The 115,962-nt window shown below is 36.9% G+C and overlaps 2 protein-coding genes across 11 annotated transcripts; one reads left to right on the top strand and one right to left on the bottom strand.

Annotated features, from left to right (window-relative positions):
* Window positions 1-22,451: 22,451 nt before the first annotated feature.
* Window positions 22,452-84,034, bottom strand: FLRT2 (fibronectin leucine rich transmembrane protein 2). 10 transcript variants are annotated; one of them, XM_048070432.2, is made up of 4 exons: window positions 80,864-81,002; window positions 77,669-77,734; window positions 41,619-41,705; window positions 22,452-30,322 (listed from the first exon to the last, which is right to left on the bottom strand). In XM_048070432.2, exon 4 carries the CDS (start codon window positions 29,890-29,892, stop codon window positions 27,904-27,906), a length of 1,989 nt encoding a protein of 662 aa, XP_047926389.1. In that variant the 5' UTR covers window positions 29,893-30,322; window positions 41,619-41,705; window positions 77,669-77,734; window positions 80,864-81,002; the 3' UTR covers window positions 22,452-27,903. The 10 variants fall into 10 exon arrangements, with proteins under 10 accessions (XP_047926389.1, XP_013038145.1, XP_066854319.1 ...); XM_013182691.3 differs by lacking the exons at window positions 77,669-77,734; window positions 80,864-81,002 and adding an exon at window positions 83,884-84,034; XM_066998218.1 differs by lacking the exons at window positions 77,669-77,734; window positions 80,864-81,002 and adding an exon at window positions 81,167-81,279.
* LOC106036976 (uncharacterized) lies at window positions 80,450-86,459 on the top strand. Its single transcript, XM_013182704.3, has 2 exons — window positions 80,450-81,425; window positions 84,030-86,459. Exons 1-2 carry the CDS (start codon window positions 80,846-80,848, stop codon window positions 84,527-84,529), a joined length of 1,080 nt encoding a protein of 359 aa, XP_013038158.3. The 5' UTR covers window positions 80,450-80,845; the 3' UTR covers window positions 84,530-86,459.
* Window positions 86,460-115,962: the final 29,503 nt, after the last annotated feature.

Genomic DNA, 115,962 nt, shown 5'->3' with positions numbered 1-115,962 from the left:
GTCAATCTCCAGAAGGGATCCAAAATGTAACAACAAGGAGAAGTTAAAGAGGTGCTCTTCTTCCCTGCTGTTTAGTGCCCCCGCCCCCTTTTTTTTTTTTTTTTAATGAAACATAATATATATAACGTACTGCAGGAGAAGAACAAATAAACCAGATACCTTTCACCACTTCTGTGTTTGCTGAATGTAAGGTATAGTTGGTAAACATTATTGCTAGCTTTCCAGTGTGCTGGTATGCTTAAATTAAGCTGGGATTTTTTCCAAAACTCCCCATGAAAACAATGTATTAATCCAAACCAGAATGGTTCTCTTACAGGGTTATTGCTGGATTTTGTTGCAAGCAGCAGATGGTAGGACGACGTACCTAGTAGGGTATACACAGACAACCGATGTAACAAAGCTATATTCTTCATTGCTCTTCATAGAATAATGACATTTTAATTGGTCTATCAAAAAATTTAGATGTTAATAGAATTAGTTTTGTAGCTCTTTTACCCTTCCTGTTACTGTCTTGGCCTTATTTTACAGATAACCAAAGATGAACATAAAGATCATGACATATTATCACATATATATTATCATATACACTTATTTCGGATTTTATATTACAGTAAAAGCTTGAGTTACTTGACTAAAGAAACACATGAAATCTGTAAGAATAACAAACTTATATTCATTTTTTTTATCAATTTTTTTAATGTTGTTTCTAATGACAGAGTCTGCCTCTGTTAATGAAAAAATGAAAGATTTAATTCCCCAGTGTACGTCACTATGTTACCAACCCTGTTTGACTTTAAATAATGAGGGGGAGAGTAGGATCAGACTGAAATACCATCAGAAAAGCTGAGGTGAATTTGGTTTTCCTATATGTGTGAGCAGGATCATTTCCTGTACCCAGCAACATATCTGAAAATATGAAGTCTTTAGCAGTCACATAAAACATACATGACATGAAAAAAAACAACCCCACCTTCCTCCTAATCATTAAAATATACTTCAAACCACCAGCTGTTGAACTGGCCTGGATATTTTCAGCCACAATGGGTATTAGTTTTGACCCTTTTGGCCTTTTGATTTAATAATTTTGCAGTATTATTGAATTCTGATATTCAGGTGTCTGGAAAGAGATGACTGATGCTGAGCTGATGTTGTTCAGTCTGAGCAGATGGCATACATTGTGTATGGGAAGAAGAAGCTGGTATTTCTTGTTATTTGTGTTTGCACTGTGTTGCAATTAAATAAACACAGTAAAAACATACACCTAGTTTTCCATTGTTTTCTTTTCCTAAAGAAAGAGCTGATTCCTCACCTGTTTGTGAGAGATAAGCCATAATGTATTTTTAACATACAGTTTTTATCTCTGCTCAGCAATAAAGATGGTTTATAAACGATATCTCTGCCATAAGGTAAGCAAAGATAATAGAGCTGATTTGTACACGGCATATGGGCACTTGGATCCAATTTATCTTCTTTTTTATTTCTTGGATTTACTTAATACTTCTGTTCTGTTTGTTGAGAGTTTAATCCAAAAATGAATCTTAAAGACATCTCTTCAAATTGTGCATTGCTCCTGTTAGTAATAAATTGTAATGCAGACATATGCTAAACTGTCCCCAATATAATCTTAAGAAAGACAAAACTAACATAGCTCTAGCCAGTTATTGACTTAATTCTACAGTGTGAAACTTTAGCATCTGCATTTAATATGCTTTTAATGAAAGTATACTTTTAATTTAATATACTTTTAATGAAAATATGCAGTACAAAAACAGCTTTTGATATTTAATAATTTATCTAATGGAGGAACTTTTTTTCCCATTATATTAGTATTAACAATGCATTTTTTTAATTATGTAATTTTTCTTAAAAATCATTACTCTTTAAGACAGAAGAATAAAATTAAATTAGCATACTTCAAAGAAATATACAAAATAACTTAGTTGGTCTACTTTCTTCCTAACTTCTCTAAGAGGTGCTGACATCCAAACCCATGATTTCAAAATCTTCATCAATTTGTTTCCAGCCCTGGAATAACCTAAAATCTCTCTTGGGAATGAGTGTGACTACCATGTTTTCTTCAGATGTCTAGAAGCAGTGTTCTGGTTAAGCTCCCAATATTCATATGAGTTCTAAAACTAAAGGCTACAGACATTGAAATACTTACAGTTTTTAAAATACTTACAGTCATTTAAAATGTCATGACACTCAGGTATCTGTGACATGACATTACTGTAGGAAAATTTAATGAAAAATCCTCTTGTTCTTACATATATGTTGTATGAGTAATAGATATTATTAAACCGATTCCATATGAAACACATCTTGAAACTACACAGTAGAAAAGGAGAATCTGAGGATATCAGAACAATCAGTTTAACTTCAATTAACTCAAATATTGTCAGCAATCAAATCAGCTATTTGTAAGCACTTGGGGAAAACATGATGACAAATATTGGTCAACTTTGACCATCAAGCACAAACTTTGACAAGGCAATCTAATTTCTGTCTATATTGTTGTAGCTGTCGATACAGATGGAGAAGCAGCACAAGTCACATAATTTGTTTTCTGTGAAGCTTATGTCTCAAGTGACATTTTCATCAACAAATTAGGGAAATAATAAAATACAACTGCAAGGAAGATGCAAAACTGGTTCCAGAGAAGTGTTATCTGCAACTCACATTGTGCAAAGTGAGATGAAGTGGCAGAATGGGAACTGTCACAAATGTAGTGATGCTTTATATTCTTCATATTCATATTAATGACATGCAGACAACTCCAAGATGGTTCAGAAGGTTCAGGACATTTGAGTTCAGGAGCTTTTTACAGGCAGTAAAACTTTTTCAAACTGAACATAGGATAAACACATTAAATGAATATTAACAAATAGCCAACTGACGCAATATTAACTTACATGTTCTACAGGGACTCAGAAATGAAATTTCTGAAATGCAGTAAGAAATCTAATCATTTAAAAATATGTTTCATAAAAATGAAAGCAAATTGTTTTACAAGCTTCTATTAGGGACTGATATAGCTAAAGAGCAACATGTCTGACATCCATACCAGAAAACAAGGTATATGTAAAAAATAGAACTAATAGTGGAAATAATATACGTGGGAAGTATAATTACTGAAAAATTGAGTTTGGGGTCCCACAGAGCTATCCAAGGTCTTTCAAAGAGCACTTAATATGTGAATAAAGTAGATCTGTTCTATGAGCAGAGAATGTTTTCACAAGCTGAGCTGGTGTCAACAGTGTAAATACTGTTGTACAAAGGAAAATGCCAAAAATGCAACAGCTGTAAGTGTTACGTATTTGTTCATATTTTATTAGCACTGGTAGTATCGCAATATTGTATATAGTTTTGTTGTGATACGCTTGGAAAAAAAAAAAAAAGAAAAAGAAAAATGCTTGGACAGTCATCAGAAAGGAAAAGTGAAAAAGTAGATCTTAGAAGCATGAAATGTAATAAATGATTACAGGATCTAGTCTTTCTTAGTCAAGAAGTAAATGACAAAGGTTAAAAAAAGTAATAGTTTTTTTTTAAATCCAAAAAGCTCTGCAAAGACAAATAATAAATGCTGTTTTGTTCTCCATATCCAGGATTAGTAGGCTAAGGAATAATGGATTAAAGTTTCAACAAAGATTTAGACAAGGTGTTGGGAAAATTTAACTAAAGTCTAGATGTGATTATCCAGTACATGGTATTTATCAATAAATATAATTCATTGAACAGACATCTATCTGGAATGTTTATGACGTAGGAGAGAGAGAAGGATTAAAGGGCTTAGCACATCCTCTCCAGACTTATTTTCTATGATTCAATAATTATATCTATATGTTTGAAGTTCTGTTTCAAGAATTTTAATCTAAGCACCTAATCTCAATAGTTGTACAGTAGTTCAGTTGTTGCTCTAATTATAACACTTCCATCAAAAGATCTTTTTTTTTTCTCATTGGAAAATGCCATTTCAATGCTTGCTGGGAATTGCTACAGTCTTCCTCAAAGGCTAGTATGGTCAACATTTATCCTAGGCCATTATCATTCCAAAGTGTTGATTAATGTCATGTCTGGTCTCGGTTAAGAGTTGGTAATGAATGGCAGGCATTTTTCCATATGTAAACCTGAATCAAGTATGTTTTCCCCTTTTACAAGCTGATATAAAATGTAAGGTTTTGTACATAGAGACACTTTACATTGGAATGTACACATTTAGTCATCAAATGGGGAAAAGAGCAGCTGACTAGTAAAAGAGATCAAGAGATGTTAATAGGCAATTCTAGAACAGGTGAGTTTGCATTTCCAAAGAATCAAAAAACAGTCTATAATTTAATAGGAAGAATGTCAAAACTATCTCTTAGATCCTTACAGATGAATAAGCTTTAGGGAAGAGAAAATTATTCCAGTAGGGAAGCCCTAGAGGGTCCCAAGAACTGGTTACCTTGAAGAGTTACTAGCGAAAGATTTACACCACCCTGCCCCACACCCCCTCCCAAAAAAAAAAAAAAAAGCAAACAAGCAAAGCTCAGAATAGCTGTGGCAGGTAACACTCCACTCCTATACAGTGGGGTAGGTGTGCTGCTCTGCTCCTGTACTTGGCGTAAGTCTTGCTCAGCCTTGTGAACTACAGCAGGCCTCAATGTGAAGAAATCTGGACTTGAATACAAAGCAATCACTTTATCCAATAAATATGGCACTGCATCTCTTTCCTCTCCATAATCAAAGGAAAAGTCATCTTGACACCATTCCTCTGTTATCTACGGAGTGCAGTGGAGCCTGACTTCTCGCCTTGCTCCCTTTAACACCTGTTTATATGATACAGGCCTTGAATCCCATTCTCCCTGTAAGTGGTACTAATTGACAAGAATACAACTAAGTGCTGAGGGGCGGGGGACTGCACAGCCTGATTCCTAAACAAATTGGCAAACACCTGAATTATGGAAAATTACCGACCAAAAGACAATGGTCTCATAATCCTATAAATAGCTATCCCAAGCAAGAACTCTTTGAGCTCTCCAAGGACTGCATCAGGCTGCATTCTCAATCTCCCCCTGAACTGAGATGCCTCTCAGGATACCCCTGGAGGGAAGTGCATTTCATGGCTGAATCCTTGAGGAAAAAGCTCGTCCACAAGCACCGATGAGGAAGTAGGGTGAGTAATTCACTAGTGTGCATTTTACAAGCATGCAACTGGATTTGGAAACACCCCTCTACATTCCCCCTCGCCCCTCCCCCCAAGGACCCTGCAGTAATTCTTGAGTGAACCTTACCATTCACAAATCTTTAACTAAGTCACTGTTTCTATCGTAGCAAATTCCTTTAGACCACTGTGTTAAATGACTAATGCTTAGATACTGATTAAGTGCTGTTAAAATCATGTAATCTAACTTTGTTATCTGCTATAAAGATATATAATAAATCCTTAATTGCTGCTACATGAGTTGTGTAAATCTAATTCTACAACAGTGACTTAGAGAGCATATTTGATTGTCCGGTAGGAGGCCTTTAGAAAGTAGTTATGCAGTAAGACAGAGATCCATTTTGATGTGAACAAGTCTCCAGCTAAATACAGGCAATAAACATCAAATCTGACGGTTAGTATAATTCAATCCAGTGCAATGTCCTTTTGTAATCTGTCCTTTATAAGCATCTATAACATTGTTCTATATTTTAGAGGTTTAAATACATTATATTTACATTTTACCATAACCTGATATGGCCATTAAAATGCACATAGTCAAGTCAATCTACATCAGCAGATGTGGTAAGCCTTAAAGCTGTGTTTCTATCAAGTTCTCAGCTTCCATAAATATTGATGCACAAAATTCATAAGGTAAATATATATGTGTTTATATACACAAATATGCATATCTATTCTTCCATGTAAACCGCCTGGTTAGGAAACTATATCATGAGAATAAGACAGAAATAAAGGTTTTCCAATAATAACTGTCACTATAGTGAACAGGACAAGTGAAACTTGAAGATCCTGAAGGGATTGTTCAAGTGCTGTAGCCAAGGTAGTTTGTGTTCCAACTGACAAGCCACATGAATCATGTTCTAAAAACATGCAAGAATAAGTGTTTTGAAAGTACCATCAAAGAGAGGGGTTCACTTTACTGAATAGATAAGAGAAAAAGAGCAAGGTTCAAGGAGTAGGTTTCTGTTGAAAAATAAAAAATAGCACAGAATTTTCAGAATAAAAAAATTCTTTGCCTGACTAAGAACTGCTTAGTCCAAGAGAAAGAGATTCAGCCAGACTTGGAAAACCGTCATAAAAAATGAACTGTTAATACAATAAGTTTGGAGGAATCTGCTGGGAAGAGCAGGAATTAATCCTTGAGAGGGAAAGTGTAGGGACCTATCTCTAGTGGAAGTTCTGTGCTACTTGCAGGCACACTTCCTGAAATAGTGACTCTTCTGCCATGATAAATGTAGAAGTGGATGACAGCATAGATAGAGTTGCTATCCTCAGCAAGGCAGTGGTAGCTAAGGATTTAGGATCCAATCACTGGCACAAATACTGGGAATTCAGGGGAGACATGGGGTGAGGATCAGCCCTGCTGAATAACACCATCCTCATCACAAGACAATTTTATATGCCATAAAAATAACTTTTTTTTTTTTTTAATGTGAAAGACCTTATCTTAATGTGCCATTGCAGGTATTAAAAAAAAAAAAAAAATCCTCATGTAAAATTATGTTTGTGCAGAGAATTACCTCAAAGATGAGGGGGATTACTAGAAAGACTTGTATTTCTGAGGTACTCAGGTACTAGCAGGCAGGATGAAGTAGGGTCTGCTGCCAGCTTCTGGGACCAGACCTCAAAAACTAAAAAGAAACTGCTTCCAGGAAAGACCCATTCACTTCCTCTCTTGAATGGTCAAGTAGCCATTCTGAATGGCTTTCACAGTCATTACATATGCACTTATGGCTCCGGCTAGATGGAAAAAGAATACCTTACCTCTAAGCCTGGCACTAATATCTTAAAACAAATGTTTTATCTTTTCAGATGCAGATTTTATGATCCTAATATTTAAAGACATAAAAACATGAAATTTGCCTCCCATTATCCAGGAAAAAAAAAAAAAAGAAAAAAGAAAAAAAAAGAAAAAAAAAGATAAATAGCTATTTTCAATACCATACTTAAAATTAAATTGAAAATATATGTAACCCAAAAGATTACAATGGCAGCATAGTATTAGCCAATTAATCTCTGGCTATCACAATGAATATTCATAAGTTCATAAGTTTAGACACGTATATAGAGAGAAATAAAACAGAAGTCTTCAGATCTCCATGGAGATATTCTGTGAAGCAGCATTAGGTTGAAGAAGGAACTTCATATATTCAGAGCATTGTGTGGTTATTTAAATTCCACACTGCATTTGTTGCAATTAATTGTGATCAAAGGCCTAAGGACTTGGACAAAGTGGTACAACTGGAATTGTTGCAAGAAGTCTTTTGAAGTGCAGGACTTAATGTTAGCCCTAATCCTTGGAAACTACTTTAAGATGCAAAATTATTGGGAGGAAAGCCTTTAAGTAAATGCGCAGGTCAGGAAATGTCAGGCAATGTCAGGAAGATAAGGTCTGGAAGGTTTGAAAACTAACTAAGGCTTGAGGGAAAATTAAGTAGCCCTTGTGATACGATAAGATTTTGAAAAAGTAGTTTCCATATGAGTTTACATAGGCTCAGCCCTATGACAATATTTGATTTATTTCATTTTTTCAAGGTAAATACTTTAGCAGAATCTCAAACATTCAGCCATCTCAACCAAATTTCTATTGGGTTTGATCCATTTATATTTCAGATTCTGCTCAAACTGTTCAAATCTGCATTCATAAATTGGAGGTCAAGATAGTACCTCCAGGACTGAACAGTGCAGAATTTAAACTTCAGAAAATAATCAAACAATTTACCAGGACTTCATTACTTTGCCGATGATTATTTTGGTGGCAGTCATTAACAGAAGTAGCTGCAAAGAACACTCACATCAGGTTGGAGTTGTCTTTGAAAAACTGTATCCTGGTTATTAGAAGAACAGCCAAATTATTCACAGTTAATACGTGGCTTGAGTAGCTTGAGGAGGGAATTGGTGAAAGCCACAGTCGATTAGATTACTAAAAACCAAAACTCAGTAATTAAGAAAATTCTTTTAATTGTGGAACCATGGTGAAGAGCATGAATCATGGAGGCATGAAATAGGAAACTATTCTTGTTACCCAATTTTCATGGAAAATTATTTTCAATAGAATTTTTGGCAAAAAATAAATGTGGAATTCACCTTACCTAATTGTAGTGAATGAAGCTGTGAAAGTAGGCCACTGAAGTAAAGGCAACATTATTTTTACTTTTTTTTTCCCCAATTTTAGTTATTGTGTGAATTGCTGGAAAAGAAAATGAAAGTTTCAGTACTTTATCTTCATTTAATTGCAGCGAAATATTGAAATTCAACTATGTCCCTGGAGAACAGAATTTATTTTTTCTCCACATTTCTAGGCCTTCATAAATTAGAATGATTTCTGATTAACAAATATACAAAAGAGAGTGTGGTATCTTCTTTTAGAAATTATTTGATTTTATCACTAGTGGCAAAACTGATAGTTATGGTATTTTGCCATCTTTTAAAAATTAGAATCAAGTAAAAAATAAAATCAACTCTATTTCCTCCCTAAATTTAAAATTATTTGTGCAAATAAGCTTGATATTGTGTGATTGCCAAATATTCAGTAGCAAAAATAAAACGAAGACCTGGCAAAATGTTTTTTTAAACTTTTAATTATTTTTATACTTGATTTGTATATTGGATAGATCGATTCATGGCTTTTGCAATGCATGGACTTTGTAACATTTCATTGAATCAGCTCATTCCATCTGAGATCAAGATGTTCCCATCCTCCTGGTGAAATAGGGCAGATATAAACTGCATTTTGTTCCTTAAGAAATAATTGAAATTTTAAAAATCATTTAAATATACATACAAAGGCTGTAAGCATTTCTCTAGAAGTGCTGTTATCAGTGTTAAGTGTAAGTAAATTAAAAGATAAAAATGTAAACATTCTGAAGTACTGAAAATGGCCTTGAATTCAAGGCTGTATAACACAACATAGGTTACTGCATAGCTTTCAAACAAAGGCTCAGATCAAACCTTCTTCTGAGAGGTCCCTCAAAGTATGAGTTAATTAAAAGCTACATTTAAATCTTACTATCTTGGGCACATCTATTTTGATTAGCTTACACCAAACTACAGGCTATAAAGTTTCTTCACAAAGACATCTTTCTAAATGCAGAGAGTTTTTCATAAATGCTATGTTATCCGTCTCTTAATGTTCGAACAAGACAAAAGGTGATGTTTTGGGTGAATTACATTCTCCAGTATTATTTCCTCCTTTTACTCTTATTCCTTCTGGTTTTAAAATTGTCAGATTTCATTCTTCAACAAGCCTTATGTAATTTTAATTTTATATAATTTATAAATAAAAATAATAATATATAAAATTTATATACTTTTAATCTCTCCTTCTCTCTTTCTCTCCTTCTCTCTTTCTCTCTTTCTCTCATTCTTTCATATATGTGGCACTGCTGTTAATACAACTCAAAACACAACCTTTTTGATATTCTTTTTCTTTTGTCTTTGCTTACCCTGTTTTTCGGTATTCAGCTTCATCTAGTATAATTCCTTAGATGATTTTATTGCAGCACCACTTCATCATTTTTGGATTGATTTCTTTATAAAACAGTGTCTTGCATCTGCCCATCAGATTGTCAGTTGTACCTGCAATTTTATTTTTATTTTTAATGTATTTGTTCATTGTTTTTAAACAAGTGGGAGAATAAAAGGTCTCAAAGAGACAGTCAAAATGTGTGAAAATTGATGACTGGATAGGTTGCAAATACTCTGTAAATTCCCCTTCTCAGAGAAAGCTAGACCCTACTGGGTAATCTGCAGCCCTGCACTGGCTTGTCACTACATCACTACTATCTCTCAGTCACCTACAGCATCTTTTGCCTGTTCTCCAGCTACCTCCATATTTAATAGAGGGTAGGTAATGTGGAAGGTACAGAAAGGCAAAAGAGAAATATTGTAGTAGAGGTGGGCAGTAAGCCATAAGAAGGGACACAGTGCAAATGGGAGGGGAAAAAAGAGGGGAGAGAAGAAGGGAGAAGAATATGGCACATATGAGAAAAATTCATAGCAGTTCAGCTTCATTGCTTGCTTATGAAACTGTTTTATTGTGGAGGGAGAACCCTGGCTGGGATCTCATACATTTCAGCAGCTTACAGTACATTTTGGGGATGAATTCTGTGATATGGCCAGTTAAATATTCTACAGAACCAAAGTTAATAAAAGGAAACAACAAGGAACAAGGAAGAAGAGTAAAAAAAAAAAAAAATAGTATGAAGAGAAACGGATGCAGGGTTATAGTATTTCTTTATACCTGGAATACCACATCTTCCACATATAAACTGTGCAGAATTCCACATATAAACTAAGCAGAAGGGAAATTATTGAAGTATTAAAAGGAGAAGCTGCTAATATATATATATATATATATATTTTAAGGAAAGCAAAGCAGTTAAAATAGCTAACATTTAGATGCAGTAGCATGGCTGAGAAATATTTAAGTCAAAACTGAGCAAAGCTTTGGAAAATAAACTATAAATAAACTGACAAATGATTTAATGTGGCTTATAGGCACACGTATAGGGATTGGAAGGTCACAGAAGTGTGACTGGAATGCATCCTTCCCCTAGTTAAAACATAATTCCCCAAGCTTTAAAAAAATATATTTTTGTATCATATATGAGCTGGAAACACAAGTCACATTCAAGAATAAAGTAGAAAAGGCATATGGAAGACAAACAGCTGAGCAATGATCAGAAGCAAAGCAGCATGTTCTGGAGTTTGTTTTTACTATATTAAAAGACTGTTTTGCAAACAACTTCAAATTGTTTCATTTGATCTTTGGAGGAATGAAAGCAATGCTAGTAGGCTTTTCTGTCAAATTCTATTGACTTTTTTTTTATTTAGCTTTTTTTTTTTTAAATCTTCAATATAAAGAATTTTGGAGCTGCCATACAAATATGCCTTCAATTATGTTAGCTATTTGAAAATTCAAGATAAAATAGCTATTTTGAAGGTCTACTCATTTCTATCTGTTCAGCAAAAACTTTTACAGCAGAAACTCTGAACAATATACAACAGTATATTGGCACTATATACAACAGTACATTGAGTAAAAACAGAAAATGCTTTCTTTTTCCTCCTTTAAGAGAGAAAGCTTTTGCAATATTGTGAAGGCTAGCTGCTTCTAATGACCTGACAACCCTTAATTAAAAGAAAGTAAATCCCATTAATCTACTGCAAATTTACAAATACACCAAGTAGACACACTTGATAATGTAAGTGACACAACATACAATTAGATGGGGAAAAAAAAAAAAAAGAAGAAAAAAAACAGGGAAAAGTTTTCCTTTTAAAAAGAAGGAAAGAAGAAATCTTGTCATTGAGGATGTTCTAGATTTAAACAATTGGATCCAGGCTTCATGATTTTAGGAAACCTACTAAGAAAACATGTTTAAGTAATGGGAACATGGAACATGCCCTATACAACAGAGTTGCAGAGGTGTACTAAAGCATCCCATTTAAAGATTATATAACATTTGCAATATTTGTTTACTATTGCACTTGATCTTCAGCTGGATTTAGGATCCTCTTGTCTTTATGTGAGTGAAGAACTGACAAATTACATAAACCTTATACATCTTAGAGAAAAATCGAGTGATCTGAAATATCTACCTTCTTAAGAGTAAGCAATGATTCACCAAGTTTTTCACTTGGAGAACAATTTCTCAATACAAGACTTAATTGTTTACTTCAAATGTTTGTATAGTTATACTTTCAGAATCTGTTCAGAAAAAAAAAAAAAGAAAAAAAATAAACAGAACATAAGAATAAGACTTTAGCAAAGTCCTGTGAGAAACGTAATCCCATTAGGGAAGCCAACCATCACACTGAGAAGGATAGTGTCTTCTAAAGTGGAATTGGCAGGTTGTAAAGATTTCTCAGAAATAGATTTTCCCTATCTAAGATTGCTGAATCACTGCAGGCTCTATTACCTACTTTGGCATGGATTTCTGCAGTACCTTTTCGTTCAGGATGCTTTATTTAGACTAAATCATAAACCTTTAATTGTAGAGAAGTGGTAGTTGAAAACTAACTGAAAACCAAAACAACTATAACAACAAAACATAGATTTAATTAAGTCTTTAAACACTTTAGGCCGTTTTATAAGTATATCAACAACTAAGATAACACTTTTGATTCTTAAATAGATTCTTTTTGATAATACTCAAGATACTCTAAACTAGGATATACAGGGACTGTATTGCAGCATTTTTAATACACATGCTATCTGTTTTATCCCGTAGCCCAGTAATACAGTATTTCCATTGCTAGTAATTGATGACAGGATGTGTACTGAGTTTATAAGACCTCAGTACTGCAGCTTGTCAGGCTTATTTTGTCTGATCTTGCCTCAGTCTTCCTGGAGCTTTTCTTTGACGTGGTTTAACTGTAACAATATTTTTCTCTCATGATCAGGTGACAATGCCTTGTTAGGTTTAATACCCTTTATCTTCTTATGTTATAACCGTAGCTTTATATATATAATTATAATAAGTAGTTATTCTGTATGGAATGAGATACTCGTGACTCTAATGTAATGGAGAAATGCAGAGAAATACATCCCTTGTATGATAACAGAGGGCTTGAGAAGAGAATAGTTCAGTTCTAAGGGACCTTCACAGATTATCTAGTCCAATTGACTGACCTCTTCTGCCCAACAAAAAGTTAAAGAATATTACTGAGGGCATTCTCCAAATGTCTCTTGAACGCTGACAATCATTGAGCATCGGCCACCTCACTAGGAAGCCTGTTCCAGTGTTTGACTACTCTCACAGTAAAGAATTGTGCTCCGTAGGTGCAGCTTTTTGCCATTCCCATGCATCCTGTCATAGGTAACCAGGGAGAAAAGACCAGCACCTCCCTCTCCGTCTCCCCTCCTCAGAAAGTTATAGAGAGCAGTGAGGTCTCTTCTTATCTATCTTTTCTCCAGGCTAGACAACCCCAGTGTCCTCAGTCTCTTTTCATAGGACAAGACTTCCAGCCCATACACAGCCCAGCTAAAAATGGCAAAATAATAAAAAGCAGGCACAGGATACAGTATAGGGGAATAAAGGCATGGGATGGTAAAAGATGTGTCACAGGCTGGCACTAGAGAAACTGTGTCAATAAATAATTCATCAATGGTCAGTTAAAGAAATGCAAACATGGACAAAAATGTTTTCAGGGATACCAAAAGTGACCTATAAAATAGGTAGTAAATTTGGATGTGATGTCAACTTGCAGACCCTTGAAGAAAAAACATGGTTCAAAAGAGCATAAGGAAACATTGAAATGACCCCAGCAGATCCTAAAGTTAAGGAGAAGAACCAAGCAATGTCAATACTGTAGACTTTCCAGTGACAGATTTGGGATGGTGGTGATTTTCCATATAATATCCCACCAGACAGAAAGATGCTGAGGGGTGGTGGAAGGGTGAGCATAGCACCAGGAAAAAAATAAATAAATAAAATTTAAAAAGTAGCTGCTGGTAAGTGTGTTCTAGCTGTATTGTTATTGATTTGATGTTGTTGTTTTGGTTTTGTATATTGGTATCCTTTTCTTTATGTTCCTTATTTTCTTTTCTTTTTTTTCTGTTTTAGTTAGATGCCAACTAACTCTTTAGTTAGACTGTTAGTGTTTTAATTATACTAATAATGACCTCTTGGCTTTACATATAACTGTTGTTTCCTTTCTATGCACAATGATTTTAAGAAAAGACTGTGATGATATATTTCCACTGTAGTTTGTATATATCTTTACTAAGATCCTGTGGAGTAGATACATTAAGGTTAAAGAAATATTTTGCTAAAATGGTGAGCCAGGCTGTTATCTCCTGCTGAGATAGGTGAATCTACTGTTTTTCAGTAGAGGTCATACAGGTGTATATGGTAAAATAATATAAATGCCCAGCTTTTACATATTGCTTATCCCAAATAGTCCAGTAAAGGACCTTAGTCCCTTATAAGCACAATCAGTCTACATGAAGACTTAGGACCACTAGCATTTTCATGTCCAATATGACATGACATTCTCTGTTAGAATAATTCTCTCTCAAGAATTCAGTAATGTGATCCACAGATCATTCCAGCCCTTTTAAACTCCTGTGCAATCCACGTTTTGCTAATATCTTTATTAAACTCAAGTACTCTTAATGGATATGGATTTCCTATTAAAAATATGAATATAAACTATTATATAATATGTAAAAGCTGAAGACTTTAACATTGACTCTGATTCCTTTGTAAGTTCCAAAAGCTTTGACTTTTGTCAGTTTAATTTATAGTCCTAGAATGTTTTGAAATATAGAGTGGATGTAGTTAGTGAACAGGAACCAAAGAATATGGAGCTAAATTCATAAACCAGGTTTAAAATTCCTCTATGTTGTTCATGTTGCCCAAAGGGCTCATAAACACACTAGAGTTGTGTTTATCAACACTGATCCTTTTGCTGATACACGTCAGATTGGAAGTTGGAGACGTGGAAAGTAGTGTGACACTGAAAGGCATGGTGATGGTCCATTATGCTGTTGTAATCCCCCCCTTTCACGGCACCTGCTTTACTGCTCAGGTGTGCACATGGGGCTGCCTGCAAACTGCTCTGGAGTCATCAGCAGAGAAATGAAAGGACCTGTCATATTTTTTCTCTCTCCCTCTTGCCCTGAGAAGAACCTGCAAATGGAAAAATACAACATATACTCCCCATGATCTGCTCCAGTCAAGCAGGAAAAACAAAAGGAAAAAACGTGAGCAAATCCAAGAGAGAATAACCAAAGAACTGTCAGGTCTGGGAGCAGCTAATAAACTAAAGGACTGGAATTTAACATAACTAATAAACCTTTCTAAAGTGGATGGTTTCTGAAACACAAGTTTTAAACAATTATGGGAAATATTCTCTGAAGAAAATTGTGAAGATCATAATGTTCATTAGAAAATACAACTGCATTTTAGAGCAAGCAGTAAATTCTAACATAAGGAAGTTCTTGTTATTTCAGGCATATAATACTCTGTACCCAACAGGGTAATAATGATGTTTGTGCTTTACTCATAACTTTTCTATTTTTTATGGTTATTTCAATCGCATTCTTCAACAGCTGTCAAAAGCTACATCCACATGAGTACCTATCACCTTTTACAATCAATGTAACAATTCAACAATAACTTTACAATTTAAAATTAAGATCAGCCTTTAAAACACTGATAAATATTGTCTCCTGATCAAGCTCTGTTTGCTAAACTATTGAGGCTTGCAGAACTTTATCTCTAAAAAATGAATCTTCTATAATTTGCTGCAACTTAGCAGACATTGGTATCACTGGGAGGAAAAAAAAAAAAAGAGTGATTCTAATTTAGAAAATGTATAGATATATAGCTGGAAAAATGTACCTATCAAATATTCATTCTTCTCAATCCAGACAGAAAATTACCAGTGGTCTATTAATACAGGCCTTTAAAATAATCAGCTACTCTAATTAAATCCCACAGAGAGAAAATGTTGCTCAGATACAGATCTTTTGCATATTTACTACAATTATATATAAATATCCCATATTTGAAGAGATTTTTTTATGTTTGGACCCATACTTATTTTAAATGCATTTTGAACAAACAGTTTCTGTCTTCCAAATCCTTTTTTTTTTTTTTTTTTTTTTTTCACAAATATTGCTTTAGCTCTGAAGTTTGGAGTAGCCTATTACAGAAACTTTAGAAACTAGATGGAAATTTGCTACTCATATAATTTCATTTACTAGCAGGGATGAACTCTAGCTGAAAAACAATGACATTTACCAGCAAATTCTAAGACAATATGCAATTTATATACATTTCTATTTCTGAATATAAGAGAAAGATTTAGTAATATGCATGCAATATTATGGGTTAAAAACAAACCCTGAAAACCCATAATAAAAAATATTTTAAATTGCACTGGCAGGTATTTGAAGGAGGGGTACATCAGGTTTGCAGATTTGCATGAAATCTCGAGCAACGAATAAGGCAGGAGTCCTATGAAAAACACAGTACGCAAATAAACAACTAAGAATTAAAGTAACATGTACCTGTACAGGGAGGCTATCCCATAGCCTGGAATTGTTTGCTTTAAGTATCTGATTTCAACCACTTCTACAAGAGTTTAATTTGTACCATATTTGTTGTTGCTTGTAAGAATGCATAGGGACTTTTGGGGAGAAGCAAGTTACTACTTTACAAATCTTTTACAGGAAAAGCAGCTACTTTGTTTTGTAACTTCTCTTCATGTATGGTACAGAGCAGAATCTCTGAACCTTCAGAACTGCAATATAAGCATGAACAAGAGTCCTTTTAACTGCAAAGTTAACATATTTGGCAGAAGGAGGGTAGCTTGGGGGGGTAGGGAAGTGTCACAACTACAAGAGCCTGTTTAGCACAAAGTCAGTCAGTGAAGGAGCCTGTTCTTAAGGTATTCCATGGATGACTTGCCTTTTTTTTTTTTTTTTGGGGGGGGGGGTGGAGGGAGGGGGAGGGTAGAAAAAAGTAGAACCTCTGTCCCTCATCCTTTCCTCCTCACCTTGGGAGAGATAATATCTTTATTCCAATTTATGACCTCAGGAAAGAAAGGGTAGATATGTTTGTAGATACAAGAGGAGTGATCTTGTTTTTCCATCAGGGTTGGCTCAGAAAGCAGTAGTATAGGTAATTGGAGCTAGTTATGGAGCATACAGAGTTTGGCTTGTAGGCTATCACATGGCTAGGCATACAGTAATTGACCCTAGGCCAGTAGCTCCTGCTCCCAGTCCTTGAATTTAACATTATTATTTGTTTTAATTATGGGGTCAGGATACCTAAGCTGCATATGAACAACAGAAGTAAAGTGTGGGGTTTCCATAATTCATTTCAGCAGCCATATGCAAGGGGAATATCATGGAGCAAAGCAAAGGGTGTCAAGGCTGTCGCCACGTGTGACATTCCTTGCATATTTGCTGAATATAGAGAACATCCAAAATTGCAAACACTTGCAAATTTCTAAGTCTTCTTGTAATGGCACACTTGCAATGTGGCTCATTTCAGCAAGATCTTTTTTGAACAGTTAGAGTAAGGAATTGAAGAGGACAAATGACAATAAAAGGTGGGCAATGGAGAACACTGATCATCTGTGTTGCTAGATGCAAATACATACCCTCAGGTATGAGGGAGGCCCTCATTTTGGACATCCCACAACAATCCGATATATAAAAAAGTTCTTCATGAAGCATAAGGTGAAGATAGGATATCGAAGGATATCGAAACACTTGATTTTTCCCTGCTTGTTCATACTGAGTTTTTGTTATATACTGACTTTTCCCACGTTCTCCTCTGTCTGTAGTTCAGCAACCACTCAGTCCTGCTATAAAATGACTCCTCATTTGTGCTTTGTGCACTTGGAATTATATTTCAGTGCATTGTATCCACTTCCAGGAGTTATGTTAATCCTTGTACTCTAGCACAGAGGCAGTCAAAGAATATACATTATTGAAAAGATGCTCTCACCAATACTGACAACACAGTTCTTAAAAACTAAAAATAAAAAAATATTCTATATCTTTTCTCTCTCTGTGGAGTGTAAGTGGAACGGAAATGATGCATAAATCTAGAGCAAAAGATCGGTATAGGGCTGAACAAATCTGTATTTATACACACAGGCATAGCATATGTCTGTATATATTATGTATATGTCTGAGTATCTAAATATATATATAATAGTCATAAATACAATGTGCTTGTGTGTGTGTGTGTGTGAATGCCTTAACATATGTGCAAAAATGGTGAGAGACAAATGGTGCAGTAGAAAGACACAGAGCAAATTGCTTCTGCAGCAGCCCAAAATTGCAGGCAGTTAAGAAAGCAGCATTTCTTGTCTTGTCTTAATCTTAAATAAAAACACTTTTAAAGACAGTACCTTGTGAGGCAACAAGCAAAAATCTGTTCTCTAAGCCAATCATGTTAGAAAAATGTTGACATGGCATAGTAGAAATGATGTAAATGCAAGGGGAATTGTAGGATTGGTACCTCTGGATTTTTGTCTGGGTATGAAGAGAGCTGAAATCACAGTAAAAGGTCATTACCTCATGACAAATGGTTCACTGTACTTCCAGAATTTCTGCAGCTTAGCTTTGCTGGTTAATATGCACTAGTGTTTGCAACTCTAATATAGCTCAATTTTTTTCCTTATATTGTGACAACTAAACAATAGTACTAACTGCTTAGTTTCAAACATTAAGAAAAAAATAATTGGACAAGAAATGGTAGAGAGTAGTAATAGACATCTAAACTGAAAGCAGGAGTGTCCAGTCTGACTTCTAACCTGCCGAGCACATCTGCTGTGGCTTGTAATTTCATTTGTCAAGCAGCTACTAATATTTGCACTGATAAAAGGATAGTCATCACAGATGTAACCTTTCAAGCTTGCCTTGTTACATACTCTTCTTTGAACGTAGTGCTGTACCTGAAACTCCAGAACTTACAGGAAATGGTAATTAAGAGCCCACAAAATAAAATAAAACTCAGATCCTTCCCTGATTTGATAAGCATTTTGTTGCAGACCTCCAAGAAGATGTAATGAAGGTACCTTCACGGGGTCCTGTACAAACCAGAAGTCCTGCACAGTGTTGCAGAGGACCTGCACTTTCCTCTATTCCCTCCTGAAAAGCTCCAACTCTAATTCTGCCAGTTTCCCTAAGTCATCAAATAGAAATGCCGTGACTCCAGTTATTTCTCTTCTGTTCTGGACACTTAGTTTTCTGAGACATCTCTGTGAAGTAGCTGACCTCCTCCTTGATCACTACAGAAGTCAGTCTGTTGCATCTGAGTGAAGAAGAAGAAATATTTGTCCCCTTCTTTGTACAGATACTGGTAATAATCTGTAATAACTTAAACATGAAATTCTTATAACCCCAGATCTAAGATTATCCAATCTTCCCAGCAAAACTTTCAAATGTGATTGCTGCAATTAAATGTTGAAAAATAATGAATTTAACCTAAAATAAATAGTGAAATCCTTGAAGATTTTTTTTTCTTAATTCATTCTTCTTACATTTTAAGTCTTCTGTGAAAAAGGACAGTCTGGCCATTGTTATAATATTAATAGAAACAATTTTAAATTTGCTCTAATAACTCAATTCCATTTTCCATTTGTTCTTAATGTTAAATTATAAAGAGGAAATCCAAAACCAATACAGAAAGGTATAGAAGTATAGTTAACTATAAATTTGTTGTGAGAGTAGGTATCACACAGAGAAAGTAGACTTCCTCTCACACTTTTCACATATGACAAATTATATCAGTGCATGAGAGACCTCATGCATGAACATGGCGAATTAGATCTGAGAACACCATCAACCTGATGCTACTCCCTGTAATCAAGCAAAAATAAATGAATGACTTCAAGACCTACAATGCAGGCATAAGTGAAAATCTGCCTAGACTCATTACAAGCAGAATAAATACTTAGTAAGACCTTTAATAAGTAGAGCTTCAATACATTTTTTTTCTTGTTCTGAAGTATTCAGCTGCACATTAGAATAACTACAATAATTTGGAATATCTCCCCCTTCTCAGATTTCCATTTATTTCAAGTCATATATGTGTGGAAAGTCATACATGCTTTTCAGCAGCTAGTAGTAGTATCTAGTACTGGTGAGGAAGGATTTTTTGAAAAAAACTAAACAAAACACTGAGTTGTTTATGCATTGCTTTTGCAGTCCTTACTTACAAAGACATACTAATGTTCTGCTTGAATAAATTATGTTCACATTAACATATACTGCAGTACTTTATTTAACAGCTCTCAAATTTTCTTAACATGTTTCTTTAATGGGGAAAAATTCCTAACATTTGCATTGGAAGTCAGAGAGCAATGAATTACATACTGGTTCCTGAACAGTGAATACACAAACCAGTTTGTGAAGATATATGAGGTCAGGCTTGTAAGACTCATTTAAATCATTTGACTTTCAGGTCAAGTCAAAATTTGAAATTCAAGTGGGTTGAATTCAAGTGAGTGGGTTAGAAATTTGGAAAGACTTATAATAACTAGAAACAGAAAGCTATTATAGTTTGCCAGTCATCCCTTTCTCCACTCTTTTTTTTTTTTTTTTTTGTAACCACTTCTAAAGCTTTGAGAAAGTATTGTGCATTTCCTGTAAATAATAAATTTATTGCATTTTCTTAATTCTATTCATTGAAAGGTATCACAGGTATTTCTGGGAAATTCATTGTTTTGGAATATTGTATATGTTTTAGAAGTGGGCCTAAATGATCTGAAAATTACAAAGGAAATTTTTTTTAAAGAAAAAAAAAAGGAAAAATATAGTTATGTTACAATCATATAGCTATAAAAATAAAGAGGAGTATCTCTGTATTCTGTCCATCATTACTACTATATTTCATCTTCACTGGACGAAATTTCTTTTTCCTTCATCGATAGTCTGTTTCAAAGTATAAAAATTAGGTTATTCCATTCTTTAGGTACATTTTTCCAGTCCTCATCACAAAGAATTTTATTTATCTGTGAGATCACCTGTTCAAAGTTTCTAGAAGTTGAAATATTGATTTCACTTGAGAAATACAGCATTTTAATGAAATCTTTCTGGCAATTGTGCTTTTCAAGAATAGTCCTGTTCACCTTAACACTTTGATGATTATTCAGAGATGTCTTGCTTTTGCACAGAGCATATTCAAGTTGTAAACACAACAGTTCATATGAGTCGGATTTTCCATAATAGTTTATATGTCTTCATTCTTCAAGGCATTCTATGCTTAGAAAAACAGAATAGTGTAATGAGCATGACTTTTGACTTCGTCACTTCTATGTATGAATAAGGTAAGTAATGGACCAATTTAAGAAAGACAAGGTTGTACTTATTCTATATGAGATGCCCCCACAAAAGTGTAACTATAATATAAACTCACACATGCATTTTTGTAGTCACGCATGTTAGCTAGCACATGGAGTTTTAAACAGAAAATATGTCTACATGTAAAAGAACATTCTTGCTATGCTCAGTGGCCTATTTGGGGATTTTAAAGTCTATATTTTGTGTGGCTTTGGACTGGGCAATGTTGTGCTGTACATATTTCTCTCCTGTCTCATTTTCTATGAAGTATTTGTATTTCATTCCACCCCTACCTTTTCAAAAGAGATAGCAAGCTTATAATGTGATGCATAGGCCTTCTGTCTTGCTTGGTAAGTGTATTTCACACAAGGATACAGTGTGACATTATACAATATAGCATACTGGATTTTTTCAATAATCCTTCTGACATATTCCTATAAATATTCTGATTTATAGTTGAAATTAGTGGGGCAAGGAGTTCACCATAACACTGTACTAATTTGTTTTAAGAATGTAAATTATTGTTAAAATATCATCTACCTGTGTAACAGAATTTTTAGTGGTTCTTAACTTGAGCCTTTTTGACATTGGTACTTCAAACAGAATTAAAATATTTGTTTCATACTTTAATGACTGAATATAGTCTCTCCTTATGGCACCATAACTTTTCTTATATAGAAGCATCCTATTTAAAATGAGATAGTGAAAAACGTTGACTGAAAACTGTTGAAAAATACTCTTCCACATGCTTGATTTGAGAGTTCCTCGTAGCTAAACCCTCTGTAGAAAGCTCCAGGAACTTAAATACAAACACATGTATGTGTACAGCTACAGAAAACTAAGTTTACAACTAAATAAATGTAAATATTGGTCTCTACTAAGATAAATCACTGAGGGCTATTACCAGATTATCTGAAGAAGCAGTCTGTGTTTGTCAGGTTTTTTTTGAGACAAACAAAACCAAACCATTGCTTGAAAATGATGATGCAATTATTTTTTGCCAGAATACCGAAATAGTCAACAGTGTTTATATTTCTATTACATCTATTCTCCACCTTCCCATGGTAAAACAAGAAGTTAACTTAGGTACCAGGGCTTAATCTGTCTCCAAGGGAACATCAAGTTCAGGGAAGCATAGTAAGGGGAGGAGAGAGTAGTGTAGATGTGGATGTATTGCACAGCAGCTATTGTAGTTTTCCATGGCATTCAGGGTTAAGACAGAGAATGAGACAATTTACAGAGGAATTTTGACACTCAGCAGTAATACAGTTCTAAACTTTGAAATGACACAGCTTGTAACATTCAGTATTTCAGGTTCTATCAATGCCAAAAAATAGTTCCTGTATATGTAACTAGATTAAGGAGAATTTTAATTCCCAAGTACCTATAGCATCTTTTCATACATACTGTATATATTACCATATATGTTAGGTATAAGATATACAAAAATTTATTAAGGCTTATGTCTTAATGTTGTGCATTCTGAAAAGTCAAGAGCAATTTTGAAGGGAGAATTGGGAAAAAAAATCACATTTCATTTCAAGGAAAGTTTAAATAGATAAAATGTGGGTTTAAGATTGTCAAGGATGAATGTCAAATGCATTTTTCGAATGACTATGCATATAATGGGTCACAGCTTCCACATATGTATTTGTTATAGATGTGTGTAGTTGCTTAAGTGCATCTACTATCTTCAAACACTGGATTACAATCTGTTCTTGTTTTACAGTGCTTTCCTATATGCGTATCAAAATAAATATCTTATAAACATAAGATTAAATCTGAGCAATTGAATTAACAAATGGTTTAACTCTTTGACAGATAGAAGATGAAAATATTTGTCCTTTAGAATCTGAAGAGAAGGTGGGCATACAGTAAAACATTTGAAAATATTTCCAGGACTGAAAGTACAGAAGTTGATATTTTCCTTTTTCTGTTTTCCTTCTCAGATGTTCACATCCTTGTTTTAATTAGCTTGTTCATATAAATACAGTAGGATTGTTGTATTTTTTTAAATAACTCTTTACTGAATATGTCAACAAGATAATATATAGTGTATAGTGAGATTTCGAAGTTAACAATGCGTGCAACATGGCAGATTGCAGAAAACAGATAATGCAAACTTCAAATAATCTATTTTTCCATGTTAAAGATAGAAAATATACCAAACACAGAACAGAATCAAGTGTGCATGTCTCAGTTAAAATCAATTTTATGAAAGATCTTCAGATATTTGGGACCAAGTGACATGACAAATTATTTAGTAGCTTGTGTTTCTGAGAAGATCAGAAGTGCCTCTCATGAGGCACACTTCCACAGAGCCCCAGCCAGATCCTTTTTGGACTAGTTTTCCAGATGGACCACTAGCCAGTGTCCTTTTAAAGATCAACACATTCTATGCTGTACAAAAGTTTAATGCCAAATGCTTCAATATTGCCTGTAGTATCATATGGGATACAAAGTGCCCTGTTCAGCAGAGTTCAGGGAAGGAGTGTTCATCAGCTTCATAGGATTATCTTTGTGTTTAGAAGAGATCATCAGGCAGTATTTGATGAGGCTTAGAGCCAGTAACATTTGGTTTTGGCACATTCTTTTTTGTTGTTGTTGTTTTTGTTTGTTTTTCCACTGAGCTAGAAAGATAAATCATGACTAAAACCATTATTCTCATGCTTTAAAGGAAAAAGAAAAAAAAAAAAAAGAAAAAAAAAGGTTTAATATTTCCATGTTATAATTTAAATTGAAAAAGTACTATAAATGGAGAATTTAATGGGAGTTAACCACTTCACTGTCAAAAGCTGAGCCTGAACTTTCATTTCAATGTCATCAGTAAAGTGCCTTATGTAGACCCTTAAAATCATAACAACGATACAATATGCATAAGTACTTTTGCTTGCAAAATTAAATCAATACTTTTCTTAGAGGGAGAAATTTTCTCTCATGAAAAGAGAAAATGATTGAGAGAAAAATATAGTTGATCTATTCTAGTAGCAAATAGCATAAGCTATTGCGTTTTTCTTTTATCATCACATCCATTGTATTTCTTTATTGGCTTACAGAAAAAAAATTGCTAATATATTTTCATTCAAAAGTAACTCTATGCCTAAATATTCTTATGAATAAATTCAATAACAGTGTCTCCAGTAAAATCCAAAAGTCCATGCATCCATTAGGTGTTTGTTTCTGCTAACAAGCTACATGCAAGGAAGTGACAGAATCTGTGAAAACAAGGACCAGGTTGTAAATAAGTAAGTCTTCAGAAGGAACCATAGCACTGGACAAAGCAGAGTTGTGATACCACTTTAACATAATTTCACTTAGACTCTTATTGTATTCCACTCAGCAATCTTATCAGCTATTAACATTTATGTCAGCTATTAGCAGCGTACAATGGATGATAGATGAGATGTTGTATGTAAACCATTCATTTGTCCCCAGGTTCAATGAACCCTTGCAAATCAGGACCTAGGGTTTAGGGGTTTCTAATGAGTTGTATATGCATTCATTGAGGACTACTGCTCTATAGTTCGCTTCAGTTATTTGTGGTCAGATATTTATACTAAGTGAAGATGACCCCATGTTCATAAGCACAAGGAAAAAGCTACCGATTATTAAAATTTATATCACCAAAAGATCACTGTCCATTTTTAACCCTTTTTTTTTGTTCAAAAAAAATAATTTTATCTGGTGAAAACTGCTCATTATGTATTTGTCTAGATGCGTTTTGAAACCAAGCCTCAGTTGTCTGTGTGACTGACACTTCGAAACATCCCAAACTCTGCTGTAGGTTAAAATACATGAAATCTTCTGCAGCTGGGTAGCAATTAGAATTGGAAGAAGCATTCTTCAAATGCAACATATGACCTTTTGGTTGACTACAGCTGTGAATTTGTTTAAATAATACTCCCAGCTCTATCCAGGAATTTTGGTATAAGTGGCTTTTTACTTTTTTCTTTCTTTTTTTTTTTCTTTTTTTTTTTTCAGAAGTGTACTTATTGAAAAGAAACTTTGTCAATATCACATAAAAATATATCTTTATCTTCATACCAAAAAGAAGCATAAACTATGCTGTCTTTAATATAATTTTGATTTTTTATCTAGGTAAGTCAGTAATACTCCAAACACACACATATATATATATACATTTTGTCATCTGAGATTAACCCAAACAGTTTGTGAATGCCTTCTGTTTTTACCCTATTAGAACAATAACCACATTTGCTGTCTTCAGTTTGGGCTTGTGGATCTTTCACTTAGAGTACAGCTGAACTCCCTGAATAAGAGATTTGCTACAAATAAGGCGCCTAACTCATCTTAAAACCATGGTATCCTGAGGCCTAGAACAGAAGATGTTCAAAGGAGTATAAAGATTCCTCCAGCATCAGTCATTGACATATGAAATGCTAGTATGTGCATACATTCAAAGGATGCCTTTGAAATCGAATATATAGCTAGTTATTTCAGTGAAATTAAATGCTACATCCACACCCAACGGGACTCTCTGCCTCTACTTAATCTCAAAAAAACTTTTATGTATCCGGCATGCAATGGAAGTGTGCAGAAGCACAACTATCTGCTGCTTGTCTTGTGGGCTTTGGCAGCTAAAACACATTAAATGAACAAAACAAAGTATCAACCTCCCCATCATAATCTAGAGCAAATAGGTCACAGATAAAAGACTTTGCATAGACATCTCTACCTAGAAATACACCATTAGAAATCATGGCAGCCTTTTATTCAGCAAAATTTCAGTGACTTTACTATTACAGTAGCCACACAGGTTGCCTACAATACCTGTTATAGCTGGAGAAAATAACAAATATACAGAATATAGATTGGAATTTCAAATTGTGATTCTAAAAGGTGCTGGGGGGAGGATGCAGTTCTTTATATAGTGATTGTACTTTGCCATCGACCATAACTAGATTCATTGTGTTTTTGCAGAAAATGAGTGTTATCATACAATTTGAATTTGAGAAACTGCACACTCACAGACTGCTGGATTTCAAGAATGATTTGAGGAAATGAGCAAAGGAAAGGATTAAAACCCTCTCTCCCAACATAAGCAGCCTTTTAAAGTAAAAAGTCTAAGCATTGCACAGTGAAAGTGCTCCAGCTTTTACTGTCAATCCACTTCTAACAACTTCTCATCCCTAGTTGGTCACTGTATAAAGTTTTATCTTTGGTTCCCTACTCCCTCAAAAAAAAAAAAAAAACTTTCTTTTTTCCTTTTTCTTTGTGAACTTTTCCCTGCCCCCAAGTTCAGAAGAAAGTAAGCTAAAAAAAAAAAATGGTGGGGTAAAAAAAAAAATAATAATTCTACCACTGAGCTGGCAAGAAATTCAGAGTTCTTGGCAGTCACAGATTTAGTGAAGTTGCTGGAAGATTGTATAATTTTGAGATCAGCATCATGGTTTTAATATAACCATGGTGTTTCACATAGTGCATCACTCAGAAATGATTCCAGCTAAAGAATTTGAGGGAATAAAATTCTAAGCCCACCTACTGATTTTAAAGCACATATCATTGTGGAAAACTTCCAAAAAGCTTAACATAAAAGAAGGGTAATTTGGCGCGACAGAGTATACTTATGTTCTAAAAATTTCTTAGTGTCCATCTGTGTTCACTTGAACAGAAAACAAACAAACAGACAAAAAACTAATTTATACATGATTTTCCCTGCTGAATGTAGTTCAGTTCACAATAGGCCTGATGGCCTTTCCAGTAATAAATAAAGATAAAAATTAAAAATATATATATTTCTCATTTATTTTTTTTGTTTTGTTTTGTTTTTGAATGTGTGTTTGTTTGTTTGTTTGTTTCTTACTTCATCACGAACATAACTCAGACCTCTAAATCAAACAGAGCTTGAACCATAAAAGTCAATGGCAACCTTTCCATTGGCATTATATTTTGCAACGTGTTTTCAAAATTTACACTTCTAGACTGCAAATTCTACATGAGTACTGCAGAGTTGGGAGTGCTTAGAATTTCTCTCTTTCAGGTTTCACCTGAACATGCTGTGTCAACAAATGCTGCTCTATTAAAGAGAGGTGCAACCTAATGACAACTATCTGTTACGTACTGATAACCTTCATCTCCCACTGAGACGGGTCAAAGAATGCCTAAAGCCTCTTAATCATAATGAAAAGCAAGAACAGTTTCTAACATAAACGTATATGATACTGGGGGACATTTTCAGAATAGCTTTTGCAAATAGGATTCAAGGTCACTTTGAGTTTGACACTGAGTTCTGTCTACCTGTCCTATTCCAAGCATATTGGGGAAAAACAATCATACAAAAAGTAGCCTGTTTTGGTAGCAGTCAGAACTCCAGCTTTGAGTTGGAGGTAGGAAATACAGAACTGACAAAAGGGAACAGAAGTACTTTAAATTGTTTAAAGTTGAACAGCAACTGCTGGATTTGAGTCAAACGGGTTGTACCCATTTTATCTGAATTGCTTTTGGCCGTTCCTAGTGACCCTGTTTTAATATGCACTTATTTTCCTGTACTACAGGACACCTAGGAACTTAACATCCTTCAGACAGCTTCGACAGCAAAGTGGTTAATGGTTGAAGAATGAGTCAATCTTTCCTTTGCCATGACATTGGGTTCTTATTGTACAACCCTGTACAGTACTTAGCAATATTTTTTAAAGATTTAAAAAGCAAAGAGTTACAAAACCATTTGCAATTAACTTGAAATAGAAAAGATAGCACTTTTTTAAATCCCATTATATAGTACACCGTATAAATTACAGAGTATTCAAATGCATAAATGCATCTGTGTAACATTTATCAAATGTAATTTTTTCATTGTTGTTGGGGGGGCATTACTTTTTCCAGAGTTTTTTCTCTTTGTCCTAGACACCCCCATCTCCCCACACTATCACGTATGACAGTGCTCCAGGTCTGAGACATTGCTGTTGCAGTATCGCATGTTGTTGGGGATGTGGCAGTCTGTGTAGTTAATGCCCCCGTTTGGGGTATATATGGGCTGCAGTCTGAAATCTCCTTTAAGGAGCTGATCGTTATTTAAGGAGACGATCTGGAAGCTGGTTTCCGTCATCTCCAGGATGGAGTTGTCCTTCTTGGTCCCTGCCTCACAGTAGTCATCTTTCCGACGGCCCCGGTTATATTTCCACTTCTGGGAGGTGTAACGCCCCTTTTTGTGCATGTGCCAGCAAAAAATGCTGAGCAGGACCACGAGGACAAGTATCACTGCACCCCCAATCAACCCTGCCAGCAGAAATGGGGAGCCCAGGTTCTGAGAAGTTGTCTGCTCATGGCTGGAGGGGATGTTGCTGCCATTGTTCAAAAAGGAAGCCTTGGTTGTGGCTTCTGAACAGACAGTGTCTTCTCCTGTTCGGTAATTATTGTAAGCATCCAGTGGAACCAAGCAAATCCGATAGGTGGATTTGGGCTCCAGATTTACCAAGCTCAAGTGTTGCTTCTCACCACTAACTATACGCTCCTGAACAATTCCTCCTACCAGACTATGGCCCATTTTAACCCATGTGAGTTTATATGCCATCACGGTAAAAAGAGATATCCAGTTAACCTGGATGCAAGTGTCATTCACAAAATGGATAGAGAGTTGAATCCGTTCAGATATAGGAGGTGTCACCCTTTCTCTGTCCTCCCTGTCAGGCACAGTGGGGAGCGTGACTATGGTGGGAGTCAGAGGATTATACCTGCTACTTGGGGGAGGAACGGATGAGGGGGAAACTAATGTAGTTGGCTTGGCTGTAGCTGGGACTGGGGTGATGATAAGTGGCAGACCAGGAGTGGTGGTGGGGCATGACAACATATTCATATTGAGTTCCCTGACTGCCATACCTCGGACCTGTTCTGGTCGCTGGCACATAAAACCCCGTACATTGACGGAAGAAGGAATAAATTTGAGCCATTCAGTGACCCACTTTATACTGCAGTCACACAGCCAGGGATTATTCCTTACAGTGAGTTGTCTCAGGTTGTGGAGATTATCAAATACACCCTTTACCAACATCCGAAGCTGATTGTTGGAAATATCAAGACGTTCCAGTTTATGGAGTTTTGAAAAGGCTGTAAGTGGTATATGGGTTATCTGGTTGTCCTGCAAGTAGAGCCTTAGCAGATGTGTACCTGGAAGATCAGGAGGAGGGTAGGTCAGTGAATTCCGCACTATTGAGAATTCCTTGAGCTTGGAGAGGTGGCTGAAGGTGCCTTCAGCTATGCCTTTATTAGTAAGGAGATTGCCATCCACAATCAGACGCTCCAAACTTGTAAGGTTCTGGAAGGCCAGGTCTGAAATGACAGCAATGCGGTTTTCATCTACTCGAAGTTCTTGTAAGTCCACTGGAAGGCCTACTGGTACGCTGCTTAAGTGATTCTTGGACAAGAACAGAAGCTTGAGGCTGATGGCTTCTCGGAATGCCCCATCCTCAACCCCAACAGTGGAGATGGAGTTGTCATCCAGGTGCAGTTCTTCCAGCTTCAATAGCTGAGCAAGGGCAGCCCGAGAAATGGTCTGAATGTTGTTTTCCTGCAGGTGGAGAACCCTGACATTCTTGGGCAGGTTCATGGGGAATTCATCCAACTGGTTGCCATACAGGTAGACCGTGTGCACAGACTGAACATTGTGCAACTCTGCAGGAAATCCAGCATTATTAATTTGGTTATTGTGGAGGTAGAGGACGGTTACACCCTCTGGTATCCCAAGAGGCACTGAGGTCAAGCTTCGCTCATTACAGTAGACAAAGTTTCGGTCACAGCGGCACACTTTTGGACAAGCCACAGTTTTAGAGACCTGCATGTAGAGCCCCAGGAAAAAGATAAACCATGATTTTATGAGAACAGCCCAGTCTGTGGGCCACATTCTAGTCCAGAAACCCATTTCTAATTTAAAGAAATAAAGTACCAAAGCGTTAAAGAACTGATAACAATAATAAAGCACAGGTAGCAAAATCTCAGGTCATTAAAATTGGCTCCGGTTTATGTCCAGTGTTCAGGCGGAGATAAAGTCCTGCAGGCTAAGTATAAAATAATCCTTTTACAGTTGGCCTACCTCCTACTTTTAATAAGAAAGCCACAGTCTTATTAGCCAGGGTTACCAAGTTTGTTGGCTTCCTCCATGTGTGCTGAAAGAAACAATAGCAGTATTTTTCCAGGTGAGCAACCAGTTAATTTAAAGCTATCAGAAGTTGTCTGTGTATGAGTTGCTTGGAAGGATAATATTTCCTTTGACTGAAGTCTGTTGGTGTTAACACTCAGCTTTCTGAAGTCAGCAAAGTTCTCATATCAGCTATCTTCTGGATCTGGCCTTCCTGTTAAAGAAAAGAAAAAAGATAAAGTTGAATACCATGAAATTTTTAATAGGGAAGACCAAGCCCATTGGAAGACTATTCTAAGGCTGTGCTCTTTATGACTTTCTGGGGAAAAAAAAAAAAAAGCATTAATATTAAACATTAGCTTAATACTACTATTAAATAGTCTTGAAATAGATTTGATGCAAAGTCATTGCAGTGATTGAAGGACTTTCAGTAACTTAAGTGAAGGCTAGAGCTATCACTTCTGTTTGAATATTGTATCTCCAATCTCTGTCTTCTCACACTGTTTCAACTCCTAAAACTTAAACATTTTACTGGACATTTTTGCTTAACTATTTTTTTTTTCTTTCACAGAACCACTAACTCCAATGAGCTGCATTCACTGATGCCTGAGAGACTAGACTCCAGGCTGTCCTATTTAATCACACACTGTGTTTTTTTTTTTTCATTTCCTACCAGACTCTGGAATGTTCTGGCCCTATTTCCATAAAGCCATCGTGTGTATTCGCCTCCAGTTTTAATGCACACTGCAAGATTATTGCAGCTCACTACAGTAAGCTAGCTACATATGAGGGGAGTCTTAAAAAAGTATGGTAATCTACAAGTACAAGATACGCTGCTGTAAGGCATATATTTGCTAAAACTGTCATCTTGATATTGTTACTAATGTGAACTGTGCTGTCAATAGACTTCAGAACTAGCATTCCACTAAATGAAACTGGCTCACGTCTGCTACATTATTGTTTTAGGATATCAGCTCATAGACAGACTACAGCAGTTTTTTCTGGAAAGAATTTTCTTTCAAACCATAAAGTTTAGATACTTTTAGTTTTGCTAAACTGTAGTCTGTGAATGGCTTCATACACAAATTTGTTAGTTCTAGTGTAGATGAGCTCTCAGCTTTTAAGCATACTTTTCAACTTTAACCTTCCCAGATTCTATTTGCTATTCAGATCTATAACCAAACAATTCAACTCTAAATCATGCAAAGGAATATACTGTATTGTTTGATGTTATCTTGTCTTATTATATGTTGTTTCAACTGACTGGAATAAAAACAGACTAAAAAGAAAAAAGGATGCATTTTACATACTTGAACTTAAAATGAAATACGTAAACAAGTACCAAGCATCTGTAGACCTGAGTGTGTTCAACTGTAGTTACCTAAGCACAGTATTCTTCCAGATTTTTTTTGACCCAGCTCAAAATTCACTGGCTGTGATTTCATTAAAACAGAATTTCAGTGAACAGAAAACATCTTTAAAATTCCCTTTTCCTTTATTTAAACCATGTAAGCACCGCCCATCCTTTCCAGAAGCACAAGAGATATATCTTAGAAGTACATAAAAAGCTTTTTTTTTTTTTTTTTTTTTTCTGTTACAACTGCACAGGTTTTAACATGTCCCAAATGCTGCACGGGACTGGAAGTACAGAAAGTCTCTTTAGGAATCAAGATGTTATAACCCAGCAACTTTGTACTTGTAGATTACTGTATTTATTTGGAACATCATCAGGTATCAGCACCAAGTCTGGAACAGTTGGAGATAAAAAGCGAGTCCTGGAAAAGTCCTCTAGTTTATCATCATGCCTTCAAATGGCAAATGTACCATATGCCTATATTACATGCTGTCCTTTTCTGTGACAGCAGGTAGTAAGATTAACTACCCCAGTATTCAAGGCTTTCTCTCTTGCAGGCATATTTCAGTCAAGAATGGTTCCTTGACAATTTTGTAAGTTGATGTGGTTCTGTAGAGAAACTCTAACAGGATTACATCCTCATATGATCCTAAGTGTAACAGTTTATCCACCTTTAATATGTCCTGGCTCCTGTCTAGATCATATTGCTCTGATCTGTCATGACATTGTCTTTTTGAAATAAGAAAGGATGTGCAGAGCCTCCTCTGAGAAACGTGGGACCACACATAATAAAGGGGTTCTCATTCTCTTTCTAGCATCAGAGAGAGTCTGCCCCTCCCAACAGGGCCAATAACCTGTACTCAGTTCTGTTTTAATTGTAAGTCCAATTGCCGAATGGGTTTTATTTGACACCCAGCTGTAACAGAAAGACCAGCTAAGGACATGCAGCCACAGGCAGCTGAAGCTCCTGGTATGCTGGGAACCTCCTGAGGCAGTAATGTCTATTAAAATGGGTTTATACATTCACCTTATTCTAGGACTCTGCCCAGGGTACCTCTTGGCTAGGTAAATGTGGCATCTCAGTAAAAGATTTCAGTAAAGATTCTAGCAAATTGGGTCAAAATGCACAGCGCTTCTCATTATATATTACAAGTAAAAGACCTTTGACTGGATCGTCACTTAAGCACAGCAGCACTTTGGAAGGTAGCACTCTGGAGTTTCTCTCCTTTTTGTGGTTAGGTGGATTTTGCATCTTTAAAACTTTCCTACTGCATGCTTTCTCCCCCTATGCTACCAGGAAAGGAAGTCCTTTTATTAATTCCCGTATCCTAAACTCCAACTAAAAATACTTAATATACTGACACTATAAAACTCATAGCACAGAATATATGCATTGTCACTCAGGTAACTACTGTTGATTGTATTAAGCAAGAACACAAGGACAAATCTAATAAGATATTTATGACTTCAGGGTTGGCTGTGTTGTGACAAAGGGAAGCAATAAGGAAGCAAAGATACAATTGAATGTGTTTAAATAAATTACTTGGGAAAGACTTTACTTCAGTATTCTTTTACAACTGTTTAATAATAACTCATAGAGGAGTAACAGTTGCAAGAGCAGTATTTTTCAGCAGATCTCAGGGACCCTGATGCAAAAGTGAGTTATGTCCCTGTGTTAGAAATCTACCCTAAAGACATAAAAAAATATTAGAGTTGCACAAACTTCTTGATTTATAAAAGAAATTCTGTGAAGGAAAAATATCGAAGGCAAATTACAGAAGGCTGGAAAAGCTGAAATGGTTCAGTCTTTAGCTAATCACCAACACTGAGTGCAGGTAGAGTAATTGTGGTTTCTCCCCCATCCCTGCAATCCCTGTTGGCTTCCTAAAGCAAAATCTCTATTTTCAATATTCTTATAAGAATTGAACTGAGTCTCTCTGTAAATGAACTGATCATTTGCAGAGGTAGAATTTTGGCAGTGGGAGAATTAAGGGCACTCAATATCCCTATCTTTCATGACTGCAAATCTTGAGAATTGACTTACAAACTGTAGATTGTTAGTGGCTTATTGGTGTGAAACCAGAAAGTTCTAAAAACCAGTCTGGGATGCGAAGGGTAAGAGAATATGTTGTGGTTCACCTAATTTTTTAAAAAAATCAACACACAAATATGTTAGCAATAACATATCTGTTCATCATCACCTTGATAATTTTGTTGCTTCTATTTCTTTATCCTGTACACTTGATATCTATTATTTCTCACTATATCTTCCTTGGAGCACAAACCACGTCTTCCAAGTGTCTAGGACATTTCCTGTCTTACTCCAACCAGGATATTAAATCTTGTTAGGATTTGAGGAATGAAATCTATAAAAAGTTGAGAGAAGCATATTGTAACAGATGAGAACATATCCACACGTTCTAGGTGGCCACATCTGAAAATTTGGCTTAATGGCCTGAGTTCCTGACACCAGTGAAAATGTTTATCTTCGGAGGAATATCTGATGAACATTTTTATCTCACTGTCTTATTATTTATTTATTTATTTTTAAACCTGCCTTATTTAAAATGTCTTTTGGAATGACTAATACTAGCTGGAGATGAACAATTCTGTCTTTGTGTGCTGGATAAAAACTTCAAATTTGCTTTTGTTTAAGACTGTAACTGAACTGCTCTTTTCACATATTTTGATTGAAGGTATGAAAAGGCTGAAACATCTGGCTGCAAGTTGAGAAGGTGAAGGTTTTATTAGTTTCTCCCTCACTGCTCAGAATTATCCACACAACTTCAAGCTTTAGTCATCCTGCTTTGCACAGGCCATGAAATAATTTAGCTTCAATAGATAATCATGTTTCAATAATTAATATACTACTGAAAATGCTACTGAGTCCTATATTTGTGTTATCTAAGAAAAAAATAAACTACTAACAACCTGATAGCAGCTGGTTTATTGACTAGTTTATTGCTAGTTTATAGCTAGTTTATTGACTATTGACTCTTTCCTATCTCAGTGATCAATATTGTTTCAAAGGCTTGGTCTACTGTGCCTAAAGAAGCTCCAAAGGGCCAGAGGGCCATCTTCAGCACATTCCATGCTGCACCCCTCCAAACATGTAGTCCCAGGTGTAGTGGTCAAGGTCCCAGTGGCTGCCTGAGAACCTGCTGAGGTTCAAGGGAGGGAATGCAAGCATGGAAATCAAGGGAGAAGAATAGCTTACAGAGCACAGCCTGCATATGAATGCATATGAATGAACAGCCTCGTGTTATAAACACAGGAATTTTGTTGTGTTCCTGAAGCCAGGCTGTCTATCTTCATTAATCTTCTCATGTTTTACACTATTATTTTTTTATGGGAATAAAAATAACAATGTTGACTATTCCGTCTTTCAAGGAATCCTTAAAATAATCAAAAGCAGTTCCTAGGAATCTTGATTTTTTTTCCTGATATTCTAACCACATAGCACTACTTTTCTTAGCAGTTCATCCATTTGTCTGAACCTGACTGCCATGCAACATAAATCAGAAGGCAAGCAAAACCAAAATCAAATAGCCACATCCACCCTTTTCACTACTACCAGACAGTGAATCCTATTTAGTACAAGACCATTTAGAATAAATTTTCTTGGCTTTACTGCAGACCAAGGTCATAGTCAAGTCATATTCTTACTCTGCATAACTATCGTATGCAGTAAGTACAAGGCTATTATGTCTGGAACTGAGTGACAACCAGAAAACAAATCTAATTCCATTTCTCTGAAAACTAGTAGAGTTCATAGCACTTAAGAAAAATGTTCCTGTATTTCTATCAACTAGTAACAAAAATAACTATGGAGTAATACCTGACAAATCACTTTTTTTCTATATAAGTATAGTTCATGTCTACACATGAATGAACATTATGTTTTGTTTACTGATTAGGAGCTGAAGGTGATAGTTTACTGTGAGTGTTTCTCTACAAGTTACTTGGTTTTGAACTTAGTGTTGAAACGCTTAGCATGAGGCTATAATCTCTGCATCAAAGGCACAGAGAAAATGACACTAGTTCTTGAGGAACCAAAATGCTTTTACAAGAAGCTTTTTTGCATGCTTGCTGCTGTGACTGCTTCATATTTCTGAGTGTGTATTATGTTAAGAAGAAGAGGTGAGGAAGAAGAAGAAGAGGTGAAGAACAAGAGGATAAACCTTTCTTGGTGCTCTCCTCCTGAAGTGAATATTGATGTCAGAATAATGATCAGTAGCCAGTACTGTAAGGAAACCTTAAAGTGTCTCTGCACATTGTTGAAAGCGCACTGAAGTCCATATGGACAGATTTTGGTAGAAGTTATGATTGCCTTTGCAATACTGTTAGTGGAATGATTCAGCAAATAAATGTACCCAGTGAGCTCTTCCCCTACATTCTTCTCTGCCCTGATCAGGACATATCTGGTTTTGCCTCCCGGTTTGCACTTACAACTACTCTCAAAATCTCAGATCAACCAACCTGCTGAAAGAAAGTGAAACGGATTTGGATCTGACTTGGTGGAGACAGGAAAAAGTTTAGAAAGTGGTACATTTTGCAGCAATGGGTGTAAAGATGTCATTCACCATCCTTCTCCTCCTGGTTCCTCAGTAATCTTCTGCTCCTCCAAGTCTTTTATCTCTTTCTAGCTATGTTCCTGCAAACTATTAAGCAGACACATTTCCCAGAATGATGCAGGCTTCAGGAAATCCTTTTTTTAAAAGTGTGATGCTATATTCAACTTAAGTCTTGTCTTTGGAAATTTGGGTCGTGTACTAGTTCTTGCCAGTAAACAGGCATCTGACCTCCAGGAGGGGGAGCTAAGATAGCAAGAAACTCTATCCCTATAACAACAACAAAAAAAGTTAGAATGTGAGAATTGTTTTCTACTAACGTTGTCTGTCCCCAACGTACATAAACACAATTTCTCTTTGCTAACAGGAGTCTGGGATCACCAGTGATTGCTGGCTTGACAGCCTCTCTTCTGCATGCCTGACAAATAATTTGAGCTGTATAATACTTAGTTTCTGGGAAAAATAATATTTCAGTATGCTAATAGTGAGTTTGAATTTTATTTGTTTTGTGGTTCAAGCTCGTTCTTTGCCCATGGATAATACAGACTGCAATTACTGTATAGATATGAGGAGGTCAAAACAGAGCAAGCTACAGGACATTAGAGTGATCATTAGATCAATGATCACATTAGAGTGATCATTGTACTCCAGGAAGCAGGGCTGAAGTAGCTACAAGAACAGTGACTCAAGTGGGCCACAAATTCAAGGTTTCCATTCATCCCATTGGGCAGTGTGCTGTGCCACACATCAAACTCAGTTTTGTAGACCTGTTCATAAGTGTGTGCTGAAGTGCAGAAGTTCAGATGTGTAGAATTCAGCCTGCCTAGACTAATGAATCTTTGTTACTGTGTTTACTTCACCAGTTATTTATTTATGACAGAAGGACTTTATTCACAAAACTTGATGTTGCATAAGTTCTTCAGGACTGTTTTGCCTGTGATAAATAATTAAATAACAGCTACTGCAACCTCCAAGCCCAGAAATGTCTGTCTTTCCATTCTGTGACAAAAAAAATTCATCCCTGCTCACCTGCGCATGTGCACAGATGCCCGACAGCTCATTACAATTTTTTTCATTGTCAATGAAGTCAGGGAATATGACTACTTTTAGAAAAAAAATCTCTTTCAGATTCAGAAATGAAATGCTACAGAACATCTATTGGCAACTATCAAAGAAACAGTGCATTTCTGACTGCAAGCTGTGTTAGTGGACATTGCTGTGCTACCCACCCGAATTTATTTTTTAGTTTGTTGTACCACCTAGTCCAATCTCAATGTCTGTCTGCATGGATTAATCTTGCATAGACCTTTGCTATTGATTGTTTCAGCTTCTGGTAGAACCAGAAGGGTACTCTAGAAATGAAAAACTGCCACTAAGGACTTCCTGCCTCTGGAGTCCTGAATTCTAATGTAGGAATCATCATAAACAGCTATTTCAGCTAACTGCAGTTATCAGAGGAAAAGGTAATGAGAACAGAAATAGAATATCAAAACCCAACATATTTAATACCCTGCACAAGTAGGTTCCTACTTTGCTATATGTTCCTTCATAGAACGTGAGGAAGAAGGAAACGTGCAGAACTGCACTTGAATTTTTGAGTTGTCTAGGACTTCAAGGTAGTTCAAAAGTCAATAATAGCCCAAGCATCTGTTTAGAAAGAAACATCTATGCTTTCATTATAAAAATGCTGATTGTTGAAAACTTCCTCCAGATGGTAACCATCATGATATTTTCACTCCAGTGGGCAAAGAGGAACAGATGATCACCTCCAGGACTCATATTAAATGGAATCCTGCACCTACTAGCAAAGTGCTATTGGTGTCTTTATTAACCTTCCCCCAAGGCCTTGTCTAATTTTTCACTTGTCTAATGCTGTACTGTTCAAAACTTGACCAATTTGACAAAAAGTGAGAACAACTGATTTAGTATGGTTGTGAATTAATTTTTTAGTCTTTCATCCCCAAAGAACTGATCTCATAACTTAGGTGAAATAGTTTTGATGGATCTCATCTAGTACTCCATAAACTCAGTAATGTACTAAGTGATGATGTAAAGCTGGATGGAGAAAGTCAAAAATGGCAGATTAAAAGAAATTTACATGTGGAACTATCTGGAACATTTCAACAAAATTTCATAAAATATATGATTTCACTGAAGCCAAAAATGTTTTATGGAGATTTGTCAGTTTTTATTACATTTTCAATAGGAAATGTGCTTGAAGTGCAGTGCTTTCTGATCATTTATGATCAGAGGGACAGAGAGAAAAAGGAGAGAGGAAGAATAAAAAATTGACCTTTTTGTACCCCCCAAAAAAAAAAAAAATTGACACAATTTCATTTCATGAAAACATTCACAAAATAGTGTTTATGTTGCATATTTTAAAATCATGAACATAGCTGAATTATCTGCCTCTGGACAGCTCTACTTAACAAGGTAAAGGGAAAAGAAAACATTGTTTTCTTTCTTGAGCCTTTTCCAGAGGGCTTACACCTTTCCGTGACAAAAACTGGACATGTCTGTTAAAACAAACAAACAAACAAAAACAACTAATAATACAAAACTAATTTATAATAATTTCCCTGTTTGGAACTCAAATGTTCTGTACTGTGTTTAGCATAATGCATTTTGTACTAAGAAAAAATGAAGGCAACCTGTTGTTTCTTTGCAAGCAAATTGGTCTCTACCTATAAATTATTCTACACTGTGAAGCAAACAGTTTGCTTTTATCTAGAGATATGTGGGCAGTCTGGCAAAATGTCTGTGGATAATTTGAAAAAGCTGCTTTTAGTGACCTAAGTGACTAAACATTGCTTCTGTGGAGACAACATCTTGACACATTTTAAATGTGCTGCATGGTGCTACATCGTTGATGAGATTGTCTATGGTGTCACATTACTTTGTGGGGTATCATTCATTCAGGGTCTTACAAAAATGAGTGTGGGCGGCCATATTCTTATGTTCCCTATTTCTGGCATATGGCCCAGGGAGAAAATATGGTACTAGCTGTCCCCCAGCCACCTAGGTACCTTAATATAAATAAAGCTCTAAGTATCATATGTACATCTTTCCAACAAAACCAGAGATTCACCTTTTAATATTGCTTTGCATGCTGCTCCTTCAGAGTACTAAGAACTACTCCATAATCACTGCTAAGAAGCTATTAAAAAAGATTAATAAAGTTGCTTGCACACTAATTGCCTCTGAATATTGAAGAGAAGCTGTCATGTACGATGTAGTCATTTATGGGACCACTGAACAAAAGATGTTCCCCAGCTAGAGAACAAATCTTGCTCACATGACACAGCCCCTGTAACAGGCAAACAGAAGGTTATTAAACAGATTTTTAAATCATTGCCATCAGATATCTAGTTAACAGGAAAGAGGAAAGATATTAAAACAATGGATAAAGAATATAAAGATAAGCCTCTAAAATTCCTACTCAACTAAATAGCTGAAATATTCATCAACTGCACAATGTCTTAACATCAATAGAGCCTGACAAGAGTCTGGGGATCTGGACTTGTTATCTTTTCCTGGCGATCCAATCTTCTGCATGCAAAGGTGGAGAAAGTGCTATATTCTCACTACTCCAAGAATAACACTATAGTACTTCATACAGGAAACATATTGTGCTTCTACATTAATAATAATAATAATAATAATAATAAATTCAGCATTACAAATCAGTACAGGTATAGTAGTAGCTATTTTATAGCAGTAAAAAACAAGCATCCAGCATGCAGTGGCACTGTCTTAAAATCTACTGTTTACACAGGCACCAGTAAATATAGTGATTTACATTAGAGTACAGAGAGAAAGAAGGACTAGATGCATTAGGACAAAACAGTTTCCCAAGGATACAGATCATTTAAAAATTATTCGTTTTTTCTCTTAATTTTGCAAGGCCTTGCCTTTTTTTTCTTTTTTTTTTCTTTTTTTTTTTTTTTTCTTATTTCCATTCAGGTTTCAAGTAACTCTGTTTGATACTCTCTGTTTTCAGTGAGAGGGTCCTATTTTCCCTTTTCAACACTGATGACCAATCACATATCCTAAGAAGGTACACATCAGAGGAATAAGAGGACAGAGGAACATACAATAGATGGTTGGATAAAATAATTTGTTTGGTACAGTGAGGCTGTGAATATAAATCCTGATTCTGACAGAGAACAGACTTTTTTGGCACTTAACTCCATTTTGGTTCTCCTTTGGTGAAAGGTTATAGCACTACGTTTCTGAGACAGTCATTCAGATTTCACATTTAACATCAAAGCTAATTGAGAAAGCGAGGCTGAATTGGACTGCACAGATTCTAACACAGGGAAGTTTCAGCTCTAGATACAAATATAAGTAAGGACAAGCTAGAAATAGTAAATAGACATTTCTGACCCAATGATTCCCAGCCTTGGAATTAAAAGCACAAGAAGATCATGAGAGGCCTTAAGGGATAACAAAGTAATAAATAAAGGCAATGTAAGGAGCACTGCTCCTGCAGGATGAAGGAATACAGATTACATGTTTAAACACTGGCTGCAGCAGTTTACATCATCCGAGGAACTATTAGCTACCTTTAATTTCTGGCAGCAGCTCAGTTCCCCTGGGAAGAAAAGGCAAAGCAGAAGAAGAAATGGTATTTACATCTGAAGCTGTGATTAAAGTCACTTCTCCATATTTCTCCCACTCTACTTCTTCCTTGAAGGAGCAGAGATACTGCCTACACAGGGTATGCACAAAGACAAAGGAGAACCACGCAAGCATTTTATTTCCAGAAGCTGGAAATGTGGTTTCCGACCAGTGTTTTGTTTTGTTTTTTTTTTTTTTCTGCCTCACACTAATGGCTGTGGGACAGAATATTCTGTGTGAATAGTTTTACATGCCATATAGCATCACAAATCTTCTGACCATGAACAGAGGAAACAGGATACAGTAAAGGCAATAAGTAAGCATCTAATTTTCTCCACAATGTACTGAGTGACAGGAAAGAGTCTGCCATCTACATGTGTTTATGAAGAAGCAACTCAGAGCAGAATAAACCCCTGATATACCATGCAAAACTTTCTGTAATTATATTTTCCCAATAACTGCTCTAAATATTTTTCTTAAAGAGCTCTCCTAGGCTTATTTCACTTAGGAAGCATAAAGCTGTCACGTTTAATGAATCCTGACAAAGGTAGAAGAGAGCACTGAAAGCAACTCAGCTTTGTTTTTCCACTTCTCTCCATTGCCTTTGAGGTCTGTGTGTGGTTGCATCAGCGAGATCAAAATTGCCAGCAGACTCACAAATGACACCTACCAGCAGTAGAGAAAAAAAAAAAAAAACAGTCCTCTCCCATTAATGTTTCACAGTGGGTGATCTTTAGCATTGTGCAGACAGCCAACAAGACACTTGTGCACCACTTAAACTCTCTTAATAGCTTTTAAGTGGGTCCTAAGAGGTGCAGAAGCCTGGAGTTGGCCTTCGGCCCAAAAGCAAATTCCATCTGACATGTGCCAAAGCATTTCAGGCAAACAGATTCCTTATCAATATGTCTCCTTGTGCTATTTTTCAGCATAGTTGTTACTGCAAGGTATCACAGCAGTGTTCTTACCAGCTTTTTGTGCTTGTACAAAACTAGATATCTTGAATGAGTCCAGGAAGGCAGAGAGGCAATGCAGAATAAAACCAAAGAGAGGGCCTGAAGGACAAATAGGAAAAAAATGTGAGGTAGAGTTTTAAGCTATTCCACAGGCAGCAAAATACACCTGCTCAGAAATGCAATTATTGTTTTCTTCTGAATGCAGAGCAGTCTATCTATTCAGGTCACTGTATGAATCAAATGAGAAGACAGTCTTTCATGTTTTCTGGGTAGACCTCTGGATACTTTAATTGGACCTCATATGAAGATCTTCTGAGGGATTTGGGAGTTTGCTGATGTGTTATTTTCTTGGACTAAAAACTGAGTTAAGTGCTAATTATGCATATCTTCTCATGCATCTAGGATCTTGACCTATGTCTACACCAAAATTTTATATACTAAAGGCATGGGTTCTTTACTTTTGCTAATAGGGCATACATTTGTTGTAACCCAGTGAAATGGGTCATAAAACCAGCATTAACTCTAAATCCAATATACGGTATTTTCACCAGTTTTACCTCTGCCAGTCTATTCCGACCTCTATACAACCCTTTTGCATAAAGGGCAAAAAGAAAAAGGAAAATGAACAAGAAAAAGGAAACAAACAAAAATAACAAAACAACAACACTGCAACCACACACACACACACATAACCCACACACCCCTTCAGTTTGGATTTGGCAGGAATTTATCAGACATTTCACTCCAGACTTACCTAGACCTCTCTGACCCATTATAGTAAATAGCTATCTTTAAGTGGTCTGAAATAATAAAGGACAAAAAATGAAACAGTTACAGCTATTCCAGAGGATAACAAACTAACTGACTCCTAAGAGCTTGAATGAACTCAGCCCAGAGCAGTGGAGTTTGTTTACTGTATAATATTATTTTAGAAATCCTTTCCTTTCTAGTTCAATCAAAATGAACTGCATTTCTTAATACCATTCACCCTGAGAGATACTGCCACATGCTCTATCCAAACACAGGCTTAAACTAACCCACCTCGGCAGCAATTATTTTCAAGGCTTTTGAGCCTCTTGGGAGATATTGCCCTCCTCTGTTCCAGTGAAGCAGAAAACCATCTTGTATCCAAGGGGAGAAAAGTTTTGTTTCCACATTCTCTACAAATATTTTAAGCATTATTCTCCACCCCCACCCCCAATATGCATTTTACTCAAATCTTCTGTTGTGTAGGGCTTATACAAAGAGGGAAGACTTGCCAAAGTGATAATGTTCATTATTATTACTAATAATCAAATAATTTTAAAGCACAGGTAAGGACTGACTAAGCATTCAATATTTAAACATGTTCATTGCAGCTGTTTTAGTCACAGAGTTCACATCCCGCAAATCATTGGCCTATGCTGCAATGAAAGAAAAATTAAGATGATTTGCATAGGCACCTGTAGCAATTTAACTGTAAATTCACAGGCACCCATCTTCACTGAGGAAGCACCTGACTTGCATTGTCCAAAAACAAGCACTGAATTAGGAAGATTCCTTTATGAAAAGCATGTTTTTAATACCAAGAGCCACTGAAATTCATTGCTATTAAATCTGTTTAAAACAGATAAACCAAAGCACTTCCTTAAACAGCAGATGGCAAACTGAAATTTGGTTCCACGTGGGTCTATGGAGGCAGACGGTTTTAGCAGGTTCAAAAATGAATTCAACAATTTCATGGACATCAATCTGGTCTTTAATCAGGTTCCCTTAAAGAGAAGAGGTAAGAATGCGTCCTCTGACATACTGTGTTCCAAAATTTTGGACACTGCTGGGGGAAAGGATGGCAAAAAAGCTGCTCCAATAATTTCTTGTCATTGCTGGGGACAAAGTACTGAGCTGGTCTGTCTCAGTTTGGGAATTTCACATTTTAGTGAGTCGCACTTCATGGTCAGAACTAGGGACTGAGTTCAATAGGGGAAATATAGCATGCATGGACTTGACCGTTACATTTGCAAAGTGTTCAAGTCAGAAATTGAATACAGTGCCATCCTGTAAGGTATCTGATAGATTAAAATTCATCAACACAGCTAAGATTCTGCATTTTGAAATTGTGGGTAGCTGATAATAACAATAAATAAAATATTACATCAAAAATGATCAATAATGTCATCTAAAGCAATTGTTATTTCCTCCTGAGCATTCCAAATGCAACAAAAAAGAAAATGAAGAGTGCAGTGTTCTTATCTGGTTTTAAGGCCATAAGTTTTTAAAATGAGAACTGAAATGATGCAAAAATGTGCTGCCAGTGCTACAGTAAGCTCTAGTTCCCTAAATAGCAATGTCCTGCTTTAGTGGACTGGAAACTTTATATAGTGCAGTATTGACCGCAGAAGGAACTGAAACATATCATCATGTTTTGGACTCTTCTCTTCAATGACCTTTGAACCTTTACTGTAGAGAATAACCCAAGCCACAACGTCTGTATATAGAATTGTACTGCCTTGAAGTTCAGAATGGTTTAAATCTAGGGTTTCAGTTTGAACATATCTGTAATTTTTATTTCTCTAGGCTTTGCAGAAACATCATTACTTTTTTTTTTTTTTTTAATTCTATTTGTATTCTTCGAATGATACAGATGGGATCTTTCTTCTTAGTCTCCTGACTAAACTTTGGTGAAAGAGGTCATTGGACCAGCCGCTATATAAAGTCTATATAAAGTCTGTGAACTTTCTAGGCTGTATCTTTTCCTTTTTGACTGCTGGGAAGACTGTCAAACAGAACCCTTTGTAGGAAGGCCTTGCTCACTAGCTCACTTCACCTCCTTTGAGATATGGCATCTTGAAAGAGCTTCATCTTTCACTAACTTATAGAATCCACAACTTTGGTTGTGCTTCAATGTAAAGTAAGTTTAGCAAAAATGATAGCTCTTTCTAAATTTGATACTTTTGACTAAACCCAAACAAAACAGAATAAATACAGTGATAAGAAGAAACAAAAGCGGAGAAAATTCACAACTTCGCTTCTTTTGATCCCACCTTCAATTTCATACTAACACTGCTAGTGATACCTCAGCATCCACCTTCATCAATCCCTCCCTTTTTGGTGGATAGGCACTTCAAAACCTTCTACTCCTGTCTGCCATTGTTAGCCTAAATAATAACAATCACACATTTTAAAGTCTATTTTTCTAATTTCTTTCTGCTGTTTGAATACACTGAACTAAATAAAATAAATTTCAGAGATGGCACTGGCAGTCAGTAAATGCTTCCTAACAGCAAACAATGTTTGCTTATTTTCTGCTTCCTTAAAAAAATCAGTTACAAATTTGTAATCACAAATGACAATCTCCTTTCCATGCTGTATTTGCTATGTTTCTCAGAGAGTCAGCTCAGCCTTTGCTTCAGCTACTGAAGGACACAGTGAGCATGATTATACAGTATTAACACATCCACAAAGGTTCAAATGCTGCTCTACTGCTAAAGGATAATTGCATCTTGTAACACGGTAGGCACAGTCATACTTGCCATTGTATACATCACTATTCACCTTCTGATCACCCTGTCTAAACCAGACTAAGTAGTGTCCAGCCATAAGTCATTAAATTAGGTGATGAGTATGATGAAAAATGAAGTATTAACTTAAGGCTATTCCTTAGCGGAAGTAGTCTGAAATGGTGTGAAGAGGAGGCAGGTGTGTCTAAAGCAGTCATACTTCTCCTTCCTGACACCAGCACCAAACCTCTGACTACTAAGCCAGGAGCAGCAGGACAGACCTATAAAGGGTGTGCTTGGAGAGACAAGTGTCATAAAACTGACAGAAAACAAACAAACAAACAAACAAAAACTATTCTTCAGGCTCTCTTTAGATATTATTTTTTCCATGACAAGCTCTTTGGGTGAAAAGCATCTTACTGCCAGAAGCAGATGAAGACAGAACTGAAAGTGAGACCATCCTCCTAATGTAAGACAAGTAGAATATCTCCACGCCCAGAGAAGTTCAAAATGTTGTTGTTTAACTTCTGAATTTATTTATTTTTCTGAGAAATGCTGTAGTGGCCTGGACGGACAACCTTCAGCATTCACGTTTGCAAGCACTATTCACAACCCTATAATCACAAACTCTTGAATCTTATGGTGGGAAAGCTCAGGCTCTTCCGAACCGACAAGATTCCACGTGAAGGAGCCATAAAAGAAATGCCAAGTATCCTGAGATTCACAACAAAATCAGGACTAGCAAAGCCAGCTGCATGTCAGAACCTACAGTCAGGTATATAACCAGTGAATGTATTTTTTAAACTCAATGTGAGCATTAAGTAAATATGACTGATTAATCCAATTATCCCACTTGCCTTCCCACTTGAATATTTATGATAACTCTATTTCTCCTAAGCAAAATAAAAAGGAAAATGAAGCCAAGCACCTAAAAACTGCATTCTCCATGAAGCTATGTGGGTAGGCTGAAAACAAATAAGGTAAAGTGTCCTCTGATGGTTTGTGTTCAAACAGAAAGAATCTGGTTTGTGGCAGTACCACAGGCTTTATTGGGCTAGTGTTAGGTTAGAAATAAAGGCAATTTTAATTTTCTAATATATATTTAAAAAAAAAAAAACACTCTTCAGGTTTTGGATTCCTCAAAATAAGGAGCCAAAAGGCAAGACCACATAGGTTCATGTGGTGACTTTGTGAAGGTATTTCTGGACAATGCAAGATACAGTAAATTATATTTGCCCCAGCTTTCAGTTACACATGTACGGCTGGGACTTGAGAGCTCTGCACTGGAGCTGCAACCCTGACCATGCTGATGGCCAGATGGCTGCCAGCAGGTGATGGGCTAAGTCCCCAGTTCATTTGTGTGTGATTGGAATGCAGGACTGGGACTGACCTCCTGGGTTAGTGAGTCCAGGACCCTGCTAACCACAGGCAGCTGTGGTGCTAAGAGGTAATACATCAGCCAGAAGCTGATGTATAGCTTGTTCTTCCTGCTGTGAATCCTTTCATGGCCCCTTCCATTTTCTCCTGGGAGTTAAGGTCCTGGGCTTCAGCTGCTTTTGCTCCCAGGGATAGCTAACAATCCCTTGAAAAATCTCAACATGACAAGCTTTATTAAACTTCTTCTGGAACTCAAAAAGTGCTTTTATTTTTTCAGTTCAGGTTGAGAAGCTGAGACACTTTGGCTGTGTATTTTGGGTTCGGCTGTTGACTGCATATAGTACTGTGGCAGAATATAGAGTTTAGTTTCCTTAGAGAGAACTGCTCTGGCACAGACAATACCAGGAGCAGCTTGGACTTTTCTGAGAAATTCAGGATGAGACGCACTATATGGGATATAAGAAGGCAAGGCCAAGTACTTTAGGATCTTACATAAGCATGCTAGACTGGGAGGTTATTCTAAGCTTCCTTCAGGAGGCCTTTCCACACCCTCAGAGTAGCCCAGAACAAGGACAACTCAAATTGTGTCTTAAACCTCCCATGGACTTTGGGATTGGTGTTGTGACTCTAAAAAAGGAAGCGTTAGATCTTCATCAGAGTTAAATGAAGTTGCTTAAGGGTTGCAAAGAGAGATGGGAGCACCAGAAAAATTAAAAGTTGCAAGTTCCTGTCTCCTAGTCTGCATTCAATCAATGAAACCACATATTCTTCTGCTTAGACATCCAGCTTTGAAGACACAGCCCTTAATGGCCTGAGGTTTTACTGTTCCAGCTTTGTATTTTTTGTTGTTTTTTTTTTGTTTGTTTGTTTTTGTTTTGTTTGTTTTTCTTTTTTTCCTTCAGCCTTTACTACCAAACTCAGACAGAGTCATTCGATGCAAGTATAAGGAAGAAGACTGGTGTCACAGTGGGGAATTTAATTTAATGAAAGCACATGCAGAAATTATTTTGTTTATTGAAAGTGTGTAAACGGACAGTACGATTTACAAGGTTACAAGGAAACAAGTACACAGCTTCCCCTGATGCTGCGGTTAAGGCAGTTTGGAAACTATTGTGCTATGTGACAGAACAGTGCACACACACTGCCGAAAGCCACAGCAACTATTAAAATCCATCTTTGTTTTAAGTACCAACTATTAAAGTGACCATGCTGGTTTTACCTTGTTTGCTCTGACAGTGGATGACAAAAGTCATTTTAAATGATGAAAAGTTGCAAGTCTGCCTTTTCTGAATTGCAGAGGGAATTCGCCTCTGTGGTTTTTGAATGACACGGTGAAGCCAAAGCCAGAAAGGGAAGTTCCACATACTGCGTCAATTACGCTCAGCAGAAAGCAAATATAGACCTGAAATATGGAGACCCACATATATGCAAGTGTCCAGATTTTATGGCATCTAGGTTTTAATGTAGCCTGAAATGAGATGGTAGAACTCATGTCAGCTGTTTTACTTCACCACCAAAAATATACCTCACATTGATAATGTCAGGATATTCCACATAGGAAGATTATCCTATTCTTTTGATGCAACAATATCACACAGACAATTTTGTGCCAGAAATAAAGCATTTGTGTCTTCCACCATTTCTTGAACTTCTATGGTCATACAATTGAATGAGGCATCTTAATCTTCAATCTGAGACCAAACATAATTTAGTTTACTGAAAAATATCACCTCTTAGAATTCTGTTCCTAGAGTGTTCTTGATGCAAACATCATGATTTTCTAAAATACATTACTTATTTGCAATTATACAATGCAATGTTCTTTAAATTACAGAAGTAATTGAAAGTATCCTTAATATTTGCAACTGGTCACAAAATATCTATGGAGAGCTTATGCCCTAATGTTCAAGGCTCATAATTCCTAAGATCAATTTTCTGTTGTAAGAGTTCATAGAAAAATATTTAAGATGAATTTAACAGAACAACTTTCAATTCACTTTTCAAAGCATTCTAAAACCAAAACACCAAGAAAAAAGGAATGCAAATGCATCTCTCCAGTTTTCAGAAATTTCTGCTTCCAGGGCCAAATTCTTTTTTGATGAAAAGAAGCCATTTTATTGTGCTTGTCCAGCAGAGAACACACTGTACAATATTTTGACATTTCAAACCGAAGCCTGACTAAGGGCTTATATGGACATTTTAAGAGGGAACAAAGGAACCGTACAATTTTTAGCACCTTACAAAGGTTTCTTTCAAGCTCAGTTCTAAAGTTATCTAAGATTTGTGAAGAAATATTCACCTTTTGAAATCGATGCTACAATCTGGTAATGAAATTTGAGAAAGTGAACATTATTCCTCTCTTAAAAACTGAACAAGAAAAAAAAAAACACTATTCTGATTTTCATTCCAATGTTGTATGTTAGTATGTTAGAGTAACATCTAGTCCTGTATGCCTTCTCAACAAAATTGTTATTTGTGTTGTTAGTAGAATAGTACAAAACAGATTTATTGTGAATGATAGGTATTCTATTACTTAATTTTAAATAATCAGGGTCCATAATATTTTTAATATTTATTTTATAAATAGGATGGAGGTGAATTTATTTTTGCTAGGCTGCAAGACAATGAGCTTTATTTCAAGAAATAAATGCCTAAAAAAACTAGTAACAGAAGGTGCTCTGTAATTAAACTACAGTTTTGAGAAACTAGTAGAAAATCATGGTCATGAATTCCCTTCTCATGTATGAAACTCCATGGCTCTGATTCTGTTCTACTGCCTTTGAAGTCAATGGAATATTTCCCATTAGTTTCAGCTGGCCCTTTTTTTTTATTTTCAGAAGTACTTTTCAAAGTTTCCCATTTCCAAGTTCCCATGATTTAACCTTGGGTGTGATCTTGAAAGAATTTTTATGCACATGAGTAGACAGAATTACTGAAGTCAATGAACCTGGAGGGCTGGTCCCAACATCACCACTTACAGTGGCTGTTAACTGCATGGAATGCCAATCACACCACTTGATTTCTCCATTTCACTTTAGAACTCAGGATATACATCTCTGCAGCTTATGCAACAGTTACAGTGCTAACAATGACAGCTCACTAAAAACAATTAATACTTTGTGGAATAGCAAGGAAATAAAATTGCAACAGAGTACTTTCGGCACATTAAGAAAGCAATACCAAAAAGAAAAAAGAAAAAAAAAAAAAAAAAAAGGCTGGTTTCTCCAATTTTCTTGGGGTTTTTCTGAATGACATTAAGCATAATAGACTTAAGAATAATATTTTGAAGAAAACATCTGAAACTTTGATTTCCACAAAGTCAATTGATTCTGACATGTAATCATTGCTGCAGAGGGATTTTTTTCAAGTTCTCAATAGCAAACAAGAAAATGGACCCCATCAGTTTCATATTTAGGTGTCTGACTCACTTATCAAAATGAAAATATAGCCCAAAGTCTCATCTGATGATGCAATACATCACCATGCACTGTGTAAAATCTAACAGCTATGGTTTGATTTAATTTGAAGTAAAAATAAAAACAAGGCTGCATGTTACAGCAACTTTGCTAATGTTCCTCAGCTAAAATTTTAACTTGTTCTAGGGGGTGGTTTTTTTCCACTTTTATCCTCACATCTTTCTACAAGATCAATATCATTTTGTTTACCCTCAGTCAAATTTTCTAACGTGCTTTTTCTTCTTTTTTTTTTTTTCCTCCCCTTTTTAAAAAAAGAGATCATTGCTAACAGTGAAGTGGTGAGGAATAACCTAGCTGGAACAATGTACTGAATATTCTCTGTTCTGTAAAAAGCCACCCCACCCCCTCCCACACATGTATCCGTATTTCTTCATTTCTTCCCCTCTTTCTCTTCTGGGTGTTTGTTCTGTATTCTTTTTCCCTGTCTCCTCAGTCCCCAGCATGAAGCACAATCCAGTCCAAGAGATTTTTGTGGATTTCAGAGAGGGTGAACTGGCTTCTGACTGCTGTTCTCTCCCTCCCATGACTGATACAATCTAAATGGTATCTGGATTTTTGAAATAACTGCATTTGGTTGGAAACTGAATACTTCCTTGATTCTTAATGGTTCAAAACAGAATTTCTAAGTTTTTTTTGTTTGTTTTTTAATCTTAAATGTCAAAGTAATTGAGGGTCCAGCAGCTCTAAGTTCCCCTTAGATTTTTTTTTTTTAACTGAACTTTTTGTTTCCTTTACTGTGCTGATATTTTTCCAAAATGGCACCAGTGAGAAGAGCACAGAAAATAAATCCATTCTTTTTGGAAGTGGACTTCTGAACTAAATAAATGGATTTAAGGATGCCCATAGGAGATAATGAGAATGTTTAGCATTTACAGTAAATGTACAGGGTTTTTCATCTCTCTAGTACAGTAGAAACATTAAGTAATAAACCACCAGATTAATAATAATAATAAATAAATAATAATAATTAAAAAAACAGCAAATGGATAATTAAGAAAACAATGAACATTAGAAAACGTGTAAAAACACAGACACAGAGCTAGGCCAGCTCATTAGGTTCAGTTGAACTTGATTTATGCTCTATCTGTTATAATATCCAACAGACACCCCCCTGATGAGAGCCAAATGTGCCAAGAATCTCTTGACCTAATGATTTTAATAAAGCATTTGTTTGAAATGCTTCTTTTTAATTAAATGTCTGGGTTTGGGGATGCTAGGCATCAAAGAAGGAGTACTGGATACCCAGAAAGTAGGCAGCACATAACTGAATATATTTGTGTATAATAAGTTGAACAAAGAAATTTTGAGAGTGGCTATTAGACATTGGTAAGTGTTAATGTTTATCACAAAAGACTGCAGAAATGGATTTCAGGAATCAGGTATAAAAAAGTGGTCAAGGACTGAAAAAGTATAGAAAGAGCATACCATCAAACATCTCTTATGTTTAAAAGTAAAATGCCTGCAAGTAGAATTCCTCACACAACCATGACTGGGACCTATGCAATAATATGTAAAACAGAGAAAACAAACATAAACATAAATAAGGTCTCTAACCAGTACAGACAAATTCTGGATATAAATAGCATATACGCTTGTGATGAGAGCCTCACATTAGCTGGTAGGTTACTACCTCCAGAGGTTCTATAAATAAATCGTTTGATTACACTGTATATACTGATAATATATATATGTATATAATGTATATACACTGATAATGCCTGCTCTGTTGCTTTAATGTAGTTCTGTTACTTACAAAATTTAGAGGCACTTCAGATTGCTTTAAACCCTTCTGGCTGGTAGCAGCCTCTACACAGCCAGTTGCCATCTGAGACCAATTGTAAGCAGATTCCAAGTGGTTGCCTCTGGTAAATGGTTGGCTCAAACCCACCTGAACCCCATGATAACCCCTCCACCCCCCCCTTTTTTTTTTGTGGCCAGGCCGGTGATGGAGTTATCAACTGGGAATAAGTGGTACTGCTTATTCTACTACTTTGTTCTGCCAGAACAAAACTGGATAGCAAGACAAATTCTGAACATTACTCTAATTACTCTATAAGGTAAATTATATATACATTAAAAATTATTGAAGTACTTAATGCTTCACATACAAAGGACTGCTCAAAGACTGCTACATACATAGTTACTTGGAAACCAATCTTGATGACTGTACAGACTTTTCCCGCCATGAGCAATAGATAGATTGCTTCCAAACTTTTCTTCTAAACTTTTAAGCTCCTCTCTCACTTCCTTCATTGACGGTGTCAGCAGAACAAAACAAGGCCCTATATCAGATGTGGTTTTATGGGGAAGGCTCAAGGCTGTCCCCAGTTTCAGTGATGGGGCACTGAGCACACCTGAATCCTCTTGGACTAACGGGCAGGAAAGACCCATAACATGTGAAGAGTGGCCTCCACCCCAACTATTTTGGCCACTGAAGAACAAAGGATGTTCTCAGAACATAACCAGCAGCTTCTAATAGATGGGAAAAGGTGTATCCTGTACTTTTTCTGAGAATAGTGATTACAGGCTCGGAAACAAAAGACCAGAAATGACAATGTTTAACACTTTGCATAACAAGCAAATCAGAAGTTGAATTGTTTGTAACAAAGACTTAGGGCTCTCATGACTAATATCAGGAGATGTGAAAGTTTCTGAAAGAAATACTTACTGCAATCCTTTGTAAAGGAACTACCAACCTAAACAGAAAACTTAAAAGTAGCTTTCACTATAATATTGAGTCAAAATCCAGGTGGGAATAACAAGCATGGAAAAGAAAATTGTCTAATTCTATTTAACAAAAAGTTAGAGGCAACCAATGCTATGACTACATTCCAAAAATCTATGCATTTTAATAAAGTTCACTGATTTCAGTCATATAATCATAGCAATGTTAACATCTTAGTGTTTTCCAAATGCCAAATTATTTTTGCGACCACTTAGAGACTGTAAAGAAATAGAAAAGAAAAATTATTTTGATCTCAGTAAGTCCAAAGTTAGCTTAGAGGTATGGTTGCTAAACCTTGAGTGAGACCAAGAGGTTTTTCATACTAGTATCTGTTAGCAGTGCATGCATTGCCACAACATTTGATTTATGTCTTTTTATGTTTAAAAGCACATTGTAAACAAGTCAAAAAAAAAAAAAAAACACTAAAGGGTAGATAAATATTATAGACAAACTAATTCAAATGGAAAACTGAAGAACTGTATTTTGGAGATTCTGAGCAGCCACATGTAGTTTGATTTCTAATATGATTTTAGATGCTTCTTACTAGATTAGTATTTATTTTCCAGCAGTGCATATTTTCTGGTGGAAAGGCCTGAATCAACAACATTGAACACGTTTATACTGTACGACTATCATTAGATTTTTCATTGGAAATTAAATTCTAAAACCATTCAAACACAGCTGATATTCTCATTGCTAATACAAACCACAATGTTCCTACTCCTGATCTGGGACTAGATGGGTTTGAGAGTTGATCCCATCTCACACTTTTCTCACAGGGAGCAGATAATCAGCTATTGCACCTCCTCTTGGCCAGCTGCCCACAGTACCCCCCCCCCCCCCCCCCCCCCCATTACTATCTGGGACCAGGCAGGAAAAAAGGACCTGGAAGGTTACAGATTTGAATTCAGTCTTCTTTCTAGGCATGATTTCTGGCAACAAGGTGCCATAGCCATGTTCACATAGCTGGGTCCAGGTCACATAGCTAGCACCGACAGACAAACTACTTCTAACTAAATAATAAATCTGAATATATATATTTGTATATATTCTATTAATGCTGAAATGAGATGCCTTGGAAAATCTCAGTACTATTTGTAATCAGCATTAAAGAAAATATATATTTTTTTAATTAAAATATTTAACATAGTTCTCGTCACAGATTTTTAGAGGAACAAAAATAAAATAACAAGGATTTAGAGCTAGGACAGTGCAGATTTGCCCTAAAGCAGTAGGGAAGATATGTAGGGGTGAGTCCTAGTTTCTACATTAAAGTCAGACAGATCTATAATAGTTTCTGCATGATCTACTCCTAGATTCAGCCTATAAGAGTTGAAATTGAAAATACTGGCCAGAAAAAGAATACAGATTGTAGATGTGGTATTAGATTAATGTAATTATGAGAAATTATTTGGGTGAAAGGCTTGGAAATAGAATAAAAGATCCCTGAAACTTTGGCTTATTATTTCAGATCTATCTCAGCTGGATCCAACCATCATTGCCAGCTGATGGCAGTTCTGTATGAAGTAAGTAAGAAGATTCCAACAGAGTAATCACTGGACGGGTGTGCGCAGTAAAAATCACAGTTCCCATTTGTAAGAACTGTTCCCTTGTAAAGCCAAAAAAGGCAAATAAGCATGGAGATGAAATTATCTACTTATTCACAGAAAAATCGCTCTGGGCTATGTTGAGGGATAAAGACAATATGTATGTGTGAACGGAGGATAAAAACATTACTCATATTTCTACAGTGCTTATGGTGCATTTCCTCTATGACACTTCCATTGTTCTAGGCCTTCAGTCTGATAAATCAGCAATACAATAGTTAATCACTGAAAAAAGGTGAAAACAAATCTTTTCTACTCACTAAAATGACAAGGTGGGTAAATACAGACCAATGTATAGACATCTTAGTATATTTTCTACTCTGTATTAAAACTGGAAGCCATTTAAACATCTTTGTTCTTATCCTTCTTAATACAGTATCAAAGAAAAATTAATCACACATCACTTTTCAGAAGAAAAAAAATGGGGGGAGAGAATGGGGGACTGGGGGGGAGATTTCAGTGTGCTGCCCACAGATTTACCTATTATCTCCGTTAACGTTAATGGGAGCGCTCTAGCTAAATCCCCAAGCCCTGCAGCGGACATATACCCTTTCTAATTTAGGAAAGAACTGAAAAGACGGGGAAGTGAGACCTAGCGAACATGAAAAAAAAAAAATAGGCAGAAATCAAACAGTAACTGGAATTGCAATAGGGGATAGCAAAAACACTGCAGAATTTTGCAGTTTGCAAAGGAATGGGGTTCTTGGATTCCGGCAGAGTTCTCAAAAGGTAAAAATAGAGCTGGTGTGAAAAGGAGTGACAGAAGTCCAAGCGGCTTAGGAAGCCTGGTAGCCTATCATCACCTCCAGGAATAGTGGCATACCCCTCCGTGATGGTGCAGGATGGAAGATACTGTATTATTTTCTGGAGATGAATCAAAGTGATACTTTGTGTTTGTATACTGTGTGTTGTTAGCAGATAATTGTCTTCTTGGAACAATTTTTTTCTCTTCTTGTTAGAACAAAGAGAACATGGAAGATATGTATGAACAACTCTATGCTTTTCCAAGCAAACATAAAAATAATATTGTAATCCAGATGAGCCCTGGTTATAGCTGGCTGTACATTAAATACAATTTTACAGGAAAAAAAAAATCTTTCAGTTTTCTTCTATCTCTTCACATTGTATGTGTACTGAAAGAAAATATGACACATTCAGGGCTGAATATGTCAGTCTTGGCAATTTAAACCAATATATCTTATAACTTCTATTCTCTTATCCAACATCTTGCAAGTTAAATCCCATATCAAATCAGACCCCCTACATAAGAGTAGAATTTGATGTAAAAAATAAACAGGATTTAACAGAATTATGCCAAGAATATATTTGGGCCAAGCTACATATAACAAAATTTCTGCCAGTGAACTGGGTAAAAGGAGCAGAAAATCTAATCAACTTGTATTATTATGTTATCATCTCTGAATTTAACTTTAGACAAATAAATATCAGAAGGCATCATTTCCATGCTAGAGGGGGCTGCAGAAATAGTGAGACTCAGTGTGTCTGGGGATCTTCAGTATATGGTGTGAGAACTAATTTTGCACACCAGGCAGAACTGTGCTGCAGAGCAGGGTACATATGCAAGGAAAAGATGAAATGAATGAAAGTTTTCATTTACCAGATTGTCTACAAAAAGCTGAGTTTCTTAAGGAGTAGAACAGAAAGAATTAAAATCAAGCATTCATTTAACATAAAAGACTTCTCTCTGACTTGTGATTAGATTTATGATTCTAGGTTAATAAAATCAGATTTGGTCAATATTAAGTTCACTAACCACACGTTGCTTTTCACTCCTGTTTCACCTTGTAGTGAAGTTCAGAAATTTATCTGTAACTTGTAAATTGATATTTCAAACATCTTGGCCCTCTTACAACCCAACAAAGCTTGGCTTCCATTCTGCATGTATTCTTTCTTACTTTGCATTCAGTCATATCTATAATTAGATGGATTACTTTATGAATCAAGAATCAGTAGACTCAAATGCCTATGAAAATGACAGTGTGTTTCAAAGTAACAGATACAACTTAAAGCTACATAGAGTTAAACGGAGAAGAAGTGTGATTTAGGATTGATATAGGGAAAGGCATTACGGTAACCAATATATGAGAAAACTCTCTTGGCACAGCTTAAAAGCAGTTTTCCCTCTCCCCTATTAAATTCTGTTATTACTGAAATTAACACATTGATGTAAAAAGACTTAACCAGGAAATGCTAAAGGATGACCTTCGTTTTAAATATACAAAATCTAATTTCTCTTTGACTAATAAAGGAAAAGTAAAGAACTATCAGCATTAATATCATCATTATGAAAAAGTGATGAGGGTTCAAAGGAAAATCTGAAATCTCTCTTCTGAAATTTGTGAGCAAGAAACACAGTGCATGTGTGCATGCATGTGTATGTATACAAATGCATATATTTTCCTGAGAAGTTTTTTTTTTTTCCCTTTCTGTTACAAGCTTATCCAGAAGAATGTTATCAAAAGGGTTAAAGATATAGTATTAATGCTATACCACAACTGGTGTCAGCAATTTATAATGGGATGCTGGGTTCTAGTGCCAGAAGCTATGGCACAGGAGAGAGTGTTATTATAACAGCATGATTCTCTATGAAAGCCTGTCATCTTCTGTTCTCAAACCTTTGCTAATGTACTGAGGCTATGTGACCAGATAGAAAAGGAATGTTTTTCAGCTGTTATGTGGTGGCTATTAATATAGTTACTATTATACAATAAATATGCTGCTACTGCTTGCCATCATTTTAAATTGACAAAGACACAGGAATCTCTTGGCACACCATTGTTTCTAAAGGGCCACATCCTTCACTCCTTATTCATATGAAACTCTTAATAACTTAGCTCAGTAGAAATTTTCCTTTTAAGAATTTTAAGCCCTTGAGACCAGCTGGGTACGAATACCGTGCTGTGTCAGACCATATTCTATGTGATTGACAGGGCATAATGCAACACACAAGTTTGAATTTTTCTGCATTGCTGCTCTCTTACTTGTATTCTTCTAACATGCCAGACAATACCAGTCAGATCTAGCACATGCTCAGCAGCAGGAAGATAGAGATGGAATTCTGAACATTATCAGTAGCTTGCCACTATGTCTGACTAATAGCCTTGACAATTCACAGTGGATAAATAAGACTTAACAGTTGTTTAACTCTTCACAGAATTTCCTTTCTTTCTGCTATCACTTTTCCAAATCACTCACCTATGTTTCAAATATTTCTTTTTTTTCAGACCCCAAAGAGAAACTTTCAATCTGGTAAAGAAATGTTTACTTACAGCATTTGATCAATTGCAGATAATTTTAATTTGACTAATGAGTTCTTGCAACATCATGCCCAAGGAATGATGTTAATTCTTCAGCCTAATGGACAGTTTTACCTAGTTGTTTGTAGCTTACACACTAAGCAAATTATCAACAATGGATGTAACTGAGAAGAGAATTCTTTATACGCCATTTATCAAGAAAGAAATCTGAGTCACAAAGATGAGCAGATGCACCTTGATCATGTTGCTCACTAGAGCCAGTTAGGTCATCAGAGCCAACACAGCACTCCAAGGCACCAGGTCACACACAGCACCAGCTCAGTGAGCCGGGAAAGCAAGAAAATTTTGTGGAATCAGTGGAACTTATACATAAAATGTGTACAGAGAAATATTTGCATCTTTGCATTTGAATTTCCTAGACATCTGTAAAAATGAAATACTTATCTAAAGTTAAATCAAACTAGCTGTTAATGTCATTTACACCAAAATTAAAATGTATCATGCATGTATACATTACTGTTCATATTTGAAGTAATGCTACAGTAGCTGTAAAACTGGTTGCTGCTGTTACCTACTGATACGTAATTTGTGCTCAGAAAGTTTACCACCTACTTTTCCTATACTTTGTTGCTTTCACTCACCTTGATCTGTTTTTCTGAAAAAAAAAAAAAAAAAAAAAAAAAAAACCATGAAGCAAAGCTTGAAAATTCAATGTAAAATGCAGAAGTGTAACTTTATTTTCCTTATAGATAAAAGAGGGAGGGAGGAAAAAAAATCCAAGAACTTGTCTCCCTAACTGCATCGCTGCTGGAAGTGAAAATTGAATAGACTTTAGGCAATGTTGAACAAAGATCTCAACAGAGGAAGCAACTAATCACAGAAATAGGTGATCTACTGGTTCAAGCACAGAACTGCAATTTGTATGAGCACATGCTGTAGAACTAGAGGAGACATCCTGGGTCAGTGAATCCAATTCCCTGCTATCATAAGTAATCATGTCATATAATCCCATTCATCTAATTTGAGCTCCATCTTAAAACCCTTTTTATGAATTTACAGAATAAATGCACTCATAGCTAGTTTATATTCATTTGTTCTTGTGTAACCTTGTCCCTTAACAAAAATAGCTCATCATCCTCCTGCTTCCCGTATATTTATAGAAAGCAATCTCACATTTTCTCAGCTATTATTTTGCTAGCCTAAGTCCAGCTCTTTCAGTCCCCTCATGTAAAATAGGTTCTTCATTCCCCTAATTACAAAAGAAGATGGTTTCTGTACCTGCTACAGTTCAAACATCTTTTCTAATACCCACTACAAGGTTCCTATTATTAACCAGTGAGATTTCATTAAATACAAGCAAAACTGAGTTTCATACATAATATGTTTTCCTTCTCTCATTCCCTTTCTCTCTCTTTCTCTTCTTTCCTTTCTCTCTCTTTCTCTCTCGATCATGGCCAAGTCACACAAGTCTTCTGTGACTGACGCACATATCCAAGTCTTTCGTTCCATCTGCTGTTTTCCTAGCCTGCAAGTTACACTTTTTGTTTAATTAGCCATATAAATGTACCAATACCAAACGTATCAATTTGTTTTGTTGTATTTCATCATATATCTGTTATTTATGTCTTATAACTGTCAAGGAGTTCTCATATATCACTACCATGCCCTTCTCTAACTAGAATTTCTCTTAAATTTTTGTCATTGGTTGATTTTGTTCCTAATAAACTAAATTCCTGAATGAACATACTAACATTCATCAGCCCCAAAGGTAATGCAAGAGGAATTCTGCTAATAATATCTCTGAAGACAAATCATGGAATCATAGAATGGTTTTGGTTGGAATGATTTATTTCCTTTTATTTCTCTTCCTTTTAGCTGTTTTAGACTTAGAAAACTAATTGTTTCTACGTCTCCTAAGTCTGTAAGTCTCTTTCTGAGGCTAAATAATTTCTCCATATCAGATGTTCTCTTGAAGTCCAGGTAGCAAAGGTCTATTATAATTTTCTTCCAGAAGAACAGTTATCTTGTTAAACATCTCTCAGGCTACCCTAGCATGACTCCTCCCTCCGTCTTTCACTAATGAAGATTTCACTTCATCCCAGTTTTCACTGATATCTATGTTCTTAAACACTTTTCTCAAAATGTGTTTCAAGTCCTTGCATATGGTTAAGTTAAAGCACTGATAGCCACCATAACAAAGACAATCACTTCCTTTTTTCTCCTCCCTCTTTTTCATACTCTTTTTTTGTGAGCTATTCTCACCTTAATTATAAAAGTTGCTTCCGGAGTTACTGTTTCAAATATTCCTTATTGCCAGGGTGAAATTTATGTATCCTTAAGTCTTGCTGCATTCTCAGATGACAGAACATCAGTTTTTAAATACATGTTTCTATTAGATTTTCTGCCTTTGCATTTTTCAGTGTCATCTTCACGGAAAACTCAGTAACATAGTTTCAACCCTGATATTGAAACTAATTTCACTCTCTTGGAAAGAGTTATAAACATCTCTCTTGAACCATTTTCCCTGCAATAGAGATAAAGAAATATGTGTCACTCAAAGCATGTTAGGAGGTTTGATTTGCTTACATTTATGTGGTGCTTTGGAAAAAAAAAAAGAAAAAGAAAAAAAAAAAAGCACTATCTGTGTCGTTGTTATAACAGCAACAAATGACATTGTAATCTCATAACCAAATTTGCAAATGCCAACCCTCTTGGGTCTCTTGCTAGTTCTTCTGTGTGAATGGCTCTCATATGTTTAGGCGTTTTCTATGACTGAATCTAGATTAAATCATTATAGTCATCATACCTTTTTGCTGTTGTTCTATGATAATAAATTATTTTACTTACTATTGTTACACACTAATTCTACAGTGGCAAAAATTGCTACAATTTTATTACAATTTTATTTATTATTAGCTTCATAATTCATGAAAGCAGCTGAGAAACAGAAAATGTTACATAGGCTGAAAATTCTAGCAAGAAAAGTATGCAGTACAGATAATATTTCTGTGCAGGTACATTTATGTATGTATGAATAATCTGTACAAGATGTACATCAGTAATGCAGAATAGCAACTCAGATAAACACATGTTAAGGGGTACTAACTCTGGTAAGTAGACATTGAAAAGGCTACACGGTATTGGACAGAGTGAGAGAATTAGTGCTAAAACATATGAAGAAAAAAAAAAGATAATATAACATTTTTAAAAGCTTATTAAGTTGCACGATCCGTACTAGAAAAATGAAAAATGAATTGCTTCATATTGAAAACATATGCTATACATGAAAGAAGGGAGAAGAAGGGCAAGCCAGACCAAACACAGTGGCCATCACCAGATGCTTCAGAAGTCCTAAAGACTAAAACCCTAAAGAGATCCTAAACTCTAACTGTTCACATAATTGTTCAGTAGTTTCTTAGTTTCTATTTAGCTTCTGAATAATTAACAACTGTCTTATTCACTCACTCACATAGGCACATATCCTTATACCTGTAAAATATACATTTTTCAGCTAAGTATGTCTCATTACCCATATGAATATCAAATATTTGTCCTGATTATAAACATTTGTCTTTATGAATGTGACACTGAGTTCAGTAGGAAAGCTCGTCTATTTTATAGTATTCTTTATATTGGCCCCTGTTTGGATATAATAAAAAGGATACTTTGGAATATTCAATTTCTCTCTCTCTATCTAATAGCTTATTTTAAATTATATATTATATAATATTATAATAATATTATATTATAATTATATATTATAATTAACAATATTAGCTTATTTTGGTCATCTTCCTTCTGAGCTAATATTCTGTTTTGTACCAGTATCTCCTTATGATATTAACAATCTTCTCTCTGAAGAAAAATGCAGATTTCTCTTGAAAAAAACAAGAAAACATGAAACCTTTTTGCTGTTGACTTAAATTTTGAAGAATTCGAGGTGTCTACTTTTATGTGACATTTCATACAAAGATCATTTTTCACAGCTGCATCTGTAAGTGTTTTGCAGATAGTAGATGATTCATCAACAGAGCTTTGAAGAAACCTTATGGGATAGGTCAGTATTCTTAACCAAAGAGGACCAAAGGTTAAATGACTTGACCATGTAGGCTCAGTAAGTCAGAGGCAGAGCCAGAAGGAATAAGACCCAGGAGCTGACTGAGCTGTTTGAAGCCAACATGAAGTTCCCAATGTTTTTTTTGCAAAAACGGAATTCTACAGCAGCTTCTGCAATACACTTCTCCATTCTCTAATCACTAAAGCATCATTGAGCTAAATAGCTCTTCAGTTACTAAACTTTTAAAGGCTGTTTTGTCAGTGGTGCTGGTGATAGTTTTTGCCCAGTATGGTACTTGATTTCACATGATTTCACAAAAGTGCTCATCATGCATTATTTCAATAACATAAGCTTAGGCAAGTAGCATGATTTAAAATTTATTGACACTATAATCCTTTTAAATAGCTTCAGCATAGCATTAACGTATTACAGAGAATGAAAATGACAGTATAATATCAAAATTGAATCAAGCAAACTCTAAATAAAATTTGTGTAGAAAGGCAGATCTCATTTCAGGCTATTTGCACCAAAGAGCATGATGATAATGTACACTATTTATGTAGCTGATCTGGAAATGTTTTAACAACATTTGTTTGTTTGTAAGGGGCTCATACTAATAAACGATGATAACATTCTCTGTCCTAAATCCTTGTAAACTGGGAAACAAAGTCAATGAAATGAAACTATTATATTTGTGTTCAGTCTGGAGAAACTCAAATCCTCCAGCAGATTTAAATCTTATTTTGATGGCAACAAAGCCTTTCAGGTATTTGCTTAAAATAACTTCCTTTTATTCTTGCTTGTTTATTCTTATTATACTTGATAAGTTTATCACAAAGATTTGCAAGCAGCAAATCTCCTAATGTTTTTGCAACGACACTTAAAAATCAGTGGAAGCCTAACTTGGACATCTCCAATATTTCCTTTATAACCCTAATAATTTTCTGATTATCACAACTCTCCAGAATTTTGCTCAAAATGTTTGGGAAGTATCTGAAATAGAAGTGATGCTTTGATTTAATACTTATATTTTTAACCAATGCAGATGGGCATATTTTCCAGTGCAGTTTTACCAGTGACATTCAATATGGACAGCTACAGTTCTCACATTACTGAGATAATGTTATTGCTATTAATAATCTCAAAGAACCTCTGAGTTTGAAGGCACTGCATAGAGCCACAGATGGCTGCATAAAGGTCATTATTTTTATAGATATAGCATTAAAAATACTGGAAATGACAAACATAAGTCTTTGTAGTGCTGTGTGTTTACCTTCAAAAAGCAAGAAAGGAATTTGACAAGAGTGCTTGGAGGAAACATAATACTATATAAATGACACTCTAGTGCAAGCTAAGCTTATGGCGATATAAATATTGATGTTATTAATGCCACCTAAACCATGCAAATATAAAATATACCTCCCTAACTTGTGTGCAGTGTAGCAGTTTATGTCAGCAAGGTATTAATTCCTTAGCAATAAGTTTTATTTTAAGATTATTTACTGCGTTTAGGCCTATAAGGAAGGAAGAAGAGCTTGAGGAAGTGTGCAACGGGAGTAAGAGAGAAAAAGGGAAAGGAAGAACTGGATGCATGTAGCATTCAATACCATAAACTATTATGGTATCATTTCTACAGCGATTTAAACTGTTGGCCACAGCATATGTATTTCTCTTGTATGAATGTAGTTTCCTGAAGTGAATGGAAAATTGGACTTTTGTAAGGGTTTAGCGAATTGGGCCTATGGTTATTAGATCTAGGATATATATAACAGATTTTATGAATAAGTGCCTGGACATCAATTCTGTCAGTGTTAAATAGACTACTGCTTCTATTTCAACGCTGTGTGTTCCCATTATCTCCTCACCCACAGCTCCTATTGAAGACAATGATGTTGCAGTCTTTGCATTCTTTGTCAAAGGTGAAGATATGAACCCTACAGTAAGACTCAACCCTAGTCGTTCCTTTTGCTATGCCAAATGAGACCAAACTTGGTTAATTAACTTAATTTCAGTAACATAAAAGTTTCCTTATGCCAGCTGTACCAGCCCCATCACTGCAGGCTTATTTTCAAAACTAATACATTAGCACTTTGTCAAAGCTATTTTTATTTTTGCCTAAAAATGAGGCCTCCATAATTTTGTGGAGACTGTAATATGTTTTGATCTTAGAAAAAAATGTTCTGATGTTCTGCTTATTTGAAACAATAGCTAAAAGAGTAAGTATCGCATTCCAGCTAGTGAGACAAATATCTCAATATTCAGTGTTTCTAACTGATTTTTATGATTGTCCAAGTACAATCACTTTTAAGTATGTATTACAGTCTGTGAGGAATTCAAGTCTGAATGGTCCCTGAAATCTATGTAGCAAAATGGCCATATACAAAATTGCACGTGGTTATACAAGCTTTTCAAAGAATAATAAAATGGTTTGGGTTAGAAGAGACTCTCAAAGAACATCTAATTCCAACCCCACTGCCACTGACAAGGACACCTCCCACTAGATCAGGTTGCTCAGAGATCAAAGACTGCTTTTAGATCATTTAAGTTCAAAGCTATTATTACACATGGGGATTTTTTTGTTTGTTTCTTTTTGTTTTTCCACTGATATAAGACAACATGCAGTACTGAGTCTAAATTATACACATAACTCATATGTATTAGCTTAGATTCCATATATCTATAGCATTTGTGTCTGGCTTTGGAGTGTTATGCTTCTCAGCAGGTATTTTTCATCAGTGCACTGAGCAGGAGAAAAGGATATATCACTTTCTAGGCATCTTGTAGGACTTTGCTGTTAAAAATAGCAATCAGATCACAAGTTAAGTATTTATATGTGGTCTTTGATGGGATGAATGCTCTTTTTCATAAGAGAGGAAACATAGAGTGCTCATAATCATATTCAAAAGTTAGTAACTGCCCAATGATGTGCTTGAATGAAGTCCTAATAAACCATAAGGAATATGGAAAGGGTAATCAGAAGAAGTATCCCTACTCCTTTGATGTCAGTGGAAATTATTCTATTGGTTTTGCTGAGGGCCAAAGCATCACCTAGGCCTTTGACTCCAGCAACTTTAGTCATATATATTAAGTAGAGAATCACTTGGTTGTTCTCATCTATTTCAGTGCTGTTAGCCATGCATTAATTATCAGTTGCATATAACAATGGGCTGGTATTCAGTCACAGGCTTTGACTCCAATCAAAATGTTATTTGGGGAAGCAACTAAGTAATTCTGTATCACTTTAGATGTCCCTCTTCACCAAATCAAAATGTTTTATTTTTTCCAAAATTTTCAACCAATTCTGAACATAACGTCAATGATAAAATTAATGACTTTGCATTAAATCTAAGCAGAATTGTTTCATCCTTAATATCTGTCATTCTCTTTAATCTTTGCTACTCTGGAAAGCTAATCTAGAAATCAGATAAACACTTGACTGTTCATTCTGTGGTCTACATCCTAAACTAGTATAACTCATCCAATGATGAGTTAATTAAAGCCAAGAAAATTGTGTCAGTACAAACCAACTGTAGAGCAGACCCACGTGTTCAAATTACAGAGCATATATTGTAGCATTGACAAATACTCTAAACATCAAATCTGTAACTGGATGCCATACTTACAGCCCACTAGAATCACACTCACTATAATATTACAATATCTTCTCTCCAGGAACCAGATAAGAAGGGAAATTTCAGATATGTAGGAGAAACTGCTGAGATGACCCTCAGATTATAAAAACTATTCCAATATGCATTCTTTATTTGGGAAATTGATTTGTGTAGTTTTAGTACAGACAACCTGTGTAACTCAAGCAAAGCGAGATGTTGAAGACATGCAGAAAACCCTTCCTTTGAAATAAATTTTAATTCCTCCCATGACTCTAGAAGGAAACTGCTTTTGACAGACTACATTTTGCCACTGTTTCATTTAATAATTCGTATCAACATTTACCAAGGGAGATTCTCATTGTATAACAGCCAAGTTGCTGTCCATTCTAATGACTTTTATTACTTGTTGCTTTTGTGTTGTGGACTATGCAGGTAATACTGCTACGACTAAGCAAAAAGGACAGCATCAGAAAATTTGATCTTTGGTAAGGGTTTTATTTCTAACCGTCTCAGGTTTATATTTTAGGTCATACTACATTTTGAAATAAAATCTTTCTCACTCAAAAACCTAACAATACGATGGGTGATGGTTCTTGCTCCTTTGAATGAAGATAGCTGCAAGCCATGTCTGTCAGTTTAAATATATGTGGAGACCCTGCAAAACAGTTACCATGTTCAAAACCTATTGATTTGACTTTGGAATTTAAAGTATACAGAATTTCACAGAACTTGGCCTCAGCTGTGGAAAGAGTCTGTTTCCTATTTATTTATTTATTTATTTATTTTATTTATTTATTTTAAATAGATGTGGAAGGAACCAATGTCATATATATTAAAAAATACTGGTTTGCATTGCATAGGAATAATACCTTAGTCACAACAGGATCAGGTAGAGGGAAATCAAAGCAACTTCTATTGCTTTGGCATGGAATGAGTACATTCCATGAGTACACCCGAATCATTCTTAAGCTTTAGGGAAAATAAAAATAAAAATCTTAGATATTGTTAAATCCAAGTCATGTGGAGTACATTCTGCTTAGGAACAATAGTCTATATGTACTGAAATGCTCATGAGAAAACATGCCTGATTTATATTGCTATAATGGAAAACAAAATGCTTTGAAACCAACCATGGCTGCCTATAACTCTCTCTGTAACAAGCAATAGATAAATAACTTGTAATACTAATACTCACTTCATTACAGTATTCTTCAGAGTTCTGCTGTACTTTCTGAAGAACCTCACAACGTCCTACCACTATGTACTCCAAATTTGGTTTGTAAATGGAAAAATCCAATATTGTGAAGCTGCAGCTTCATTAAGAATTATATAATTATTGTAACAGTTTTAGTTCTTGCACTTGGGCTAGAAGTAGATAGTTATTTTGCTGGATTTACTTTTATTATTCTTCTGGGCCCACACACTCAGACATATGAAACACATGCATGAGTTTATCTACAGGATGGCATGTTAGCCACCAAGATAAATCAAGAAACTTAGCTCAAACAATGTGATAATTTTTGCTGTTTATGGAATGTCAATTCATTTTCACATTTGTTATTAAAAACTGAAGAGTTCATTTTCATTTCTGTATTATTATTTGTGAAAATAGCACACACACAAAAATGAGTTTTTGGACATTCCCTTTCGACTAAATGTTCTCATTTCAATTCTGTTATCAAGAACGTGGATTTTTTGCAATTGCTTTTTGACCTATAATGTGAGTGTGGAGGGGTATACCAATAGGCTCACTGTAGTTACCAATTTGATTTGTTAATTCACTGACATTTATACATTGATTCATAAACCATTAGCACCCTCTAACTCACTTCAGGCTTTTCATACAGTTCTGCAAATGCACTACATTTCTGATTACTTACAGTCATAAATACATTTTGTAGTGAAACCTTCAATTGGTCTACTGTAAGGATACTCGTATTTCTGCTTTAACCCATGGACGAAGATTTGGAACAAGAAATATGTCTCTTAATTTCTGGTTATGTAAAGTAATTCCAGATTTTATATGAATAACTTTTGATTTATACTAGAGAAAATCCTTGCTGGAAGAAGTGTGACCAGTCACACACTACTTTTTCTTTTTCAGATCTTATAATTTCACTGCCCTTATTGGATACGGTATTTTGTGAGAAGATTCAAATAGTGAAAAATTGTCAGAAAGACCCTCATTCATTTCAGTCCAGTAATATGGGATATGCAAATATTTAGATCATATGATTTTATTTTCAGCATTGCAGTGCACACGAGGGAAAGAAATAAGGATCCCCATGTGATTGCCAGCAAGTATACAGCACACATGTACTTATTTATACCAAGGAGAGTCTTCTACTGGAAATTGCCTGAAAACCAAGCAATATACTGTGCTGATTAATTCAACTTGTATAATTACCTAGAAGCAAAGAACAAGACTGACGGGAAGAAGAGATTTGCTTCTTGTTAGATCAGCTCTAATCTCATTTCCACACAGTCTAAAAAGACTACTTTGTACTTATACTTGTTAGTGAACCTATGGAGTCCTTCCTAAAGTTGCTGTCTCAGATAAGAGACGTTAAAATTGATAGAATCATAGGTCTATGCAAGTACAGTCCTTTAATCTTGGTGGGAGGACCTAGGTTTCAATATATCTAGGCTTTTAAGCATTGGATGTTAGGATAGTAGTTAGAAAGAAAACAAAAGCAAGGGTGAGAGTCTGTATATTATATTTATGCAAGAAATCCACCCCAATCTGTCTATTGGGAGTCATTTTTGCAACAGTGTTATTTGCAGTTGGAATACACAGCACAATTCATGTAATTTTGCTAATTACTTATCTAGATTGTTCATGTATATGAAGTCGGTGGAGTTATAAACATGATCCATACACTCATAAATAATTGTGGCTACAAACCACTGCCTTGAATTTTATTTCCAGAAGGGAATTTAAAGCTTTGTAATTCTGACTGACCAGGTCTCACGTTACAAATATTAAAAATTCTTTACATTAAATAAAGTCATTAGATATTATTAAACACTGCAAAATTCTTTTGTAAGGATATCTTGCAGTAATGCTTTATAGGTTGGTGTTAGGCTACTACAACGATAGGCAGAATATAAGACCAGAACAGAGCAGCAGAACTTGGCCATTGTCACTCAGATTGGTTTATAACTGGTTGCAAAACACTGTACTAGTTTTCACAAAGAAAACAATGACTAACAAAATGTATACATTTATTCTTAGACACTAACTGCCTCTGGGGTACTACTGAAATTTGTACTGTGAAAAGCCCACTAAATCATTCATTACAACACATCACTAGTTACCAGCTAGCAAAGATTTATGCACTTTGTTTTCCATCATTGTTTGGAGACAGCAGCATAAAGTCCCACTGTAGGTTCCAGGGGTAAATATTCCCCTGCAAAGCAGCAGTTCTCAATTATCTCCAGTAACATTAAAGCAATTTCCTAACACAGTTCTTATCTTCCTTAGACAACACATCATCAGCATATGCACAATTATAGGCTGCATTGAACTGAAAAAGTGGCAAATTGATGGAGGACATCTGTCATTTTTCTCCCCACTCCTGCACTAGAGAGTTCCTGTAACAAGAGAAATTATATAATTCACTAAAAATGATCAGTTAAAATTTAATGCAAGTGCCAAATGTCTAGAGGTACATGGATAAAACCTTTATGCCTGCAGTCCTATGGCACAAGGAGATGAAGGTTAGGCTGGTAAACTTTTTAGAGCCATATTACATGTCCATGCTGGTCACGTGCATATCAAAATTAAACTTCATTAGGTATAGCAATGGTGGCAAGCCTAAAAAATGTCATGGAAAATATGTCAGTCGCAAAGAGTGTAGCAATTACTATGAGACAGAGATAAGAAACATTAACTGAAGTATAAATAGATGCCTCAGGAAATTATATAACCACATCCACTTATGCATCTGAAACTCAAATTATGCAGCAAGTAACTACAGCAGTGCTGTAAACATGACCATAGACAATCTTGTGCCCAAACATCTCCTTAAATCACCTAATAAATCAGGTAAAAATAAATAAAATATTTACTTCATGCAAGAGATTTGAAGAGTAGGGCTCTCCATTGATTCAGAGGCAACCGGGGCACAAACAGGCAGTATCATTTCCCAGACTGAATCCTTGCCTCGTATTGCTAAAGAAGGAAAACTGGCCTACTGTCATGGTTCTAGCAAGGAACTTAATAGTTTTCTGCTTTATGTTGTGGATATTCAGCTTCTGTAAATCAGTTCAACCCTGACTTACACAAGCACTATACATCTAATATCAAGCAGCTTTATGATTCTGCTTGTGGATCAGCATTCCCTTGATGAGATGCTGCTATTAACTCTTCCTTCTGTCTTTCATTTGTGGTATCTCTTTTTACCTCAGGAAAAATAGTGCAGAGTTATTTTCTAACTATGTGCTTTTTACAAGGACCTGTACAGTGTGACTGAGGCTCTGCTCTGCTTTGTAAGAACAGAGGAAGAAGAGGACGTGGAGGTAAAAGAATGGTTCATCCTCCTTACCTAATAAATCTTTTCACTGCTGACAGGGAATGGAAAAATGAGGCTCAGATAATAGTGGTGGGTTACCTGAGTCCACCACCTTTCATTTCATATAGATCACTGCAGACTGTGTCTGGATTTCAAATAGAAACAGAATGATTTTGTATTCAGTAGGAGAAACCCTGTGTCATCTTGCCCCTTCTTAAGCTCTAAAAATATTGCACTCTCTTGTTATTTGCCCTAGACTGTTAGGAAAGATGGGTCAGAACCCATAATCTTGTTCTTGAGAACATAAGAAAAAAAAAAAGATAACTAGTAAGAAATAATTCAGCATGCTTTAATTTTTGCTTGTACTTAATTTCTTTGAAACGTCTAATAGAAGACTTGCAAATCTGACAAAACGTGAGTTTTCTCCAACTCCTTAAAGCCAATTACTTTTTTACAAGAAATGTGTTTATGTGAATTTTAGTGCTTGTGAAAAAGGAAGAGTGAAGTGTTTCATTCATTGGTGAAGCATCGCACACCAGTCCCCGTAGCAGTTCTGCCAATGCAGTTCAGGCCCACACCTGTCCTGGAGCTATTCACAGGGCTAATCTATGCGGTTGTTATTCCCATGTGGGCAACTATCCATGAGAGGCTTGCCTGAGACCAGCCAAATTCATCCAACTTGTATTTTATTACACACAGGAAGTTTGATTTGAAAGAGTGAAGGGGCTAACTTGTTAACTCATGCAGTGCCATCTTCCCACTGAGTTTTTTCTTTCCTTTTTCAGTTACAGTAACTGCATCCTAGTCAGGTTCTTTGCTGGAGTTTCTGCAAGATTACAAGGACGCAAGTTTAGTAGGGTTACATACTGTCCCAAATATTATTCCTACCAGAACATTTGTGGAGAATGTGGAGAAATCATAGAAAGACTTCACACCCTGTCTAACAAAGCAAGGGCATATATCTCTACTATAACCTTCCCCATAAATTATTTGTTTCCTTCATTTTAGGTGCCAGGACTTGGTACTGCTGACGATCATGGGCATTTGCAGTGCCTGGAGGAAGAGAAATGCCAGTCCTCCCATATGCACACACATACAGGGAGTTTCTGTGACTGCTGCCAGTTCAGTCCCCAGTGGGCACCACTCTTTGTCACTTCACTGTTTTTAAAATTCGGTGTTGAATTCTGCCTCACCTTTAGCTGCAAGGGAAAAAAAAAAAAAAAAAAAAAAAGCATACCCAAGCTCAGACCACAATGAAGAGCTCAATCAATGCATGACCCACCCAGTGATATAATCAACAGGACAGCATGGATGCACTAACAATGCAGAAGCAGCATCACAACTCTGTGTGTTGCAGTGCACGATGATCATTTCCTTCACCATGTTTCTTTTCAGCAAGAATAATAATAAAGACTCACTTCAGTCATTTGTCCCCACTGTAGTGTCCCCAGTTTTACCCTGATTCAGTCTTTTGTTACATAATGGAATTCCAGGGTCTTTCAGATGAGAATTCTAATGGCAAGAGAAATCTAAACAACATAAAAGCTGACAGGACCTATATTACATATTTTAAATTACAAATATTTATTATTCCCCTTTGATTTATCTCTGTAAAGCAGGCACTCTGAGTATATACTTATTCCTGAGAGGAAAATTTTAGACTACTTACTTACTAATTACTTTTTCCATCCCATCTTTACTCCATATCCTTTTTTTTTTTTTTTTTCTTAAAGTTAACATGCAGAGTGTCTGAGGTCACAAAAAATGAGGACATGGAATAATATTAAGAGTAATACAAGCTTATAAGACCTGACTCACCAAACCAGCCAGGGTTCTGCTGTACAGATAATTCCGTCTGAGACAGCACTAACTTTGCCTGATAATTCTCATGTGCTTTCTCCACAACAGAAAGAACTAGGAGAACAGACCTTTTCCTCCCCTCCCAACTCCTCCTACATTGTACATTGCCCTACCTCTCCTCTCCGATGAATAACAGCTTAGATGGTTAAAACTGTGATCATTAGGAAATTCCATTTTCCTGTTGCACTGAAAGTTGATTGATTATCTCTGTGCTTCATTCAGTCTGGACAATTTTGATTACTCACTGTCTTCCTGTTTTTTGACCAGTTATTTTCTGGCCACTTTTCCTTTCCTGCTTTTATGCTACCTCTGCACAATGCTGCATATTTAAATGAAAATAAAAGCTTCCATGAGAATTATTGTTTATTTTAGTTTTGATAGCATCTTTAGGATATTTTGCATCCTCAATGTTCCTGACATAACAAACATGAGAGAATGAGCTCCAGCCTTAAAAGAGGTCCTTCTTAACTGAATAACTAACTGGAAATTTTGATTCAGCCTGTGCTGGCATGTGGGTTTAAAAAATAAAGAGAGAGAAAGAGGCAGGAGAGAAATGTGGTGCTACCAGAATATAAATATAAATATATGTCAATAAAAGTACCCCTGAGGGTGGGAGGGAGTGTAAATGTCACAGCAAGGCTAAAGATTATTGCTTTTTTTTTTTTTCCTCTTCTAATATGCAGGAGATAGTCTTTTAGCATAGCATTGAAGGAGTTAAAATGAATGCCTTTCTGCCAAACATGATTATCATTCAACACAAGACAATATACAGGGCTGTAAAACACCCCTTCCCAAGTTCCCCAAATATTTCTTCACAAGAACTAAGTAGATTGTGAATGGATGTTATCTGAAATCTAAAGGTGTTTATTCTCTTAGTGATTAAAGAAAGAGGATCATCTTTCTGCAGCTAGTTGGCTAGACTATAAGATGTCTTCTCTCGGTCAGCACATCTATAACAAGACAATAATTCAGTAGCTTGTAAAATATGATTGCATATGAGATATTGATGGCCTAAGGGAAGTTCTGAATATCAGAGGTTCATAATTAGAATACCTATGCATTTGATCCAATTGAGTTTCCATCAATGTCACAGACATGAGTGGTTATGAATTTCAGAGTCATCCCTGCCCATACAGACTGATTTATGCACTTCCAACTTTGGACAAATGAAGGGCAAATAATTAAAGCCAAGCCCTTCTACCTAGAGAACTCCTCATTATTAGGTGGTTCTGAGATTTATAATCCCCCCTCCCAGTGCTTAAGATCAAGTTCTTCAGCTGGTAACTCATAACCTATTTATGCTTATGCCATCCATTCACTTTCTGTCGTTCTGTCCTCTTATCTGTAAATCCACAGTCTCAACATGTAGGATGTGTGGATCTGCTGATAAGAAATTTTTGCAGGAAAAAGAATCTGGGCAGATCAACAGTTCTGTTGCCAGAGCTGCTGGCAGCAACTCTAACATCTCATTTATTCCAGATTTATAAAGATCCACTGTGCTGATCTGAGGATAGAGCTGAATGTTTGACTTCTGTGGTAACAGACTATCTAGTTGAAACCTGTATTTGGTACTAAATATTAAGTTAACTAGATACTGATAAGATTACACAGTGTGGGACAGAAAACAAACATTTTTTTAGCGCTGAGATTTTCATAGTTCCTGGGCTTTATTATTATTATTATTATTATTATTATATTTACTTATTTTTAAATTACTGTATTTTAATGCAATTATACATAACTAAAAACTAAAGCACTGGTGTGGAGGTAGGGATTCAGCACCCTGTAGCCATCACTCAAAACAAAAATAGAAATCCAATTGTATCATTCTTTTTAAAACTATTAAACAGAGTGTTACTTGTGGAAACAGTACTCTATTAACTATGAGGGAGAAGAGCTAGGGAAGAAAGGCAGGGAAAGCTCCTATACAGTCTCCATTTCAATATTCTACAGTATCACTGGTTGCCCTGCCATCCAGTTAAATAATAATAAAAAAGGAAGATGCCAACTAAGCACCAGAAGGAAATAGATTTGCTAAATGATCCTTTGCCATTCAAATTGTCTCAGAAAGCTTTTTGTTAATACTTCGTGTGTCTCTCCCTGCATGCCTGTGTGTGCACGTTTATCATTCTGAATACACAATACCAAATGCATAAATAGAGATTTTGATAGGGCAAAACATGGATAAAGCAATTAGAGTAACCTTACTGTCAGATGCTCTAACACAGACGCTCTGCCATCTCTGGGCAATGATAAAGGACTTGGCTATATCAGTGGCATTCAAAGTGCACATGAAAAAAGACAGATGTCCATTGTGATTCTTTCTTGCCTAAGTATTTTCAAAGCTGTACTGGTAGACGCTTTTCTCTCTAGGTAAAAACTGTTGCACTGCACTGCACAAGAATAAGGTTCTAAAATTAATTTAGTCAAAGAGTGAAAGTAATTTCTCAAATAATAAAAAAAAAAGACTTCTACTGGCAAGATGCATTTTACAATTTACTGCTGAACTGCTGCAAGAAGAAGCTCTTCACTGAGCACCATGGCACAGGGCCAGAACAAGCTATTTCAAAAATCACTGTTGGGCATATACCAATTTGATACACAGGATTTAGCAATACTGTTGGGAATGACTCTGTGTATGTGTGTATGTGTTCATGTCCTGTTAAATTTTAACAGTTTCTAACTGTATACTCATCTTCGGCATGAGGAAATTTGTTTTTAGACTGCTAAATTTGTTTTAAAATATAGAAAATATATCAGGTTGGATAACAGATATTTTTTTCATTTACTTATTTTGTATTGGAAATTCTTTTTTTTTTTTTTATGGGCAGCTCAAATGATAAAATGTCTCAGATGAATCTTGTAAATCACTTAAAGCAAGGATGTAAACTTTATGAGTGTGAGCTATTGGCTAGCCCCTTCCACTTCCAAATTCTCTAGTTCAATGAATAATGTGTGGTCCTACGATAATGGATCACTAGAAAAAGACGCAATATGCTTGTATATAAATATATATATATTTAGCCTATTATATATATATGTATATAAATATATACATATTTAGCATATTAAATTGGAATCCTTCAACCACCCAATCCAGGTTCATAACAATTCAGGTTTTCATGTGATAAAACTTCAGATTTTTTTTAGATACTTACAAGACATTATGAAATAACAGCAAGTTTTCAACTGATATAGCTAAAGAGAGCATGTTTAGTCTAGGAGTGTTTGCAACAAACTCCAGAGCTAAGTGGTTAAATATAAGAGTAAGGTAAACCTAGATCAGTCAGTGAGGTGGCCTGTGAAACAAGACAAACGAGATTGCTAAATGGGGTACATTTAACTTGATGCAAATCTTTTAGTGACACAAGAAGCACCACCTAGGAAAAACTTCCTAGATCACAAACGAAATTAAAAGGTAACACAAACACACTACTAGCAAACATTCCTTCATTTAGAAACACCTCACATGGTTTCAACTAGCATTTCAGGCATGCAATAGGCTCACTAAAACCACTTCATTTACCAAAATCATAATTCGTTAAATGATATGTACACCTAATGCCCTGTCTACAGGTAGCTTTTGTAGCAATACAACTATGTAGGTTGTGTCCATGACACTGCTACACTGCTACAATCCTAATATGGATGTAATTCTAGTCATTTAAATCACTTCTACCTACATACTTGTTTCCACATACATACATGAAGAAACTACTAATGAAAGCATATACACATTAGCACAACCAGAGACACACTGATGGGGTTGTATCATCTTCAATTACAGCTAAATGACATCACTTTGGGGTATTCAAATTATTACTCACATGAGTAATCCCTAATCATGAGAAGAGTGTCTGTGAAATTAACTTGCCAGTGAAGGAGAAAAGGATTGAGTCTGGAATCAAATAAATTAATTTAAAAAGCAGTCTTTCAGCTGTGAAGTTCTGTTTCATAAGCACAGCTAGGTTTGCTTTCCATTGACCTTGGGAGCAATCCATCTTGGGAGCAACTCAGTATTTTTAACCTAATTTAGAAATTACCAAAACACTGGGGGAAAAATATATTTTTTCTTGTTTAATTTAATTTTCAATTAACCAACAAAATTATTTTTGAATTAAAATTAATTATATGCTTTGAAGGGTTTGAGGGAGTCCTCAGTGATTGCAGACAAAGTCATGGTTACCTATGTATGTAGCACATACATTAATTATATATAGATGGCATTTCTTCAGAACTGTGTATGAAATGTCTTGTTCTGTCAGTAAAGGTGTTGTTGGTCTAAAATAATACTTGTTCTTGCATTCATTTACAATGACACTGTGAATGTTACACCCATCTTAAAACAGTTCAAATACTGCATTTCTTTTTCTTTGTAGGAAAAGCATGCGGAAGAAAAGAAATATTTTTAACTCTGAACTTACAGGCCTAGGGCTGATGGCCCTATGACTACAGTTTGACCATGGTTTGATCCTGTACGGGTTGTGTGAAGATTGAGCATCACCAAAGAATCGCAGCAGTGCTAGGACGCTGAGGGAGTACTGCATCCTCTCCCCACACAGGCAGCCCTCTCCCACATGATGAATCTTGGCTAATTCTTATGAAACAGCTCTGAAAGATAAGAGCTACTCATGCGACTACATGGTACAGGACCAGAACTACAGTTGAGAAAAGCTTTTCTCTTTAATTTTCCCTGTTGGTTTTAATGAGCAATTGGCAAAGGCTACCAGCAGGAACTGGTAGCAACCCTGCTGCACATTGATTTCAGTTCTAAGAAGGTGCTGATGAGGCTTTTCATTCAGGGCTCTGACCTTTCCTGCTCTTAATGGGTCACGGAGTATTTCCGTACAGTACACAGTACTTACTACAATAAGTGTCAGCCTGCCCAGACCTTGAGTCACTATGCATGATAGTAAACAGCTAATGAATTAGGGAGATGAAATTCCAAAATCTTTTGCCCTAATCTTGTAATTCTCCATCAAGATCCCTGACATTCACTACATTTTGTCACACCAAAAGCCTATTAAATTTTGCCTGCAAGGATTGAGGGATCAGTTTCAACGACCTTTGAATGACCAAAAATTCTCTGTGCTGCATGCATTTGTAAACACCCTTGCATTATACTAGGATAGAAAATGTGTGTTTAAAAATAAATAAATAAATAAATAAATAAATAAATAAAACAGTTGCAGCTTGAAGTAGAATGTGCAGGAGATTGCTTCTAGGTAGCACTGATAGATAGCACAAGATTTCCTTTTAGAAGAGATGTTTTATGGACCTCTTTAAGCATCATTAAGTTTTCAGGAATGCTGAAGAGAGCATGATGGATTTGTTTTAGAATGTTCCTAGTATTTAGTTTTGATTCTGCTTAAAGGGCCATGTCAGAAGAAGGAGTTAAAAAGGAGAAAACAAAAACTAAAACTATCCAAAACAAAACTGTTAGCCATGTAAATCAAAAATAAAAAAAAGGAAGGTATCAAAAGGTCCAAACAGCTTTCACCAGTGGCTGAAAATGTTAGATTAAATTTTACTATTTGTAGGAGATATTGTTTATTGTGACTAAAATATAATATCTTAAGCAGAGAATAGTTTTCATTTCAAATGCTTCTTTCCTGATTATTACCTATGGATTAAAGTTTGGGTTTACTTTAAATACATGATGAAAATATTCCTGTCAAGACAAATATTTTAATGATGATTTTTTGTGGTTGCTTTTTCTTTAAAAGAAGTCGGTTACTTGAAAGGAGTAGGTTACTTATAGCTTTAGGGTGACTAAAGCTCATATCTTTAGTGTATGTTAAATTAGCTTTCTTTACGGTAATAACTATATATATTTTTAATAAAAAAAAAGCATATATTTGTTTTACCAAAATAAAATTTAAAAAAATGCAGTTTTTATCCCTCTAGGGCAAGTTCCAATTCTTTTGGTTTCTTGAAGAAATAAATAAAAAGCATTGGCAGAGAAACTCCTGAAAAGACTGCCCAAGGGGGAGGAAAGGAAACACCTAAAAACATCATATTACCAAGCACTGAGGTAATCAACCACAACCTGGGAAATGTCAAACAATGGTATTCACCTACCCAAAGATATTGCTGGTCAAGTCCTCAACTGCCATTTACAATCACTAACTAAAACACGGAATATAGCTGTGGATATAAACAAGAGACAAATTAGTATTGGGAAGCTGGGTTTAATAATCCCCTAAAAGAGACCATCTGTTTATAAAGACCCCCTTTTCCTTGATCTCTGACATGTATTCTTAATATAGACACAGCTGGATTTTTTTTTCCACATTTTTTAAACACCCTGCTACTATAAAGTCTACTTATAGCATATCTGGTCAGAGTGTTTGTCTCAAGTTTCAGTTATTATGTAAGCACTCAGGGACAATAAAATTTCACATACAGTCAGCCGGCTTTAAAGTAAGTATTAAACCATCAGACTAACATAAATGCACTTCCTTTATTATTGATGTTCAATACCACTGTACTCTTTAAGTTTTTCTGACTTTTAGCAAATGTTCATTAACATTGGAATAGCTGTCTGTAATTTAGGTTGTTTTCAAGTTCTTGATGCACATTTGGAACTAGAGTTTGTTTTTCTTGTTTTCCTTATTAAATTAGTAGGAAATCACAGTCAATAACAGATATGACATTGACAACCTGACAAGTTAGATGCAGGTATAAAAGACTAAAATGATTCATAGCCTGTGTTTCCAACCCACAGCGGAGAAGAAAAAGGGAAAAAACACCGCTGACTATACACTTCTCACAGATAGAGGTCACTAATGGACTGGATTTGAATCAGTCTGGTAAAAGCCTGAAAGTTATATGAAAGTAATCTAGTGAAAAATGAACTCATTTTGAGATTAAAGAGGCAGCAGAAATGATTAAGAAATAAAGTTCTCACCTTCCTGGAAACAGTATTATCTTAAGTGTGCCTTCTTTCTAGACCTTTAAATAGAAAGTGCAGTACAGGAAAAGCCTGATAGAGACGTTTGTTTGAACTCCTTTTTGTTTTCTTCACTTGCTAAAACCATGTCTCTCCTTCTTTTCCACTGGAAGGGTAGGAAAGTCAGCCCTAATGACATCCTACATTTTGGATGCTGCTATTTTAAACAGTTAAAGCCAAGCACATTCTTGATTCTTGGAGAAAACCATAGCCTATGTAATGCAGATTCCAACTGGGAGGGTGTAGGGTTCCGCAAAGGAGATATGTCTACATCCTAAATCAAACTATCAAGCAGGCCAGGATATAAATGTGACTTGTAACAGTGGCTTAAATTAGATCCAGACTCTCAAAGCCAAACATAGATAACATCTTATACAAAATATAGGGTGTATGTGTGTGTAAGGAGTGAATCTTTTAAGAACGCTGGGTGCATTCCAGCACCACTTCTTGCTACAGCCTGGAACTTTGGGAAAACACTGATGACTGTTCTAGTCACAGGTAGTTTTACAGACGCTGTATTTACACAGTACTCTGACTTGCTTCACCTACAGTACTCCAGGCCTGCACTCTCTTACTTTTAACTGCCTAGCCATCTTATCAGGACAGAGAACAGCACTTTAAATAGCAAATCTCCTACAAATGGTAATGATGTTTGCAATTGCATGTCTCACATCATTTTCGGAAACAAGATCAGTATTAACATTTTAACATCACTTTTGTCACTTAGAAATGTTGACTTTTGAATAGCACCTGTTGTATCGTTTTGATTATGCAAAGATTAAGTCCCAGTGATAACACTGCATACATTGACTCTTTAAAGGAAGAAAAGAGCGGGTAGGGGTATAGGTACAGTACCTTTTAAATGTTTTCCAAAAAAATGCCAGGGTAATTTTTCCCCCCTTCCAAAAACCATGTATTTCTGAAACCAATTCATGAACTGCTTCTGCAAATACGATTGTATAAAGGTGCTCTTGGAGAAAGACAATGTCAGTGAAAGAAGTGATGAATGCAGCCCATGGAAGTTTGGTTTTTGTTTTGTTTTAACCCACGTAGTGATCAATCTCAACCTTTAAACTGGTTTAATTTCCCTGCAAGCACTGAAGTATGATGCAGTAAATAAACCGCTCTTTAACACACACCCTCTTTCTGTGCGCCTGTGTGTGTGTGCGCGTGTGTGCATGTGTGTGTGCGCACACATCTGTATGTGAGACAGAGGTCTGACTTGCTTTAGTGTCTTTTCCTGCTTCTCATGCAAGGAACCTCTACCTTTCTATTCTGCTGAGCTCTGCATTGGAAAAAAAAAAAAAGCGTCTGAAGAAATCTAATCAGTACCTTCCACACACGGTACAGGAATTTACACGGATTTGTGCCTTGGATTTATTAGCTTATTGTAAGCCTTAAAACAGATTTCATCCATTAAAATTAATTAAAAGCTCCTGTTGACTGATTCCCACTACGAAAAGAAGGTGGAGACCCTTACTCTCATACTTTGCTGCTGATTTCTTTATCTTTCATGGGATTTCATCTCATGCTCTCAAGACAGAGGTCTTTTCAGCTGTTTGACTTCTTTTGGCGATCTGTTTTTCTGTTCGCTCTTCCCCTCCCCCTCCCCGTCTCCCCCGCAATATTTGTTGTTGCTTTGCCAGAGATCCCCGTCCAACTCGGCAGGTCTGCGAGGGACTCCTTTGTAGTTAGGAGTTCCGAGCCACCTCGCCCCCACCCACTCACCACCAGCCCCCCGCTCCAGAGGCCGCTGCTGCTGCTGAATCCTCCCCCCGGGCGCAGCTGCCTGCTCTCCCCGTTTTTTCCATCTCTTCACACTTGCCAGCTGAGCCGACTGCCTCCTCCGAGCAAGCCTCGTTTTTTAAAGTTCCCGTTTCTCAAAACCACCTCCCAGATCGTGTCAATGATCGTGCTCGTACACGCGCTCTGACGGTTCTCCTGTAGCAGGAGGAGTGCTCGGCTCCCCTGTCCGGGGGGCAGCGGGCTGGGGGCTGCTTTGGGCAGCCTCCCCTCGGCGCTGAAATGGGGCCGGGGACCCGGGACCCCGCTGCGGCTGCGAGCTCCGAGACCCGCTCCTAACGCGCCCGCTGGCGTAAAATCACCCGCGGCCCCTGCGAGCACTTGCCATTCATAAATTTGTGCGTGCCTGTGCCTGGTGCCGCACTCTCGCAGGCACGGACGGGGCTGTATCGAGGCGGCATTTCTGCCACACGACCTGACCCCGGCTCCTCAACTTCGAGAAGGCAAAGGGCACCGGGTCTTTAAACCGCCCGAGGCTAGGATTACCGGGAAGGAAAAGAGAAATGAAATCCCGACTGTACCTGGCAGTGTCTGGGAATCCCTCGCCGGCACCGATCATAATCCCCCTGCGCGCCTCTGGCCCCCCAAACCAAAACTTTGCCGCCGCTCCTGGCCGGTGGCCGCCGCCCGCCGCGGCCGCCGAGCGCCGCTCCCGGCCGGCCCCGAGGGCCCCGCTCCCCGCCGGCCGCCGCCGCCGCACCGGAGCGGCCCCCGCGCCTCCCGCGCCTTCCTCCGCCCTTACGAGGCAGCGGCATCGTCCTCCCCCCTTCTCCGCCACCTCCTCCTCCGGCGCGCAGCCCGCGGCTCTGGCATCCCCAACGCACTTTCTCGCCTCGGTTCGCTCCTCTTTTCCCCGCCGCTCCTCCTTCTCCGGCAAAAAAAAAAAAAAAAAAAAAAAAAAAAAGGAAAAAAAAATGGAGAAAAAAAAAAGGGGGGGACACGAGTACGCCCGGTCTTGGGGTTGCTTTCTTTCTCTTTTCTCTCTCTGTCCTCTGGAAACGGTGAGAGGATCACAGGATCACATGAGGAGCTGGCACGGAGACCCAGGACCCTTGGAAGTCGGAGGTGGCATCGGACACATATGTGAGTATATGTGTGAGTGCGTGTGGCTGGCTCTCTCCAAGTCCTGCGCCAGCCTTCAGCCGGGATTGCAGGGTGATCTTTGCAGTAATGATGCCTCAGATCTGACTATTCCCTGCTAATGTAAGTCGTGCCTTTTTTTCCTCCCTGCCTGACACCCCAGGGAGATGTTTACAGTAATGAATTCAGTTGATAGCCATCTCTCTCTCTCTCTCTTTCCTGGAGTCCCTCCCACATTTCTAGTTTAAAGAATGCTTGGAAGGCAGGGCTGCAACCTAAAGCTTTCCAAGAGGCAAAGTCAGGCTAGGTTTTCTCTTTTCCTTTCCTTTTTTTTTTTTTTCCCTCCCACTCTTAACCCATTGCTTGCTGACGGCAGTGTAGCGAGCTCCAGCCCTTCGGCATCGCCCCCCTACCCCACAAGCGGGGAACAGAAACCGGCGGGGGGTGCTGCCCGGGGGGTGCGCAGCCCCCGGACACCCTGCGGGCCGGGGCTGCCCGCGCAAGGAAGGTGCGGGAGGGGCTAACCGGGCCCCGCTGCCCGCGGGGTCCGTGGGGGTGTGGGAAGGGAAGGGGGGGGAGCGAGCAGAAGAACTCCCCCAGCTGCAGTCCTAACCCGGAGATGCCCTCGCTAGCGATAGTTACAGTCGTGCTCTGCTCCAACATGGCGATATTTCATGTGCAGCCGCCGCCAAGCCCGCCTCTCCCCCCTCCCCTTCTATCCCTCTCCTTCCCCCCTGCTAACTTTTAGGTGGGTAATAGCAGCACGGAATAAACAGAACACAGAATAAAAGAAAGTCCAGCCCTCAGGGAAGAGACGGACCTCCTTCAGCATTCCATCTGATTTCCATGATCAGTCAGAAAGATTTTAAAACCACTGGAGAAACCACCTTTTGCCCCAAAGCGCTAACAACGCCCCCGTACTAATCCCTTCTGCAGCACTTGCAGTGTGTGTGTGTGTGTGTGTGTGCATCCCAGGTTATCTGCGCTTGTTTCGGGGTAACCCTTCCCCCGCCGCCCAGGTCCCTAGTAAGCTGCTGCCTTGTCCTGACAAGCCCAGGTAAAAGCAAGATTATTTAATGCCGAGAAGCACCTGAGCGATAGGATGCGGCCGGCAAGGTAGGACGTGGAGTGTGCGAAGAGATGAGAATTTGCCTCAAACTCCTCCATTAGTAAAGAAAATGGGCGATACGGCTTTGGCTGCGAGTTACTTTAAGAGAGGGGCTGGGGAGGGATGGAGGAGAGAAGAGGCGAGCTGATCAATGCCATGTGTCGAGGAAACAGAAAAGGCAACTGAAATGCCTCGGGGTTTGCTTCCCCCTCACCCCTGGCTGCGCACTGGCTTGCATGTGCAGCTCAGCCCTACCTCGGGAGCTGAATCACTCGCCATTGTCTCCGCACCTCCTTCGCCCTTCGCTTGGGGAGGGCTGAATTATTCACGCCTCCAAAGCTCAACGAGCCCTGCCGAGGAGCCCGGGCGCGGGGCAGCCCCGGGCGCGGTGCTGCCGGCCCCCGCACCCGCCCCAGGCCCTGCGGGGGGGGGTCTGGCGGAGCCCCCGCGGTCCGTAGCCCCGAGCCGAGTCCCTCCGTGCCCTCACCTACGCGGATGCGGGGCGTGATGGGGGGGCTCGGAAGGGGGAGTGCAGGTAGCCCGGCGAGGGGCGAGGAGCTGAGGGGGAGACCCCGCTCCCCTCTCCCCCCCCGGCGGCATTGCTACCTCGGAGCCAGGGTCTGCTCTAGCCTCCCCTGCGGATGGAGCCCCCGGGCTCTCGGCAGCTCCGCGGGGCTGGGCTGCTCGGGGAGAGCGGGTCTGGCGCGGTGCAGAGCCGCGGGGCCAGCCTCTGCTGCTCCCGTCAAAGAGCCGCGGCTGCTCTCAATTCGAATCTCTGCCTGCAGCTCCCAGCTGGTCCCGAGGGATGAAAAGGAGCAGAAGCCCTGTAGGGTCCAAAGCTGAAAGAACAACCTTTTTCAAGGTTGTTCTGGGTCCTTTTTGACTTTTTCAAGACGTGTCTTTTTTTTTTTCTCGTCTCTTCTTTTATTAAAGCTCTACATACTTTTCAAAGCACTTTTTTACACATGATTTATAGCTCTTTCCTGAAGCTGATGGAAAGCCGGTGCATTTTCTCCTGAAAATTTCCTCTAAGTCTTCTTCATCCTCTCTCCACCCGTCCCTTCTCCGCGTCCCCGATATTACCAACCTGTCGCTAACACGTAAGGCAAAGCAGATCTTTGTTGACCACAGGCATTTCTACCCCCCTGTTCCCCCCGGTCACGGAGGAAAGTGGAAATACGAAAAACTTCTGCCCCACGGGCTCCGAGAGGTTCGGCGGAATTGCGCCTGTCCCCCTCCCTGCCTCTGCCCCTCATCCAGCCCACACTTCAAATTAGGGAAAGAAAGGTGTTCAGGGCACACTTTGGTCAAAGCGAGACCCTGTCAATCCACAGAGAATCAGCGAGCCTTTACCTGCTCCCGCGGAGGTGGCTCCTCCTCGGTCGATCACCCAAAGCCCACCGGGTCCGGCAGGTTGAAAGGGGAGAAAGTGGCAGAACAGCTGGGCTCCGGCATGGTATTGTTTTAAGGATCACCACCAAGGTCTTTCCTTTCCATAGCTGCCAATGATCACCATCACCCCAAGGTTTCTCTCAAGGAAAGGAGGAAGGAAATTTACTTTCCAAGCAGCTGTCCAGCCGGTCACTTGACCCTGACACCCACCGATGACTCCGAGGAACACCCCGCTGCAGCGGTTAAATGCCTCGTAATTTCCTTTCTTCTCTTTCCCCCGGCGGCTCCGGCGCAACGCCACCGAGCGATCTTATCGCCGTGTGATCATTATTCACCGGTGACAACCAGAGATGCTGAGCTCCTAAGTGAGGGCGACAGATTTCAAGCGCGGGGCTGCGGCGTGCCCAGCCTCAGACATATTCTTCCTCAAACTTTGCCTAGCAAGCAAGCCGGCGGCTTAACCCTTTGCAGCCCCTTCTGTCGCACGGGCACCGGGACCTCAGCGCACGGGGGTGCGCGTACTCGCGAGCAGCCGCAGCACAGGCGGCCGCGGGGCTGGGGACGTTTTATTACGTGTCATTTTCGATTCTCGATGATTTTCAATTGAAACAAATCAGAACCGCCAACTCTGGGGAGCAGTTGGAGAGCTGAGTACTGCTCCTCTGCGGTTAGGGACTGGAAAAAATCCTCTCGGCAAAGCAGATCTCATGGGGACTCACCTGCCGTCCCTACTTTGTCACCGAGTCTGGTGTGGAAACTGTCACATGCGGCGTATGGAAACCTCTCACATGAGCGTATACAGAGCTGCTGCACTTTCCTCAGCTTGATGTGGCTAAAAGTACATATCTGAAAGTGCTATTTCACTCAGACCCTCGGATTCATCTCGTTTACAGGTTACTAATAACAGCAGAGAAAGGAGCAAGCAGCATATTTCCACGGAGAAAAAAAAAAAAAAAAAGTCTTTTTCACACATGCACTTTGTAGTCAAAGGAAATATTTACCACCACCAAACTCCAGCACGTCAGAACGATGAGAAAAGCAGAAAAAAGCAGAAGAAAGCCTTAAAATGAAGAAAAAAAAAAAAAGTGCAATTCAAAGATGAAATGAAGTGCACGAAAGCTTTCCAAACTCAGTACCACCAGCTCGGAGCCTGATGTCAAGACAACGCTGTAGCGCTGTAATGCGAAGTTGTAGAGAGGACAAAAGGAAATCAACGAACTCCATTGGCTTTCTAATATTCATATATATATCTTTTCAGTAAGTTGTGATGACTGTCACGCTTCCCTGTCTTCTCCCCTCCGCCCCCCCCCCACCAAAAAAAAAAAAAAAAAGGGGGGGGAGGATGGGGAGGATGCTCTAACTGCAGCTGAACGACACTGAGAGCCTCGAGGTGGGATGGAGCACTCAGAGCTCCTACCAGAGCCCCCCTGGTCACACAGTGTGGAAGGACACAGAGGCAGACACGGTGCGTGTGGAGGAGGATCTGAGTTCTATCTTTATTGAAGGTGTTAAGACTGGCCAAGGATGAAAAATCCTGTAATAAGCAAAGGGGTAGGAAAAAAAAAAAAAAAAAACCTGACTGCTCGCTCTCCCACATTTCTGAACTTCGAATTAAAGCGTGACAGGCGAATAAACCTCCTTAGAAGAACATCCCACCCCCTAAAACATAATAAAAAATACTTAAAAAAAAAAAAAAAGGCGGACCATTTACAGGTTGCCCGTAGTCATCCTGTTCCTAACAACGGGTGACATGGGGTGACAGCCTGGCCAGACCCGCCCGCCCGCGGTCCCGCAGGCAGGAGCGCCGCCTGCACGTCCCGCGGCGCGGCCAAGGTGGCAGCAGAGCACAGCGCTCGGCAGCCGCCGCGGCAGAAACTTCCCCCATTTTCTCCCTTCAACGCCCTCCGTTTAGACTGCTTCCCCCACCCCCACCCCTCAATTATTAATCTTAGTTATAAGTCTGATTACTTGGACTTCAAACAGTTTTTTTTTCCCTACTATAACTATGTGAAAGTTTTATTTATTTATTTATTACCGAACTGCTTTGCATGATTGAAAGGCTGTAAACTGAAAGGGGAACACAGAAATTATTCTCTTTAAATTATCACTGATTATATGAGATGGATAGCCTGGAGTGATGGTCCACTGATCCGTAATACAACCTCACTTATTTTAAAGAGGATGTGAAATAGGATAACATAAAAAATATTAAGAAACTAAAAGTGTCTTTTTTATAAGTGACTTTTTTTTTCAGATATATTGTTAGAATGATTGCTGCTGCTTGCAAGAGAGAGGGTAAAAGGAGCTGGGAGTAGTTCTGTAACTGGGAGGCTGGTCTAAAATAAACTATTTTTTTTCCATTTTTTGTCAATAATGGCAAATTTTGTATCAGGCCTTAAATTCATACAGCCAACAGACAGAAAAAAAACACAACATGAATTCTTCATCAACTTTTTCCAAAATCAATTTCTTATTCAAAAAATATTTGAGGAAAGGGAGGAAAGATGAAGGAAAGGAAAAGAAAGGGAGGGAAGGGAAGGGAAGGGAAGGGAAGGGGGAAGGGAAGGGAAGGGGGAAGGGAAGGGAAGGGAAGGGAAGGGAAGGGAAGGGAAGGGAAGGGAAGGGAAGGGAAGGGAAGGGAAGGGAAGGGAAGGGAAGGGAAGGGAAGGGAAGGGAAGGGAAAAAGCCTTTAGAATGGTAGACCAATGAGCTGTTGAGATATTATTATATTCTATCTGGAATTCTACACAAGTTGAAAGGCTGAAAGTGTTCTTTTCCATCTTAATGAAACAAATCAAACACTTTGATTAGAACTACTTTAAACTGGAGAAAAAAACACACCCAACTTGTATTTTCTCTGAGCTCTCACTTTTATAGTGACCTTAAAATGAATATATCATACTGGTTCTGAAGCAGGCTTTGGCAGATTTTGTGATGTAACTCAAATGGTAAATTTCTACCATTTTGAAATGCAGGGATTGGATTTCATGTCAAACTAAAACTGAACTTTGTAAAAGTATGCATAATGCCTTGGGATGTCACACTTCATAGCCATGACCTAGCAGAGGCTTTCCCTTCTTCACTCCAAGAGATTTCTGCATTTAGCTTTTGACAGTATCATGAAAAACTATTTCTAAGGATTGCCTTTGGCCATCCTTCTCTGCCTTGTCCCAGGTGACACAGGAATTGGGAGTCTTGTATATCTCTTTTAGTCTGTAAGACAGAGGAGGAGGATTTAAGATTTTCTATTTCTAGCCTCTTTGTCAAGTTGATTTCCAATAAAACTAGGAAACAAGCTGGTCAAAATAAGCTGAAAATCTTTTTTTTTTTTTTTTAATTTTTCTTCCACTTCTGAACGCCTTAGTGACTCATGTCAAATGTTGTTCAAAATAGATCCACCCAGATGCCATCTCATGGCAGACACATTGGAAATAGGTAAATAGGCAAGACAGAAATACTTGATTATAACATTTTATTATATTTAAAAAAAAATCTGTATTTTTCTGACCACACTTGGTGACCAAGGAAAGTCATGTCAAATCAAATTGCATATTATGCCATCTCAATTTTAAGTTAAAAGTCTATAAAGGAGATAAAATTCTACATATAAATTGCTGATAAATAAATCATCTTATTTTTCATGCTGAAAACAGTTGCAAAAATATAGATGAATCCAACCAACAAGTAATTGCATCTGATGAAATTTAGGTCATCCAAATGGCTAAATCATAATGGTCATAACAACAACCTGGCCCTCATTTAACATTGTTATGCATTGTGTTTTTATTTATTTATTTAATGTATGCAAATTACAAAGGAAAAATAGAAAGGCAAGAAAAGCAATTGGCTGAAATCAACACATATAGTAACAAACAATCAAACAAACAAAACAGTTTATTTATAATAGGCCTATCTACTTACTAGGCTGGTGGGATTGGAAAGCATAAGTAGAATCTTGCAAATAGTATAAAAATGGTCCACATAAATTGTTTCTTTAACAGATTCTAAGCAAAATCATTAAGGTCCTTTACATTGACATAGCCAGCTTTTAAAATAATGTGTGTTTGTTTGTTTGTTTTAATCTCTGGTTCTGTGACTGAACCTTTGCCTTTTTGGAAAAAAATGCTTATACTTCTATCAGAGGTATTCTAGCTGCACTATATAGAACTGAAAAAGCACCTCAGTGGCACTGCATTCATTAAGTTTCATGTTATGCATTCATCCCTCTTCTTTCATTTAAAGTGGAGAAGGCTAGAAAGCAGACTATCAATTTACTCTAGAAAAAAGTGTCACTTTCTGATCACAAGGCCATCTGCCCTATCTCCCAACAGACCTCAAGAGCTCACACATTATAATATTTTTCTGATTAAAAAAAAAAAAAAAGATTTGCTTGTACTTTCTTATCCACAAGTTCAGCAAACTAAAATCATTCTTTCCCTTCCATCTCTGTCAAGACCATTTCTGTAACTTTTTGTATTTTCAGGGGGACTGTTGCAATTATGGAAGGGTCTCTCTAATGATCTAAGAGGATCCATTTTTCTTTCAGCTCAATAAACATGACAGGATGGTTTTTAGAATTACGAGGGTTTATAGAAGTCGGACAGGAGAAAATTATTTTAAAATAATTAGCCCAGGCAAAGTCTTTCAATATAATTTAAAGAGAAAGCATGAAAAAATGCTAAAATTTATAATACAGACCTCAATTATGTCTACAGACCCAGACCTCATAGCACAACTCTTATAGCTGTTTTTATCAATTTCCATGGAGCACCTCACAAAAGATTAGCAAACTTTTTACTATGATATTTCAAAAATACTACTCTATCTGCTAAATGTTGTTAACTGTCTTTCCATTCTAGTATAAACTAATTATTTGTGATAGGATACAAAGAAGAATGTGGATTTTCTATTACAATTTATTGACTTTTGCTTTTTCTGAATTAATCCCTTGATTATGATGAAGACAATGCCATTTTGTGAAGCCTTTTCTAATTCTTCCTGTTTATTTTAGAACATATCACTGTAAAAGTGATAGGTGAAAAAATAAAATTAGTTTCAATTACCTAAAGAAGAATGTATAAAGACATTATCCTGACATTATCCATCAAGGATCAAGAATTAGAGGATACATGATTACACCTCTAAACTCAGAAATGAATGAGAAAGAATCTCTGTATGCTGCTCCACCAGAAGGTCCCCTTTGCAGGGGCTATTACTTGAGGGCTGAAAAACACATCACCATATACAGACTGAACACCTGAAAGGAAATTGGGAAAAAAAAATAATACCTTCAGAAGGACTAGGCAGATGGTATCTGTTTTGAATCCTGATAAATTGGCAGTAAACATTCAGGTCTTTGAGAAGATTCTGAGGCAGTGAAAATATCTTGTGAAACTGTTTTGCTCTTCAGCAGTGCAAAGCACCTACAACACAGATTTGTGGACTAAGGTGAATAGAAAGGGTGTCACAGCGGTCAACAACTCTTCATCAATTTCAAAACATAGGACACCAACTTAATTTATTTTTTTAGTCCTAAACTTATTCTTAGTTAGTGAAAGACAAGCTTATGCCACATAATTAGATCTCTTTATAAACAGGAAGTTATTGCCTTTTAGACTTAGGGGAAGCATTAGTAGAAGCAAGAGGATTGCTGATGAGATCTAGTGAACCAGTGAAAGTCTTAGCACCAGTCCAGGTAATCATTGCCTGCTGGCAAACAAATAAAAGGGATTTGCTTTAATGAGCAGTTCACACTATGTGGAATACAGCAGAAATTCACTGGTGATAGGCATGAGGCTACTTACTAAATTGATGCTATGAAGAATATTTAGTTGCTGGTACCAAATGATTTCTTTCTTTGGTACCCATTCTGTGGGAAAATCGTGTAGATTTTTTTCACTGGTGGGATACTGAAGGAACCTGTCTAGTGAGAAAAAAAAATATAATTAAAAATTACACCAGGATTGCAAGCTTAGGGTGAGTTTAAATCAGGTAGTGGTGGTTGTTAGGACAAACAGGACCTACTTTTTTCATCTTGTAGTCTTTGCAGTTCCCAAGATCTTGAACTGTCCCTGGAGAATGATGTTTATCAGCTTCATATGTGCTATATTCATTTGACCTGTGAGACAGTGCTGGTCATCTTGTAAAAAGAAAACAGCTGTATGCAAAAATAGCATGGGGGAGGGTGTTTTTGTGTGTATATATATATATATATATATATATTTCAATTATCTTGCTGAATTTCTAAATGAGTATTTTCAGTCTGCTTATTTGTCACTTTTGACTCAATGAGTTTTCTCTTCAGTTAATGTTACTTACCTGGTGGTGACAAATTTCACTTGAAATAAATCATGGGCCTATTTAGTTAAAGAGTCTACACATACAATGTGCAAGGCATAGTCAGGAGTATACCCCCAGGATAAATTGAACTTTTTACTTGCATCATAAAATGATCTTCCTTTCTGTGCCTCAGGCAAAAGTAATGCTAAGAAGTTAAACTATTCTTTTGGTAGGGTTAGAGAAGGCAATGAAACCCTCCCTGAAGAGCATCAAGCAGTTTGAGTGTGTAACAGTTTATTGTTGACATTTAGTGGGTCCAAACAAAATGAGCTAGAGAGAGAAGAGTTTTCAGGAAATGACTCCTCCATTTTATTTCTGAAGCATATGCATGGTTGTCAGCATTCATTCAGCAGAGGGAAAGATTTCTACAAGCTCAGAGACGAGCTGGGTTTTCACTATAGGAACATCTTTGGAGTTTGCTTCATGCATTTTATTTATTTATTTATTTATTTTTCACACAGTGAGACTCAACCACTGTTGAATAAATGGGCTAACTATGTACTTTCATTGTCATCAGTCTTGGATTTCTCTGGACTTGCTGTTGGCTATTCAATATTGTTATGACCTGTCTTTGTGTCCTCATGATTACTGGCTTATTGAGATGCCTGGCAACCCCAGGCAGAGGCAGTGCCCTCACCTCACCTCGTCATGCAGTGAGAGGTAGGGAGGGCAGAGCAGGATGCTCGGGACAGGGTCTATTACCAGTCCCAGATGGAGCACGGTGGTCAGTCAGGCTCTGGATCCACTCAGGACACAGGACTGCAGACAGGACTGGAGACAGGCTATCATGTATATCCAGGGTATATTCAGAAGACGGGACTAGAGACTTGCACACCACTAGCAGTGCTCAGGTCAGGTGTGGGTGCCAGCCTTGAGCTGACATGAAGCCACTCCACTAGGAGAGGGAGCTTCCTCCCTGTGTGGGAGCTCCCTGGGGAGGATGAATCTAGACAGGGCCTATGTATGCCTCCAAGACCTAAATTGAGGTGGTTTAACCAAATACTGCTCAAAACTCTGTCACGCTCATGTACTTTTAGCCCAGCAGGTGTTACTCAGACATCGTCTTGAACCTCTGCAAGTTGACAGCAAAAGCCATAGTAACACTGACCAGAGTCAATTTTCAACTTCATTTTCTGGGTTAAGCTGTAAACTGGTAACCATCAGGAGTTCCTACCAGTCTGAGAGAGCTCTTCCTATTGAGGGAAATGAGAAAAGAGAAGAGTGGACAGCTGGGGAAGGTAGCAACTTCAACCAGCCCTGCTTGATCTGCCACTGCAAATCTTCAAACAAACACTAACAAAGCTAACCATTTTACCAACCCATACAAAGTAAATAAGATAATTACTGGAAAAAAAGAAATTCCTAATTGATATTATTTTAGATTCCACATCATATTTTAGATTGCCATCACAAATTTGCACTAGAAATGAAGTGTTTGATTCTCATGATTTTCAAGTGCGTGAGTGAGAAAGGATTGGAGCTAGCAGTTAAAGTTTCACCTCTCTTCTTTTTACTGCTAAGGTTGTATTTACACTTTTGTTTTGTTTCATTTGTTTGTTTGCTTGTTTTCCATGCACTAAGCTGGCCAGAAATACTGGACTATGTTTATGTCATATGATATCTGAACTAAAAAGTGTACTGAGCACTCTTTATTACCCATACCCTCAGGACCTGGTCTACAGTCACTTAGCTTGGGCTCTCATAGAATTGATTTGACTTAGCTAGGCTTATTCTAGATTGGCAGGGGATAATATTAAACAATTTATCAGCTCCTAGGAAATCTGTCCTTGGAGACATGGGAGTAGATCCTTTGGTAATATCTCCTCTATAGTCATCCTAAAAATGTGGGCATGAAGTTTCTTCCTATGGATTGGGTTACAAATCTGGTTACTTGTACAAATCTATACCTCTGAGATACACGTGGGTAAAAGAGTCTCCTGTTTTTGCAGTGAAAACTCTATCAAGTCAGCTGATTCAGATCACACCAGCTGCACAACTTTTGATGCACTGAATCAAAGAATTGGTACAGCTATGCCAACACCTTTCTACTTCTGGCCAAGCCATTTTTTGACACTTTAGAGAAATGTGGAAAAAAAATCCATAAAACACCTGGCCAATTGTTCATGTTACATATGTTTATTAAAAAGTTATGGATGAAGAATCACAAGTCAGGGAAACTGATGATCTTTTACTAGTTGAGTGCTCAGAAAGACACCTTGCATTTAACAGTATGTGAAGAAACTCTTTTGTTTCTCACTATTTTTCTAAATGCTGATACTTTATGAAGCATGTGCATACTAATTCACAGACATACACAATTGGATGATTAAGACTCATTAAATGCATTGATTTGTCTTTCTTCTTTCTGTTTCTTATCAGTAATTAATGATGCATGATGACTCGCCTCCCAGTTTTTTCATCTGTTTTCATCTATATTCCTCATATTTTATCATGAACAAAGAGAAGTTTTGTGCCATGAAGGCTCATCAAAGTCATAATTATATTTCATTCATCTGCATTGAACTGTCTGTCATCTGTTAGCATTTTGAATGCTCTGTATGTCTTTCTGCACTTGTCTGCATTCTTCCTCATTATTATTTACTCCTCCTCAACCATCCATTATGGATTACTGCTTTCTGATTTTTTTATTTATTTTTTTTTTTAATTATCATCTGTGTTTGTAACCTTCTAGCAGTTACAACCCAGATATATCAGTAGTGGTGTTCTTTATTATTATTTTATTTTTATTTTTATTTTTTTTATCTTTCCCACATTTAGCAAGTGTATTAAAACACAGTGTTCATACCTTTAACAGTAATGTCTATCTATGATACCAGTATGCCAAAACAAGGGAGGGATCTTGGGACTAGGGATCTGTCATGTCCCACAAGTGTCTACACATTTTTTCCAAGTCTTTTACGCTCTGGACACTGTCTCTGACATAGCATAAAACTCAAAAGCATTCTAAATTCCATGCTGTAAGCAATTTCTTTTGTGATGTAAAATCAGCAGCAGATAATGACTAGATTGGTGGCCACAAGGAGGTAAGGACTGTTGATGATGATTTTCATACTTTTTATTATATAACATATTGTTTTAATTTGTTATTTTGTTTTAAGTGATTCTCTTACTTTTTCTTTTCCGTGTAACTTCTTATGCTTTTCTTTGAGATCTTTGTCCTCCTAGATACCTGTTTCATCATTTATTATATCTTAAATATATATATATAGTTCATGTTATCACCAAGACTGTCTTTTTATACATACATAACACCTGACAAAGCTAAGTCCCAAAAGGCAATTTTCAACTTAGAAGAAGAATATGAATTTTAAAGATTTGCTTTGAAGGAAATAAATGTCAAAAGCATTAATTGTGGGCTGTACAGATACTGCATTCCTTATCTGTAAAACGGGACAAATGAACATAATTTCCTTCACAAGGAAATCGTTCTCATGAGTTATCAGATTCATGAAGGTTATCAGGCAGAAGGTTCATGCAGAAATATAAAAAAGTATATGCTTCATTTTTCAGATTATTGACTGATCTTCACTGATGTAACTTAAGCAGAGTCAGTGAAAATATGATGATTTATACAAAAGGAAAACATGACTGCACATGGGTTTCTCTTCTCTTCTCTTCTCTTCTCTTCTCTTCTCTTCTCTTCTCTGGACCCTACTAATGATCTGATTAAATACATATATATATATATATATATATATATTTCATTCACCTACTTATAAATGATGATCAAATGACATATTAACCTTCTTTTCACTGGTGAAATGAATTAATCTCCTTAACTCACTTAACTAATGAAATACTTTTTTTTTCTTCAACACTCTTTTGTTGGTTACCAGTTCCTTGTCAACTACAGCATCACCCACCCACACATCCCAGCTGACACTGTTTCATTTTCCATCCAAAGCAGTGGAGTGCATCACCTGTTATCAATACTGCCATTCATTCTCAAGAAATGATCAAGAAAAAGGTACTTATCCAAGATTATTGGCAGCTATCCATGTTTGAAAGATTAAGGAATTCTACTTGTATTCTACTTCCTGAGCTTCATCTGCATATACTATGATATGACTTTGGAGAAACTTCTGAACTTTCTCTAGAAACAGCTGGTCACACAATGGGGATAGAACAAGTTTGTGGTATTGCCTAGGTAGCCTGCAAAATGGATGATTTCCAACTTCAGCAGTCAGAAGGAGCTCCTTTATTCTGTCCCTCTGGGCTACAGACAGGACTGTATCTCTGACTTCACATGTCCTTGCTTCTCCCCTGTTCTGTAGCAAACTGTCAGTTTTTCATCCAGCCTTTTCATAGCCTGCTTCTTCCTGCCATTTAATTAGCCTTGCCAATGTAATAGCACATTCAAGGCTTTTGACTGACTCTTTTTACTGCCATTTAATTACCTTTGCTAGCTTTCACCTCCTTTCTTCCAATGGATTGACTGCTCCATTGCTGCCACTTGCATAATTGAGGTTGTTATTTTATTCATGCTGTGTTATTTTATTCTATGCTGTGGTATGCTGTGGATTAACTCTTTCTTACTATTAGTTCTTAAGTTTGATTTATTTATTTCTTCAAAGGACTTAACTCTTGCCATGCTACCTGCTTCTCCCTTCTTGTACTCATTTTCCTTATTTCTTCTAGTCTATCCTTTGTTAACTTCCCCTTATCTTATCCCCGTAATCTCAAACCGCAATCACTAAGCGTAATGTAATAAGCACAAAGGACTGTTCCGTTATAAAAGAAAATGAAAAACATCAGGGAAAATACTCCACTTAATCTCTGCCCCTGTATTACAGCCATTTTCACCCCTGCAGAACAGATAGCAAATGACAGCAACCTTTAACTTTGCCCCATCTTGCCCATAGGCAAAGCTAGATTGAAGTGGAAAACAAGGAACGGTGTAGCCTAGCAGACATGCATATTTTTCAGAAATTACATATACTTGCATGCTTGTGTGTGTTTTTCCCACAAACTATATTTTCCCATAGAAGTTGCTCTCCCTGTGTTACAACCAGGGCTTTGTTGTATATAAATGCAGCACATGGCATACCAGGGCCTACCACAGTCTTCACACTCAGTTCTGCTTAGTAATGGGAGGTGAAAGCAAAAGACCCATTCCAGCTTATTTAGCTGACAGCACAGTTTAGAGCAACTGTTTGCTTGATGGGTTATTTCTACAGCCTCTACACGTAACAGTAAATTCCACGTGTTTTGGCCTCTCCTGTTCCTGCCACGCTCCTGTGAGGGAAGTTTATGAGAGGACCAGGCCTGGGCCTGCGACAGCTGTATGCTAAAGAGAGATTGAGTTGGAGGCAGAATGTGGCTGCATTCACCAAATCAGGGGAAGAGCTCTTGACTGGAATGGGCCCTGCAGCATTTTTGGTCACACTTCCCGAGTCCTTCCTGATAACAGTAAGCCTATGTTGTGACTGAAACTTTAAATAAATACCTACTGATCATTCACTGGAACATAAAGGAATTTTGGGGATAAAATTAACACGTGATCTGTTATACATTTTTGGACTGTATTGGACATATTTTGGGTTTGTGCTTAGAGAGTATGGAGAAGACCTTTTAAAAGGAGGTAGGCCTCACTGTCTTCATCTAAACAGGTCATCTAGCTTGTGTATTTTCTGCATATGTCTGTGCCTTCTCCCTCCTCATCAGCTCCTCCCTCCGGGGTGAAAGAATGACAGTATGGCTGATGGCACCACAGCTGATTTAAAAGCTATTAGCAGAATAAACCCCCCTTAAAGAAAAAGATGCAGAAAACAGGCTGTGAGATAAACTATTTGTGCAACCTTCAGTGGAAGTGTGAGGGGAAGACCGAGAAAATCAAAGACATGAAAAGTAAAAAGTGTGAGGTAGGTACAGAGGGAAGTTTGGGACCAGTGGACAGTCTGAAAGCTGTTTCATATTCATTGTGAATCAGTGTGCTGTTGATCAGCACCCTGTCTTTTCCTTCTCCCCATTGAATGTACTTTTCAAACCATGAACAGGACAAACTAATCTCTTTTCACTGTTAAATATAAGTCAAGGTGTTTGCTTTATTTCCTTTTGTAATGTAGTATTTTGTGAAAATTTTTCATTATTCCTTTCAAGCATAGGCAGGCATCTTCATCCACACCTATGTATAGTGTACATATGTATGTATACACAAATAAATATATCAGTATAGCAAGGGGTCTGCGTATATTGGAACAATCTTTAAGCCAAATTCAACATTCATACAACTTGTCTTCCCACGTTATCCTAGTGTAATCAATGTCTGTTTGGATTAAGCAAGTAAGAAAAGGTTTACATTGATAGCAACTGTGTATTTTTTTTAGATCTCATAAAAACATGCTGATGAGTGCAGCATGTGTGTATTTTTGGAACTGGTGAGTAAAAAGATGCGTTATCAAAAAGTTGCTGCTGTGATCTCAGAAGATCCAGTGACATTATGTTTAATTGTGCACCTGCAATTTACATACATTTCTGGAGGTTTGTAATAATATTCAGGTTCAGCATTATTTTTCATAAGTATGTTTGACTTGCAACTGAAGAGTAAATAGAATTAAAAGAAAAATGCAGAAGTGTAAAGTATATAATATATGCAAATAGAGGAATATCATGTTGTGACTGGATATGTACTTACACAATGAAGAATTATGGCTCTTCTGGCCTATTGAGTGAAACAAAAATGCATTTCTTAAAGCATTCCAATAGTACTTTCACAGTATTATGGGGGAAATGAGCTAATTACTACTAAGGCTGTTTAAATGAGTTCCCTGTATATATTTACCTGAGAGATTCATGCTGTTTGAGAGGAATTTTCAGCAATTATTATTTAACCTCCTAAATAATGTCCTTTTTAGTTCTGCTGGAAAAGGAATAGGCTGGAAAGTCATAAGCAAGGCTTTAATTTAATTCAGTTACTTAATTAAAGATAAACAAAATTTTAAGATCATTCACACTTCAAAAACAAAATGCAGCAAACCCAAAGAGAAAGAGGTATATTAAAAGGAAACTCAGTGAGCCAGAGATCTAAAGATTTGTGAAATATGGTTCTGATGGGCAGAGGTATTAAGAAGCGTATGATCCGTTATGTTTGGCTTGGCTGGCACAAATGTCTTTGACATAGTCATTCCAAAATGTGCTGTGACTAAAATAATTTATTTTACTTGGTGGGAAATTACCATGACCTAGAAGAGGAAGAGTAGAGTTTATTCAGAGTAATGCATAACAACTTTAATAGCGCTTTACCTAGAGCAATAGAGGGGTATCTGGGAATTCAGAGCAAAATCCTTAATGAGACAACCTGACACCCAGGACATTTTTTTCTTCCAGGGGCTTCCTTTCCACTGTAGTGCTTTACTCAAGTCCAACACATTGCTGTAAGCAGGGTCTACTTATTGTCAGATGACATTGCTCAGGGCCTTATCCTTGAATACATCCAAGGATGGACTCTGGAGCCTCTGGGCAGCCTGTTTCATCTTGGCTGTTCTCATAGGGAGAAAGTTTTTCCTTATATCATCCAAACATCTCTTGTTTCAGTTTATGCCTATTGTCTCTCATCTTTTCACCACACACCACTGTGAAGTGATTAGCTCTGTCTTCTCAATACCTTCCATGTAGGTGTTAGGTCCCCCAAAGCCATCTCCTTTTCCAGGTTGAACAAGTCCTGGTCCATCAGCTTCTCCTCACAGGAAAAATGTTTCAGCCATCTCCAGTGTCATGATTGCTTCTGCTGAACTTGCTCCTGTTTATCAATGCCTTTGTTACATGAAGTGGGCCAAAACGGGACAGAATAGTCTTGTAGTGATCTAGTGAGTGCCATATAAAAGGGAATAAACACTTTCCTTGATCTTCTGGATGTGTTTTGTGCCTGCTTATCCAATGCAGGATGCTATTGGCTCTTGCCAGTGCACATTGCTGACTTATGCTCAGTTTTCTGCCTGTGATGACTCCCAAGACCTTTTCCACAGAGCTACCTGCAACCAGTCCATTCCCAGCCTGTAACACTGCTAGACGTTCTGCTTTCCATGGGTAGAACTTTACATTGTCTTTGCAGAACTTTGCATTTTTTTTTTGCAGAACCTTACATTTGGCTTTGCTCAATTTGACAAGGTTCCTCTTCACCCTATTCCTCCTGCAGCTCTGGGTCCTTCTGGTTGACAACTCTGCCGTCAACTACATCATCTGGTTCCCTCCACACACTTGGTGTCATCTGCAAAGTTGAAGGAAGAGCACTTTATTACCTCATTCAAGTTGTTGGTAGAGATGTTAAACAGGACAGTTATATATGCAACATTTGTGTTTCAAGAATTCAAGTAGCTCATTGAGTCTTCCTGCTTCTGAAACCCCCAGTTTGTTCTTAATTCTGACCAGTTAAATAGATTTGGACCAAGGGCAAATTGATGGGCTGTATTGTAACACCAGAAAATATCTTTACTTCACTGAAAATATTGCATGAATGAGGCCTGAAAGATTCTGTCCAATATGTGGTTCATAATATAGGGCAGGTTTTCAACAAAAGGATTTCAAGAAAAGCTCTAGTTCAGCAAATGCATAAAAGCAAGTCTTTTGATTTCCATAGCTGTAGAGTATAGTGTTGGCATGGTGAGCTTGGTGTATAATTATTTCTAAGAATGAATTCTATTAAAGTTGAAATAAAAGATCTCTATGAGAAAATATGAGCTCTAAAATGTGAGTGCTACATTCTAAGGATTGTCATTATTTTGAATCCTTAAAATAAATAAATGTTTCCAGAAGCAAACACATACTATTCAGATGCCAAACTCTTTTGTTTTCATAAGTGTCCCTTTGAATGCATTGAATTCAGCATTTAGCACTTGGCATCTAATTAATTTGTTATAAAGGAGGAAGACACAGAGCAATGCAATTCCCGATAAGTACCAGAATTTGTTTTTAAAACGGTGGAGGCAGAGCACTAATAATAACAGGTTTCTCAGCTTAAATACTATTTCCCTTCCAGCTCCACGTCATACCTTAAAAAATCCCTCCCCCAAGCTTAGGAAAAAATAAAAATTAAAAATTAAAACTCCTAAGCAAAATATAACCCTCAGGATTTTTTTTTCCCATTATTGAATTGAATCATATTGTTCCTTTATTCTGCTTTGAGAAATCTATTTCTTTGTGCTTTTGTATCTCCGTTAAGTTGATGGAGGTAATATTCTGAGGAAGATGAACCAGGGAGCTTGCATATTTTCTATAACTAGACTTCCAAGAGACCAATTAATTTTAACTGGAATGATGGAGGGACAGTTCTGTCATTCACCTTTTCAAAGTGCAAAACAGGCCTCACTTTTACTGAGTAGGCTCATCAAATTTACATCACCATTTAATTATATGTTTGTAGCAATAATTGACCTCAGGAGTAAGTCATCTGGTAATAAATAGATTCCACTGTTTCTAAATAGTAGCTTACTCACTCTGAAAAGCTATTCATAGCCTGGTAGCTTTGCCACAAACCTCATCAACAATGTATTAAATGCATATTCCGTTGTAAAATTGACAGTGAATCAGAATGACATTTAACAATAGAGATTTCAGCACATCACCCAAACCAGAAAATAAAACACATTTCTCTGAAACTCTGTTCTTTTCAGTGATAGATCAAAGCTGAGATAGAAAACAAAAAAAATAATAATTTAGTATCTTTGCATTTTTTTCTTTTTTTTACATGTTTAAATAATTTTGTTCATATCTCAACTTGAGTTTAATAATCTTTCAAGTAAAAAGGCATGAGCTTTATATTAGTTTTGATGAAACACAGTAATAACCCCGAGAAACAAAAATGGACATACATTTCACATCCTCTCCTCTCCAAACTGTCGATTTATTACTCTGCTTTTGTTTAAAACCTATGAGCTAAGTTCAGAGGTGATGCGTAAACTGTGTAATTTAGAGTCTTTTATGCTCAGTTGGACACCCTAAGACCTACTTACACTCACTTACTAGAGTCTAAGTCAGTGAAATGGAGTGTAAATGGATGTGAATTACATGTGGAGGAGCTGGAAGAGTGAGAAGTTATTACTTATAGGAAGGAATAGACTTTTTATGAGCACTTTCTAATATTCAACTGGTTTTCTTGTTACACCTCTGTCCCTCTGAGTAAACAGGTTTGCATTTGCCTATTTAGCTACTGTGCATTCAGTGAGAATTTCTGTGCCAAAGTCACTGATGATATGTAGGAAGTGTGATAGAAGTTGTGTGCTGAGGAGTATGAGGTTTATAAATAAGTAAAGGCTCTGCTTCACATTCCCGTTTGTAGTTAGCTGCAAAAACAGCAGTTTTGCAGTTACCTGTAATGACTGAAAAATTTCTCATGTGAGATGCGTGGTCTGACTTCTATTGGGAATATTTTTTTGCATCGAATACACACTGTACATTGTGGTCTGGTGACTTGTTTGACAAGCTGGCAGGTAAGAGGTAAGCTCCATCATGTTTTCTCTGGGATAAGAACATGCAGCTGGCAGCTACCACATTGCTGTAATTTCACACTCTAACTTACCCTGTGGTTAAGTTGCTCTTTTGCCAAGTGAGCTATGTAAAGCTTTGTCAAGTCCCAGAATTGTACCACTTGAAACACATCTGTTAGAGTACTACCCGTATCAAGGCAATTCCTCCAGGATAAAGAGCCATAAGTCTATTAATCTTAAATTCTACCTCCTTGAAAAACTCCATTGATAATACACCAATGTAATTCTTTTTAAGAAAAATTAATTCTTGATCATAATACTTACTCTAAGATCATGATTACACACAAAATATTCAAGTTTAAAATAAATCTGAAGCATAATGAATATATGTAGACAGAAAAGAGAAGGAAGAGGAGTAGAGGAGATGTAAAATATTCTAGTTAAGACTGTGAAGTCTTTGGCCTGGACTCCTCTGGAAAGTTTTGCAGCATATGTCAGATAAAGTGTGAAAAACAAAACAGAACAATCTATCCAGCTTTTGCTATGCTGGCAAAATCAGACACACTTGTTCTGGCCAAAAAATGCATTAGATAGTTCGTTTAGCTCAAAGGACTAACATTGGCTTTTTTTTTTTTCCTCTACCTTTTTTGAAAGACCTTACCATTTAATTATAGTGATGTAATTATCTATTTTAGTATACAGGATGATAAAGATACTCAGATGTGACCTATATGTCTAATTTTTACTAAGTATATTACTGTGGTATACAAGTACAATTGCAATTATATATACAGAAAGAGTTAAGCTTTCATATGAACTCATTTTCCCTTTCCCTTCCCTTTTCCCTATGAACTAGTTTTCCTTTTCCTTTCCCTTCCCTTTCCCTTTTCACTTTTTCCTTTTTCCTTTTCCCTTTTTTCTCTCCCTCCCTCCCTTCCTTCCTTCCTTCCTTCCTTTTTCTTTCTTTTTTTTTTCTTTTTTTTTTTTTTTTTAATTTTCCACATTAAACTGTAAACAGGTAGCTAAAACACAATAAGAAAACCTACTCTGAGATTAAATTGGTATTTCAGTTTTCATTCAAATCTTGATTTATACTAAGAAGTTTATCCAGTGTAGCCAAAAGCTTTTTCTGTCTAGGACTAAGTCCAGATAAGGCTGTATGAAACTGTAGTCAAGACGAGAAAAGTTGCTTTTTTTACAAACTAGACTTAGAATGATTGTATTCCCCCATATTAACCCATCTTCTCTAAAACTAGCTTTGTCTTGATTAGAGTTCCTGAAGTTGCTAATTAGTTCCTGCTAGAAAAAAAAAAAAATATATATATATACACACACCCTTTTTTCATTTCTTTTTCATGCTGAAATTTTAGAATCACCGTTGAATTTAGGCAAACATTTTTTCCCAGAAATAATTGATTTAAATATTATGTATGTTAGAATCACACATTTCATTTATAAAGTCCTTCCTTCAGTAACAATGACATGATGCCATCAAAGAATTTTAACAAATTGGTCATACAGTTACAATTGATTTTCATTGTATTGTCACTGCTATGCTGTACCTCACAAATAAATATTTAATCCTGCCTGTTTCTAAACAATAAATATTTCAAAATAATAAATATTACAATTTGAAAGAAGTGTTTTAAAATAACAAATAAAGTCCAGGCAAAATACAGCACTGATTCTAAGACAAGAAATAAAAAGGAAAGTTTGGGAAATCTTGTAGCTTAATTGACAATAGGGATCTTTCATGTTGCTCTTTTAAAAAAAAAAAAAAAAAAGAAGAAAGAAAGTAAAAGGAACTAAATTTAGAAGAAAGAGGAAATATGCTTGCCAGCTTACCTTGAACATCCCCAAAGAGGATAACGAATATTAGGTCACTTGGAGAAACTGCTGATGTTCACGTGAGCAAATCTTTATTTTAAGGAAAACTGACTCAGCAAAACCAAAAGTTAGTAGCAAATGTCAGTAAAACAATTCTCTATGAACCAGCAAGACATTAGAAAGAGTGTGGATGTATAAATGCAGCTTAGAAATCAGCAAGGCTACTGCTGTATCGCCCTGGCTACAATAAGGAGTTCATCAGAGTGTAGTCATCACATGCATGGAAGTGTTGATTTACCAGCATCACTTTGGCATTTGAAAAGCCTGATTATGGTCTTGGTCTCATGCGCAAATGTACTGGAATTAACTAAGGGGAATACAGCCATCTATGATATTTATATAACTCTAGTTACTGCACTATTTTGGTGTCATCTGTAAAGTTTGGGTGTCAACAGTGGCACAATACTTCTCTTGCCATGGTTCAGATGAGTGTACACACTTTCATATTCCCTTGTCTTTCTGCATTTTTCCTTTTTATAAGCTGTTGAGGGGCACCAATTTATTAAGATTCACAATTAACATGACAAATAAGCAGAAAGTAAATCAGGATATAGATTTTTTTTTTTTTTTTAATACAGTCACTTCAGACATAAGTCTACCTTGGCACACACTAAGGAGTTTAGGAAGCGCATTTGGACTGTGAATTCTTTTGAGATGAAGCCCCAAAAGTACTTCATAAATAATTTACTACCTAGATTCAGTAATTTTTGGTCTTTCTCCTGTTGCATTTAATCAGTTTACTTGGGACATTTTGAGATTAATTTTTTTGTTGTTGTTTGGTTGTTTTTTTTTGTTTTGTTTTGTTTTCATTTCTATTTTGCAGACTTTGGACAGTTTAATCTGACAGCAGAATTCATCAAATAAAATTAGCAGCTATTTGCCTGCACCTTCATCTCCTCACATATTTAACATTTTTTTCACCAAATTCACTGCCATTCGTGTCAGGCACGGAACGAAAAGTAAACCTGCATAATTTCCTTTAAGCAGTTAACAATGCTATGGTATTTAAGGACAACAATATTTTGAGTACACTAATTCATTTTCTGCTTTGTAGAAGCCTTAATAGGCTTTGCATGAGTAAATGCGGCATTTTCTTTAAGCATTACCCTTATATCTGAGCAGTTCCTATACAGTGTATGTAAGCAGTTTGTATACGTGTAAAATGTGCAAATTATCCAAATTCATCTGTTTGTTCAAACCAAGCTGTTTATTGTGTAGTTGCTTATTATGTATGATCAGGGATACTTTTTCAAAGGTATATTGTCTTAAAAAGCAGATAGGTAGCTAGCAGCATTTTCAAAGGAACCTCACATTTCTAAGTTAGTATTGCATATTTAGGAGTTGGAATCTTTTATAAAATTTGATCCATGAGGTTTATATATTGACATAATCCCAATTACTATCTGTGCTCTTCTACTCTTGTTGTGCAATGTTTTTTTGTTTATAGGATTGCTATTTTGGGGGTGAAGAAAAAATACACCTTTAATATCACATAGCCACACTGAAGTCAAGGATCCATATTCTGTCATGACTGAACGATTGTATTTTCACTGAAGTAGAAATAGAGGCTCCAGATTGTCAGAAGTGTGAAATGAGAACAGGATCTTTCCCTAACATAAATCTCTGTGAATTTTAACACCATACATATGTCTAAAATCGAAAGTGATTCATATCTATATTTGGCATTGGAAGCATATGACATTTGAATGAGCATTTTTTTTTCAACCAAGAAAAATAAAAAATAGTGGGTAAAGTTATCTAATGCAGAGCAAAATCAGATGCAAATGGCATATGAGTGAATCAGTGAACAACTGATTGATTCATGAATAGTTTATGTCCTCTTGATCTTTATAGTAAATACAGCTATTCCTGATTTTATGATGCTACCTGCATTAAAAACAGCACATTCCCTGATCACAGACAGGTAGCTCTGTTGAGCCATTTTCTTGCAACTGTGTTCTTCAAACAAATTCCCATTTGATATTACAGAATGAGAAAAATCAATCCTCAGGAGTAGTGTTAATGCAACATCTCACCACCTGTATTTTAGCTTCACCTGTAAAGGTAGCTGTTGGCATTATAAAAAGAGGTGTATGTTGAAGTAGGGAATGTCTAGATCAGATTTACAAGCCAAGACGAGAAGTCTTTGTAAGGTCTGATCTAAACCCATTGGGGAGTGATCAACGCTCTCACACATAGCGAATGCTTATGAACATTTCTTGATGTAGAAATGCTCGTTGAGATTTTTAATAGAAGGCAGGAAGGGTCTGTGTTTCAATGGAAGTGAAATAGTTAATCTGTCATATCCTCAGTTTCCTCCTCCCCATCTTCTTTCCTTTCTAAGATGTTGATGGCTATGCTTTGGGCTTGAACTCAGGCCACGCCTGATCTTGTTCAAAATTCCTTTTTTCTTATCTCTGATATGTCAAGCAACAAAAGAAGGCTAGGTGCTATTAAGAAGAGCATAGTTCCTGGACACATTCCCAGAGCGCCCTCCCATTTGTTTTTCCTTTCACCTGTAATATCTGCTTGAAAGATATGGTGGTGACGCACACTATCAGACAGTGTGTAGGAAAGACGCATTCTATTTAGAAAGCCCATTATAATCTCAGTGGAGTATTTTTCACTTCGGCATGCACAAGAGCAATTTTTCATTATTTAGAGTGCTCCATTTGCATTGTTTTATTGAACAGAATGAAAAGAAACAATCAAGCTCCATCAAAGCACTTTTGGCAAAGGATCCAGGCACAAATGTAGTCACTAACAAATCCCTCGATTCCCTACCAGAGCATTGGTTTCACAGCAAGCAGAGAATGCTGGTGGTTGGACCTTTCCTCAGTGAGGAGTATGTGCCCTTTAGCTAGAGTCTGTACTGGATGAAACAGGGTAGGATTCAGTCTAATTTCTGAACTGAGTCTAACTTAGATGTTGGTCCTGCATTGAGTGGGAGTCAGACTAATGGCCTCTGGATGGCCCTTCTGTCCTAAATTACTGCATGATTCTAAAATATTTTGATCTTCTTAGGTCCAGGTTGCTGGGCTTAGGACTGAAGTTTGGAACTGTTTTTACTGGAGAAAAAAAAAAAAAGTAGTTTCAAGAATAACTTCTTTAAGCTAAGCCAATAACTGAGTGAGTCAGTAAGTGATATTAATTTGCAAAACACAAACTGCTTTATATTTCACCATTAAAACTCATCTCCTTATCCTTGCGATTCTCTTTAGAGACTATTGGTGAGCTAGACAAGTGAATTAGATCTCAAGTCACAGTTCAGAGCTTCAGAAATCACAGAGCACAGCCTTCCTATTGTTGTGCTTCAAAGGGCAGGCTCTGTCACACTTTCAGAGTGTATCCTGGACATCCTGCTTAAGAGGTGACAAATGGCTTCTTTTTTCCCCTCCTGGACTGTTTAGATAGACTTAAATGGGCTGAAGTGAACAACAGTGGTGACATCTTTCATTGTTGTTGTTTGTTTTTATTTTTGTTTACCTCGGATATCAATTAGTTCAGAGCTTGGATTGACTTGGATTTGAACTCTGATTACTGCCTCTCGGTAATTTACGGGCTGTCTCAAAAAGATGAAAGGATTAGTTTAAAACTCTCCTATCAAGGACAGAAGCACAAGGCAGCTAGCACAAGCCATGTGCTGTGGCAGGAACAGCTGCACTAAAGATCTTCTCTGTTTGGGATGGTGCTAATAAGAAGTAACTCAGAGAGGGAAGGATGAAGGCTAAAGAGGTACCCCACTGTTGCAGCAATGATTCTTCCAGTTGAATTTTAAACACTGAACAGCACTAGTCCTTTCACTAGTGTTTGAATCTGGGAAAATTTCAGAAAAAAAATTGCATAAATTCCAGGAAGAAGTTAGAAATACATTTATAAATGTATTCACTATAATTGGTCTACAAAAAATCTGTAAGTGAATATTGAAGACTTGACACATATATAAAAATCTAAAAGGTTCATCTCTGTGTCAAGTGCATTTTTTATGTTGTTATTTCTGCCTTCTGAGTACATTATGTTTATGATCTGGTTAAATAAACTGTGGCTGTGAATCCAAATTTGTCTTTTGTCAGTGTGTCTTTGAGCAATTCTTGTAGCACGATACTACATGCAGTAATTATGATCAGAACAATATCAGTTCCTGTGCTTAGGGTCAGTTAAAAGGGGGAGCAGTTATAAGATTCATAAGTTACAGATAGATGGAAATAGTGATTCCAGTCACTTCTCTTCACAACCAATGGCCCTGCTACCATATTAAGTTCTTGTAACAGTGAGTAAGTACTGAAAGAATGAAAGCGGCTAAGAATTTCATTGTAGCAAAAGCTGTATCTTGAACTTTGCTCTGAACTTCTCATCCTGTAGAGATAATGCTCTTCTTGCTGCTGCTGCACTCCTAAGCAATAAGCAATATCCAGAGAGTCATCTCTGCAATGTCTGAAACCTTCTGTTTTGTGCCTGTGAGTAAGCAGATAGGATCTGAATAATTCCTTTAAACAAAACTTAGGAATCAGTCTCTCTACTTATCTGCATATCCCTGGCTATAACCTAAAGGGCGGAAGACAAGAAAAATGCTTAAGTATCTTTGAGGATATTGCTGTAAAACACTAATGTTGCTCCTTTTGGCACAAAGACATAGATAAAGAGAGATAATTGGCAAATATCAGCTTATCAGAGACCTCAGGAGAGAGAGAGATACTTATATACAACACATTTATATAAATAGTTTCCCCTCTTTTCTTTAGTTTCCCTGTCTCTTAAATAGCTCTGGTTACTCTTATCTATCAGAAAGGGTCTTCTAGGAATTACCGTGAAGAACTGTGCTAATATACATTCAACATAAGCTCAGATATTTAGTCACTCTAACACTGTAATTTCATAATTTTGACTGCAAAAATGTGGTGAATTGTGGCTTAGAAAAATGCAGTAGAAAAAGATTTTGCAGTTATTTAAAAGGATGACTTGTGAAAGTTATTATGCTACTTCACTGTTGTTCCATCCCTACAGTGAGATGGATTTCCAAAGAAAATCCCTGTTCCTCAGGGAGAAGATTGTGTGATCTCGTGCTACAGATTTTCTCTCCTATAATACAAGAAATTCTGACCCACTTGCAGTTCAGGTCAATTTATACTCAGGACAATTTTTTCATTGGGCAGTTATCTAAAATGAGTTTTCTCTACTTTTACCTTAAGGCTCTCTCACTTGGGTTAACTCACTAATGAATTAGTAGACAAATACTACTAGGTTTCACCACTAATTGCCAAATTCGTAACAAAATATAGTCAGAAATAAAGATTATACCTTCAAGAAATTGTAGTACAAAACTGGCAGGACAGCAGGATAAGGTTCCAGGCATTTTATAGTGTAATTCTATTCCAGTGGATTATAGACTATGATAACAACAACGGCAAGATCATGCCTGTCGTATCTTTTGGAGGGATTTTATCTCAAAACATAAAATCTTAATATAACTTTGAGGAAATGTTTGTTCACTCATCTAACTCAACTTTGCTCCTTTCTCCTTTCAAGGCTCTGTAAAGAAAACATATCAGGACCTTTTAAAGGTTGGGGGAGCAGAATTACTGCAAAAATAGCTATGTCGTTGACAAAGGAAATCTAATGCTTTGGTGCATTTGGTTCCATTGGTTATTAATGAGAATTCATGACTGATTTTTAGCATGAATATCAAAGCTATACGTACAGTCTTAGGACCTTAGTGACTCAGTAAGTTAAGGCTCCTTGGCTCCCTCTATAGTTTATTGCATAGCCTTTCTAACAATTTGCAGCCATGTAATCTTCCAGGTGCTGCATATCATTGTGTAAGCAATGTAAAATATGTCCAGTTAAACAGAAAGCATGAAGCATTGTACCGTGGTGTTTCAGTCACCCTTGCTTCCTGTTTCCAACACTGAGATTTACAGCCTTCCTTGACAGAGTTATCAAGGTTCTTTTCTCTTAAGAAAATGAAATTATGCATATCAGATTTCCTTTAAGGGTGAGGTTTCTAAATACCATCGCCTTCCTTTTTACATAACTAGGACTCTGGGAGTGGCTTTCTTCTGTGTTCTTTGATACTGGTGTACTGGCTTCACTAGGCTACCTTCTAATTTGTAGTGATTTCAGTGAGAAGAGATTCAAGTCTGTCATGCTGGAGATTTGCATGAGCAGCCCTGTGTTCCATATGCAACACTGGTTTAACTTTCGATGGGAAAGTAAAACTCACTGTATCTGACCTACTTATCACTTTTTTGTTCCGTTTCTTGAGATAAAAACGTCATATAGATGAATCACAGACAGCACGGTATGTGTGTTTGGTTACTGTGTCACTTTTGGTAAATCATGGAGAAAAATCTTTTCTAATCAGCTAGCCTTTAACTTAATAACACTTCTGATAAATTGCTTGTATACAATAGGTTATCAAACCCAAACATTAAAGACTTCAGCTTGACACTGCAGGAATGAATCATACAGACACAAAAGGCCAAATTTACAATTCTTTATCTGGAGTAAAGAAAAAAAAGTGTCAGTTTCAAGACCTTCACTAATGACTGAATAAGGAATTTTAGATATGGCCCAAGGAAGTTAAAGATATGCTTGAAGCAGAACTGTTCATTACCATCACAGCAACATTTCAAATCCATCTACTAGCGAATTTTAACACTCTTTACAGATCATTGTTATGTAATTAATTGCATGTTACCATAAGAAATTCCTTACATATCCCTTATATGTTTTTTGTTTGTTTTTGTTTTTCCCTATTTTATTCCAATGTCTTGTACCTTTTGGCTTTTCCTCCTACTGGAACTGACACAATTGAAAATATGTGAGTGACAACAGGTTTGACAGCCTTTGGAGCGATGAAGCATCCAGCAGGAGTAAGCCTCCTTGGCATGCTCACATGGGCAGTAGGGATAGTGGCCTGGATGGCAGCAGCATATACTCCTGTTAGCCAATAGTGTAAAGTGAGTGCAGCCATACGTTTCCTCACAACAAATAGAGGAAAGGCTGAAGAAACCTTCACTAGACAGCGAGTTGAAAGATTAGAAGGGTTTCCAACTTATAAAACAAGGTTGCATTCAAAGTACTTTGCAGACAGGCCTGCTTCACATTTCTGCCACTTGCACGCTGTAAAGAGTCCTTACCATAGCTGTAAACATAATTTATTTGAGCTTTACAGTCTTCTATGCTGCTGGAACATTGTGCTGAGGCTTCGGTGTAAATACAAACTAAGCGCCAGCGTGTGCCATTAAGGCCTTAATTTAGTCTGATTTAGAAATCCTCCTCTCAAAAAAGGTGATCATGATGGCAAAACAACAGGGTAATCCTGACTGCACAAAGGAAATAATTCCTTCAGTTTCCCCAGGACTCGGACGTGTATGTCTTGCCTTTATCAGCCAGGCCTGTATGTGCACATGTATTCACAAGCTTACCTGATTCTTGTACCTTGCTTGTCACCAGCAACTGCAGTTACAGGTGCAAAGAGACCTCCTTCAAGGAGGTGATGGTAAAGCAGATATATCTGGCCCATTTGTTGGATTCTGGCTATAATTTGGTGGCAGGCACAGGGGAGCAGCCATCTGTTTGGAAGTCAGCACCTGAGCGGCAGGTGGTTTCAGCGTATTCTAATATGTAAAAAACAAAAATGCACTTCCCTTTTCATCTTGCATTACAACGTGCTCCATTTTCCCTGTTGCAAAGGTAATAATCATTGGCAGATGAACAGGATTGAGTACAGTGAGCACTTACCATGTTTGTCAGCCCTACATACCAGTGTGACTAAACATCCTGAGGTTGAGAGAAAAAGATAGCACATCTCTATTCCCATTGCACACCCTCATAATAGCCAGGTAAAACATGATTTTCACAAGCTTGTTTTGATACACATAAAAATAATAGTAGCCTATTTAAATTTGATGGGTAAAGGACTCAAAGGTTTCTGGAGTACTAAGGGAGAATTGGCGTCTGTATTTGCAATGGAGTGCAAGAGCCCTGACTTCTGTGTTGTGCTCCCACAGCCAAGTCCTATCTCACAGAGCTGTACAGTGGTGATGAATGTGCTGTGGAATTTGCTTTGCAAAACAAATATTTAACTTTCTACAGATCAGTGAAGGCCTGATAAAACTCCTAAGTGTCACCTAACCAATTTCCCTTTCTTTTTAATCGAAGATATTTTTTCATTCCTTGCATCTACTTGTATGGTTCAAATAAAATTGGAAAGGCCATTTATAGTTATATTCAAACATCTTTCATGAAACTAGCTTTCACAAAGTCATAGTGTTCAGAACAAGACTTTGAAAGAGAAATTTCCATTAAAAGCATCAGTTATTTGCAAAATAGGAATCATGTTTGCTATTAGTCAAGAAAGTCAATCCTTCCTTCTTAATTTCAGCTATGGAGTGATGAACACACACCAAAGGCAAACGGCCAGGCAGGGTGGGTGATATGCACGGCCTTGGCAATCTCAGCACTGCTCCCTGGTGAGCAGGCCTGTGCAGCAAATTCCACAGCGGGGAAGGGCGGACCAGGAGCCAAACAAGCTCTTGAGAAAGCAAGATAGCGAAGTAGATAGTTCCTTCCCAGCAAAGGTACAGGAATGCCTGCATGAGCTAATAATTTGCCCAGCTCCAATCTCCAAAACAGGAGATTGAAAAGCGCAGGAGGCATTCAGAACATGACAGGAGCGGGCTTTTTTTGTTGTTGTTGCTGTTTACAGTAGCTTCTTTTGAGAACTGAAGGCTTTCCTGTGTTGGGTTAGGACAGCAAAGACAGCACAGATGCTGAAAATATACACAATTATGAAGATGGTAGGAAAAAATCTGAAAATGCCTGTTTGAAGGAGGTGGATTTTACATGGTGGGGTTTTTTGGGGGGCCATTTTAAAGAAATTAAACATATTACTTACATCTTTGTTGTTGTTGTTGTTATTCACTTAAGTCACCTTGTGTAGAGTGATATTCCAATTTGACAAAATCACTTTTTTTAGCTTAAGATCTTATAGGTTTAAATTGGAATGTCAAACTTTAACCCTTCTTCACTCCTCTCCAGAAAGCAAAAGATGCCACTTGAAAATGTTGAAATATTTCTTTCTAGCAATTTATGATATTGAAAAACAACTTTTTTTTTTTTTTTTTTTTTAAATCCAGGCCTAGGAAGTATTTGAAAACGGACTGAGTATGAAAAAGTCATTGTTACCACATATATTGTTGGAATGCTCCAACATTGCACGCATTTCTGATCTTCTTATCCTAAAATGAGATGCAATAAAACAAGACAAGGCCCAGCAAAAGGAGAGAAGGCTGCTTAAAGAAACAAATTACTTCTATATTAAGAACACATATGTAGATTAAGACAAGACAGAAAAGATGCAAATGTGAGGAAAAATAGAAAGATCTAAAGAAGCATTATTTGCCTGGAGAAAGCATGATTATATGCAATGACTATTCACTGCTTCCCTGAATATATGAAGCAATGGTAATCAAATTAAATTTTGATACAATAGATTCAAACCAAACTAAATGTTGTTTTTTTTTTTTTCAACACAACAAAGTATTAATCAGCACAACTTGTTGCTACAGTGTTGTCAATGCCAAGAATTTACTTAAATTTCAAAACTTATTAAGCAGACTCAGAAAAGAGTAAGCTATCAAAGGCTAATAACCATAAGGTACAACCTGTCACTCAGGAACACCTTGAACTTCTGATCAGAGGAAGCTCATAGAGCATACTAGGAAAGCACATCTTTAATAAAATTTGCCCTGTTTATATACTCTTCTGTAGTTGACTCTATTCTGCTGGCATCTTCCTGGTCAGCATGGAAGACAAGACACATGATATTTTGTTCTATATGGATATTTTGTTCTACCAAGCTAAGCTACACTTTTTTTTTTTTTTTTCCTGGAGATCAAAATATCTCAACAGAACATCCAAAATGTAGCAAAACTATATATTTTGATGGTCAGAAAAATGTTTGCCAGATTTTCATGATTTAATGAAAAAGTGAACTATCAACAGGACAGAAAATCTTCTTTTCTTCCTGCACCTATTCATATATACTCACAGTCATTACTGATAAGAGCATGTTTCTGGGAAGGTTACTTAAACATATAATTACATTAAAGATACAGATAGTAAAATAGTAAAGCAGGAAGACTCAAACAATATGAAAGTAAAACTTATTTTACATCGGACTATGTTTAAAACAAAATTTTATTATTATTTTTGGACCATCTCCAATGAAGACATTAAAGAATCCCTTCTTATTGTTTTTGAGATGTTTTGCCTTGGAATTATTTTGCTGCCTTGCTTGCCTCATTCTGTTTGCCTAATTTTCACCATCTAGTCCTCTAAAAAAGCAATTTATACAATCTATATTTTAAAAGAACAAAGAAAGTGACTTTTTATTATTCTCCGCTCTGCAATGACATGATTTCTTCTTCTCTTGCTTTGCAGCTAATTATACAATCTCCTCCAAATTCTTCATAAACATAAATCTGCCGTTTCTGGGGGTTGGTAAAGAACTACCCTGATTTACACAAATAGGGCACACCTAATCCTAACAAAATGTGTCAAAACCAAATTGAATAAGAAGACAAACTAAAAAGAACAAACCTTCAAAATTTGAGTAACAAAACTGACTTTATCACCCCTAAATATGGTGTACTAAGTATACGAATTAGCTTTCACATCATTACATCTGGAAAGTCTTAGCATTTATCAGATTTATACTATGATTACCATTTTAATTCAGAGAATTCTGATGTTGCATAGGATTTTATTTTTTTTTGGTTAAACTAACTGAAACTAAACAAAGTAAAAAATTGTAAAAAGCAGACAAGCTTTTACAGACAAACCTTTTTTTACAAGCAAACCTTTCTTTGGGCCTGAAAAAGAAGTATTTTATTTTCTGTGCCAGAAAAACAGATTATTTCTTTCAGTTATATCACTCCTTTTAATGACAAATGTTTCCTCTTCCTACAAAACTTGCATCTTTCCTAGCCTTGAGCAGTCATGTCTATGATGACAATATTAAAACAAAAGAGATCCTGAAGGACCGGCAGACTGAAAGATGACTAAGAAGAGGTCAGAGCTGCCACTGTTTGTTTAGGAATAGATATCCTTCTGTAACTGGTATGAAGAGGAAATGATGATCTGGCAAAGTCAGAACTGGATCTGCTTGCTCTGAACAGCTGGAAGAGCAAAGGTGAAGCATGTGTGATTTAGTGTAATTCACTTTGTTAGAAAAATCCAGAGCATCATGGGAGTGATGCATAACTGTGGTTCATCAGACTGGTCCTTCTGCAGTATAGATTATGTCTGAGTGTGTTTGAGTTTGCTCAGTGTTTGAGATAAGGAAAGACTTTAAATCTTTCTACAATTCCTTAAGAAACCAGACCCCTGAACCGCAAACATATGACATAAGCAGCAGTGGTCAATAATTTAGAAGTTTATCTCTCTTTTGTACAATTCAGTGGGTGTTTAAACATTGATTTTACTGAAATAAGGCTCCTGGGTTTAAAATTAATTTTTAACTAATGTACAGAAAGAAATGCTTCATTAAGTTGCTGCTACTGTATTATATGTCACAACCCCATGTTTTGCTGTTGCAGAGGCCTCAGTTCAGCAGCCCTTCATCCTCCAAGCTAAAAAACTGTTAGCCTAAATCTCACTTAGGACTGGGTGATATGGGAGCTCATGTGATCATTACCAGTCCACTTTGCATTTAAGAAGAAAACAAGGGTTGAGAAATACTCTTTTAAAGCTGTTTTGCTTACCTAGGGCTTTGTGTAAGAAAGCTGCTTTGCTTCATGGATTGTCTTTGGACTCCCAGGTGTGTATGAAATCCTGACCTATATCCCAGAGTCAAAGTCTGAATGTCCTCTTCCTGAAGTTTTTGATTTTGCATAGTTAAATTGTATGCATTGTTGGACTACAGTTCAGTAATGTGACATTCAACTTGCATTAATTTTCCTTCTATTAAGGGAAATGTGACTGTTCAGTAAAACTGATGATCTGCTGTCTGCTTGACATTACTGGACTAGGTCACGCAATCTGAAATTTTGTGTAATAACCTGCAGAAACGCTTAGGATCTTCCGATCTTTTATTCTTGTCACTCGCAAGCTCATATTAAATATAATACAACAGCAAGAAATACGATGAGATGATTTTTATTACAGTGAACTTTTTTATTTGCTATGTTATTGCTATGTCAGGTTAAGGTAAATTTTAACAGCAAAGCACCAAATTACCCATTTATGGTTCCAGTATGGTAAATTAGAATGCCATAGATAGAAAACTCTGCAAAATTATGCAAGGCTCTATATTTTTTTTGTTAATTTTAGAATGTCTCTTCTATATACAAATGGACAGAATATTAATAGCCAATGAAATATATGAGTCTGTATGTAGGTAATATACTTTGCATTTAAAAATAAAGATGCTTATATACATTTTGTTGCATATTGTTTTAGCTGATAATGTACAGACAGTATTTTGCATGTAAAAACAAACAGTTGCACATCAACACATAGGTCATAAGCCTACATTGACCTTTGAGGTCAATGAAAATAATTTTAGTGACTTCAGTGGGCTTTCAGTTAGATCCTGGGTATAAGTATTGGTACTACTGGAGATGTAAACTTTAGCTGCAATAGTAGATAAAAGTATTTACAGCAAAATGCATCAAGACGTGACTGTTTTGTTTTCACTTACTAAGCTAAACTATATTGGTTTTGTTCAGAAAGCTTTTACACAGCTTCACTCTCATTTCAGTAAAACAAGAATAAAATGTTTTAAGCCACTTTTTTGCCTCACATAATTTTACCAAAGAGTTTGGTGGTTCATGGATGGTTTCAATTAAGTTAAGATACCATGTTCAATTTGGATAAATCAATAATTTGGAATAATCATGTTTATAAGTTCAAATGAACAGAATGAACAGAAGAAAATGCCTCTTTTCATCTTGATATTGTTTTAGGTTGAACAAATGTCATTGCTGACATTTGATTTTATTACTGGTTGAAGTTCAAATTACAACTGTGGCGGCATATTTGTTTCAAGTTTAAATTTCTTTTTGTTTTAGTGTAACTGTCAAGTGATGAAAAAAGTCAGATCATACAAATGACAGTTTTAAATAGAAAAAAATATTTTATAAGGCAGTTAAATTTCATTTGACTTAGCTTCAAAGAAGAATGGGTTATTTCAAATTTGCAAAGTCACTAGCAACCAATTTTGTATCTGATTTGCTTCATTTGTAAAGGCATGCTGAAGCAAGCAATTTCCTGCCCATGTTCATTGTAAACACATCCCCACATTTCACAAACCATCAGAGATATTAGGTTCTAAAATCTAATTTGAAATACTTCATGAAGAAAGAGC

Source organism: Anser cygnoides, chromosome 5, assembly GCF_040182565.1.
Source record: "Anser cygnoides isolate HZ-2024a breed goose chromosome 5, Taihu_goose_T2T_genome, whole genome shotgun sequence".
In the NCBI taxonomy this organism is placed as follows: domain Eukaryota; kingdom Metazoa; phylum Chordata; class Aves; order Anseriformes; family Anatidae; genus Anser; species Anser cygnoides.
This window is presented reverse-complemented; position numbering and strand designations above follow the sequence as displayed.

Bases quoted from the DNA above. Each gene is read 5' to 3' on its own strand.
- LOC106036976 (XM_013182704.3), top strand. From the start codon at position 80,846: ATGAAATCCCGACTGTACCTGGCAGTGTCTGGGAATCCCTCGCCGGCA. The intron at 81,426-84,029 runs GTGAGTATATGT...TCCTTTCCATAG, and splicing joins AGGTGGCATCGGACACATAT to CTGCCAATGATCACCATCAC.
- FLRT2 (XM_013182691.3), bottom strand. From the start codon at position 29,892: ATGGGTTTCTGGACTAGAATGTGGCCCACAGACTGGGCTGTTCTCATA.